This window comes from Mytilus californianus, unplaced genomic scaffold, assembly GCF_021869535.1.
Source record: "Mytilus californianus isolate M0D057914Y unplaced genomic scaffold, xbMytCali1.0.p SCAF_11, whole genome shotgun sequence".
NCBI classification, from domain to species: Eukaryota; Metazoa; Mollusca; class Bivalvia; order Mytilida; family Mytilidae; genus Mytilus; species Mytilus californianus.
This window is the reverse complement of record NW_026262593.1, coordinates 29,135,147-29,255,096: the sequence shown is the minus strand read 5'-3', so window position 1 is coordinate 29,255,096 and position 119,950 is coordinate 29,135,147. Positions and strand designations below refer to the sequence as shown.

Below are 119,950 nucleotides of genomic sequence, written 5' to 3'. Positions count from 1 at the left end.
TTAAAATAGCAATACTTTAACATGTAAGTTATGCAAATATTCAAAGTCAATGAACCATGACTGAAGGTACAGGGCTAAACAATCTCCATGGAAATGAGATGTGCCATTGCTAATACAACTGCAAACCAAATACCATTGACTTTTCATAAGTCGTTCCCTTTAAACAAACCTAAACACAAACATTATTTTGTAAACTATGTAAAAGTTTCATAGTCATTGAACCATAATAAGGGGGTGGGGTTATATAATCTCCATGGAAATGAAACTTGCAAATGCCAATACATTTGTATACCGAATATCATTGACTTAACATTAGTGGTTCATCTTAAACTGAACTAATCGCAAACTAATACATGTAAACTAAGCAAAAGTTTCAAAGTCAATAGACCATGACTAGGGGGTAGGGACCAAATATTCTCCATGGAAATGAGATGTGCTAATGCTTATACAACTGCATACCAATTATCATTGACCTACCATTAAAGGTTCCCTTTAAACTGACCTAATCACAAACTAATACATGAAAACTAAGCAAAAGTTTCAAAGTCAACAGACCATGAATGAGGGGGCGAGGCCAAATAATCTCCATGGAAATGAGATATGCCAATGCTTATACAACTGCATCCAAAATATCATTGACCTACCATTAGTGGTTCCCCATAAACTGACCTAATCACAAACTAATACATGTAAACTAAGCAAAGTTTCAAAGTCAATAGACCTTGACTGAGGGGACGGGGCCAAATAATCTACATGGTAATGAGATGTGCCAATGCTAATACAGCTGCATACCAAATATCATTGACCTACCACTAGTGGTTCACCATGAACTAGACCTAATCACAAACTAATACATTGTTGACGCTGTCCCGCAGACGCCGGAAACATCATACATATGTCTCGCTTTTTGACTTCGTCAAGGCGAGACAAATCAAAGAGCTGAAAGCTCTGAGGAAAAATGACGCCACTGTCTCTAATATTGTGATATTTTTTTATGCAAGTCTTGATTTTCACATACCTTAATTAGTTTAACATTCCAACATGTCTCGTAAGCATATAATTGATATTCGTATATGTGTGTGTGTTATGTGAAGATGACAACTGGCTGTTTTTTTAGTACAAATGTATAGGTCAAGACTACCTGAATGATCTACAGTATCCAATGACTACTGGCTGTTTTTTTCTATAAATAAATAGGTCAAGACTACCCGAATGATCTACAATATCCAATGACTACTGGCTGTTCTTTTGTACTAATAAATAGGTCAAGACTATTTGAATGATCTACAATATCCAATGACTACTGGCTGTTCTTTTGTACATATAAATAAAGACTACCTGAATGATCTAAAGTATTCTAAGTAATGTGATTTTTGTCTTGCAATTACATTTTTCTAAATCAAGAATATAGACTACTAGTATCCTTTTCAAACCAAATGATTATGAAGAGCCTGTTGTTATCAAGCTCTTATACCCCACATACTCATTAAATAAATTACTAGTGACCTAGTTATTTCTGTTACTTGAAGCAAATTATTTCTGTAGATTTAGACAATAGTATAATATTGTTTTACTAGTTTTATTTCACCTTGAAGATTAGACAAATAGGGATACTCCTTTGATTTTTTATTTCATGTCAGTCAGGTCGCTTTATATGAAACTTGAAACCACTTCTCTGCCATATTGTTATTTCATAACAACTCTGCCCTTGACCATGTTGACCCATGTAATTGATATTCATTCTTTAACATTATATCATAGTCAGTTAGTTTTTGATTTTGCACTCCCACACCACCTTTCAGGTCAAATGTCTGTCTCCATTTAAGTTAATGACATTGAACAATCATGGTATTAAACACAATTTCAATAGTGATAATGCTGTTCTAGTAGGTCACCATACATTCAACTTGGGTAGCATTCCAGTTATTGAAATTTGTGTCAGATTAGAACAATGATCTAGACCTTTAGGAATGGATCTTACAATTTAATATGGAGCCATAGTATGGGACCCCTACACGGTAACAAAAAAAAAACAAGCTTGAAAGGATACAACGTCAAGCGGCAAAATCTATCACCAGAAATTACAAGTCAAGAGAGGATGGACGGGATACGTCTCTAAAATGCTTGCCTAACTGGAACTACAACAAGATCTCCAGACAAGACGAACAAGGATATGAAGCCAGAAGTTAATATTTATGTAAAAAGTAGTTGAGGGGCTGATTCCCGCTATTGAACCATACTGTCATTCTATAATATTATTGCGTAAGTATTTCTGTATTGTCCTTGTTATTGGTCCATGTCTTGGTGTATTGGTCTGAGGCGAAGCCGAAGGCCAATACTGCTGGCCGAGGACCAACAATAAGGCCAATACAGAAATACATGTAATAGTATCTTTATTAATTAACTACAGTGTTACAATATTTTTTTATTTCATTTCATAAGAGATAAACATTTTTACCTTGAAGTGGAAGTATCCAAATCTCAGTTTCTTTTTATAAGATGCAATATCTAATGATTTGGTGCCGTTTCCATGTATCTTCAGCCTTTTCTCATCTGATGAATTTTTCTACCCTTTCCAGTCACTATAAAGTGTTACAACTTTAATTTAGACACAACACATAAATAGTTATTGGAAAGGTACTGCCATTGCATGTGTAATGCAAACATATTTAAAAAAAAAATAATGTAAGAGTTGAAATTGATACAACTATCCATAAGCCAATTGACCAAAGAACGAAGATTTGCGCAATTACAGAATGCATATGCCTGGTTCGGGTTAAAAAATAAAAGACCGTTTACAAAACATGAGAAGCGAAAGTAAACAGTAAAAATCGATTTGTACCATCGACATGATGAAATTATGAGGTCGTCAAGAAATGAACTTTGAGATAATTTACTCGTTCCCCAAACCTGAAATAATTCCATCGTCTACTTTCAAAATGCTTTTCAAATGAATGGGACCGTCTTTAACCTAAAATATGTGCCATACTGAACGTTTCAGCTTGTTTATGGTGAGTAAATAAAAACTGCGTCGTACAAACAACTTTTTTCTTTCAGTTTGAGTTTATTGTGACTTACGATCTAAAAACTAGAGACGTTCCGAAATCCTGTTTTGGCCGGATCAGAACTCGGCCAATACGGAAAAAAAATCTGTATTGGCCGAGTTGACATCTTATATTGCATATGCAGTTTTCATCATATTAAGTACAATAACAGTGTAGTTAATTAATAATGATACAGTTACAGACTCTGCTGCTATAACTTTGTAAACAAAGATTCATACGCACCGCGTGGGTATAACCGGCGTATTACTAATGTCCGATTATTAAAATCTTCGTAAATCTGGATAAAGACCAGTTTCTATCCAATGGATATCAAAATGATTCCGATTATTACTTTTTTAATGATTGTAAAGTTGAATTGGCATGAAAGACTGACATTATTTCGGAGAACTATTTTGTCTAGCGATTGCTGATCATTGGAGGGTAAAAAGTCCAACACCATAACAAAACGGATCTATTTATCATGTATACATACCAATTGTTTACGATTGTAAGACATGTGCATAAAAGTGAAAGCTCGAATAAATATGAAAAATATAACAAAGGGATAGCTCCAAATACCATTTAATAACAAAAAACATATGGACAGGTCAAGATATCTTTTTGGTAAATAAAATAACGTATGTAAGCTCGATCCCGTCCGACTACAACACTTTGTTCGAGTGAAGCGTAATACAAGCAGATTCCAGTTAGTATGTAAAATAGTAAATATGAAACCGAGTGCGGTAGGCGGAGGCATAATCAACTTCCGTTAGTTCTGGTCAATGGTATCGGAAACATGCCGCTGATAGCGTCATTTTCCAATCAAAGCACCAAAGGCGCTATAGGCAGTTAATTAAAAAAATCAAAGGTAAACTTGGCAGAAGTTAAGATAAATATAGTGGAAGAATGGATGAAAATATTTTTCTCTAATTCTTCGTCAATTTATCCCTTTCTGCACCCATTGTATAAAAAAATTTAATCAACGTGTGGTTCGTTTGATCTCAGTTCTTCATTGGTTAAAATCCGATTATGACGTCGAATTTACTTGCTTTCCTCTGAATTTCCTATTGTGACGGCATGAAAAAAGGCGACCATGCCTGATGACGTCACATAGAAAGAACACATCTTTTTACAGATCATTCGAAAAGACGGAATAAGTTTGCCTGCATATTGTTTGAAAATCATTAGAGAAACAGATTCCACCACCAAATCTCGTGTAATACGATATTTATCCACTCTCGACAGTTAAATTTTAAATATTTAAAACGCTCGGCGAGCCTCGCATTTTAAATTTGAAAATTTAACTGTCTCGAGTGGATAAATATCGTATCACACTCGATGCAGTGGTAGAATCTATATATCTCAGCTATTTCTCAAGTATCAAATAATGTTTGTACCGTAATGTTTCTGCTATCCAATCCTACCACTTTCAAAAGTTATTTCCAATTTATTTTTTAAAGATTTAATGTCTGAGATTATGCACATACACTGTCCCATGTTAGGGGAGAGTTTTGTGCCAGCTAACATGTTTAACCCGCCACATTCTGTATGTACCTGTCCATAGCGAGGACCCAGTAATTTGGTGATTGTTGATTGTTGCTGTATATCATATTTATTTTTCATAATTGTTTTGTACATAAATCAGGCTGCTTTAGTTTTATTATTTTACATTTGTCATTTCGTGGTCGTTTATATCTTACTATGCAGTATAGGTTTTGCTAATTGTTGCAGGCTGCATGGAGGAATATTCTTTTCAGAATAATAATTTCAATTATGGTATCCAACAGTGGTGTATGGTTTAATTCCACTATGTACTAGAGTTTGAATATGCCATATTAGCGCTTTTAGTTGGATCAGCTGGTGCCACTATGCACAATTATCAAATCATACCTGAAACTATCTGAAATGGTGTAATTTTCTTGTATACTAGTATTACAAGAAATGCTGATGTTGTTATAATGGCCTAGCAATGATGCAGCATATATTTTTGAAGGCTGTACGGTTGCCTGTAATTGCTTACATCCACTTCATTTGAATTTTGGTGGATAGTTGTCTCATTGGCAATCATACCACATCTCCTTATTTTTATAATAATTACACGTCTAATCTATAATAAGCTATTAACACAACGTAATGTTTTGCCTATTTGTTATTTTGATAATGCAAATGTTACACTTAAAATAGTAATACTTTAACATGTAAGTGATATTCAAAGTCAATGAACCATGACTGAAGGTACAAGGCTAAACAATCTCTATGGAAATGAAAGGTGCCAATGCTTGTTCAACTGCAAACCAAATACCTTTGACTTTTCATAAGTCGTTCCCTTTAAACTAACCTTAACACAAATTCAATTTCTAAGTCAATGAACCATAATGAGGGGGTGAGGTTATATAATATCCATGGAAATGAAACTTTTGAATACCAATATGTTCGCATACCAAATAGCTTTGACTTAAGATTACTGGTAATTTTAAACTGACATAATCATAATAATCACAAACTCATTCATGTAAACTAAGTAAAAGTTTCAAAGTCAATAGATCATGCATATGACTGAGGGGTGAGGACCAAATATCCTCTATGGAAATGAGACGTACTAATGCTTCTACACCTACATGCCAATTATCATTGACCTACCACTATTGGTTTCCCTAATACTAACCTAATCGAAAACTAATAAATGAAATTTCAAAGTAACAAAATTTTCAAGTAAAAAGAGCATTATTGAGGGGGCGGGGCCAAATAATCTCAATGGAAATTAGAAATGAAAAAGTTTATACAACTGCACACCAAATATCATTGACCTACCACTAGTGGTTCCCCCTAAACTGACCTAACCACAAACATATACATGTAAACTATGCAAAGTTTCAAAGTCAATAGACCATGACTAAGGGGGTGGGGTCAAATATTCTCTATGTTAATGAGATGTGCCTATGCTAACACAACTACTTACAAAATGTCATTGACCTACCAGAAACCAGACCTTATCACAAAATCACAAACTAATACATTATTGATTCCGCCAAAACAGCATGCCTATATATATATATATATATGTCTCACTTTTTGACTCTGTCAAGGCAAGACAAAAATTGCAACAAATTAAATACAAATATTTTGTCCATCTTTTTTTAATATTCTTCATTTCTTAGATATATCAATGCTGCGTTCACACATAATTCGAATTCGATTCACATTATTAACTGATTTGAATTAGTTTAATACGCATTCGAAACGTTTAATGTCCAAAAGTAAATTCTACTTGGAATTGCAATACACGTCAAAATCGCTTTACTGTGAATGCAGGGGTTAAAATAAACATTTGGTACTGGACAGTCCAGGACCTTTGACACTCCAAACTGAAAGGTCCACAACCTAAATTCCAGGTCCTGCTTTTACTTGAAATAGTTCATAACTCAGTAAGATACTTTAATGTGCTTTTGGTGTTAAGTTAGCTTGTTTCATTGTCAGTGTCACTGTCGTTTAACATGTTTAATAATAAATGTAATTGTCTTGTATATTAATTTATGAATTCAAATAATCTTTTTTTTTGTATTAGGAAGGCTGAGGGAGGCTGAGGGTATCACTGTGGGTGGGTGTGTTGTCTCAACAATTGATTATTTATTACTAATTATACCATTATATTAAACAGTTCAAATTCAAAACTGTTTAAGTGTATCATATCTAGTTGCACTATATATTATATTAGCTAGTTCCTCTGTGAAAATAAAGTAAGAAACTTCCAGATTTTTATAGGCCCTTCAAAATTGAGAAGAAATTACCTCATGGAATTGTAGTAATTTGTTTAAACAATAAAAACATCTACATGTAATATCAATATTTATTAATGATAAGGAAAATACTGTCACATTTTATTGGTTTTTGACATGAAAATTCGTGAACTGAAAGTAATTTTGAGTTTCTGTATAAAATTTTTCTTTTCAATATATCTTTGGTTTTCAATTCTAGAGTTTATATTTCATCATGATAGATGTATTTTGTCTCATGTCTGGAATTATTATATTTTTATTGTATTTGATCGGCAAACCCGGAATTACCCTTATCCGCCCCCGGAATTAGATCCGGTATTATAATTGTCTTCATTTCCGGTTTATGGCATCCATTGTTTTTCAATGTTTTTTTTGTCAGTCAGATACGATTTACTCGGATTTACACATAACATGTTGGCGATTTTCGGTATAAAGCTAGCGGTTGAACAAAATGATTATTATCAGAAATCACCAAATTTAAAACGTCCTTGATTTACGTTTTGTCGACGAAGTTAAAATTACCGCCAACTGAGACTTCAACTCCGTGTCATATTAGTCACAGCCGTTATACAATATTCCTGCGCTTTGTGCCATTTGGCAACTGTAAACGACTTGTAATTATAGATTTTCGGCGATGAAATAATTTATGCAATTGTTCTTTGACATCTTGGCCAAAAGCACAGGGGATAATAAACTACATAAGGATTTCTATTGAGCACTACTTCCTATGTGCAACTTCAAAACTTTTGGGTGGTTCGACGATCATTTAAGGTTTTTCTGGTCATATTTTTTGTATTCCAGAATTAAAAGTATGAAAAAAGTGTTCAATTAGTTATAAATAACACAATAGCCAGCCAGATAATATCAATGGCACATATTTCAGCATTTATTGGGTAGAACACAAATCTAGGGTGCTCGCATAAAGCAGCTTAACTGCTTAAAAACCAACAAGAAACTCTAGTTGGACAGGACATCATATACTTACCTATTACAGCCAGCCACCAAAGATTGAAGGAAATGGTCCTTCGTAAACACCGTCAAGGATTGGAACAAACTGCCTCCAGATATAGCCACAGCAAAGTCTAATGAGATATTCAAGTCTCAAATTACCAAAACCTCTTTAATCAACTCAACAATTTGTTTTTAACCAGTTTTTAATCATGCGCAACTTGCCAGAATATTCATCATGTTGAATGTGGGCAGTACTTGGAAGAAGAAAAGACTTTTGTATACACCCAAGTCTATGAAGCAATTGCATACTAAGTTTCAACCTAAGTTCTATGGTACAAAAGATAAGCACATGACACAAATTGGACAAGGGTTTATTCTTATAGGGGTCAAATGTCGAAGTCAAGGTCAAAGTGACGTCCTTGGTAAACGACACACACGCAACCCATGATGCATATGCATACAAAGTTTATCAACCGAAGTTCAACACTTCAAAAGTGATGTGCCGGATAAGAAGTGGAACAGAAGATGGAAGAACAGACAGAGGGACAGGATAGATGGACCAGGTGAATCCTATATATCCCCAAACTATGAATGCGGGGGGTATAAAAACTGTAGAATACACTTGCGTTGTCAGTTTATTTTCAACTTTGAGTTGAAGATCCTCACCTCTCTTAAGGATGATTAAGGTCAAGTTTTGTTCCAATTGGCAAACTAATTTTAGAAGAGGATATTTTTGCAAATGTAAATGAGAGATGCCAAGTGACGAGAAAAACTCAAATGACCCAACGATTTAATTTCTTTTTATCAATACTGAATAGTCAAAAAACTTAAATGGTGGTAACCATAAAATGAGGAGCTAAAACTTTTCAACCAGTAAATCCTGATTTCTCTCTATTTTTATGCCAAACTATCTCCTATTCTGTATGGATATTGACAATACATCTGCAGAGTTTTATTTCTACTTTCAGTCCAGTCATTAACGAAATGTTTTTTTGAAAAAGACTTTAAAACTGACAAGGTTCCATATGTAAATATAAACAACAAATCTCACAAAATAATAAAACAGGATTTTATTTTCAAATTGCACAAATGATTTGTACACACGTAAGCTGACATAACATCAACAATACAATATATATAGAAATAACAATAACAAGTGGAGTATCTACCTGACAGATGATATTTCTAACCTCTTATCAACTAACTAGTAAAACAATGGGAATATTTAACATTTCAAATGTATACTGTGAATTCGAAAATTATTGCGTGGTTTTCATTAATGTGAATAATGCGACTGAATGAGTATCGCAATAAAAAGAACTCATATTTTAATATCTGAAACATATATCTGTATGCAGCTTTTTCCGAAATTGCAATAATTAATCTCATTTTTTTCTAATCTTAAATTATCACAATAATAAATGCACACAATAATTTAGGAATTTACAGTATTCTAAATATATGATATGTACAACTGCATGGAGCTCTATACTGATCAGAATAAAACATGTTCTGGTATATTTTGTATTTCAATATTTAATTGATTGATTGGTTGCTGCTTGCTAAACATCCAGTGGCAAATATTTCATTTAAATATTAAAAAATTGCATCAAGCTTTTAGGTTTTTACATGTTTTTGTATTTTTTATTCAATAGGGGTCTTTGATAGACAGAAACTTTTCAAATTCAGACTTGATTAACATCAAGTCAACCAAAACTTCTAGTATCATCAAACAGAGACGTGTAGTGTAAATGAAAGATGTAAATAAGTTTGATTAAATAAAAAAATTCTGTATTATAAACATTTTGTCCCTATAAAATAACAAAACTGAGTTAAAAACTGAATACTAGTATGCAAAACTAATTTTATTTTAAATATTCAACCATTTTAAAATATCCACAAGGAGGTCAAAGAGTTATCACTCACATGGTTCCTTACCATACTAATTTTAAAATCAGAATTTTACCCCAGTCAACAATCTGCTGATATCATGGATATATACATATATATATATACTTATAATGTATGGATTTCATGACCCAAGTTTTCATATAACAAAATATCATAAATGAATTTCACTGTAAGAAATGCAAAAAATACAGAAAACATGGTCCCTTATAGAGTAAAAGAAAAAGTAAAAATATATCAATTTCAAGTCTGTCTGCATCCGAGACAATGAGAAAAACAAAAGTTTTCCATTTGTCTTTTTAGCAACACAATATAAAGCATTTAACATTCACAGACTAAAAGGGATTATTTTCAAGCATCATTATTTAAATACCCACCAGATTGAGGTAACTTGAATTCTAGGAACATGAAAGGTTTTTATATTTAAAGCTTAGACATTAGATTATCTAATCTTTTAGCTTCATGTGCTAAGCATTACACAAAGTACCTCATCATAATAACGATTAATAAATTGCTTCGCCGAGCACAGCTGGATACAACGGCAGAGGTCCAACCCTGATTATTTGGGGCAAAAATGGACACAATATTGGCACTTGATACAGGTCTGTATTTGGATTGTAATTAAATATTTGACACATAATAGGTTTCTGACACAGAATAACTGTAGTCAAAGAACTTAGAATTGGTTATATGATTTGAATTTATATTCAATTTTTTGCTTTTGAGCAATACACCATGCAGTTGCGAATTGAACCCCCCCCCCCCCCCCCCCCCCCCCAAAAATAAAAAAATTTTACCCCCCCATTTTTTTTTTCACCTCCCCTTTTTCCAAAATGTCTTCAGACGACGTTGACGCTGACAAAAACGACGATGTGATACCAAAATTTTTTGAGGTCGTATAAAAATGAACTGAAATGAAACCATCCTGAAAATAACCTCCCTTTTTATGTTTGTCTTTACATTTGTGTACAAATGTTTTAAATAATCCACCATACAATAATATTGAAGTGAATACCGAAGTTTTTATAATAACATTGAATTACAAAATGTTTAGCTCTGTTTTTAGTCTTTTTTTTTTTTTTTAGGGGAATTGAATAATGTGTTGATAAGAATTTATTATTATTTAAATGCATCAAATTTACATTTTGACAACCAATACCTCGAAAGTAATGATATAAATATTTTTGAATAAAAACCCATCTTAAAAATGGTGAAGAGCTGATAAAAGAACAGGAGCTTAACGTAGCTATGACAACAGAACTTTGCTAAACAGAGGTGATCCTACAAAACTTAAATCCTATTATTCCCAGGAAGTATATTTGGGTTATTAAGAGAATCAATAATTAAATTACAAATCTCATCTTTTATATAAAGCACTACCTGACATGTAAACAACATTTTATACATATCTCTGAATGGTTATATGCAAGTGGTCACTAATCTTAAGATGTATGAATCCCTAATAATGAGTATATATAGATGGTGACACTGAAACATATTATATACTAAAAATAACTTTCCACAAAACATAAGAGTTTTATATCGTTTAACTAAGAGCACCTACATAATCTGTAATGGACTAAATAATAAATTTCTCTTATAAATAACAATAGCAAGAGGTAATTAAAAGTTCATATACTGTACCAGTACTATACAATAGCAATACATTTCTTCAAATTATTACTAGACTAGTTTGAAATAAAATATAATAGATCGCTTTTGACACTCATTAGTTTATAATAAATTCCCCCCCCCCCCCAAAAAAAAAAATATATGTATGGATTTCGGTGAGAGGCTTTGGCATTATGTGAACTGATTTTATTTGAATGTGATCTTGATAAAAAAAAATGCTTTGAGGATGTTGGCTGCTTATTCTAAATTAACAAGATTTTTGGAAGACGTTATAAATTGATAGAATATAAATAACGGAGCTCAAAAAGCAGGGCAAAAAGGTTGGTGCCATAGCTTGTTTTTGAGATACAAGCTATTGAAAATTTGATGGGAAATGATTCTCTCTAGATTCTTCCAACATTTAACATTGGAACCATTTTTCTCTCAAAAAGTATGCAAAATAACAAGTTTTTTATAAGATTTTCAAAAATGTCTTTTAAACTATATGTAATAAAATTATGAAAAGAAAAGTAAAGTAGGAGTTACTGGGCAAATTTTGAATGGCACTACATGGATATAACCAGAGGATTCTGAATATCTGACAAAAAGTCAAGAAACAAGATCAGTGAATTCTTCTTTACATCTTAAATAACATTTGTGAAATGGCTACACAAATCAATACCTTGAATTTAATAATCACTCAGGTAAGTATTTGTTTTCTTTTACTCCTTATCAAGGCAATGTTTTACAGGACAATACAGTGTTATTCAAATAGGTCATAAAAGGCTAGTCATTAAGCTGCCATACTTATAACAATTATCAAATTCTTCTTTGGGGGAGATCACATCAATTTGAGTTGTTCCAGAACAGCATTCAAGGAAATTTTTTAAACCAATAAAAACGTATTTCTCCAGTTGTCTTGAGTGTAAAAGTTGTGTCTGATAAGTAAGTTTTATTTTTATCAATAATCTATTGAAGACTTGTTCTGTACAAAAATCTGTACCATTACATACCAGTAATAATTTACATGATTTGCTTAGAATTATGCCCAGTAGTAAAATGCAGTTTATTGATAAAAATCAAACTTGATAAAGATATAAAAAAAAAATCAAAAAAAATATACTCAACAGAAAAGAAAAGACAAATTTGTTTGTAAGGCATACTTCAAATGGAAAACTACCACAGTTTTAATGGTTCACATAAGAAAGATATTTCACAAATTTTGAAATTTAGAAAAAAAATACTGTAAAATCTTTATTTCAATCCTTAATCTCTGGCATTCAATTCATAAAGCTGGATTTCAGAATATTTCAATAATACCAAAGCAAAGTAGAAGAGTCACTGGTCTTAAAATGTTAGAAGCAAAATAAATATAACTCCTAGTAACTTAAAAAAACATTGATTATCATACTTACAAAAAAGAAGGTATAATATGCATGTTTATAAATATGACTTTTATCATGTAAATGTAAAGCAAGTATCAGGTAACAAAAAATTACAAAATTACAGGTAGTTACTAGTAACATAATAAAATACTTGGAAAATAAAGTGTGGTCTCAGAAAAAGACAACAAAAAAACATAAATATAAGTGACTAAGGTGTAGAAATAAAAATAAAAATAGTATAGTAATACATGTAAAAAGGATTGAAAAATAGTTTTAATACTGATAAGACAAGAGTAAAGCAAATGGAAAACTATATCCTATGATGTACATCACAAACAAACATAGTAATTCTGAAAAAATCATCATAAGATTTAGAAACAAACAATAAAATTTCTTTGATTTCTAATGCATAAATAGTTTTTCACAAAGTTAAAATCATTGATATATATACTAATTTTGGGACGCAGGTACAGATATATGAGCTGTGTCGGATAGAAATCAACTTTTAGCAAGTGCACGTATACATGTACATGTATAAGGCTTGATTGATTTTGGAACATTCAAATACGAAATAAGAGATGGTTTTTGGTCTGTTTTGTAGGGTTCTTAAAATCAACTCAATTTTCAAACAGTTACAGTCACATCAGACTCTGCATAGAAATTTAATCAACCCCAAAAAATAGGGATGTATTGATATTGATTTGCATAAGGTCCATTTCTATCTTACACAGCTCACATGTAAATAAAGACTTTAAAATGTACACATTTCTTTATGATAATACCTGAAAATGTACTTTAAAAGGAAATATATTTAATTATAAATGTTGACATAGATTTGTCTCGCCTATGTAACTTAATCATAAACTTTAACAATTGTTGATTTTGATGACAACAGCATGTCTTAGTCTTTATTTCACATATAATATTGCAGGCAAGATAAAATGTATAACATAAAAAAAAAATATAAAGAAAAAAGGCAAGAAACAAAAATATGACTGATAGTAGGCCATATAAAATTAGTTCTCATTTCTAAACACTACGCAGTCTGCACCGTTAGCCACTAATCCGATGCCCCAGACTAGTAAAATTTAATTCGGACTAGTATGTATTTGCAAAACTTTGTTTAAACATATTAGAAAAATGTTGGTATATAGGTCTTCGGACTAGTTGTGGGAATACATTTTGGTGCAGTCTGCTACATCTTTGACAGAAAAATAATGTCAAATAATGGTGTATCTTGTATCATAAAACAATGATAATCAATTTCACATGGCCAAATACTCGTATATTAGTAAATGTTCAATAATACTTACAAAATAAACATATGGTAAAATAAAAATCAGGATCTGTTATAGACAACGGATTTCTGGTTCACTGTGGATTAATTATTATTCATCGGACACCTACTTTCGTGGATTTTTGTGTATATAAATAAACCACAAATTTAAATGTTCAATGAAGTACAAATTTTCTGTTGACTTGTATGCAGACTTTTGCAAAACCAAGAAAAAAACTATCCACGAAAATATAATTTTCATTCAATCCATGAAAATTGGTACCCACATAATAAATAAATCCACAATATTTCTATCTGTCTCAGTTGTTGTTAATTATCATATATACATAAATAATGAATGCATCTTGTAATTACACTTGCATCTTTATAATATTATGCTCTCTTTATTGAAACATATTTTAATCTACATGTCGATAAACATAAACGTTACATAACAAAATACAGGACTACCATTGTACTAAAAAAATAAACAGTATAAATATAGGAAAAGTACTAAAATAAAAAAACTTATATTTACACTTGTTGTCAATGAACCAGTTAATATATAAGAATAATACATAGAACTATTCATTTTCAACATTATCAACATTGATAATGTCTTGTCTGGTCAAATAAATTTTGAAGCAACATAATCTCAATATACATGATATATGAACTGGTCCATTTCAGTACTTATTGCTTCAAAGAAATTCATGCCATTATGCCTTTTAATGACAATTTATCAACCTTTACCAGCTTTTGTTACAAACTGGCAACTCTCTAAATTTCTTATTGTCATGTTAGAATTTTACAAACAAATTTCTGATCACAATACACCAAATATTGCTCAAAATGTTTTTTCAAAAAACCTACTGCATGTGACCTAAGATTCTTATTTCTTAATTTAAAAACATTCTTCCATTTGTTTCAAAAATATCTCCAAACAAAAGTTTGAATATAATTGTTTACATTTTATAATCCTAATTGTACCATTAACTTAACAGTCTTAACAATTTCAACATTATTCATCACATAAAAATGTCTCAATTAAACAAACAGAAGACTTTTCATATCATTAACCACCATCACGTAGACCAGTTTCACCAGACCTCACATTTATGGACCGGGTTCATCAGAGAATTCTTTGCACAACCATAATTTTCAGCAAACTCCTTGGAGTTAGATAATGTCCCTATTACTCTGTAAAGAAAAAGAAAAATGAATAACTTTTTTTTTTATAAAATGAAACAAAACAAAAAAAGGGGGTAGGTAAAACATTCATTACTGTGAAATAGATTTATAAATAACATGTTCCTGCATAACAAGAAAAATTATTACAGAAAGAGTTATTATCCCTTTCAATTAAAAAAGAAAATAAATTTAATTCTCCAGAAGCTGCTGTTTGTGATTTCCTGTAAAATATACCCCCACTCTTTACTAGACATTGATGAAAAATTCCATGCACAGTCGGTACAATAAAAATTCAAAGTATTTTCAAACAGAAAGCAGATTTCATTCTCATTATTAAGTTCCAGACCATATATCATCTCATTCCATAATCTGAGAAACTTAAACAAGTAATTCCATTCTCATTGCATACAAGAAAATTTTAAAGTATTGTTAATATGAAGTAACTGCCTAATTTCTATTGAGTTTTCAAATATTTACAATCTTCAATGATTTATACCTATATTTTGCTGGACTATGAGGATCAGTTAATATCTGTAGATGATCAGCCTCAGCGGTACTAGACGAACACCATACCTGAAATAAAATCAGGGATCTGTAAAACTCAAAGTTTAGCAAGACGATTCTTCCTTATGACTATTCATTAGGAAGGTTGAAAGGTAATAATCATGTAAAGCTGCATAAAAAGTAGAAGGAATAAAAATCTAAGATATTTTGCTACACATGCATTTGTGATCTATTAAAAAAAACAAGAATCTGTGTCCATAGAACACTATGTCCTTCTTGCACTATATTTCTAGGTTCAGTGAACTGCGAAATTGGGGTTAAATCTAAAATTTGGCATAAAGTTTTAAAAGTTCACACCATGATGAACTTTCAAGTTGATATGACTACTACTTGATGGTGAACTACTTAAAATACTTTATTGATTTTTTGGTAATAGACTATACTTACGAGATTAAAAAAACACCTTAATGTATCCTTTTTAAAAAGGTTAGTAGCAATTGGTCCATCGCGTAAAACAATGTTAATGTTCAATATCTACTTTATTTGAAATCTTCAACTTAAATTCTTTAAGACGATCATAAATGTATATTTTAATCAAAGTTTGGTAGCAATTGGAGCTTGACTTGATTTTTCTGAATTTTTTTTAATCCAAGTACCTATTTTAAGTAATGGTTGCAACCTTGTCTGAATGATGATTGGATCATTAAATCACATGGTTAACCATAAACTGACCTAATTGTAAACTTCTAACAAATTGTTGATGACGCCACCAATAGAAACAGCAGGTCTAAGTCTCGCCTTCACTTCTTCGCAAATACAAGACAAAAACTGTACTTTAAATATTTAAATTGACATACCTGAGCAAATCCTAAGAAGAAAAGTTGTTGATGTGTAAGGTTTAATGTTGGCAGAGGTCTCTCTGGTGCATGATGGTCTACCCAATCAAGATATGCCTGTGATTAAATATAAGTCAGATATGTAAAAAAATCAATAATTACATCTAATGTACTTATTTGAAAAGATATAAGACATTCTTTATAATAAGCCCTTTATATATAAAAAATAAAATGATATAACACAACAACAAATTGATGTAAAGTCAGACATCGAACATATCTTTTCATTAAGAAAACAGTAAGAAAATGTTATACTACTTCAATATTCCTAGTAGAAAAGTCTGTTAGATCTATCTACTATTAAGTCAGTAGCAGATTCTCTGATAGCAGATGGGGACTTATTTCCAAGATGGCTGTAAACATGATAAAAGAATCTGTAAAAACTGAGGCTATACCTTAGAGTAATCAAAGTTTTGCCTTCAGTGAATACCAGCAGCAACAGGTCTAAAAGATACCTATGTGCAAGATCATTTACAATAAACAGCTACGCCATGAGCAAATGATACGCCTGTCGCTTTTTTAAAGAATAATGTTCCATAACTCCTCAATGTCATATCAGAAATTTATAAAAAACTAAAGGGAGGTTATTCTAATAGATATAAACCAGTCATGAAAACTGCTGAAAGCACTTTTAAGTTATTGTCAGAAAACTGGAAAATACCCCTTTTTTAATGAATAAAACCCCATAACTCGGAAACATAAAATCTAAAATTTATATAAATCGAAAGGGAGCTCACATCAATAGATATAATTCATCAAAGTTTCATGAAAACTGCTCAAAGCATTTTTGAGTTATTGTCTGAAAACTGGAAAATCCCCCTTTTTTAATAAATAACACCCCATAACTCAGAAACATAAAATCTAAAATTCATAAAAATCGAAAGGGAGCTCACATCAATAGATATAAACAAATCACCAAAGTTTCATGCAAATTGGTTAAAGCGTTTTTGAGTTATTGTACAACATGTTGACGATGGACGGACGGACAGACAGACAGATAACGGTATACCATAATACGTCCCATAAACAGGCGTATATAAATTGCAAAAAGTTTTAATTTTGTCATGACTTATCTTTCACTACAAATCAATTCTAAATAAATAAAGGTTAAATATGGTTTAAATGATCTACAAAAATCTTGCAAAATCCATTGCATTATACCAACTGCACCCTCCATAATTTTTTTAAGCAGATTGACCAGATGTCACCCAAGTACATATTATTATTATTTGAACTTACATGATATGCAGATTTTAGCCCTCCATTATCTGCAATATTTTCCCCTAACGTCTGTTTTCCATCAACCTATAAAACAAGGGAGATAATTACAAATTATGAAAAAGTCAAAGAATAACCAATAAGCATTTTCAAGTTCTCTCCCTTTAATTTTGTTTATGGTCAGAATGCATATGTCAAGTTACTGGTTTTCAAAATTAGATCAAGTAGTTTTTTATCAGTTCCTTCAAAACTGCCATGTTAGACACTGTTTACTGTTTAAACAAAGATGGGGGAACATCATACAGACCAGAAAACAGTTAAAGAGAGAAAAAAAAGTAATGTTCTAGTCACTGAACTTTCTTTTCATTACATAAGAAATGGTAATGCAACTCTAAATATCATGATTCATATCTAATCTGTGTCCTGTATGACTTTTTTTTTTAAATGTGATATAAATTGTTTGTTGAGTCAACAAATGATAATGGTTTTAAAAATTGCTGTGGGAATAACCAGCAAATGATAATTTTGCTTATAGGAATTCTGCTAATACTATATAGGTAAGACTTAAGATTTTTAAATAATTTTCTTAGCTCCATAATAAATGTCGACTTACATGGTCATCTTGAAGTTTATAAGTGGAATACTGATTGATAAAGCATTTTGTCTGTACGTTGAAATTCTCTATTGATCTATTATTCCACCAAGGACGTAAATTACCAAACTTGTCATATTCTCGACCTTGATGATGCAAAATAAGAATGACATATCTTCTTATTATTAAACTCAGTGAAAAAGTAAGTTTAAGTAATAGTGGTCTTTATTTTGTGAAAGACTATTAGAATATCATTTCAGCCTTATAACCTCTATGGAATTGATTAAAGCATTCTACTACTCATTTCTTTAAATAGTATTAAGTACTAAGAAATAGTTTCTTTTTTACTACATAAAAATTATGTTGGTTAATTGATCAATCAGCTGTCCTCAAAATGAAACGAACTGCCATAAACCTATTGGAATGTATACAAACTGGCATTGAAAACATGGAACAACTATCAATAACTGTTTTTTGTTTTTTTAAATTCTCAATATTCTATAATAAATCAGACCCTATGATTGCTTTTATCTACTTCATTTGAACTCTGGTGGATAGTTGTCTCCTTGGCAATCATACCACAACTCCTTCTTTTACGATATCTTTGACACCTGACCCGAGATTGCACGACACTTGAACTATTGATGTCACACAAGTCACAGCAATCACTTTTGCATTGTTGCATCAGACATTTTCTGACATCAAAATTTTTTGGAAATTTGTGATGGTCAGTTATGGCAGACAAATAGAGATCAGGTGCATTGTTTTAAAATCTTTTGCTTACAGAATACTGTTTATATGATTGTTGCAAATTTGGCTTATTTTGCAAATAAAGTAGAATACTATGTAAAAATCTATATGATGTGAAAGGCACACTTTTATACTACATGCATGAAGGTTTATGCATTGAAATTGTAAAACTATACACCTTTACACTATTCAGCCTTTATTAATTTTATAGCAAGCTGGTGGTAACTAGGTTTTTTCAGAAAAGTGTTGCTTTTTCATAAACTGGAAAATTAACCAATTAGATTTTCAGTTTGATTAGCCAGCCATATTTTGTCTTCTAACTTCATGAAATGAGGTAGTGCTATGAAGGATCTTTTGATCATTATTGCAGTCAAAATTATACCAAACTGGCAGACCAGTTTCAAAGAAGATCAAATTATACTTTCCCGACCAACAGGAATTAGTAAGGACCAACTTATAAATATGTTTAAGAAAAATTAGGCAACAATAATAAATCCAACACTATGCAGATGTCAATAGCTTGTAACATAGGCCAATAGAGTAAAAAAGTTGCAATAAAGGGTAATCAATTTAATACTGTTAACCAAGTTATTTTTGCAAGCACTTTTTTCACAAGACTTTCATTGGTAGTCTTCACAAAAAATAAATTTGTTTTCAATATTTGGTTTCAAATATACTATTACTGTGGCGATTCATTTATTTCGGTTGGTATCAATATTGTGGATTGAGGAAAAATTAAATATTTGGATATTTGATTTTGTGATTTTGGTAATGTCTGCATACAAGCCTGTAGTAAATTTACACTTCGTTGAACATTTAAATTTGTGGTTCAATAACACCCACAAAAAATGGTATTCCATGAATAATAATGAATCTACAATATAAAAGTCATTTGTATCTAATTTATTAGTAAGTACCTTGATCATCAAAGCCATGTGTTAGTTCATGACCCATCACCACACCCATAGCTCCAAAGTTCAATGATCTACAAGCATACCAAGCAAACAGATGAATGAAGAAGAAACAATGACAGATGTGGGTATTGATATGTGGTATATCCCAGAAAAATTGTCTTAATTTCATCAAACAACATTTAAATGATAACTCAAAATAAAACTTATTCAGAGTAGCATAAATCACTTTTTAGTTGGAAATGTCATGTATTTTTTGTTGCATCTCAAAATTTCAGGGAAATTTTATTCCTGTAATGGTAGAAAAACTAGAAATTCATGTACCTATGTGCAGAATCAAGGACCAAAAAAAAATGATTTGACACCACATGAAATTTTTTTGGGGGTGGAAGCAAATTTTTTAAAATCAATACTTTCAAATATTTGAAAAGCAGACAGCTCTTTTTTTTTCTCTTTTCGATCTACATTCAATAAAAAGTTTTTGTAAATCTGAGCGGTTCCCAAATATATTGTTTTGGGGTCTTTGAAGCCTACTTATATTAAAAAATTCTGTTGGTCGGGAACAACTAAGAAAGTTTCCAGCTGCATCCTTTGATGAAAATAAATATGTTGGCGGTGGTCGTCAAAAGAATAAATGCTTTCAAATATCCCTATAGAAATATTTCTGGAACAGCCCTTAAACAAGTTAATTTCTTTATATTTGGGCGAATAGCATTCTCAATGAATGAGAAACTCTTCTTCCACCCCTTTACTTTTTACCTAATTAGTCTCTTGAATAGAGACATCTTTTACATACATGACAAAGAAAATTATAAACCTCTAATATAATTTTCTTCTTTATAAAACTATAAAGTAGGACAAAACAACAATTCAGTATACAAATTGAATTGCCATTTAACCTTACTTGGGATATTCTTGATCATAGAATGGAGCTTGAAGTATTCCTGCTGGAAATACAATCTGGTTTTTAGAAGGAGTGTAGTATGCATTCACTGTTGGTGGAGACATCCCCCATCTGAAATGTAGAATAATAATAGTTAATTATGTTCTTGTGAAATGTTTTGAAAACTGAAATAAGTTGAATTATGAGCAATAAACTGATCTAATGCTTACAAATGATCCCCCCAACTATATGTATTTAGTAAACACAGTAAGCTGATGAGCAATGATTCTGAAAATGCACAACACCGTAAAGCAAGCTCAACAATGTTTGTGTATTAGAATTTTCAGTCGAATCCTTTCTGTTTTGTTACACTTTCTTGATAGTATCCTCAATTAAAGCTTAAAAGTGTTCATAAAATCGAGAAGAGACTATTTGTTGGATGCACAAACACCTGAATGTATAGACTGAGGGACTAATTACTGTAGGGATACAACCAAGGATGGGTAGAACCTAGTAAAAGTACTTACGCATTTGACTCCGGTGCTTTTCTTAGCTTTCCCAGATCTTTCCTTTGAATAAAGTACAAATTTCTTACATTGTTCCAAAAATATTCATCCCCATTAATAATAAGCTGAAAAGATAAAATAAATTACCTTTCAATTGTCAACAACATTACTTATTTTTTCATCATCTCTTGTTTCTTGTTTACTTGTTGAAGAAAGATACTTTCTATCTATTGCAAATTTAGATTTTTTTAGATGTATTTATTATTATATAATTTAATTATCTGCCCTTGATTTTAAAAGATTTGTCTGAAATTTTAAAATACACGTAATACTTTAATTTCTCGATAGATTAATCCTAAAATTTCAAGTGATGGCTGTTTCTGTTTAATATTGAATGATTCTTGGTAGAATATTTTTAAACCAAAAAATATTTTTGCAACATGCCCAGAAGGGATGCTCAGAAAAAGACACCCTATCTACCTTAAAAAGTTTTTTCATTATTCTGAAAAAAATAACATCTTTTTATAATAAATCACACAACACATAGAAATGAATCAAAAATTATTCACTGCTTTCTAAAAAGCAGCTATACAAGTTCATTTATTCAAACCTTATTTTATATCTAGTATACAAAAATATAGAATTAGTCGATACCTTCTCATATCTTGGGCTCATATTCAAATGTAATGGTACTTTTACAGAAGCGAAGAAAAAATTGGTTAATCAAGCACAAAAAGCATTATACAGCTTGTACAAAAGTATTAGAAATCAAGTCATCCAATTAGATTTACAGCTTAAACTTTTTGATGCCATGGTAGAGCCTATTCTTTTATATGGCTGTGAGATTTGGGGATATGAAAACTTGAAAATTGTAGGACAAATTCACTTAAATTTTTGTAAACATATTTTAAGAGTAAGATCTTCAACGCCTAACTATATGGTATAAGGAGAATTAGGCAGATTTCCATTAGAAAATAAAAGTCAAAATAAGAATGACATCATTTTGGAGAAGTATAATGCATGGTGAAAAATTAAGTAGTAATATGTATAGATTATTATTAAGTTTAAAGCAAAATAGCGGTCAGTCATTCAAATGACTGAATTTTATAGAATCAATATTTAATGATACAGGACTAGGATATGTGTTTGTCAATCAAGATAGTACTGACTACAAACAACTGATAAAACAGGTTTTACAAGACCAATATATACAAAAATGGGATCAAGATGTTCAATTATCTTCCTGAGGTGTATTTTACTCAGTTATAAAAATTATTTTGGTTTTGATAATTATCTAATAAAAATCCCGGAAAATGCAAGAATCTGGATGACAAAATTAAGAACGTCTAATTTAAAAATTCCCATTGAAACTGGGCGTTGGTATAATATTCCGGCGGAGGACCGAAAATGTCACATATGTAAAGAAAATGTAGGAGACGAATTTCACTATCTTTTTATATGCAAGTCTACCCAACTGGTTATTTTTAGAGAAAGACATATCCATAGTTATTATACAAAGCATCCAAGCAAGCAAAAATTATCTGTTATGTTATCTTATTGCAATGTTAATTTATATAGACAGCTGTCATCTTTTATTAGAAATCTAAATAACTTATTGTGATATGTATATTGATTTGTATGAATTTTTATTTGTTTTTGTTTTTAAATGTTACCATTGTATTATAAATCATGTTTATTATTGTATATTTACCTCATGTTACACATATATGTGTCTGAGCGTTGCTTTACAATAAATATTGAAAAAATATTGAAATTCATTCAACCAAACCTTATTATATATCTAATATACAAATTCATTTATCCAAACCTTATTTTATATCTAGTATACAAATTCATTTAACCAAACCTTATTTTATATCTAATATACAAATCTATTAAACCAAACCTTATTTTATATCAAGTATACAATTTCATGTAACCAAACCTTATTTTATATCTGGAATGAAGACTTGCTATCTAGACAATGTCCTCTGAAACCAGAGATACTTGGTTCTATTTGCTGTAGTTTCTACTGATTTATATTTTACTTCATTTAACCTTTCAGTGTATTAAGGATGTTCCCTCCTCTTGTTTTTGATTTTTTGCTAGATATTCGGAATTCTCTGGTTTTATCCATGTAGTGCCATTAAAATTTGTTGCCCTCTAACCCCTTTTTTTCTTTTCATAATTTTATTACATATAGTTTAAAAAGCCATATTTGAAAATCTTATAAAATCCTTGTTATTTTTTCATTGTTTTTGAAAGAAAAAAGGTGCCAATGTTAAAAGTATGAAAAATCAAGAGAGAATCACTTCCCGCACAATTTTCAATGACTTATATCTCGAAAACAAGCTCACAGACCCTTCATTTTTTTCTGCTTTTTTAGTTCCTTCGTTTATATACTATCAATTTATAACAGTCTTTTAAAAAACTTATTTTGAAATAGAGTAGCAAACATCCTTAAAAAACATTGTAGAGTCATAATAAGCCATTATAGCTTATATCACAGTAAAATGTATTAGTTCGTATTTATATCTCGTAAATATATTTACCCCTTTATATTCTTTATCTAGACGAGTTTTGTTGTTGATGAATGCTGGGAAACCAATCATATCTATCACAGCATTTGCCTAAAAAATATGATAAAAAAATTCTTTAAAATTTATAGAGAGAAGGTATGAATAGGTAACTCTTTTTATCCATGAATTTCAAAATTACAAAGCATTATCAATCTATCACAGAACATCTATCTATAAAATGTATGTAAGAAATAATTCTATCAGAAATCAGTAAATATACAGTTAAATTTTGTGTCATGTATTTGCTTTAGACATTAAAACTTCTTGCATTTAAAGAACGACAGCATGGCAGTATATATATAAAACAAATTGTAAATGTACCTTATCAATAGCTGCCTTCCTTGTAAATTCATCCATCCATTTAAGATTAGGTAAATTGTTGATAAATGCTGTTTTTACTTCAGCAATCATAGCTTCAGCCTGCAAAAACATTCACCAATAAGGTATAGTAAACAAAAACTGAATCCTAAGAATAATAATAATGGAAATACGAGTATACTGTAAATTCAGAAATTATTGCAAGGTTTTTATTAATGCGAATCATGCGAATGGGTGAAAACTGCAATAATAACTTGCATTCTTGTATATGATACCTATAGCTATATGAAGATTTTCCTGAAATTACAATAATAAATCTCACATTTTGTTTATTCTTCAAAAATTGATAATAATAAATGCACACAATAATTTCTGAATTTACAGTAATTATTGCAAATGTATAACGTATGAGAGAAAACTCATGGTAATACCTTATACAGGTAGACTGAATTTCCCATAATTTTAAACTAAAGGTCCACTAATGTCTTGATCTACATAATGAACTTGTGTCTGGATTATTACACATCCTGATCTTAAAATGTGAACTAGAATCAAGCATGTTATACCATTAGTTTTGCCTATATAACCAACATCCTTGTGATCTCTTAATATATATAACCTACATCCTATAAGGCCATTGTCTTAGAGACTAAACAATTTATATTTTTAGGATTTGACATAATGCATATCTTTCAACATTGCTAAATATATTTAAATATACAAAAAACATTCACAATATATATCAACAGATGAAGTATTCACTACAAAATGTAAAATTTACTGAAATGTCGCCATGCGACATCCACAAAAAGTCAACTTTTAAAAATGAGCAATTAAAATATGTTACAAGCATCCATTTCTTAAAAAATAAATGGTAAGCATAGGCTATTGTCAAATTGTTCTAAATATTTGAAGAGAATTAACAAAACATCAGTTATTGGATTTTTACGGATATGAATTTAAGCCTGGATGCAATTTGGGAACTCCTCATTAAAGAATCATGGATCATTTGGAGGTCGGTTCAAACCCATTTTTTCTATGATTCAATATGGATTCAAAACTAAATTGGTGGAACTATATAGTAAATAAGGATACATCTACAAAATAAACACAGACTGAAAACTTTTTTTCTTGATCATAAACGTAGGTGCAAGAAATTGTCAAAATAGGTGAAATTTGGGTACCTTACATTATATATATATTATCAAAAGTGCTATATCAGACTAGAAAATTAATCAAGTCCAGTTATTTCATGAGATATTTGAATCAATTCTATTTACATAAAATACATGTTGTCTTAAAATTATGGACTTTACTCACAAAAACTCATTGGCTATACCCATACCTGCCAACTTTTCAAAACCTCCATGGGGGATCTTAAGCACAAACGGACCTAGTGTATCTAATGTTATGTCACTAATCAAAAGTAACTTGTGGTTTCAAGCATTGCTCAGAGCAAGTTTATTCCAGAAAAAATAAAACTCATAGTACTACACAATACTTTATTCATGATCAATTCTTACCTTGTCCTTGCTGCGACCATTAAATGCCTCCTTGACAAACATGGCACCTAAAGCAAATCCTAGAACACTATCTGTATCAGATATACAGTATCTCCATAGCTCATCCCCACCTGACACACCTGTAGACAAGTACAAATAGTGCTCATTTAAAATGTTTACCCCAACCACATTCTTTATGTGTCTGTCCAAAGTTAAGAGCCTGTAATTCAATGCTTGTCATTGGTTAATGTCAGTGATAATAGTTTTTTGGTAAATTGTTTTGGTATAAATCAGTCTGTTGCTTTTTTTCATTTGAGTTGCTTTACATTGCGTGGTCCTCAGGCCTTTTATAGCTTGCAATATACTGTGGATTCATTTTTATTCATGGATACCAATTTACATGGATTTCGTGTGTAAATGTGAACCACGATTTCAAATGTCCAAGGGGCCTCGGTGGCCGAGTGGTCGAACTACTGTATCACTAGCCAGTCAACACTTAGGTTGTGAGTTTGAATAAAGCACGGGGCAGGTGCACTCATCTCCAATCTGTCAGATTTCCTATCCAAGGTCTTGGTTCTCTCCGACTTCCTCCATCAATAAAAACTGACCACCACAAAATAGCACAAGTGTTGAAATTGGCTTTAAAAAATCAATCAATCAATCAATCAATCAAATGTTCAACGAAGAAACATTTCCATATAAGCTTGAATAAAGACTTTGGCAAAATCACGAAACAACAATTTTTATTCAATCCACAATCCACAAAAATTGGTACCCACGAAAATAAATGAATCCACAGTAGTATGAGTTTTGCTCATTGTTGAAGACTTTACATTGACTTACAGACTTAGTTTTTATCATCCTTGTCCTATGGTCTTTAATAATATAATAATAATAATAATTCTTTATTTAAAGAGGGTTACACAGTTAGCTATAACACTAATCTTCCCTGAGGCCCTCATGAAATTCAATGAAATATTACAAACAAACAATTACAAAATAATCAAACAAACACACACATATAAGAAAATTCAAATAAGAAACTGTTATGAAATATACAATTTTCAAAACAGGTAAAAATTATGAATTCATATAGTATTGGCATCATTCAAATTACCTCAACAATATTTAAAGTTTAAGTGTGTGAAAATTATTATGCATATAAAATTACTTTTGGTGGATAGTTGTCTCCTTATCTAATAAAAACATGAATATTTGTATCTAAATACTATATTTAGATTGTATGAATAGACTGTACTAAAAGAGTAACTGGAATCTTGTTGCATTTTCCTACTTTCTTATCTGTGCTGAAATATGTCAAAGGTCGTCCCATAAAACTGAAAAGGCATTAGTATTTGTAAGGCATCAATTTTCAAGAGTTCGCTTCTACATTTTATAATTTATCTTCCTCTTTTTTTAATCCATTGAGGTAAAGCATGAAACATATAATTTACAAAACTATAGACCTGTAAATGTAAATTTTATTATATTTTTTTTATCATTTGTCTGCTCTCTCTGACCAGCATTACCCCTTGTTTCTCTTCATATCCATGCATACAAATAGTTTGGCAGTCTCAAGCTCTGAATGCATATTTTCAAAAAGTAAACACCCATAAGATTTTGATCCTAAAAATGATATCTGACCTGGCTTATCATATGACAACAGAATGTTACTAATCATAACACTTCCTGATATGACTGTTTACCTGAAAGAGCCTCAGTCAGAATCTTCCTGATATGACAGTTTACCTGAAAGAACCTCTGTCAGAATCTTCCTGATATGACTGTTTACCTGAAAGAGCCTCCGTCAGAATCTTCCTGGCATCTCTGAATGGTCTAGATAGATAGTTTGCCATTGTCTTTATGACATGAACAACCAGGTAGTTCTGTACTGTTCTGAAAAGATGAATGATTTCAAAAATGAATTTCAACTACAATCTTACAAGTTTATATGTTAAATGATATTTTGCAATACTTTTATTTAAAAAAAATGCATGAAACAAAAAGTGTACTATTAGCAACATCATTTCAATAGTCAAATTTAATATCAGTAAAGATGCTAATGCAACAGCATACTCATGCTGTTCTTTTTGCATTACAAGTTCCTCTTCATATACACATCTTATCAGAAAAATTAATTTTGAACAAATGATCTATAATAAGTGGACTCGTTTTTTTTAACCAGAAATCTAGATGAGGCAATATTACTTGTCACATACTATACTTGCGGCTGAAGTGGCTGCCTATGCATTTGCAAACAAATTATTAACTAACTTATCTAAAAATGGACTTTTTAACAAAACTCAACATTTAGCTGTAGACACTACTGCCAGGGAAGTAAAATCTCTACTACAGGAAAAAAACAAATAATTCAAATAAACTAGGCCTAAAATGACAAGTTTTTACAAACCTCTTTCCTTTATCTGTTTTCATGGTGTCTTCCACCAAGTCAGAAATTTCCTTTAAGAACTTTGGGGAGTAAGCTACTATTGGCTCTGCAGATGTCAGTTTTATATTAACTGTGGAAAATAGCTTGTTGAAGAACCTCTTCCAATTCACCTATAGTTGAAAAAAATTCAAATTCACTTAAGTTTCTAAATTTGTGATACAACATTTGTTCTTGAACTAATGCGCAAGACATAAATCAAATCAATTAAAAGGACAACAGTGCAATTAAGTTCTTGTTTCAAATTGAAAAAAAGGTTAAATGTTTTTTATACTTTATTGGCTAAGTTTTACTTTAAATCATGTGTACATGAAGTTTCTTTTAAAAGAAAATCCTTTCTATTATAAAATCTTCAGAAATGTGATGCTATTTAATTTTTGTCTTCCATTAATCTAATTCACTGATAGCTGTGTGCATTGACCTTAACCACAATATCTCTTGTTAAAACTTTGGCAACTGCACAGCGCAAAAACGAGGGGTAAACCATGATTAAGAGAATGTAAACAAATGTGCAGTGGAATGTAAATAGTGCTTATTGATTCTGAAAGAACAATTGAATAAATCAAATCATGGAACAACTTTTATGACAATGTTCAATTAACAAATAGAAACTCATGGAAAATTAAGAAAATATAAACATTGCATGTCTATCATCTCACTTATTGTTCACATGCTCCACGATTCTGTGTTGATTGTTTATTAAGGTCACATTCGGTACACTTTGGCAATAAAACATGAAGCAGGGAAGGTTTTTGCTACATGAAATAATTTTGGTGATTATATGTTATGGATTCATAATGATTGTGAAAAATCTTGCATCAAGGACTTAATATCAAAAATATATACATGCATTGGTTAAATAATTTCCTTAACATAATAATATCAAGAAACTCTTTTCATATGACTTTAAACCACTTTTCAAATCTAAACAAAAAAAAAAAAAACAAAAAAATAAGTGATTTTCCCACTGGTCAAATGTGATTGCTATGATATATACTGTGCAAAATAATTTGAGAATCATTTCCATTTAAAAACAAATCCTTAGTAGTCTCATGTTTGCCTTTAGTGTGGGAGGTCACAGGTTCAATCCCTAGCCTGGAAAAGACAGACTTAAAAATTGGGATATGCTGTATTCTTGCAAAGAACACAGCAAAGACTAGTTGGCCTCAGAGAGTAATGTGTCAGGGTAGGGTGACAGGTCTTCCTGCTAACTGTGTGAACTAGCAAGTTAGAGAAATACATTTTGAATTCATTCAAAATTTTTCAAGGTATTCTTATGACCACATTTGTACAGATTTTTGTTATTAAAATAAATTTTGCTTCACAAGTTTCAATTTTAAGGTTCTCAAAAATCTGATTTTTGTCCAATCAAACAATTTTGATTGGGGGAAAATTTACAGCTCTTTTCTTAAGTTTTCCAAGACAAACACCTGCTGTTTTCAAATTTTATAAGTAGAAATTGCAAAGTCCATTTTTTGGTATCACACATGAGGCAAGCATACTTCCACAAAACCAAGTAGGCAATTCAAGTATTTCTTAATTTACAGTATCTTATAGAATTACTAACAAAAGTAGAATTTTCCTGTAGTTTTCCTATTGTAATTTTGTGGTATATCTTTTCTTCATCTCTTCTCTCTTCTCGTGGAATTGTGATCTGAAAATACAAACATATCTCTCTCAAACTATTCAATTTAGATAATAAGTGTACTATATTTATGCCAACTTTAAACCTTAAGTTTTTTAATAATTCTATCATTAAGTTTATACATATCTGATTTTGTAATGCTTCATTTTCTAGGCTATATACAACATTTAAGCAAATTCACCTTTCACATGGAATAGCTACATGACTTCTGTGTATAAAATAATTGCTCTTACTTCATTGTACATTGAGCTCAGTAGTTACAAGCATTCAGTCAAAGGGAATTCCTCATTGCAAAACAGTAATGATGTAACCGAGATGATGATATAGAAATGAACAATGACATCAATCTTTTAATAAACTCAGCAGGAAAAACACATTTTAGCAAAATTATCATGATATCATAATTTTACATAAAAAGGCATCATCTATTGAACTTTCAATAATTTTACTTCCAACTTTGCTATGTGATCAGATAGTCCATTAAACATTCAACTCAATTATACTAGTAAAATCATCAAAGTGATATGAAAATAATTTGTATCTTTACGTGTTGGTGTTTAAAACCACTTTCAGCGACCTTGGCTACATTATAGCTACCAATTTTCATGAATGGAGGTCAGATAGTTTGTACAAAGAACTACAAATGAAATATCTAATTATTTCAAATACATGTTCATCTATAACTTACATTAGCTATTTGTGTTTCAAACTCAATGACATCTATCATCTGTTGTCTTGTGCTGTTCTCTTCTTCTCCTAACAGAACACCAACCTTTGTCAAATACTTAAGATAAGCCTTCAACACCTGTAAAAATATAAAATAAACTTTTAACTTAATGTTTCATTGTATAGAACATATATTGTGTGCATTTTCGAAAATACTATTTTGTTTGCTTTGGTTAATGGTCAAGGTTGGTTCAATACATTCAAATGATTTCAAGGCAGTTAGTTTCATACTTTCATAAGAATAAAAGGAGATGACAGATAAGGATGAAAGTCACCAAAAATAAGACCAACTTTCAAATAATAAAGGGACTGAACTCTTTGAACAGCAAAAGTGAAATGTATCACAGTCAAATTTAAAGTGCATTTTATGGTCCCTTTCAATTTTAAATTTTAATAATTTGGTAGAAGCTAATTAATTAACTTGATGAAAAATGATTGAAAGCTTTCATTTAATCTATTTACTATTTAGAAAATATAATGTACATTAATCTCTGTCAGGCAATTTTTATCTTGTTCTAGTGATCATTCACAGTTAAAGGCCTGTGTAGTAAAATAAACCAGTGGCTGATTTGACATTCAGATTCTATCATATCAAAAATCCAATAACACTATATTTGTTTGACCCTACATATACTGTAATAAAACAAATCTGATTTATAAATCATCAAGTTTGCTGACAAAACACAAATTGTGTTCTTCAAAATCCAAGCTAAGGAGTGAGATGTGGTCAACACAAATTTTTTTTTTTTATCAAAATGGTGTTTGTGTGAAAATAACTGTTTGAATCATTCAGCCACTGATGGCCAAAAAATACCTTATATATAAAGTACATGTATCATTACAATAATTGTGAAAATAAATCCTGCTACATCACCTTATCTTCTGTGATAGACTTGTTCAAGTAGTAGTTTCTCTCTGGTAAACCCAGCCCTGATTGGTCAATCTGAAATAAATAAACTTATCAATATGTCAATCTAAAAAAATATACTCTTTAAATGGGTTCAGGGTCAATATTTGAAATTCATCTTATGTATGATGTTTCTATTTGCATTGATTTTCAATCAACGATTTTAAAAATTAAGCTAACTTTTTTTTTGGTGTTCTGTTTATGAAAATGATATAAGCAGATTTTTAAAAATTGTTTTTGACTTGACACATGCCTGTGAAGATTCCATTTCAGGTTTATACACCTTAGTCTTGTCCAAACAAAATTGACAACAAGTGTAACTACACATTTATTATGTAACATCACAGAGCTATAAATGCTGCTGTCCATTTTAATGTTAATTTATTCCAGCACCAGGACCTTAGGCCAAAATTGGTCACAAATTGGTTCAAATTTATTTTTGAAAGATGCTTTCCTGCTCTAACATCGTTTTTTGTCGTAAACCTGTCACTTGTGTTGTTGGCCAAAAACAATAATAAAATCTCATCCAGCCTACCCAACCCTACAAGGCATGGGTAAGCAACATCAAACAAAGAATTTTTAAGGGTGGCCTTACCTGTAATATATTAGCAGATGAGTTTCTATCATCTTCACCAACCCAGACAGAAAAGAAAGCATTAATTCCTAACATCTTTAGGTTTTCTATATATGTTTGCAGATCAAATTTACTAGTACTTTGATTTGAAATGGACCAATCAGAGAAGTTTAACTTCAGTAGGTCCAGTAAAGGCTTTGCACCAAGTTCTTCTATTGTTTTATTCTTATCCATACAAGAAGCGAAATATAGCTGAGCTTTTCTCTCTGAAAGACTTGAATCTTTGGGTAAATCCTTATCTGTAAATATGCAAAAATGGAAATTAAAAAATATGAACAAAACAATAATGTACACGAGAGCTCGAGAGATGTTTCTATTTGTCAAATTGTGTATGCTTTCAATGCAGAATGTTTGATGCAGTGTAGATCTACAAGCAGTAAAATGTATGTAGTGTGTTATAACATTAATGGTGCCAATTTTACTGCACAAGATCAGTATTTCACCAATCTCTTTATTGATGCTCGAAGCCAAAATTTATTCAAAAATTGAAGAGCCGATAAAACCTGAAAGGATTAAAAGTAGAGCCAAGCAGGGTAAGGAATCTGAGCTTTTGTAAAACTCTTTATTGAACTTTATACATATTCTTAGTACTTATTGATCATTTTGCTATTACTATACATTGTAAAATTGAGAATGGAAATGGGGAATGTGTCAAAGAGACAACAACCCGACCATAGAACAGACAACAGCAGAAGGTCACCAACAGGTCTTCAATGTAGCGAGAAATTCCCGCCTCCGGAGGCGTCCTTCAGCTGGCCCCTAAACAAATATATATACTAGTTCAGTGATAATGAACGACATACTAAACTCCAAATTGTACACAAGAAACTAAAATTAAAAATAATACAAAACTAACAAGGCTAGAGGCTTCTGACTTGGGACAGGCGCAAAAATGCGGCGGGGTTAAACATGTTTATGAGATCTCAACCCTCCCCCTATACCTCTAGCCAATGTAGAAAAGTAAACGCATAACAATACGCACATTAAAATTCAGTTCAAGAGAAGTCCGAGTCTGATGTCAGAAGATGTAACCAAAGAAAATAAACAAAATGACAATAATACATAAATAACAACAGACTACTAGCAGTTAACTGACATGCCAGCTCCAGACTTCAATTAAACTGATTGAAAGATTATGTCTTCATCATATGAATATCAGGCACAATCCTTCCTGTTAGGGGTTAAGTATCATACCATCATAACATATATGAGAAGAACATAACCCGTGTCATGCCAACAACTGGTTTTTAAATAAATGTGTTTAGTGCCGATGCAAAGACCCTATAAGTGAATCAATATTAACGCCAAAATATGCAATCTTTAATAACCTGACAACAGTATCGTAACTATATCCCTTCTTAATAAGTCTATTTAAAGGTTTTGTTAGCTTCAGAGGTGAATACTGACATTTTTGTGCTTTATAAAGAATATTTCCATAAAAAATTGGATGTGAAATACCTGAACGTATAAGAAGTCTGCATGTTGAGCTATATTTACGAATGATGTCCTTATACCGATGATAAAATTTAGTAAATGTTTTGACTAGTTTGTGATATTGAAAACCCTGGTGTAATAATTTTTCAGTAATACATAAATTTCTCTCGTTAAAATCTAAAACATTGTTACATACACGAGCGAATCGTACATGTTGAGATATATAAACACCGTAAGATGGTGACAAGGGAACGTCACCATCTAAAAATGGATAATTAACGATAGGAAATGAAAAATCATCTCTTTTATCATATATTTTAGTATTAAGCTTTCCATTAATGATATAGATATCAAGATCGAGGAAAGGGTAGTGGTCATTGTTAGTATTAGCTTTATTTAAAGTAAGTTCAACAGGATAAATTTCTTTAGTATACATACTGAAGTCGTCATTATTGAGAGCCAAAATATCATCCAAATATCTAAAAGTATTATTAAATTTGTGTATCAGATGTTGTTTCGATGGGTCTTTGCTGATTTTTGTCATAAATTGTAACTCATAGCAATACAAAAAAAGGTCCGCAATAAGTGGTGCACAGTTAGTCCCCATTGGAATTCCGATAACCTAACGATATACGGAATCTCCAAAGCGAACAAAAATATTATCTAGTAAAAATTCAAGGGCATATATAGTATCAAAGCATGTCCAATTGACATAGTTTTTTTGTTTATTGCTACTAAAAAATGACCTAAAAGAGTTTGAACATATATATTCACATTCTGACTTTTTAAATGCCCATTTAGTTAGGTGTGTGAATTTTTTCTTAATGAGAATGTGAGGCAATGTGGTATACAGGGTAGAAAAATCAAAACTTTGAACAGATTCAAAATCACCAATATATGCATGTAATTTATCAAGTACTTCCAACGAGTTCTTGACACTCCAAAAGTAATTAATTCCACTATTTTCGAAGGCCTTATTTGAACAATTTATTATCAGGTTTTTGATTGTACCAAGTGTACTGGTAAGAAGAATAGACAATTTAGTAGTGGAACAATGGCTTGAAGACGAAATAAATCTATATTTGTAAGGTGTTTTGTGTAGCTTCGGAAGCCAATACATAGTTGGGACTTTCATTGTATTTGGTTCTGCTTGTAAAGCGGTAGCTAAAAGTTTATGTTTGTTACAGATGTCGTTTTCTGAAAATGGAGTCAGTTGGAAAGTTGGTGAATTGGTGATTTCTTTTTTCAGAACCTCAATGTAAAATTTACGTCAAACAATAATAATATTATTAGCAGCTTTATCGGCCGGGACAAAAACAAATTCCTTGGCTAGTTCTTTTAGTTTATGTTTTATACGAGAAATAGGTTTATTGTGGTTATTGTTAAGAGTAAAATGTTCTTTAAAATGTTGAATACGTATATCAACTATGTTCATTACTGAATTAAAAAAAGAGTCCAAAGATTTTTTGTCAGCTTTTTCCCCGTTTTATCCATTTCAAACAGTAAGTATGGAGTGAGTCGTGGATGATATTACGACACTCATTCCAATTAATAATTGACGGGGGACGATATTTAGGTCCTTTACTGAGGAATGATTTTAACTCTTGGTCTTGAACGATGTTAAGATCTCCTGTTATAACATGGGAAATGGGTCCATAAATGTATTCGGAATTACTGCAATTACATGAAGTAGGTGTATTTTCACTGATATTAACATCTTTACACAATTGGCTATAATTAAACACAAATTTCCGGGTAGATTTCTTGTAAATATAACAAATAAGAGGGAGCTCAGTATTATCAAAATATCCCGGAATTTGTTCTTTAACAGAATGGTCATTAAAAATACCGGCAATATTTACAAAATCAAAACCTTTATTAACATACTTTATTGTAGGTCATAAGTGTAGATAATTTTTCAATGTTTATTGACTATTTTTGCTTTCTTAGTGTAAGATGCATAGATCACATAAAATGTTAATTTCAGGAACATTTATGAGGGTCAAGGCTACATCTTCAGATTTTCATGCTGATAAGGCTTTCCAATTTATACAAATTGCTGTTATTGCTTTGTTGAGAGACTACATTAGGACCTTGGATTTTATCTAGACTTAATGTAACATACAAGGATATGACTATTTTTACAGTAAGCGTAAAATGTGATGGGATTCATAGTGATATATTGATTACTTTGATGAAACAATTAACAACATTCACATACCTTATTGGTGAATTAAAACAAAATATTCATTAGTTTATTATAGCAAGTATAGCAAAAACACCCTCTGTAGCAGGGTTTGTATTGTAAATTTTGAATATAAATTCTATTCCATCTCTGCCATGTTATATCTGCTATTTGTCAGATTTTTAGGCTTTTTAAAAAAGTATCTAATTAAAGTTATTAAAACATGTGTTGTACACTTATATGATTGATTGATTATTGGTTGCTTAACGTCCAATTGTGTACATTTATATACATTGTTCACTACTGTATGTTTTTTTTTAATAATAAGCCAAATGTCATTAAACAAGGTCAATATTTAACAATATTCTTCATACCTATTGCTTTTTTCATCACAACTTGATTCTCTTGCCAGAGAACACTAAATGTTCCCCACCTAGAATGTCCTGATGGTATAGGGTGAGCGTCAATCCATCCACCACATGCATACTGATAAAAATCATTACAGGGGTCTGCTTTTAGATCCATTGCATTGATCATGGAGCTGGCTACTGTAACACAAGCTGGGGTCAAACACACAGCTGAAAATAAATCTTAATGAAATATACAACTAAAAAATATAATCACCATTCAATACATCTTTGACAGTCAAGAGTAAGGTTAACCTACTCTCTGTTACTATTTATTAAAATCAGTTGAAATAGGCGGGACTCAGCAGATGGACACATGAAGCACACACAAATAAACACAATCAATTAAGAAACAAAATCCATTAAAGTGGGCCCGCCAGTTTCATATATATAATTATTTCTTAAATATCTTGAAAACTGTTCAGATCCCCACCTCAACCATTTATATTCTTAATTGTCATTATAAGACATATAAAGTGCATTATGGGTTTTGCACTTCAGAATTCAGTGTCTATATGGTAAAATGTTAAATACATTTTTGTTTATTTTTTCAAATACCTTTTCAGTATTAGAATGTGTTTGTTGGGCCTAATATATAGTAACATTGAATAAAATAATAAAAAGGTGCATGTAGACTCAGCTTGACCGTACAGTGTGTTCCAGACATGAGGGCCAGGCCATATATGATTTGTCAGATGGACATATCATCCTTACTACATAATATTGTTGACCCATCATGCACAACATTACTGAAGAACAGATATATCCCTGAAAACATAACACAACCACAGCATTAAAATGAAACTAAGGTTTTGTATTTCCACATATGAGTTCTGAAGCTTCTTCCAATACAAATTTCTATAAATATTTTGAGAAGGCAGTGTAAAACAGATATAGATATTAATTGAAAAATTCAAAACTTTCAATTTAGTAAATCCTGCCAGCCAAAAAAATGAACTCCCACAACTTTTTACCCAGGAGATAAAAGGGTTTAACAGGTGCCAGACTAAGGACTATTAAGATTTTATTGTTTTCGTATTATAACTCCGGAATATATTTTACCATATAAATAAACGGACGTTTTTTCCTCAGATGAGTAAATCTAAGGAACAAATTTAATGATTACATCTAGAATTTTTTCTTGCTTGATTACCCGTCTTCAAGCATTTGTTATTAAAATGTCAACACAAACAATAATCAATCTGGTATCATGTAAAGTCTGTTTATTACATTCGGTGATATAATTCCAATCTCCGTGATTGATTTTACCATCATTATGGTGACTGATCCAATACAGAATCCAAATGTCATATCCATGTGCGACACACAAATTAGCTTTCCATCAACAGCTTAGAAATGTTACTATTAAATGATTCAAATCGGAATATGGTATTAACTTGTTTTGGCATTAGGAGTTGAGGAAACTTATAATAGCACATTATTGAAATTGTAACCGTTAATGTTTTTGAAACAAAATCAAAAATGGCATAAATTATATAAAACAGACATACATATAATTTCTTTAAATCAAAACTCAATGTAATATTCGACACTTATATTGGATTATAAGACTTAGTTAAAAGCATAAACAGTAACTCAGAAAAATGTTCCTTCAAGTTGAATTATGCTTTCACAATAAATCTGTTTTTGTGATAAAATTTATATACAGGTCATGTTTTGTCAAATTTATGACATTCTACGTTCCTGCTTTAAAAGTTGCTTAGTAATAAAAAAATTACGTTCATTGACATGAGACTTCACTCCAAACATATCTTTTTCAAAACCAATTAAGAAATGTATACTCCATAAGAAGCCACGGAACATTATCATCAGGGATTAGAAGTTGTCATTAATTCCCAGTAATGTAAATTTTTAATAGCATACTAGAATGCCCAGAACACCCCAGAAGTTATAAAGAAGAATTTGTCAAAGCAGCAATGATCAAGGTCAAAGTCCCATTAGGTTTGAAAAAATATAATTGCAGTGCGTTTGTAATTACAAGAAACATAAATAATAATCCCTTAAGGCTGATATTTCAGCAGAAGTAGCAATAGTTGTTATATAGACTAATAGATATACACAATATATTACATGTATTACTCAATACTAAAAATAAAACTCCATTAAATCTTACTTTGTTTGAGAGCAAATAGTTTTATCTGTAAGTATTTATGGAAGTAGTTCAGCATTTGTCTGAGAAAATCATGTAAATTGTTTGAAATTATGAGGTAAAGAAAGGAATCTTTATACATAAATCAAACTTTATAATTCCAGCTAAACGTTTTATGGAAATTTGAATTTATTTGCACATGTACTGTATGAACACACTGATCATAAAAGGTAAAACTAAATAAAACAATGTAAAAAATGCACAAGTGCAACATGAGCTAATAGAACAAAGTTTGCATTGTATCAGTCATCAACGCATCCACAGTAGATTTTTACTATTTTTGGACAAACACAGCAAATTTAAGGCATTTATTACATGACTTTATATAACATATAGACGGGTTTATCTATAATTGACCTAGAAAATATGGGCGCATCCATTAACCTCTCATGTGACCGATCCGCCATTACAACCGTGAAAAATAACGCACGTGTAATTATCAAAACATTATCGATTTACTGTTTACATTTGTATTTCCTTCATTTTCTTATTTATTTCACTATGGATACTGCCAGAAGTTATTTACAAGAGGCTCTCAAGAGCCTGAATCGCTCACCTGTATTTCAGAGGAGAAGATTTTTAAATGTTAGCAAACTTGATAAACAAATTGTGTAAAATTGACTTTAAAGGGCATTATAACTCCTTAAGGGGTGAATTGGAAATTATGGTCATATTAACTTTTTTGTAGATCTTACTTTGCTGAACATTATTGCTGCTTACAGTTTATATATATCTATAATAATATTCAGGCCCCGGTGAGCTAAAAAGGTGGAGGCATTTCTTGTGCAGTTAATAGTTGTACAAATAATCGTAGAAAATTTCAGATGTTGAAAAAATCAATTAATAAAATATGTGAATTATATGCAAGTTAAGCCGACTGCACACAATCCATTTTTTTTTTTTTTTTAATAAAACTTATGAAAGTAAAATTACACTGGCAGACGAATGTTGACACGCCATCAATGATCAAACGACTGTAAAAACCTAAAATTATCTATGAAAATTAATCCTATGACTACAGTTCATCTGCCTCTGTCTGTATAGAATATCTACACATCAGATGCGGATCCAGGATTTTGAAAAGGGGGTTCCCCAAACAAGACACAATTTGTAGTGGAAGCGGAAAAAAGTCTGGATTAACCATGAATGAAGCTTCATAAGGGGGCCCGGGCACCTCCCTAAATCTGTTCCTATACATTTCTTTAGATAATAACAATGAAACCTACCCCGAGGCTACATGCATGTAGTAAGAATTGGATGCAAATCAACCAAGTATGAAGAGACAAACTTTTTTTATACATGACGACTATCTTTATGCTGCAAAATGGACAGACATTCTGACAACATTAACTCAGACAAACATATTGTTAACAGAGGAGTAAGGAGTTCAAAATTGAATAAAAGGGGGAAACGACGTCAGCGTATAGACATATTATGAATGACAGCTATGCCTTATTGTATACTTATATGTAACTAAGTTTTCTTTAATTTAGTGGAATAACAACATCATTAAATTTTTAACTGTGATATTGCAGATCAGCTGTTGCTCGATCGTACTGATGAGGTTAACACTTTTAGTTCAATATTTGGTTATTTGGAATGGCGCTTTCATATTTCGAAAAGTAAGGCTTGTAAACTATTTTATTCCTGGGTGCCAGTTCTTGCTGAAAAACAAAGGTTTTACAAACAGCTGCATCCACAGACAAATTCCAGCAAAACTTTCTATTAAGGGCACTTCTCTATAAACCTCGTCTTAATGGTCCATATATGAAGGCAAGTGTGCTTAAATTTAAGTATATACATGTATTCACATTGCTGTCTTTATACAACGTATACAGTATTTTATGTTGAACCTTGATTTGATCTTTCCTCAGTCGATTATTCTGTGCATGAATTATAAAATTTTACACATTAGAAAGGATTTTTCAGAGGTCTTGGTAATCAAATAGTTTACCAGAACCTAGGGAAGCGTAGCCATAATCCGACAATCCGAAATTCCAACAGTTCAGTAGTCCGATGGTCCAATATACATCCCTAATTTAATACTGTAATACTGTATTATATACACCGAGGACTGATTCAGGATGAAAATATACGAGACCTCTGTTTGAGGATGGTGGGGAGGGGGAGTTGGCAAAACACTAAATGACGCTTTTAAAACATATAACTAATAATTGCTTTTAATTTACAAGCTTGCGTCTTTAGTGGTTTAATGACATTCATTTATTTTTAGCACGGGCCGGAGCATGATTTTATATACTATGCATACTAGTAGTTTTATGTCAAGTAATTTTTCTGCAAAAGAAATTGGAATCGAACACCTAATAACTAAATTCATGCGGAGACAAAAGTGATACGAAAATGTCACTCAATTTTGAGCAGTATAAATGAGTCGAACCACAAGCAAAAAAATCGTTTCTGTGAAAAAGTTTATCATCAAACGGTACATGTCTATAGGTATATTTTTTTCATAAGATGTAAGTAACCGTGCGCTGGAGAAAACAGGCTGTCGAATTATAGGACCGTCTGATTAGAGGATTGTTGAATTTATATCATCAGGGTTTGACACTAGCTAAATTCCTTTACTAGCTCAGAGGGCTATTTAAATTTTTTTTTTTTAAAGTCTTCCAACTCTGCTAGCCTGTCGCGTTCCAAAGGCACGACCAATGCTACAGGTGTCTGATGGCATTCCCCCCAAAATTTTAAAATAAATGAAGCTATTACTTTCAATATTATGCATTTTGAAATATTTTATAAGAACTAAACAGGATTTTTCTCAAAATCGTAAAAATTAAAATCGCATTTAAGTCTAAAATGACAAAATCGCAATAATAAATGCACACAATAATTTCTGAATTTACAGTAGTTGCTGGCATCAATCTGTTGAAAATAACTATCTACTGCCTTATCTAATATGTTGCCAAGTACAACTTAATTTGCGACTATCAAATATAGCGAATTGATTGATCATTGTTTGAAATTGTGTCAGCGCAAATTACCATATGCTGCAAGAACATGCAACTTCATTTCAACTCTGGTGGTTAGTTGTCTCATTGGTGATTCATACCACATCTTCTCATTTTCATATTTATAACATAAGATTGATGTATTAGGATATATAGTTGTTACATTCTAAACAAGTAACAACTTTGTTGCTTCCCTGTAACTCCAATGGCATCCAGTGTAGTAGGTAAGTAAGTAAGTAAGTAAGTAAGTTAGTAAGTAAGTCAGTAAGTAAATTACCTTGTTCTTTCATCTTGATAATCTGTTTATGTTTAGAGGCCACTAGTATTGCTAGAATGACTACTGTGATACAAAGGAGAACATTGAAAACAAACAGGAACCTCTCTAGTACAGTTTTCCTCTGCCATAACGTTAGACCACCTTTAAACACTACACTGGCATTGAAGTCAATAGCTGGTGGACTGCCTCCATTTGATATATCATCTTCCTCAAAGTTGGTTCGTTTGTAGCCCTGGCTGGACATCTGAAATGTAAGTATACATATAGGGGTAAATTCAGTAAATAAATGTACGTCATCAGGGACCGCCCATTTGGGGGAGAGCTTTCTGTACAAAACTGAAGTACTGTGCTCTTCTGATTGGTAGATAATGTGTAATAAATATTTTTTGATAGATGGATCAAAACTAGAGTTAAAAAAAATTAAAAAATGAATGCTGAATGTACTAAATTTTTTTACTACAGGGTTGAAAAGCAATGGGGGTCAGTAAAGGAATTAAGTGCGAATCTACAGTGTTTGTAAACAAGGCCATGTGAATGCCCAAAAATGCCGCATGACCCTATGTTTTTATTGTTGCAAAAGATAGGGCTACATTTGTACTTTCAAGAATGATATATGAAAGCTTCCAATTTCTAAAGGTAAATCAGGTATAAATTTAATTCAAGACATAGATTAGCATTACAGTCAAAGGGAGATTTTTTACTGAATTTACCCCTATAGGAAAATATGCACTCTGTCACTGTACTTGTTCAAGGCCACACAATAATCACAAACTCATTTCCTGTAAATATTAATGCAATGGAAGCCTCTTGGAACCAGTTAAAGTTGTTTTTATACAAATTTCTATGTTTAACCGCGGCTATCCAGGATGCTCTGAGTGTACTGTGGGAGGAAGCATGGGGTATATGGTAAAAAATCAGTTTTGTGTCCAGATTGAAAGAAACAATAGAAATTACACTTGAGAGTTATGATATTATTAAAAGGCATAAATATTCTCCCCATTTTAAATCACATTTGAACATATTTCTCCTAATAATGTGTAAAATCATATGGAAAATCAGAATTACCTCCCTTTGACATAGTGTATTTTTTTAGCTGTGTTCCCCATGTTAAGTTGTAGATCATGTTGTAAATAAGCACTTTTCAAGTATTTTAACACTCGAATAATCTGACCGTATGAAGATATTCATTTATTTTTACATTATTCATTGCGTTTCTTTAAGTAAAAAAAATACTAGACAACTTTTCATTATTATATACCCTTCATCTATAAAACTAGTGTTGAAATGTTTGTAATTGGATTGCTATGTTAAATAATTGCTTTTTAATATTCTAAATTGTTACTTTTATGTTCCAAATGCAAAGTTTGGTCATACCCAGTCTTATTTTTTTCATATTTGGCACTTTTTTCGACTTCAGTTTTGTCCGTCTAGTTTTGGCGAAGAAACCATCCTGATGTTGGGGTAACAGGAATTTCTGCAGAGTGGTTGTCAATGACATTTTGTGAAATTTACAAGTAATTAAAACACAGATTTAGTAAAATGAAACATAATTGTTGTTTTTTATGGCATGAAACTGCTTAAAAAACCTTTGAAAAGTCTTTTTGTGGTCTTTTCAGGGTATTTAATTAAAATCTTCCATATAAGGCAAAATTTAACTAAGAGTACATCAAGACTTTAGTTCCTAGATGTACTTGCAATACTGATCAAAGGAAACACAGAAAACAATTCATATTTATTAAGCATAGTATTTTACATCATTCTTTTAAAAACAGTCAATGTGCAACTTTATATACCAAATATACATTGGCCGCAGACTATGGGCTTTAGTATAAATTTTCCTCCCTCTTTACAAGTTCAGCCTTTATGAATGTTGTATTGAAACTGGAACTTGAAAATTGGATACATTACATGATTAATACAACAAAAATAGGAAAAGAAGTTAAAAAGTCCCTTATAGGGGTAAATTCAGTAAATAAATATACGTCATCAGGGACCGCCCATTTGGGGGAGAGCTTTCTGTACAAAACTGAAGTACTGTGCTCTTCTGATTGGTAGATAATGTTTGTAATAAATATTTTTTGATAGATGGATCAAAACTAGAGTTAAAAAAAATTAAAAAATGAATGCTGAATGTACGAATTTTTTTTACTACAGGGTTGAAAAGCAATGGGGGTCAGTAAAAGAATTAAGTGCGAATCTACAGTGTTTGTAAACAAGGCCATGTGAATGCCCAAAAATGCCGCATGACCCTATGTTTTTATTGTTGCAAAAGATAGGGCTACATTTGTACTTTCAAGAATGATATATGAAAGCTTCCAATTTCTAAAGGTAAATCAGGTATAAATTTAATTCAAGACATAGATTAGCATTAAAGTCAATGGGAGATTTTTTACTGAATTTACCCCTATACAATATTAGATCAATTTCAGAAATAGATCAACTTTTTTGTATGAGACTTTGGCATGATTTACCAAGCCCTTCTACAGTTTTATGTTGAATACAAAACAGTTGATATTTTTCTGACATTGATCTAATAGACTGTATTATACTGCAGCTAAAAATGGCTACAATTATTGTAACTAAAATGTAAACACAATAAATTGCTTCGCCGAGCACAGCTGGTTACAACCGCAGAGGACCAACCCTGAACAGTTGGGGCAAAAATGGACACAATATTGGCGCTTGATACAGGTCTGAATTTGGATTGTAATTAAATATTTGATACATAATAGGTTTCTGACACAGAATAACTGTAGTCAAAGAACTTAGAATTGTTTATATGATTTGAATTTATATTCAATTTTTTGCTTTTGTGCAATACACTATATGCTGTTGTGAATTGACCCCCCTAAAAAACAAAAACACAAAAAAAAAATTAACCCCCCCCCCCCCCCCCCTCCCCTTAAAAAAAAATATATATTTGAAGAAATTCTTTTTAATTTCTGAAATCTGAAAAAATTGCATTCCCCCCTCACAATTTCTTTTTTACCCCTCCCCCCCCCCCCCCCCTTTTCCAAAAAAAAAAAAATTCTTTCCCTCAAGATATGGTCATAATCTCAATTCAAATTTCCAATGTAGTTTGCAACCATAATTACCCATTTAAATACATCATAAAAGTCTTAAAATAGAAAATGACATACATAATCATGGCTAAAATTAATATATTAAATATTCCTTAATCAGCATTATCAAATAGTAACTTCTAAAAATAAATTGACAGCTAATCACCTCAAGACAATACATTTCTTTATACATAATTTAAAAGCAGTGTAAGGGAGGTAATCCAAACTTAACATTGTACTTTTTTTTAATTGTCCATTAACCAGGAAACCCTTATTTTTCCCCCTTTTTTGCCCCTAATTCCTAAATGGTTTGAGTCATAACCCCCCAAAGCCAATCCTTACCATCCCTTTGTGGTATGGAAACTTGTGGTATAATTTCAGAGAGATCCATACACCGTTCCACAAGTTATTGTCTGGAAACTAGAAAAATGCTTATTTGGGCCCCTTTTTGGCCCCTAATTCCTAAACTGTTAGGCCTATAATCCCCAAAATCAATCCCAACCTTATTTTGTGGTTATAAACCCTGTGTTTAAATTTCAGAGATTTCTATTTACATTTACTAAAGTTATTGTCCGGAAACTAAATGTCTTCGGACGACGCTGATGACGACGTGATATCAATATATGACTGCAAAATTTTTTGCGGTCCTATAAAAATAAAACTTATTCTCCATCCTTAATCCAGATTGTGCATACATCATGTAACATGAAAATGACATTGCACGAAATATTTATATTAGGTTATAAAAAAACAAGAATGTTTTACACGGATGCCCCACACGCACTATCATTTTCTATGTTCAGTGGACCATAAAATTGGGGTCAAAACTCTAATTTGGCATTAAAATTAGAAGATCATATCATAGGGAACATGTGTACTAAGTTACAAGTTGATTTGACTTCAACCATCAAAAACTACCTTGACCAAAAACTTTAACCTGAAGCAGGACAGACGGATGAACGAACGAATGGAGGAACGAACGGAAGAACAAACGGATGCATAGACTGAAAAACATAATTCCCCTAAGTGGGGCATAAAAAAGACATAAAAAAGAATGCTAGCTGCAGTATAAAAACATATGAATAAAAAAGGATATTAGGAATATCTGAAAATGACACCAACCGAACAAAAACAACAAGTTGAAAAAGATATTTAGAAGTCAACAAATTATACAAAAGTTTGCACTATATGTCAAACTCTAAATTATACTGTGACTGAATGACAAGTTGTGATCAAACACAACAGAGTCTGCCATCAATTATACATTTCTGAATTGATAAAAACATTAATTAATACAAAGACATTTGAACAATAGACACCAAGCGCATTATATGAGGCATGATTATAATAAAATGCTCCGCTGGGCGCAGCTTGATACGACCGCAGAGGTCGAACCCTGAACAGTTGGGGCAAGTATGGACACAACATTCAAGCTTGATACAGCACTGAATTTGGATTGTGATTAAATATTTGAGACAGCATAGGTTTCTGACACAGAATGAATGTGGTCTTAGAACTTAAAAAATTTCAATTTACCGGAGTAATTCAAACCATATCATTATTATTTGCTTTTATATATAAATCAGAAATAACCAATTTAAAATGGAAAATTTTAAAGAATAAAAAAGGAAAAAAAGGACAAAAAAATCCCTCCTCAAAATTTTTTGAACCCCCTTATGATTCATCACTCCCAAACTCAATCCCAGCCTTCCCTTTGTGGTATGGTACCTTGCAGTACAATTTCAGAGAGATCCATACACTTGAACACAAGTTATTGTCTGGAAATTAGAAAAATGCTTGTTTTTAGGCCCTTTTTGGTCCCAAATTCCTAAACATTTAGGGCAATTACCTCCAAACTCAAACCCAGCTTTCCCTTTGTGATATGGAACCTTGTAGTACAATTTCAGAGAGATCCATACACTTAAACACAAGTTATTGTCCTGAAACTAGAAAAATGCTTGTTTTTTGCCCCTTTTTAGCCCCAAATTCCTATTATTTTGAGGCAATTACCCCCAAAATCAATCCCAGCCTTCCCTTTGTGGTATGGTACATTGCAGTACAATTTCAAAGAGATCCATACACTTGAACACAAGTTATTGTCAGGAAACTAGAAAAATGCTTATTTTTGGCCCCTTATTCCTAAACGTTTTGGGCAATTACCCCCTCACTCAATTCCAGCTTTCCCTTTGTGATATGGAACCTTGTGGTACAACTTCAGAAAGATCCATACACTTACAAGTTATTGTCATGAAACTAGAAAAATGCTTGTTTTTTGCCCCTTTTTTGGCCCCTAATTCCTAAATTTTTGAGGCAATTACCCCCAAAATCAATCCCAGCATTCCCTTTGTGATATGGAACCTTGTGGAACAATGTCAGAGAGATCCATACACTAACACACAAGTTATATATTGTCTGGAAGTTACAAAAATACTTATTTTTGGCCCTTTTTGGCCCCTTATTCCTTAACTGTTGGTACCATAACCCCCAAAATCAATCCCAACCTTCCTTTTGTGGTATTGAACCTTATGGTAAAATTTCATAGAGATCCATTCACTTAAACTAAAGTTAGAGTGCGAAAACCAATGTGTCTTCGGACGAAGACGACGACGCCAACGTCATGCGGTCGTATAAAAACTACCAAGTACTTTTGTAAGAGAAGCATGTTTGGTGTGGAATAATTTTATTTCGAAAATCCCACCATACTGGATTTTGGGGTTTCACTACTTGGTCTTTTCTTTAAGAACATTAGTTTGAAAACAAAATAAAGCTGCTCTGTTTTTATGACCATGAAAATTATATTTAGCCACTAGCCACAAAATTTATGGAAATTGTTTTTTCACAAATTATCTTATACCTGCAGGGAGCTATTCAAAGTGATATGCATACAATTATTCATATGAATTAAAACAAAAGTTAAATTAAAACAAAATGCACAAAAACACCATTTTAAACTAGTATCTCAATTGTTTGTTGTCCTTGAACTCATTTTCATGGTTCAGCAACTGTTTAAAAAAAATATATTGGTTTATTATTATTACAACATGTTTGAGTAATAAGATAACTTTATTTGGTATATGGCTTCCTGGCAAGGTCTACATGTCAATCCGACTGGGTTCACCTGACCTTGACCTCATTATATTTGGTGTATAGAATGATGGCAACTATAAATGTCTGTCTGGCAAGATGCATCTGACCTTGTCCTCATTTTCATGGCTCATTGGTCAATGTTAAGTTTTCATAGTTTTGTGTGTTTATCAAAAACTATATAACAATATGTAAAATATATTTAGTGTATGGAATGATTGTTAGGTGTGCATGTTTGTTTGGAAAACAAGTAGTACCCCTGACTGTAATATTGCTAATTTTATTTGAAAATTATAGTAAAACTTCCATATTACACACTTTCAACATAAATTCAATCAAATTTATATTAAGGACAGCAGGCGAGACATTTCAGTGTGTGCGCTCTTTTATTATACATAGGTGATGATTCTGAGAATTTCACAATCTTTGAATTTTTGTATTCTTTTGTGTTATTAAATTAATATGAAATTGATTTTACTTAAGTGTTCTCAATTTTTAGCTCACCTGGTCCATTATAAGGACCAAGTGAGCTTTTCTCGTCACTTCTGTGAAGGAACCAGTTGCTGCTGAAAAGAATGAAAATTCAAAAGGTAATGTAAGGGAGTTTAAATCACCCTCATAGTTTACCCAAATCCACTTTAAGCTGGACTTTAGTTTAAAATACAATTACAGCTAAGGTTGCTTACTATTTTTTATTTTTTAAGTAATAGATAATGTAGGTACAATTAGACCCCTTAAACTGTGGCAGTGATTACTGTACAACAAAGATGAATCCATTAGTTGCTTCCTGCAGGTCTTGATTATCCACGATATATTGCCACTGAACATTTTGGAAACAATCAGTCAAATATAAAATTCGTAAGGGTTCCGCGGAACCCAGTGTCTTGCCTACTTTTGTTGTTAATCGCAGGCTAACAACAATGAGGAAAAAAACAATAAAAATATTCCTCTCTATACTATCTTTTGATTGTAAGTAGCTTCTGTCCAAGTTTGGTAAAAATCCAGGATAATTTATGAATCTAATAAATGTTTTAAAAACTTAAACTGCAGACTGTATGTAATGTTGACTGGAAGAAAAACTAAGTCCATTTATAAGAAAAATACGGAAAAAATGGAACAAAATTTTTAAAAAATTTCCTTCTAGATACTAGCTTTTGATCATAAACAAGCTTCTGTCCAAGTGTGGTACAAATCCAGGATAGTTTGAGAAAGTTGTAAAAATTTTAAAAACTTTAACTACAGAGTGACTGTAATGTTAACTGGCAGAAAAACTAAGTCCATTTATAAGTAAAATACGGAAAAAATGGAATTTTTTTTTTACAAAATTTGCTTTTGAATATAATCGTATGATCATAAACAAGCTTCTGTCCAAGTTTGGTAGAAATCCAGGATAGTTTAAGAAAGTTATTAAAATTTCAAAAACTTTAACCACAGAGTGAATATTTGTGGACGCTGCCGACGACGACGGTGACGGAATGTAGGATCGCTATGTCTCGCTTTTTCGACAAAAGTCGAAGGCTCGACAAAAAGGGCCAGAAACCATTTTCAATATGATGATATGTGGACAGTGGTCTATATAATGTTATATGTTTTAAACTGAACATTGATCTTTTACAGATGATGTCAGGATAAACTATTCGGTTGTAAACATGGTAAACCTGAACCTAAAGCGAAAGAAGAGGTTGCCAAACCGTTTGCTGGAATGTATCCTTTGTGTACTCAGAAGAAGCAGGAAGAAGCCATCGATTTATCTATTACTGATGATAAGGATGAAGTAGAAGAAGCTGAACCTCAACACACTGATCATGAGCCTCTTATTATTCATTCTCAGATTCAACTGAACAGGAAAAATGATCAGCATTACAAGATCAACAAAAAACGAGACTTTTGTCATGAATTTATAAATGATAACTAATTAAGCTTCAGCTTTCTTAAATTCAACTTTATTTATTTTTAGGGCCAACAACATGAACCAAAACACTATATAACTGATTGGTTTGTAAGATGGAAGTACCACATGAAGAGGAGTTTTTTGGATATGGTAAATAATACATTTGATTAGATATTTAAATTCTCAAAATATAATTTGGTTGTTATTTGCAGTCTGGTTTGAACATGCCGAGCAGAAGCTGAACCTCAACATGAAGCAGAAGGAGCTGAACCTCAAAGTGGAGCAGAAGAAGCTGAAACTCAACATGAAGCTGCAAAACATGAAATTGCTGAACATGAACCAGAAGCTGCTAAACTAATTGCTGAACATGAACCAGAAGCTGCCAAATCAAAGGAGGAAAAAGCTACACAACAGAAAGGTTAAAACAATATTTTAAAATGATACATCTTATTTTTTTAGTTTATATGGACGACTATACAAATATTAGAATTGTTTTAACCAATATGATTTTTATCAATTTTTTTCCCCCATTTTTTCAAGAAATCATTAAAGACAGAGAAAAATTGTAATTAGCAAAGACTTTCAGCACAATAAAATCTACAAAAATTCAATTTTCAACTGAAGTCTTTTAGAAAGTATTGCCAATATATGACAGTATTTACCCATTTTATGATTTTTTTTCAAACCCATTAAGAAAGAGAGCAAAATAAGATCTACAAAGAAGTCTGCATGGTTGATTTAATTGCCACTTGATCCCGCAGAGACAAGTTATTGCCCTTGAATGATGATTTTTGTTTAATGCAAACTATAAAAGATAGAGACAGACAGTTTAAAGCAAAATGTTCAGGGCAATTAAATCTAAAGTTCAGTCATTACCGCTGAAATTTGCAGACGCTTAAAAAGCAATAAAGACCAAAAAAAGATGATCTACAAGCATTTAATTATTGAGTCAGCATGGCAAAATTGTCACACTAGCTATAGGATGTATTGCCATAAAAAGAGTTTTTTTTTTTAATCTCAAAACTTAAATAGGTATAAATGGTCAAAAAGTTTTAAACAGTAAAAATTATCATTATGTGGTATGAATATTAATTAGGTATTGATTTTAAAGGTTGAAAAAACTGACATGGTCATAATTTTTATGTTATAAAAAATTATTTCTTTTCATTTATTACAGAAGAGAGAGTATGGAACAGTATCAGTAGAAGTCAGGAAAAGCATCATAGGACCAGGATACAGTGAGATACTTGAAGAAACAGGAGTCGCTGTCCTGAGGATATTCACTGATGCCAACGACTGCAGTGGATATCAGTTTTACAAAAGTCAATTAAACCACATGGTTTCCGAAACAAAAGCCAGTAATTGTTTTATTCCATATTCCGAGATATTACCGAAACAAGTGTATGCAATGACATAATTATTTACCAAAACCAATTGTACATTAAACAATTTTAACATAATTATACACGTAAACGCACACAACAATTTGCGCGTTGAATATACTCTTGTCCACGGGTGAATATGCTTATTTATTCAAATTTTTATCCAATTCATATAGAAAAACCTACTAAAGTTCTATCAATATGGAATAAAACATTATTTTTGTACAATTTACCTGTTTTTACTATAGTATAATTAATATGTTTATATTAAAGTTTTAGCAACTGTTTATTTATTTGTTAATTATGATATTTTGAAATTATTTTAGGAAGAAGTTCCCTATTATATGAAATGCAATATTCTGCTATAGGGATTCCCCTGTACCATGGAATCAGCATTCATGGGATTGTAGAAGATGTAAAGGATACAATGGATTCAACAAGGTAAATATTTAACACCAAGATCTTGCACTATTTACCTATTGCTTATTTGTTTGGAAATTGAGTTTGGTGGATTGAAATCACAATTATTAAATCTCGCATTAATAAATGCAACCAATAATTGCTGAATTTATAGAATCCTAAGAGTTGTTGCAAATAAAGAGAAATGTACTTAAACAAAGATGTGATTGACTGTATGACCAATAACATTGTCATCTTAACATTAAATTCATACTATAGTTTATATGGATCTATATATAAATAGCATGATTGTTTTAACAAAAATGGCTTTTATCTTTTTTTTCATTTTTTCGAGAAATCATTATTTACAGAGAGAAATTGTAATTAGCAAATAAAGACTTTCAGCACAATAAAATCTACAAAAATTCAGTTGTCAACTGATGTCTTTTAGAAAGTATTGCCAATATATGACAGTATTTACCCATTTTATGATTTTTTTCAAACCAAAAGAAAGAGAGCAAAAGAAGATCTACAAATGAGTCAACATTTGTTGAAATTGCCAATTGACCCCTGAGCTGAGTTATTGTCCTTGAAAGATATGTCATTTCTTTAATGACGATTTTTATCTATTTTTACACTTATTGCATTTTTGCAGGTTTTAAATAGCATTCAAGACCAACAAAAGAAGTTCTACAAGTTTTATTGAGTCAGCATGGCAAAATTGACATACTTAGCTGTATGATGTATTGCCATAGAAAGATTTTTTTTTAAATAGGTATAAATGGTCAAAATGTTTTAAATAGTAAAAATGATCATTATGAGGAATACTATAGGTAATGATTTTAAATGTTGAAAAAACTGACATGGACATGTTTTTATTTAAAAAAAAAGTTTTCTATTCATATATATACAGAAGAGAAAGTATGGAACAGTATCAGTAGAAGTCAGGAAAAGCATCATAGGACCAGGATACAGTGAGATACTTGTAGAAACAGGAGTCGCTGTCCTGAGGATCCCTCCCTTTATATTCATGATGTAAAGTAAAAGAACTTACAATTTGTTCAACTTTATTCTTCAAACATATTGACACATATAACATATACTTAAAATTAAAAAACATTACAAAAAGGAAATATGAGAATAATGCACCAGAAAATCGGATCCAAATCAAAATTCTATCAGGGATTGATTGGCATGCATTATGTTAACACCAAAGGGTCAGTCGTCTTCAGATTGCTCACTATACGATATTTTGTTGACTTCATTGTTCAAGACCTCACAAAAGTTTCAAGACGAGGGAACAGCAGAAACAGTAATAAGTGTTAAATTCTTATGATTTAATATATCAAAATGTTAGAATCAAAAGCACTAATCTTAAAGGCATGGAAGTTGACGTGTGTAAGAAACATAAGAATCGTTTATACTAAATACCGTTTTTGTTTATTACAGAAAATTACATGCATGACATCCCGACGAAAGTGACATTTTGTGAACACTTTAATGTCGCGCCATTAGTTAGCTTTCTTGAAACTGTAACATATGCCCTTAAGACAAAAGAGCTGTGTCTGCTTGAAATTGAGGAACATAGAAAGCAAAAGGGCCATGAATAAGGGTGTACTTCCTGTATACTGTTTTAAGGTGTTCCTAATCATAGCTTTGATTTTTTTCACAGAACCAGGAGAAAACCAACACTTACATCTGTTTGAAAGTTATATCGGTGCTGGCAATCATATTCTCATACAGTCAGATATTGTACAGTGTTTTACAGAGGAGGGGGATAGCTGGATTATGAAATTTTACATTATAGTGGGATGCACAGCTAATTTGATTTCGAAAAGAGTTCTAATGAAACATAAATTAACTATATGTGAGTTGATTCTATGTTATACAGACTTTTCAATACTAATATGGTTAGAGTACTCATTAAAAAATTCAAACTGAGAAATGTTAGGGTAAAGGGTATAATACCAGAACTGGACTCTGCAAAAAGTAGGTTGATTTGATTTCAGCAAAGAGGTACTTGACATGGAACTAAAATATCAAACCACCACATTCAGTGCCTTGCTAAATATCAGAGTAAAATTGTGTACCGAAAAAAATTATGTTAAGATGAAATAAGGATCTTAATAAAATCATAACCTTCTTTGGTATGCTAAAACTTTGAAACCTAAAAACTGCCTAGACAGAACAGACAAAGCTGTCAATAAGTATGATTAAAAAGAGACATTGGTTAAACATCAATGAGACCCAGACCTAACATTATAAATTGATGTCAAAAAAAATAATGTATCCATAGAGCTGCATAGATAATGTCACACATACATTAAATCAAGCTTGAATTGCCTAGTCCAGAAAAAAATGTGATAATTTAAACAGCAACTACCCAAGATCTGCAATCAACTCCTATTAATGTCATAGATAACCCAAAACATTAGAATGGTCTATTCATTTATACAGACAACCAAGTCTATTAACATTGCCTGAGAAACTTTAAAGCATTCTTAGCTTTTACACAAATTATGTAAGCTTAATAATTTTGTCTGTCATTAAGGATGTATTCTTCTGATGTTTCAGTCTCATTGAAATCTTGTTCAGGAATTCTTTCCAAAACATGTGATACAAGTGGAAAATATCAATGAATTTAAAAAATATAATCAAACTAAACTCTGTGAAAAAATTGTGTACTTACAATAAGTAGTTTATGAGGAATAAAATTTTCAAATTTTATAACCATTCTCAGGTCAGTCATATCATCCAAAATGTTGAGAAATGGGTGCAGAGTACAAAGAAATGATTTTACCAAAATATGTACATAGGATGATCAGTAAATGCACCCCTTGTATCTTAGAAAAATCTCCCCATTATCAAATCATCTATACATTTTTTGCATACAATTTGTATCTGGTTATGTTCTACAGACATTTTTTCTTTCACCTGCAAATACAATTTTCATATTCCTATGATATATTCTAATGTACATATCATATGTTTACATATATTCTTCACTATAAACCATTGTGGATTTTGGATTAGCAAAACTTCATTGTGTCAGTTTAATTGAGTGAATGGAACACCCCCACCCCTAACTTCCTACTCCAGGGTTATAAAGTGAACTTTATCCTTTTAAACCCCCAAATTCAATTGTCTTTATTCACCACTTTTTTTCTTATAGTATGTTCAATGAATTTCTGTTATGCATTTTTATCTATTTTCTTGAGCTTTCATAGACAACAGTTACACTTTTGTGAGTCTTATTTTTCATTAGTTTTAATTCCAACTCTTCTTTTATTCTCTATCTAGATATATAACACTATGGCTTTCATAAGACCAATTTCTCTGTAAGTGGTCAAAAACAATTTAATTTGATGGTATCTAATCAACAAAGCAATGTATTGATTGTGTAGGTTTGGAGTGTTAGCTCAGCTTTCATCAGCGACATTGTGTCCTTGCTTTCACATTTCTTGGCCATTACAGGAAATAGTTATTGAGATGTCTGTCACAATAAAAACAAGGAAATCACCAGTCATAAATACAATATTTATATGACTTTGGCTTGGAGGTGGCAGCTGTTTCAGAAATTTTTAGTCAATACATTTTTTCACAAGTAACAATTAAATTTCATACAAAAACATAATGGTAATATAAAGTTTGGAATTATAAAAGCAAAGATGAAATGCAAGGTTTTACAATCTCTTTCTCCATTTCCCATATATGTGCTCAGAGTACAAAAATATTCCTTATGATACAGATCAGTGGTTTTGTATATTGTTTGACAGAACAGGTCTTATCTAAAGAAATTTCTTAGACTATCAGAACTATATATTCAATACTATTTAGGCAGGATATTCAAAATTAAACCATAGTAAAAAATGTCAAGCAGCTCAAAGAAAAAAAAACAATCATATCTAAAATAACTGCTCATAACAAAAAACTTTGAGAATAATCACACAACTTTGACATACATAAATAATCAAATATTGTCAATGCTGTGAGCTCCACAGCATCGTAAATTGGAAGATCACAAAAAAAAGCAATATACATATATATAAATATAAATCCATACATATCAATATAATCATATATTGATATGTATTGTACCTTTGACTTGGATAAAAAGTGCATTACCTTTGTAAATCTTATTCTAGCAGAATTGGCTTTATTTTATATCATGTTTAAATATTTGTATCAATATCAACAAAAGAAGATTTGTATTTACCATAATGATCGACTATTAATACTATATAATTGACTACAAATGAATTTCTGAAGTAACTATTAACTCATTATGTTGTAAGAAACTTACTTTGAACATTTGCACTCTTCATGAAAAGTCTTATTATACATCTTTTCAACATATAAAAGCCAATTATATTAAAAGTATTTAAATATTAACAGATGTTTGCTTCTATCTTATATCATATTTTAACTCCAAAACAATAAAATTTTATTGTGTTAATATAATCAATATGGAATGTGTAATCAACATTTTTTTCATTCGAATTTTGATATTCTAAAAAAAAGATTTTGTCAGCATTGATTGCTTTAATTGTGAGGTTTTGGATGCAGTCTTTCTGAGGACTAATTATATACATAATATATTGGATCATCTCCTTGTATGCACTGTCATGGAGAAAAAGTATATATATATATATATATATAGCTTATTACCAATAACATTGAAGATTGAACTTTACTGATTGACTTGGCCCATTTTACTAGCAATTGGTACAAAGCCAAAAAACGTGAATGCATAATTATAATTTCAAAGGAAATTATCTAAATTAATAGTAACTCAATATTTGGACAAACCTCATATTTTTTATTTATTAGAACATTCAATATTGGTTTAAAACTACATGTACATTGTATTTGTAATAGTACAATTATATTGATGTTGTATTTGTAATAGTACAATTATATTGATGTTGTATTTGTAATAATTGATGTTAACTATCCTACTGTCCTTACAGACTGGGTTTTTTAGATGGCGGCTTTCCAGTTGGAAATTGCAACATATATTTACCCTAATTTTCAAAAGAAAAAAGTACTTCATGTTGTTTTTTTTGTTTTTTTTAAACTTTGGTTGTGAGTTTTATGATAAATAACACATTGTGTTACTTATTTGTGTTAGATGCAGCCACTGCATTTCTTAAATATGAATGTTACTTAAGTTTGATCAGTTGCCCCAGCCAGTGGTCCCATGGGAATCGTGTATATGCACTATCCCACAGAAGATACAAACCATGATAGTGTAGGTTAACTGCACCCTGGACCCAGGCATTGACATGTGCTCTGACTAGTGATCAGTCAGGCAGAAAACATGCCCCTGTCCAACTCCCGAAATGCAAAAACTGTTTCATGATATACCCCCCAAAAAATCCAAATTGTATAAAGACAATAAATAAATAAATATGAATAAATAATTAAACTATTAACTTATTGATATTATAGAATACGGGACATTGTACTTCTAAATTAATTTACAAGGATTCCAGTTTTAATTGTACATGCTAGTCCTTTCAGTACAATTGATGTACTTTGAGAGGACATCACTCATTACCAAGCTATGTACACAACAGACTGGTTAAAACTTTAACATAATTTCATACCCTGTGTATCATGACTACCATGTCAGGGGGTGACCACTGGTTGGCACTGCTAATCTTCATGTCTATATGTAATGCTACCAACTTATTATGAATTAGATTAATAATTAAATATATGCAAAAAAGTGGTATAGCTTTAGTAACTATAATTCGAAAAAAATTAGTGGAATTACAAAATGTTCTATAGTTGTATGTAAAAGGTGAATGCTTAACCTTAGGCAAATGGAAATTTGAAGATAATTTTATAGTATGTTGAATTTGTTTGATGTTGTTTGTGCAACGTCCAGAGGTCAGTATTTCGTCCATATCATAGGCAAAGAGTTTGTGTGCGGTAACTTGAAATTGTGTAAAGGCAGGTAATACGAAATGTTGATGCAGAAGAACATTAAATGATAAAAAGTCTTTAACAAAAAGTATTCATTAACAAAATGATTTTTTCCACAGGGCAGAAAATGAATTCTTCCTAATATATGTAAACCCGTATTTTTTTATTTTTTATATATAAATATAAAAGGTAAAACAAAATACAATGGTTATGTATTTTTCAAAATGTATATGTTGGGTCTAATTTATTGAATTTACAACAAATATATACCATTTTATCATGACAAGTTGAGTAAACAAATTCACTCTAATAGTACAAAAGTCATAATTACGAATTCCATCAACAAATAATACTCATGCTATTGAGAATGTCCAAATAATTAAATTACACATAACTAACTCATCTTGAACTTAAATTGTCACGTACATTTATGACACCAAAATAATTAAATTCTATACAAAAATGTTGAAAGTCAAAAGAACTCAAAATTGACCTTAACTTCATACTATTTTGTTATTTTGATTGGCCAAGTGTAAGGCATTCAAAAAGTAATATTCCATTTTTATATACATGTAATATGCAATATATTGATAATGACTACAAATGTTCTCTACATGTATTACAAGTGGTCCCTACAACAATGCATAGAAAAAACAAAACAAAAGGTGTGATCTTATATGGTTGTAGTTTAAAAATGTAATAAAGACTAAATGCTTCTCTTTGTAATTTTGTAGGGTTCCATATCATGATTGTTTTATATAAAATGAGCTTTTTCGAATGGAGGATAAATTTGAGTAGGCAGATGGAAATCCATCAGAGCTGTAGTTAACATGCTAAAAACCTTTCCTTCTTGACATTCATTTACAGATATTGCTTTTGAACAGTATGGTACTAATACAAGCTTTACAACACAATTTAAAATGAAGCAATAGTCAAATAATGTGATTTTTATTGTGCAGTCAATAACTGTAAGACTTTATGGGTTCAATTACTGTGGATTCGTTATAATTCATGGGGTACATGTACATGTACCTGTTCCAGTATTCCATGATTTTGTGAGTAAAACACAAATAAAAATGTTAAACTTAGAACTTCTGAAGGCAATTTTTTGTTAGCAAACTTTACCAAAACCACAAAATCAAATATCCATGAAAATTCAATTAATTTTTCAGGAATGTTTCACACTGAAAAGACATTGACATCTGATTTCTTTATCTAAACTAAGCTTCCTTCTCAGGTGTAGTGTTATTGCCCCGTATAGAGGGTTTTCTCAGCCTGCTGACAATTAGTACTCATACTTTAAAATGTTACACAGAGTGAGGGACTTTGCACATGTTGGGCACGGATTTAACTGTCTCAAAGTAAAAGATGTTTTAAGGACTTAATAGAATTTGGAATAGCACATAGCTATGATTGACATGGAATTCGGCTGTTGTCCTTGTGAACCTACTTAGGTTAAGCAGCCTTCAATGACAACAAGGTTTGTGTTATTTGTTTGAGTTTTGATACTCAATCAGTCTTCACACTTAATCAAAGGCCTACCAGATCAGGCTTGTAAAATTGCAACCGGGCCTGTAAAAATCAGGTCTACAGGCTAAATAGAATCCAACTAAAATTATAGTAAAATTTAGCTTCGGGCCTGTGGATTCAAAAGTTTGTTGTGAAGACAGTGCTCAATAGCTAGATAGATACTCAGGTGAGAAAAAGACATTTGCATATGCATGTTTATGTTTATATCTGTACCTAATTATTTTTTTTAGGGGGAATGATTATTACTGTTAATTTTTCCTAATATTCAGGATTTAACAGTGGTACATGGAAATGCATTTTTATCTACCTAGTGGCATGGATAAGTTATTTGTAATAGACTTTTTTAAATGATACTAATTAACTAATTAAGCTTCAGCTTTTCTTTAAACTTGATTTATTTTTTAGGGAAAACTATGTGTACCGAAGAAATATGACACAGATTTGTTGATCAGATGGAAGTACCATATGAAGAGAAATATTTTGGATATATGGCAAATAATATTTCACTTTCATTAATGATTGAACAATTTAAATCATTTTTTTTTTTATATATATATATATCTCGTAGCTAATGCCCCTTTAAGATGCATACATAATATACCTAGAACTGATTGACAGAAGCATGACCAGAAGAATAGATAATAAAAATCACATTATGGTGGAACATAACACTTCAGGGAGATAACTCTGTAAAAACCAGCTGAACGTTTTAGTCACGTTCTATTGCTAAGGAAATATTAAGCTTCTCAATGATCAAAATTAGTGTTTGTCAAACTGCTATGTATCCAATGAAATTTTTCCGATAAAGTGTGTGGTTCAAGTTTTTTTAAACTATTATATTTTTGTCAAAGGGTCAAAGTGAATATTTTGTCATAATTTTACGAAAATTAAACGAGCCAAATTAATTTTAGTCAAGGTGTTTGGTACCACTTAAAACACTAATATTGATCATAAGCCTGATTTTTGGGGGTAAACCTAGAGTCCAGCAAGACAGGCTTTTGGGGCTTTTAAAAACTTTTTGAAAGAAAGACTGAGGAGGTGTAAGGTTTTGCCTCATGGTATGGACACCAACTTAAGTATTCATTGGGTAATGAATATAAACAAACATGTAGGTTGTATTGTGAATAATAAATCATTGATAAAAACATATTGCACTGCAAAATAATTAAAAAAAAATATTTGATATTTGTCATAATAACTTTACTCTCTTGATAATAAAACTTTATTTACATATCTTTTTCTTTCAGATTAGGATTTGTAGATAGATTATCGTTGGTATTATGGTTTAATATGGCATTTGGTGAATGGTCAGAGAAAAAGGCTGAATTTATTTTAAATATATTGACCTTAGTCTGCATATATTCTACAATATTTGGAAAAATGCAGTCAACCTGTTCAACAAAAAATAGCCAGGTAGGCAGGTTTAAGCCTAATGTGGCAGTGTCTTAGAAAACCTTTTTTTACAAGACCTTAGAACTGGATTTCTATATCTTTTTCTTTCAGATTGGGATTTGTAGATGAGTTTTACTTTTATGGTTTGTGGCATTTGGTGATTAAGTCAGAGAAAAAAAGACTGAAATCATGTTAAATGTTGTTAACCTGGTCTTCTTATATTGGTCCATATTTGAGCAATACCAGAGACAACCCTTGGAACAGAAAATAGCCAGGTAACTGATGCAGTATAAATTACCTAGAAAAAAACAAAAGATTAACCCCTAAGCTCACCAATATGCCTTGTTTTATCATTTTATATTACTCTCTTGATATTAGAACTGTATTTACATCAGATTAGCATCATTTGTTCAGAAAAAAAATGCAGAATTGGTGATGAGTGAAGTAAATCTAGTCATCACATTCTCTCAATGGTAATAGCAAATAGCCTGCTAGAAAATGGCAACGGCTCCTTTTTCTGTATTTTCAAGGGATAAGCAAATCTGGTGTGCAAGCATAAGCAGCTAAATTGCCCAATAATTGGACAATGTGGAGACATTGTCAACAAATAATGTGATCAATACAATGTTATAATTCAGTTTCCAGGTAGGGAAGATTCCTACACCAATTGAATTACAATTACTGGATATGAATAGAAGTCTAGAGATATGCATGGTGTTTCAATTTTTAAGATGATCTGGAATCATCAGTACAGGAGTGTTCCTTCATTTGTCTCTTCACGAGTGTAAGTGAAAAATCAAGTGTTTGTACAAATTGTGCAAGATTGTGATCATTTAATATTTAGTAAGTAGTTTAAGGAAGTTCTTAACAGATATTTTTTTAATTGCTGAATAATATTCTTTTTTAATTTTTTTTTTGCAATTTTCAGTGCATAAATGTTACTGACAGCAACCAGACCATATATCTACTTAGCCTAATTAAATATTTATATATATGATGTTAATTGTCATTCAGTTAATTGGACAGACCAGAATTACATTTTCCAGTAGAATTTTACTTGAGGTTGTAAGTACAGAATATTATATCTCCAGAATCGACATAATGTGACACAAAATCCATTCACTTTTGTGGAACAGCTGTAATATGAACAGTGCAATGATTTGGTATGTCTGAGTAATACACCAAACTGGAGAAGGGGTGGCAACATCGCCAAGAGGAATGTAAAAGATGCCCCTATCTGGCTGTACAGATTTTTTCAAGGTAGAAAGGGGCAGAATTTTGAGAACAAATATAATAAGGTAAATATTTTTAAACCTACATATACTTGATTTCATTTTTGCCAATTATCTTGAAAATTATAGTAGACAGAAACTTGATATCAAAACTTATCAGCAAGACCAGATCTGCAAATAAGTCAACATGACCGAAGTCCAGTCATTGTATTTAGATTATTTGACTGTCTGGAGGAAGATAACATGGTAAACTCAAACATTCCAGTGGTTTCAAAGAGTTATATTCCTCAACATAATTCTTACCTCTTAAATGTGTACATGTTTTATTGAAAAGAAAAACAAAAGTGCATATCTTTTTTCAGTCAGTATAAATTGCAAAGAGAACACGAAAGGCGAATAGAACCACAGAACCTGGAAATGAGAAAAATGAAGAACTCACAGACCGCAGATGTCTTGTAATGAAATGTCCAATAGTAAATGATCATCAATTTCTAAAGAAACATTGTTTTGAGGGACACCTTTCTGTTTCTGATTTTCTATCAATCCACAAGACTTATGAAGGAAAGTGGATTTCACCAACATCTCTTATGACAATAATTAACTAGGCAGGAAGAGGTGACAGCAAAGGAATTGGTGAACATCCTTCATGAGAATTGTCTCATGTACCAAGGGGTACAACACCTGTGTTTTATGTGAAAGATGTGGGAATACATATAGATTATATTAACTGTATAACTCCTTTCATAAAAATTGTGTCAACTTAACAGTGTACAATACGTAGCCCAAGTATTAACAGCAGCATATATGCTTTCACTTGAGATACAAATATGTTTATACAAAATTTGAAAATAATACATGTGGTATAATTGCTGCTGAGTAAACTATTCATAGATCAAAAAGACAAAGATATCATGGATATAAACCATTACTTGTCAGTTAAGGCTTAAAAATTAGCAAAATATGGGTTGTATTATATATCTATAGTAAGATATGAAAAGCTCTTGTATGACAAAATGATAATCAGTTGTTTAATATTAAAGTTATTTATGTTCATTTCAGGCCTAGAGTTATGTCATAGATAGATGCCCCTATCTGGCTTTACAGATTTTTTCAAGGAAGAAAGGGGCATATGTTTGAAAAGAGATATAATAAGGTAATAAAACCTATTTTATTTCATTTTTGCCAATTATCTTTAGAAAAGTATAATAGACAGAAACTTGATATCAAAACTGATTGGCAAGACCAGATCTGCATATAAGTCAACATGACCGAAGTCTAGTCATTGTATTTAGACCAATTGACCATCTGGAGGCACATAACATGGTCAACTCAAACATTCCTGTGGTTTTAAAGAGTTATATTCCTTGACATAATTCTAACCTCTTAAATATGTGTTATTGAAAAGAAAAAACAAAAGTGCATATCTTTTTTCAGTCAGTATAAATTGCAAAGAACACAAAAGGTGAATAGAACCACACAACCTGGAAATGAGAAAAATGAAGAACAAGACTGATGCTACTCTAATTCATGATTTGAATCTGTATTGTGTTTGCTATAGGCAGTTTCATCAATGATATTCAAGTATTTAAATGAAACAGAATTAAATTAATCTGTATTACTTTGAAGTTTACATATATTTTATGGAAATAGTTGGTGATTGATTGTTGGTGTTTTAATGCCATTTTCAGCAAGCTTGGCATTTCCATGATGAGCATTTTTTTCTGGTGAAGGAAGTGTCTTAGCAAGAAAGAACCTGTCAATTGTTAAGAGGACTTTGGCAACTCTGTTGTGTAATTTGTTTCAGTTTTGATATGTACATAAAGCTAGATACATTTTGAAGCCGCAGAGATCAGAAAAGTCATTTATGTATGTGTTTATGTTTATATCTGTACATAATTTCATTTTTATAGGGAGAGATTATTTTTGTTCATTTTCCCAAATATTAAGGATTTAAGGGGGTGGATATGCATTTTTATTTACCTTGTGGCATGACTAAGTCATTGCTGCCAGTCTTCACTTGGGGAGTTTTAAAGTTTTTTACAGTTGTCCTTAAAATGTCAGAACTTTAGTTTTTTCTTTTTAAGTTGGAAGAGGTGTAGTGTTATTTATTCCCTCAGCCTGCAGAGATGGTACTGATAAGTAAAGAGAAATCTGCAGGGTCATGACTGACCACAATAAATTCAGCCTCTGATTATTCAAAATCAGCTCAAAAGTGGAAATTAAGACACACATATATAATATAGCAGGGATAAACACCTAATAGGAAGGAAGAGGTTTCCAGTGAATGTGAAATCTGAAACGTGGATTCAAAAGTACCAAAAATTACTGTATGCCTGAGTAGCTGATTTATTGGAAATGTGTATCAAGAAAGTTGTGAAAATTTAAGGCTTTCAAGTACATATGTTTACAGGGTATTCAGTTTTATACCCATTTTGGTCAGACACATGTCTGCTTGGGTGTATCTTATTTCCACCATAAAATTATGGTTAATGCAAATGTTAATCTTATAGATGAAATGGACCTGTCCAAGGGTGAAAGATGCCAAGGCCCAAGTTAAGAGTACGAGATATTCACAAACAAATTGGAATTTTCTTGTTTCATAGATTGAAATTTTTTTTTGTCCATTTGGATATCAAAAATGAGAATGCATGACAAATGATGAAACCAATATTCTCGTCTTTTCAGTGGACGAGTCTATTTCATTTTTGATACAGATCGTCAAGTCTTATTTTCTTTCGACATGTCTGCAATTTTATTTCACATTTTAGTTCTCGAAGCTCATTATTTACCATGTTTCCTGACAATTGCAGCAATTTTACCTTATTTCATGCCAAAGTAATGAAAAATGCAGGATATCCAATTACATTCAATGGCATGATATGGTGTACCTTTATAACATACATCATAGAAAGCTGACCAGTTACAATTAAGAGATAAATTTGTTGTCCAATTATGATTCATCTTGATAAAGCAGGTCTTGTTCTATTTGTAAATATAGAATTGTAAACATGGCCAGATCATGACTACACAGACAATTGATGCTATAATTAAGCCATTAAGTAATAGCTTCATAGCTCCTACCAATCAATACATAGCTCTTCAATAAGTTATAACAGAGTCAATAACCTTTAACCAGCATTGAACTCCTTAGAGATTAAATAAGATAGTGTGCCAAAATGGTTATATAAAAAAAAACTTTGCCAAGGTCACAAGTTTAATGGTTAATACCAGTAATATTCCATTAAGTCCAGTAAAATTATATAAGGTCTGTTTCTTTTAAATATACATGGTGTTCAAGGAAGACCAGTGGTGTAGCTTGCATGTATGCTCAGATGCTCAAGCATCCACATCATTTTGACCAAAATTTTTTTTTCTTAAATTGCATAATTGCATGTGTTTGCAGCAGATAAACTCAGAAATCTCTAAATGTAACAAGGGTGAGGATACGAGGATAACCCCCAATCATTTCCAAAGCAATATGCATGGTCGGTCCATGTTTGTTCCTCATTTAGTTTATGTAAACTTGATAAATCGCACAAAAGTGTTCTTTTTCGCAAAAAGTCTATGTCGTCAGCTATAACCAGCGCAGAGAATGATGATATGAAGACCCATGGACATGTTTCATCTGAAATTGACCCCAGCGGAGCGATGGCTTCTACATCTGATGTAGCAACGCCAACAAATAAAACCACCATATCCTGATATTGCTTCCTATGGCATGAAAGACGTGAGAAAAAGTCAATTTATAAATCTCTATCCGAACATTTCTGTTATAATATCTGTCCTTCTTACAATGCCAGCTTCAACAACCACAGCAGAGAGATCTTTTAATGCAATGAACAGAATTAAAACCTACTTGAAAACCACGATGAGAACAGACCGTCTCTTGGTGCTTGCTATGCTACACATCTATAGAGATGTGGCGATTGATTACAAAACTTGCATCTCTTGAGGGAAGAAAGCTGAACTTTTTGTTGAAAATAATCTGATATTCATTGATTTGTTAATTTTGTAAATAGATTATGAATATCATTCGAACCCTATTCAATATTTTCAAGGCACTTATTTATTGAAATGAAACAAAAATCTAACCAGTGTTGGATTCTGAGGAAGTATAAATGCATACAGGGAAAATCTACGAAAAAAAACCCATTTCTGCATAAAAAGGTAAAAAAACTTGTTTAGCCACGCTTATTAATACACTCGCCAATAGTTAAGCATCCATATATCATTTTAACCCTAGCTACTCGGGCACTGAAGACTCCTTCAAACTAGAGGCTCTCAAGAGCCTGTGTCGCTCACCTGATTCTACTTTGGTTTTGGAAATCATGTCAAAATAGATTAAAATCATAACAGATACCCTAATAATGAGGCCCGAGAACACAGTTATTTCGTAGTGCATTTCTTTTAGACAATAAATTCAAATTAAAAAAATCGCACCTGCTCTATCTCAAAAAGATTTTTACAGTGTAGTGTACTACTATTGATACAAATAATATCAAAATTATAGAAACTTCTACCAGCTCTAACTCAAAATATTGACAATTCTGTGTTAAGGGGGGCTAAAAATCAGTTTGACAGCTTCCGACATTCTAATTTTTGACCTTTTTTAACTGGACCAAATCACTACTTAACATAAAGATTCAGCACCCAAATTTTTTTAACATGTAATTTCATCCCCTTACTTAATATTTCATGCATAAAATATCAAGAAATAAATTGGGAAAGTGTATCAAAAAAAAATGCAAGTTATACACTGTTCACACTAGGGACTATATTTGTAGACAACGAAAACCAAAGGACGATAACTGTGTCCTTGGACCTAATAGGATAGAAAGACTTGACCAATTTTAATAAAACTTTGCATGACCTAAGCTTAGGCAATTTTAAGATAGTTGGCCAAGTTTCATGGACATAGGATATATATTATAGAAACTAGGGCCATTTTAATATTGAAATTTGGATGTTTATTTTTGACGTTTAAATCAAATATTTTCAGCTGTCAAGATTTTGGCCTAAAAAATTTAAATATTGCAAAAATTTGCTTTTTAAATACTCTTGAATATAATATAATAAGTATTAAAAGCAACGGAACACTCATTTGATTCATCAGATTTATCACAGTTATTCAAAAGTCAAATTATATGAGCCTGTGCCTGAAAATAGAGATTTTCGAATTAAGGGAAGCCTTACATAAACATGCATTTTTTTCAACCAATTTGAAGTTTTTGAAGGTTTTTAACCATACATTATTCTTCCATATATATTAAATGTACTTTAAATGTAAAGAAAAGTTACAAAAAGCATACTACACGAGTATGAAATGGTCTTAGGCCATGTAAGACTGAGAATTATTTAGAGTCGATTTAGGCCGTAGCCCATATTTACATATAAAAATGCACACAGAGGCTATAAGGAAGTGAAATTTGTTACTTTTTGCTCATTTCTATGCTAAGATGTCATGATACAAGAAGTCTAATTGCAAAAGGACTCTTGAATTCAACTTTTTTTTTGCAGACAGTATGGTCTGATGACCAGTTTTTCACTTTTCAATGGAAAACTTGCATGTAGTTTTAGTCTCATTTGGCATATATTTGAACCACTTACTATCCTAAAGAAGAAAATTATGGTAGCATATGAAATGAATAGGGTGTACTGATCATTGTAAAGTGTTTTTTTTACAGATTTAGTGAAATATTTGTGACGGACTACAGATTTTATGTACAAAGCTCTTCACATTTCACATACATCAAACAGGCCGTTTAACCAGGGACATAAATACAAATATTCTGCACATTTTTTTTGAGATAATCTACTTTTCTCTAGATTCCGAGTTCACAAATGGTTAATTAAATTTGATTTAAGCATAGAAACACAAATATCAGGAACATAAAAAGCTGTCAGATAGAAAGTCAGCATGGCTCTTAGGCATAAAATGGAAACTGCTTTAAAATGCTTATTTTAGCCGTATAATGCCAAAATGGGACATTTTAACAGAATTTCTGTCAAACAAAGCTGTAAATCCTTTACTTTTATTGAGTTTGACAAATTGAAACCAGAAAACCATTCAGGAAAGTTGCCAAAGTACAGAATCTACATTTACGGAATTCATCTCTTAGGCCCGAGAACACAGTTATTTCGTAGTGCATTTCTTTTAGACAATAAATTCAAATTAAAAAAATCGCACCTGCTCTATCTCAAAAAGATTTTTACAGTGTAGTGTACTACTATTGATACAAATAATATCAAAATTATAGAAACTTCTTCCAGCTCTAACTCAAAATATTGACAATTCTGTGTTAAGGGGGGCTAAAAATCAGTTTGACAGCTTCCGACATTCTAATTTTTGACCTTTTTTAACTGGACCAAATCACTACTTAACATAAAGATTCAGCACCCAAATTTTTTTAACATGTAATTTCATCCCTTTTAACTTAATATTTCATGCATAAAATATCAAGAAATAAATTGGGAAAGTGTATCAAAAAAAAATGCAAGTTATACACTGTTCACACTAGGGACTATATTTGTAGACAACGAAAACCAAAGGACGATAACTGTGTCCTTGGACCATGAGTGAGGCCAAATTTGGTTTAATATTGGTCCTGTAATTTAATAAAAAAATCCTGGTGGCCATCTTGAACAGTAAATCGGCAACAAAGTAGCAACACTTAATCAGCACCTCATAAGAAACATTTATGCCATGTTTTGGTTTCATTCCATTCAGTGCACCTCTAGAAGAAGCATTTGTATGTATTTCCCATAGGGTCTTATGTTAAAGGAAGTCCCCCTATTGGCGGCCATCATGGATGAAGGATCAGCTTCAAAGTAACAAAACTTAGTCAGCACCTCATAAGGAACATTCATGCCATGTTTGGTTTCAATCCATTCAGTATGTGGTTCTCTAAAAGAAGACATTTGTATGTATCATCCATAGGGTCCTTTTTTAAACATTGCATGTCCCCATCTGGCAGCCATCATGGATGAAGGATCAGCTTCAAAGTAACAACATTTGGTCAGCACCTCAAAAGGAACATGCATGCCATGTTTGGTTTCATTCCATTCAATGGTTCTCTAAAAGAAAACATTTGTACGTATTTCTCATAGGGTCCTATGTTAAACTAAGTCCTCCGCTGGCGGCCATCTTAGATTATGGATCGGCTTCATAGTAACAACACTTGGTCAGCACCTCATAAGGAACATTCATGCCATGTTTGGTTTCATTGCATTCAGTGGTTCTCTAAAAGAAGACATTTGTATGTATTTCCCATAGGGTCCTATGTTAAACTAAGTCCCCCGCTGGCTGCCATCTTGGATGATGGATCAGCTTCAAAGTAACAACACTTGGTCAGCACCTCATAAGGAACATTCATGCCATGTTTGGTTTCATTGCATTCAGTGGTTCTCTAAAAGAAGACATTTGTATGTATTTCCTATAGGGTCCTATGTTAAACTAAGTCCCCCGCTGGCTGCCATCTTGGATGATGGATCAGCTTCAAAGTAACAACACTTGGTCAGCACCTCATAAGGAACATTCATGCCATGTTTGGTTTCATTGCATTCAGTGGTTCTCTAAAAGAAGACATTTGTATGTATTTCCCATAGGGTCCTATGTTAAACTAAGTCCCTCTCTGGCGGCCATCTTGGATGATGGATCGGCTTCAAAGTAACAACACTTAGTCAAGACCTCATAAGGAACATTCATGCCATGTTTTGTTTCATTGCATTCAGTGGTTCTCTAAAAGAAGACATTTGTATGTATTTCCCATAGGGTCCCATGTTAAACTAAGTCCCCCGCTGGCATCCATCTTGGATTATGGATCGGCTTCAAAGTAACAACACTCGGTCAGCACCTCATAAAGAACATTCATACCATGTTTGGTTTCATTCCATTCAGTGGTTCTCTAAAAGAAGACATTTGTATGTATTTCCCATAGGGTCCTATGTTAAACTAAGTCCCCCGCTGGCGGCCATCTTGGATTATGGATCGGCTTCAAAGTAACAACACTCAGTCAGCATCTCATAAGGAACATTCATACCATGTTTGGTTTTATTCCATTCAGTGGTTCTCTAAAAGAAGACATTTGTATGTATTTCCCATAGGGTCCTATGTTAAACTAAGTCCCCCGCTGGCGGCCATCTTGGATTATGGATCGGCTTCAAAGTAACAACACTCGGTCAGCACCTCATAAGGAACATTCATACCATGTTTGGCTTCATTCTGTTCAGTGGTTCTATAAAAGAAGACATTTGTATGTATTTCCCATAGGGTCCTATGTTAAACTAAGTCCCTCACTGGCGGCCATTTTGGATGATGGAACAGCTACAAAGTAACAACACTTGGTCAGCACCTTGTAAGGAACATTCATGCTATGTTTTGTTACATTCCATTCAGTGGTTCTCTAAAAGAAGTCATTTGTATGCATTTCCCATAGGGTCCTATGTTAAACTAAGTCCCCTGCTGGCGGCCATCTTGGATGATGGATCGGCTACAAAGTAACAACACTTGGTCAGCACCTCCTAATGAACATTCATGCTATGTTTTGTTTCATTCCATTCAGTGGTTCTCTAAAAGAAGTCATTTGTATGCATTTCCCATAGGGTCCTATGTTAAACTAAGTCCCTCACTGGCGGCCATTTTGGATGATGGAACAGCTACAAAGTAACAACACTTGGTCAGCACCTTGTAAGGAACATTCATGCTATGTTTTGTTTCATTCCATTCAGTGGTTCTCTAAAAGAAGTCATTTGTATGCATTTCCCATAGGGTCCTATGTTAAACTAAGTCCTCCGCTGGCGGCCATCTTGGATGATGGATCAGCTACAAAGTAACAACACTTGGTCAGCACCTCCTAATGAACATTCATGCTATGTTTTGTTTCATTCCATTCAGTGGTTCTCTAAAAGAAGTCATTTGTATGCATTTCCCATAGGGTCCTATGTTAAACTAAGTCCCTCACTGGTGGCCATTTTGGATGATGGAACAGCTACAAAGTAACAACACTTGGTCAGCATCTCATAAGGAACATTCATGCTATGTTTTGTTACATTCCATTCAGTGGTTCTCTAAAAGAAGTCATTTGTATGCATTTCCCATAGGGTCCTATGTTAAACTAAGTCCCCCGCTGGCGGCCATCTTGGATGATGGATCGGCTACAAAGTAACAACACTTGGTCAGCACTTCATAAGGAACATTCATGCCATGTTTGGTTTCATTCCATTCAGTGGTTCTCTAGAAGAAGTTCGGGCCAGGTGAGCTAAAAAGGGGTTATTACATAAAGAGACAAATTTAGAATTATGTCAGATTTCTATTTGTATCTCGACTGTAATGATCATTACTCACATAACAGTAGAATATTACATGGTGAAATTTATATGTTGGATACTATATACTTTAAGATCTTGCTGCAATTATATTTAATCATGTCTTACTCGGACTTTGGGTGCTTTACCGGAGACATGAGAGAAGCAGTGTTCAGTGTTGAAAAATAAAACATATATTGGTGATATGAATGATTGGAAAGTTTTTTGCCTCTTGATGTTACTAGTAATAGGCCCCCTACCCCTCACCCCTCGGGGTATAAGACTACTTTTGAAAAATGCCTGACACTCGGAAATGAGGTTTCCCAAATTCTGAGCAACAGGTGCTTGTTTTTGTATATTGTGTCAGCTGAGAAATATGAGACTTTTCATTGATTATATTCTTTTAAAATCTCTGACATAAAACATTTACGGTAGTAAATTTTCATTATAAATATTTGGATCCTTGTCAAGCTCATAATTTTTACTAAATAAATACATGATGATTTAAAACTACGCAAAAAGATAAATATTGTAGGGTCCGAGCTATCTGTGGGATGAATTTATCCATTCAAATTTACCTGCATAAAGCAGTTAGGTTAAGGGCGCTACTAAATGTGCTAATATTTGAACTTCGAAAAAAACGGGAAAGTAAGCAAAGACTTGCTTTGGAAATCACTTATGGCCCGTACATTAATGCTATGGTAACCTTTATTATTTATAAAAGCTGGTTCTTCATAATTTGTTGAATGATTCCGCACAATAATGTGGCCCGTCTCAGTAAGCGGTAACATACAAACGAAAAACTGTCGATATGTGCAATTTCTTTCTGTTATCGGATGACCATTGTATGTATCCGTCCGATCCTTCACCCTGTTTGTCCAATCCCTTTCCAATTTATGTTTCAAATCAACTCCTAACAAATCTATTGTTTTTTTTTTCAAATCTTTAAAAGCGCTTTCATAGCTGGTCATTGCTAAGATACCTTTCCAGGGGATAAATATCTCTTAAACGTCTCATTTTTCGAGCATAAACCAGTTTATGCATTGCTACAGAAGCCATGTTTGTGATTAAAATTTAATACATCTTCATGAGGTGGATTTAATTGAACGACAGTTTTAACATTTTTAACACTGCATTAAAATTAACAACAAGTTGAACAACACACTAATCACATGATTATTTTTAATCAAATGATTAAGAAATTTTAAGGACTTGTTAGTACTAACGACAAGTTGAACACAGACCCAAAATCTATGCAAAAATTTAAAAATAAATGGGACACAGATGATGCCCCCGCTAGCATATCATATAAAATTATAAAGGGAAATAACTGAAGAACGGTTAAAGTGACCCTAGCCAAATGTGTACTTGATCTGAGTTTTGTGGTAATAAGCATTGTGTATAAGTTTCATAACATTTGGTTGAGGCAAACTTAAGTTAGAGAACAGAAACAAAAAATTTAGCAATTTTTCCATTTGTAAAGGGGCAAAACTCTAGAACAATAAAAGTGACATCCCCAAAATTCAAACTTGATCTGTATTTTGTGGTAATAAGCCATGTGTATAAGTTTCATAACATTTGGTTGAGGCAAACTTACGTTAAGAGAACAGAAACAAAAAATTCAGCAATTTTTCCATTTGTAAAGGGGCATGACTCTAGAACGGTTAGTGTGACACAACCAAAATTCAAACTTGATCTGTAATATGCCATGTGTATAAGTTTCATAACATTTGGTTGAGGCAAACTAAAGTTAGAGAACAGAAACAAAAAATTCAGTATTAAATTTTTCCATTTGTAAAGGGGCATAACTCTAGAATGGTTAAAGTGACACCACCAAAATTCAAACTTTATCTGTATTTGGTGGTAATAATCCATGTGTATAAGTTTCATAACATTTGGTTGAGGCAAACTTGTGTTAGAGAACAGAAACCAACTTTGGGACGTACGGACTTACAGACGGACAAGGGTAAAATTTAATGCCCCCTCCACTATGGCGGGGGCATAAAAATTAGAATCAGGCCTGTGGAAGAAAAAGTGTATGAAAAACACTGGTAGCACAAATGCATAATCAGCATGAGGGATGGTGGAATGGCATACAAACCCTGATTTGTACTAAAATTAACCAATATGTAATCAGGCTAGTACACAAAGTAAAAGACTGCAGAAAGACATCTTAACTGTAAACATAATAGTTAGAGTGACTTAACACGAATGCCCCCACATTATATAGTCCTATGTTGCTCTAACATCAAATGTTCCTTTTTTAAAACTTTCTGAGGCCAATCAGAGCAATATGGGTCTACTGATAAACCCCACAGTACTTCTCATGCAGGAAAGGTGTAACCTTGGTAATCATTCTTTTATTTTAAATCATTACTGAAACGAGCTGCTTATACTTTCAAAAGTTCGTTGTACTCCAATATATATACAATTATAAGTTGACCTAATACAATATATAGCATTAAAACATCCTGACCTCATATCAACAAATATTTGAACCCTTACAGGTCTCTACCACATGCTATTATGGTTGGTTCCTTTAGCATGATATAATTATAAACAAATTTGACATTACAATTTAATCAATGCAGCTGTGAAATAATCAGCTTAAACTAGTTATAATAAAACTGATTTAAAAAAATAACAAAATCAATTTACCTTCAATAGAATTTTTGTTTTGACATGGAACAAAGTGATATAATACTTATAACCCAATTACAGAGGCTGCCTTATTGTACAGTTCTGTGATCGATCATTCTCCTTTACAGATTACAAAAAGTATGCCATATATCAACAGAAACTGGAGGCATATGCCATTTCCAGAAATTTTCAGAAAGATGTATAAGGAACATTATCCATTATTGGATGCAAACTTGGGAAAACAGAGTAACCTTTTGAACTCCCCTTAGTGTACATTATCTATGCTAATTTGTCAACGTGGGGGTTCAAAAGGAAGTCTTTCCAATTAGTTTGTCATTATAACAAAGTAATCACTGGAACATTGGAATAAAAATTTATACCCATACTGTACAAATCAATGGAAACATCCAAGTTTGTCTTTTATTGAATATTTCATTATTCTATTTCACGGTTTTATAAATTTGAAAAACTTCTAGGTAATTTGACCGTTATCCCATGAATTACTTATGTATACATTATCCATTTCCACATGTAGCAGCAATACATCACTGGTAGTTGGAGAAACACAAATTAAGTTAAAAAATATAGTAACTTAATTAATTTGGGCATAACCCTTAGATTTCCAGTTTAAATAAGGCACATCATTTAGTCATAATGTTTGGTAAACCAAAATGATGCACAACACTGGTCATGGTGACTTTTCCATGTTCAAACCAGTTATATATCAATTAATCTAAACAAATGAAGAACTTACAAAACTGATTAAGATTGATTGATTGTTGGATCCTTAATGTCCAGTGGCAAATATTTTGTGCACATACTGGACAAGATAAAGATTGCCAAAAGTGCCTTACTAAATAGCTATATGTAGTAGATCTATGAACATTATAGAAAAAAATATTCTTACAATTTCACAATTAAAGTCCCAAAAAATAAACTGGTCAAACAGTTATATTTCAAATCTAATAAAAACTGCTTCGCTGAGCGCAGCTGGATACGCCCGCAGAGGTCCAACCCTGAACAGTTGGGGCAAAAATGGACACAATATTCAAGCTTGATACAGGTCTGAATTTGGATTGTAATTAAATATTTGACATATTATAGGTTTCTGAATAAATGAAGTCAAAGAACTTGAAATTGGTTAATTGAATTGAATTGATATTCAATTAAAGATTTCTTGCTGTTGTGCAATACACTATGCTGTTGTGCAATACTTAGTAAATCTGTTGTCAGACTATAAACAAATAAAATTTATAAAATTCTAAAGGGAGCTTACATCAATAGATATAAACAATTCACCAAAGTTTCATAAGAACTGCTGAAAGCATTTTTGAGTTATTGTCTGAAAACTGGAAAATCCCCCCTTTTTTAATGAATAAAACCCCATTACTCGGAAAAGTAAAATGTAAAATTTATAAAATTCTAAAGGGAGCTTACATCAATAGATATCAACAATTCATCAAAGTTTCATGTGAACTGCTGAAAGTATTTTTGAGTTATAGTCCGAAAACTGGAAAAGCCCCCTTTTTTTTATGAATAAAACCCTGTAACTTGGAAACGTAAAATCTAAAATTTATAAAAATCAAAAGGGAGCTCATGTCAATAAATATAAACAATTAACCAAAATTTCTTGCAAGTTGGTGAAAGCATTCTTGAGTTATTGTCCAAAAACTGGAAAATCCCCCTTTTTTTAATGAATAAAACCCCATAACTCGAAAACGTAAAATCTAAAATTTATAAAAAACGAAAGGAGGTCACGTCAATAGATATAAACAATTCACCAAAGTTTTATGCAAATTGGTTCAAGCGTTTTTGAGTTAATGTCCGACATGTTGACGACGGACAGACAGACTGACGGACGGACGGACAGACGGACAATGGTATACCATAATACGTCCCATAAACGGGCTTATAAAAATGGGAACTCTTTTTCCTAAGGGTCCTTCATTTCCTAACTGCCTACAATAAATTGAAACTCAATTAGACAAACCACTGAAATCACATTCAGTACGAAGCATAAAACGTAGATGAAAATGACCCAATTTTTTGGAGGCTGAAATACTTTACATGTTTTCTTACACCAAGTTATAACATTGTATGTCACTTAAAGTCTTTGATCTGAACTTACATGTAAAAGATCAGTCAAAGAAGCATTACAAAATGTAAAAGTACTAAATCTAAAAATCAAATCCCTACAAAATGTGTTTAACATTATCTTTGACAGCAACAAATGCAAAATATTCTAATTAATTCACAAATCATATTGTACAAGCATACAATGTTTGTTCATTTGTAATTGTGATTGTTAAATGATGGACATCAATTAATGAGAGAAAATCGTTGTCATTTAAAGAAACTCAGCATGAAATAATGCAATCAAAATTCAAAAATGAAAATGCATGTCTTTTTTGTTTTAGTGAAATCAATCCTGGCACAATTTTCTCAATCATGAAAGTATCGCAAAAATTTTAGAAATTACAATATATTTCTGTGATTTTGTAATATCATTATTACCGATGGTTTGTTTTGGGTACCTACGACACAATGTTCTTGCCAGGTCTTACAGCATCATTTGTATGGTTCCATGGTGCTATCTGAATACATTTTACAAACTTGAGAGAAAAAAAGAATATTCTTATAAACATCATCATAATTGTGAGAAATGAAACAACTCCATCATATATTTGAATGGATACTACATAATTATCTAACATAAATCTTGTCAAAACAAAATCAATGATATAATTCCTGTCATATTCAGTTCTACTAATGAATGCCAGAGCAAAAATGTTCATGCCATGAAAACATAAAAAAATAAAGGAAAAGTGACACTTACTTACTAGTCAATGATGTTAACCTACCTTGTCAAAGAGTCAAGTATCACATTATGTCCTGTTAAAGTATTGATTTCCTGGACAACCCCTTATAACAATATTGATAAATACTTCATAATGAAATTTGATCCCAATGAAGTGTACTCACTGTTCTAACAATTATGTAACATTGTAAATAAATTGCTTTTGAACAGCAAATTTGAATTTCAAATTATCTAAATTTATGTTTCATAAGTGCACTTTTGGATAATTGAAACCTTGATAGAACTGGTAAGATTTATTCAATCAAGACTAACATTCTGTTATCCTTGTATTTTAGTTTGTTCATGTCTACATAAAACTCATTAAAATATTAAGAGATAGGGTAATGAAAGGCAAAATTACACCGTTGTTCACAGGAATACTTCATCAGATAAGCACAATTAAGTAACACCAGTGAGTTATGGAATCATTTTTCTTCCCACTGGATAGCTGAACTAAAGAACCAATCTGTACACACTAATCTATTACAAAGTAAACCAATAAATATAATGTAAAGACCAAAGAACCAATCTGTACACACTAATCTATTACAAAGTAAAACAATAAATGTAATGTAAAGACCAAAGATTAACTAATCTGTACACACTAATATATTACAAAGTAAAACAATAAATATAATGTGAAGACCAAAGAACCAGTCTGTACACACCAAAATAAGAAAGCAAACTTTGACTGATTGATTGTTGGTTACTTAATGTTTAGTGGCACATATTGCATGCTTATCAATGATGAGCAAACTTTGAATATAGAATCATACAGAAGACTGGGCAAACAGAACCACAAATTAGGCTAAACATAGAGAAATAAAACATTGAAATATAGACACAAAGCAGGCTGGACATACAAAACTAAGAGAAATTAAGCAAATAGAATCATGGAAGTGAGTGTACTTGTGTAGACAGGACATATAATATACAATGTAGCAACCTGACAAGTATATTTGTAATAAAATGACACTGGACCTAATGAAAGATTTTATAAAAGCAGCAGATAAACAAAATTGTAACTAAGTACAGCAGAGAAAAGTATTTTCTATCCTAATTTAACTCTGAAAACATAGGAACACTGATAGTGTTGCTGTCTCAAAAAAAAACTGATAAATGAATTTGATGGGAATTAAGTTTAAATGTATTTCCAACATTTGCCGTGTACATGTACATGTACTTTGGACATACAGTAATTATACATGTCGATTGAAGTTACTGACTTGTTTTGTCATGGACCAAATCTTGTCAGTCTTAGACTGAAATATATTTTGTTGGAAATTTGGTCCAATGACCTACATGTAGCATACCATATAATGTGATGTTATTTTGTGACTAAAGAGGAACTGTGGTCCATTTAAACCAGACACTAAGTTTAATTGTATATGAAAACTTGTAATTTCTTACCAGGTGAGAATCATTTGCCTCCAAAGCACACCTTTCTATTTCACATTGCATGGTTATTCAAATGTTTAAAAAACTAGGCCATGCTTTGAACTTCCATATTTTCTTAGCAGTGAGTGAAATGTTTATTTACATTTTGAAAATAAAAATATCAACAGCCACAGGAAACTAACTGTTTTCATATGCTTAATTGCATTTTTTAGCATTTATTTATAAATAGAAACATTAAGTTGTTCAAAGTTCAGTGTGCAGTGCTCCTGTAAATAAACAAACGATGAATAGAGTAGTTTACTTCTAGAAACGTTACTGACATACAAAGATAAGAGTACACGGCTTACTCAGGGCATTAGCCCATAATATTCATAAATATATGTGTTTGTGCCAATGGGTTGCAGGCTCAATTATATACTCTTTTTTAATACAAAATACAGCAATTCAATTAAACAATAAATGGAAAATGTGTCCATGGGATACAGATTATGCATCCACTTGCATATAATGTTATAAAGAGGCACAAGTCAAGAACAGTAAAAGTGATGCTATCCAAATATGAACTTGATCTGTGTTTTGTGGTAATAAGCATTGTGTATATTTTTCATAACAATTGGTTAAGGCAAACTAAAGTTAGAGAACGGAAACCAATTTTGGGATGTATGTACAGACAGACAATTGCAAGGGAAACATGTAATGCCCCCTCTGGTGACAGCGGGCATACAATGTATATTGTACATTGACTGTAATCACATTTCACATTTAAGACTCCCTTAGTTTCCTTGAAGACTTCTTGTACATTTGTGTACATACAGATACATGTAAAAGTGTAACTCAGTGTAAATCAAGGAAACTTGTAAATAAATGTAGATCTTTGTTATTTTTCCGAGAAAATGCTGTTATTTTCTAATATTGTCTAACAGAACAGGTATAAAAGAGGGACGAAAGATACCAGAGGGACAGTCAAACTCATAGATTGAAAACAAACTGACAACGCCATGGCCAAAAATAAAAAGACAGAAATAATAGTACAGATGACACAACATAGAAAACTAAAGACTAAGCAACACAAACCCCACCAAAAACTGGGGGTGATCTCAGGTGCTCCGGAAGGGTAAGCAGATCCTGCTCCACATGTGGCACCAGTCGTGTTGCTTATGTTATTACAAATCTGGTAAATAGTCTAATTCCTAATTGGTATAAATTGCATGACAGTGTGTTGTTATTCTGTTTCACAAAGTAATTCATACTTCACATTGTCATATATATTACTTCACATATATATTACTTCACATTGTCATATATAAATTACTTTTAATCATTAATCTGATACTATGTCATGTATGTTGGAGGTATATGTAAAAGTTAAACAAAGTTAAACAATATCATGAAAACCAACATTGAGCATAAAAAAGCTTGTAAGCAAATGAAGACAATGAGTGTCAACATAAAATATCTATTACATGTAGGTGGTATTTGAGGGTATACATGTAGAAGCAACACAGAATTCAGTGATACAACAGACTTTTACCTTGTAATTATCCATTCTAATTCCTATCATTCTTCACCTAAAATAATAATAACATGTACTGACGTCCAAAACATGTAGGAAACAGTTTACATGTAGTACATGTATATCAGTATACCATATGTTATAAGAAAGTTTGCATTAAATACATATATATCTAAAGCCAGCTACAAACACTTTTTTGAAGAGTTACATTTTGTTAACAGTGAATCATGAAAAACAAGAATGTGTCCATAGTACACGGATTGTCCATAGTACCTGATTGTCCATAGTACACGGATGCCCCACTCCCATCAACATTTTCTATGTTCAGTGGACTGTGAAATTGGGGTCAAAACTCTAATTTGGCATAAAAATTAGAAAGGTCATATCATAGGGAACATGTCTACTAAGTTTCAAGTTGATTGGACTTCAACTTCATCAAAAACTACCTTGACCAAAACTTTAACCTGAAGCGGGACAGACGGACAGACCAACAGACGCACAGACCGACAAAACATAATGCCCATAAATCGGGCAGTAAAAATAACTGACAAGACTTGAACGCAAGTTTCAAAACTGTTTAATGTATAAATGGCACAATACCATTCAAATACAAAAGAATAGAAACTGATCTTAAAAGGCATTAGCTTCCAAATTCCATGTCCAACGAATTGACTCAAAACTCACAAATTAAAATAACATTCTAAGACACATATTAGAAACTTTCTTGTATAAAAGTTCCATAGGATACAATAAACAAGCCTGAAATTGTAAAAAAAAAAACATTTTGGGACTGGACACCATCTAAATTATTATTGCCCCAGAGGATAACTGATAGCAGATGAGTCATGACCCTGATCATATAAATAATGTCCATCACTGATTCACCTGTTACCTACATATACATGTATTTATAAAGAAGCCACAATCTTATTGTTAAAAGTTTTATGTAATGTTGGATCTGCATTTCGATTAATATCCAGTGACTGATTTAACAGAATTGAAGTGTACATTAGAATAGCAGTGTTAATTTTTCTATATTTTTATATGATGATGAGAAAACTTTTCAGTGTTTTATACTTCAAACATGAAGAATGTACTCTTTATAACGATTGATATAGTTTGGTTGTGGTCTGTGGTGGTTTGGTACTACATATACTAGATATCTCAAAATGAGTAGAACATATACTAGATATCTCAACATGAGTAGAACATATACTAGATATCTCAACACGAGTAGAACATATACTAGATATCTCTACACGAGTAGAACATATACTAGATATCTCAACATGAGTAGAACATATACTAGATATCTCAACACGAGTAGAACATATACTAGATATCTCAACACGAGTAGAACATATACTAGATATCTCAACACGAGTAGAACATATACTAGATATCTCAACACGAGTAGAACATATACTAGATATCTCAACACGAGTAGAACATGTACTAGATATCTCAACACGAGTAGAACATGTACTAGATATCTCAACACGAGTAGAACATATACTAGATATCTCAACACGAGTAGAACATATACTAGATATCTCAACATGAGTAGAACATATACTAGATATCTCAACATGAGTAGAACATTTAAGTCCTGGTCAGAATTTGTGTTTATGTTAGTTGATTTAGGAATATTTGAACAATTATGCGACAGGCTAAAAACATAATGATCTGTTTACACGTACATCAGGGATGGGCACGATTACTGACAAATGTAATCGATTAATAATCGATTACTTGAAGGATTTTTGTGTAATCGATTAATAATTGATTACTGATTTTTGTATGTAATCGATTGCAATCGATTACTTTAGCAAAAGTAATTACATTACTTTTTGATTACTGTCAATTACATGCTACAAAATTACAAATTAAATAAAGTAAGTTAAACACAAAGTCAATTATGTTGTTCAATGTATGTATAGTGGAAAATTTAAACTTTACAAAAATAGCATTTAAAGCATTGTTTCCAAATTTTATGTTGACAGTTGTTTTCTAGATGGAAGCTCTTACTGTCTAAGGATCCGAAATATTCAAAAATTCTAGAAATTTTGGTTTTCAATATGAATGATTGGTGATAAAGTTCTTGCAATGGCATCACATTGCATCAATCACTTCTTTATATTTTAGGTTATAACTCCATATTTTTGCAATTTTTTGCTGTCATACTGACTAAAGTTAAGTTTTTAGTTTTTACTCATTATTAACAGCTATATCTGAATATAGTTCATTACAATGTTGAAAGTTTACTCTGAAAAAAAACTATAAAAAAGTAGAATAATTAATTAGTTCAGCTAATTTTAAAGATGAAAATTTATGATTTGTAATTACATGCATGAATTAATCCTTTTGTTTTGACAACCTCCCTAATTACAGGCTATAATACTGCCAATGGAGTACAATTATAACCTGGGGCAATATAATGTAAATCTCCTCTTAATTAGACATAATTGAAATCAAAACAAAGTCTTCATCTTATTGATTAGAAGTCTTTGTTCATCTGAATAGTAAAGACAAGAAGTTTGTTGAGAATTTTGTATCCTCATTTCAAAATTATAAACAATTTATATTTTTTGTGCAAAAATTGGATACATGTATCTCTATTTCTGAACAAGAATTTTAATGCATAGCCATTGGTTCATTGTCAAAAGGATTTCGTGTGCTTTGTAATTTTTATGTCATAACATTATAATGAATCAAATGTTTATCTATTCTAAGCTAAAATTCCAACTATTATTGAAAATTATGCTTTAAGGAATTTTAATACAAATAAGCTTACTACTAAAAGAGGAGGAGGCGCATGCGTCAAGTCTAGATCAGCTGTTCTGAGCTCAGAGAAAAATTCTCGAATTTCATTGTTTAATTGATCATTTTTCACAATTTGAACCGAATAGAACACTTAGAAGTATTTCTATTTTTGATTTCATAGCTCAGTCTTACAAAAAAAATACATTTTGACTATTTGTAGAATATCAAAGTGTCCTCAAAATTTACCGCCGAAATTGTCACATGATTTGTTGTTTATAATTGTGTTTTCATTGACTTCCGGTGTAAACAAAAACAGTCCACAGACTGACCCATCATCATTTTTTTGACACCTTGCACTGAAATATCATAGTTGCACACTAACATTGCTCATTATTCTATCATCCGAGCCCTAGGTCAGCAATAGGGACAGAAGATAACTTTTCATCGGCCCATAACACTACAAAGCCCGAGTCCAGAGCACCGGTCCAGGTCCATCACATACCGGTAAGTCACTTGTATTACACCATGAACATGTTGACAATCTTGTACTACTTTGTTATTATAGTTACTATATTTATAGAAAAAAAACATCCAAATGTAGTTGAAAATGAGAAAATACTAAATGTAAACGTGTGTTCAATTTCGACCAACGGCATTAACAGAAACACTGCTATGACGCATATGAATACAGTCACCTGTGTAGTTATTGAGAACCTACATAATCAGTTTCATTGTAGTTTATCATTCATGTTTGAAATAACATCCAATCTTAAATACCTTCATAACATGCATGTTTATCTTAGTATTCAGAACACCATATACAAGATGGCAAAGCAAGATCCTAGATGGACAAAATTAAAACCATCTAAAACGCTCTTATTTTTCCTCTTACTCATGATCGTAAAGTCAAATGATATTCAGACAAATCCTGGCCCTAGTAACGACAGCACAAAATATTTATGTGGTACTTGTGATCAGTCAGTAAACTGGGACCACAAAGGCATTGTATGTGAGACATGTGATCAGTGGTTTCATATCAATTGCCAAGGTATCCACTCAAAAAGTTGCGAAGATCTTAATGACAGCATGATAAGCTGGCACTGCATTATCTGTGACAAACCAAACTACAGCACGGTACTTTTTGATCTACATAGTCTTGACTCACCGAATCCATTTTCAAGCCTTTATATTGGTGACATCAATCACTCAAATTCTCCATCAAGTCCAGATTATCAGAATCAAAACATCAAGCCACTTCATGCATCTACACCCATACGTAAAAAAACTCGGGTGTCATCCTTTAAAAAGCCTTTGAGAGTACTTAATATCAACTTTCAGTCAATTAAAAACAAGCAACACCTAGTAAATAACATCATTGACAGCACAAAGCCTGACATAATATTTGGCACAGAAACTTGGCTAAACCCAAAAATAAAAGATGTCGAAATATTTCCTGACAATTTCAAATTGTACAGAAATGACAGAAAGAAGACAGAAACAGACAAAGAAGGGGATGGTGTTCTTATAGCTATAAAGAAAGAACTTATTAGCTCTGAGGTATATGAGCTTGCACCCCCGGACAAAACAGAAATGGTCTGGGCAAAAGTAGACATTGTTGGTTCGAAAACATTGTACTTAAGCTCTTTCTACAATCCAAAAACATCTGACGAAACTAGTCTCAAAAACTTTGACTTAATGATAAGAAAAGCAACACAAATAAAAAATTCCACGCTTATTATAGGGGGAGACTTTTTATAAAATCTTCCTGGTTGGGATTGGAACAACAGATCACTAAAACCAAACACTAATTACCCACACCTTCATTACTTCTTTGGCAACTCACTTGACGACACATGTCTCACCCAAATTGTTGATGTCCCTACACGTAAAGACAATATTCTTGATCTGATAATTACAAACTTACCAAACCAAGTACAGCGTGTTGAAGTTATTCCCGGCCTATCTGATCATGATATTGTGTTTGCTGAATTTGCAATAGCTTCATCAAAACTTAAACAAAAGCCTAGAATAATTCCATTATATAAAAAAGCAAATTGGAGCACAATTAAACAAGAAATAAACACTTCATATAAACATCTCTTTGAAAACCAGCAACATCTTTGTGTAAATGAAATGTGGAACTGTTTTAAAGCAACAATAATAAAAGCAGTGAAAGATCATATCCCACATAAAACAGCAAAAACAAAGGACGGTCACCCATAGATCACAATGGAAACAAAACGGCTCATTAGAAAAAGAGATAGACTTTATAAAAAATCAAAAAAATCCGGGAATGCATCTCTTACTAAAAAATACAAAGAGGTTAAACACCAGGTACAGAAATGTATACAAAAATCATTACTGGGAATACATTGAAAGCATCATATTACCACCACAAGATGGAACAAATTTTGGCACTATGAAAAAATTTTATAGTGGTATTACTGAAATTAAACAAGATGGCAAACTCTTAACTGATCCACTACAAAAAGCTGGGGCACTTAACGCACAATTCCAGTCTGTATTCACACCAGCATCAAATATCTCCCATAAAGAATTTGTCAAACAGTGTAACATGCCACAGAATACTCTTTTTCCACCAATAACAAAATTAATCATAAAAACAGAAGGTATACAAAAACTTTTACATAACTTAAATCCTAACAAAGCAGCAGGACCAGACGAAATTAAACCAAGATTTTTAAAAGAACTTTCACATGAAATTGCACCAATACTTACCATTATCTTTGAGAAGTCAGTTAAAACAGGTGTTGTTCCAGATGACTGGAAAACTGCCCATGTCTCTCCTGTATACAAAAAAGGCCAAAAATATAACCCTGAAAACTACCGCCCTATATCTCTCACATGTATTTGTTGCAAACTTTTAGAACACATAGTAGTTAAACACATCATGACACATGCAGATAATCACAACATTTTATATCCCCTACAGCATGGATTTCGCAGAGGTCGATCCTGCGAAACACAACTACTTGAATTTAAAGATGATGTCTCACCGTCTTAACATGGAAAACGGTAAACAAACAGATATTTTGGTCATGGATTTTTCTAAAGCATTCGATAAAGTTTCACATTCTCTTCTAACTAATAAGCTTCACCATTACGGGATACAGGGGGAATTAAATTACTGGATACAAAATTTTCTAAGCAATCGTAAACAGGCAGTAGTTCTAGAGGGGGAAAAATCTGAGTATGTTGCAGTTGAGTCAGGGGTTCCACAGGGGTCAGTTCTTGGACCAAGTCTCTTCCTGTATTATATTAACGACATTCCAACTGTTCTTACATCTACAGTACGTTTATTTGCAGATGACACAATAGTGTATTTGGCTATAAAATCAAATTCCGAAGCATCCACATTACAAAAAGATCTTGACAAACTGGCATCGTGGGAAACTATGTGGAAAATGGCATTCCACCCAGATAAGTGAAATGTAATTTCAGTCACCAGAAATAAAAAACCAATCAAATTTAACTACACATTACACAATCACTCATTAGAACATGTAACAACAGCAAAATATCTGGGAGTTACCATCAGTTCCAACCTTAAATGGGATGTGCACATAAACAACATATGCAAGAAAGCTAATAGCACCCTAGGCTTTCTAAGGAGGAACCTGAACATAAGCTCAACATCAATTAAAGAGCAAGCATATAAGTCCCTAGTAAGACCATCACTAGAGTATGCTTGCTCTGTTTGGGATCCATACTTACAACAAGACATAGATAGCATTGAAAAAGTTCAAAGGAGGGCCAACAAATACAGAAACACCTCAAGCGTTGGTTACATGTTACAACATCTTGAATGGCGCAGCCTCTCTGACAGAAGGAAAGACTCAAGATTGGTAATGCTTTATAAAATTGAACACGAAAAGGTTGCAATACCTAAAAATAATAAATTAATCCCACAAAAAAGACAAACAAGACATTCAAATTCGAACAGCTTCCAAATTCCATCCTGCAAAACACAGTACAGAAAAGAATCCTATTTTCCAAGAACTATTACCGACTGGAACAAACTACCGGACAACATTGTAAATTGCACTTCAGTAGACTCTTTCAAATCTTCAATTTCAAAGCATCAATATTAACTCAACTATTACATCATACTTAATTATACAAAGCATTTTTTAATTTTTTCGTATTTTTTAAAGATTGTATATATATCAATCTATGTCTTGTTGTAAGTTTCCTCCTGTGACATAATCTAGATCTTCAATTTGTTGAAGGCGGTCACTATATGGTAGAGGTAGAAGTACTGCAATATAGTTCAGATTTTAACTTAAGACTTATTTCTTATTTAAATCTATTTTCTTATTTTTATATAAAAGGTCTTAAATTATTGACCAGCAAGAAAAGTCATTTGTTTCAAAAGCTAGATATACAGTATAATTTGATAGATCTGGTTGAAGCAGCTGGAGCCAATAGATAGAAACAAGGCATTTGATAAACTCTTAAAGGGAAAATTCGTGATTTTTTACTTTTCATCTTATTATGTTCATAATACAATAAAAAACATATTCATCAAGTTTTATCTGGATATGAACACTAATAAAGAAGAAAATTGGGAATTAATAATTTAATTTATTCGAACTTCCTGACTTATGTGACGTAGTTTAAGTCTTTTTGCATGCCGGGAGTGAATAAATCTCATTGTAAGTCTTGTTCGTTAATCATCTAATAACGCGATTTAAAGCGCATCGACAACTTTTGGTGTAGCTATTAACCAACTAATAATTGAGAAAGTAAAGTGATCTGCCGTGCATCTTTTAAAATTAAAATGTACGATTTATATTTAAAGGATTTCTGATATGATTATAGTAATAAAAGTAAATCATACAATAGAATATATTTTTTTATGAATTTTTTTCCGACGGATATTTTGAACAAACATATATAACTGATATTGTTTTACAAATGCATGTTTGTATTCTCACCTGAAGGCTTTTACTTCAGTCTATCAAACATTTCACACTAGTACTGTGTAAATACAATGTGTATTGTACTGTGACACTTAGTGACTATCTGTTGAATGCGTGGTTAAATTCAAGGTAATTAAAAGATTAGCATTCTGTAATTCTATTCTTTTTATCTTCACTCAGTGAATTTTAGCCAACACGGTTCACCGTTACAGGTGTGAACAACATTTCGTATGAATGATAAAAACATTAATTATTTGGGGAGGAATATGGTGGCAAAATACCTGAATCGCCGTTATATATATCTTTTATATTTTGCGTAAGCTTAATTTTATAATAGATAGGTGAGTATTTTGTTGTAACATCGAAATTCTGTATTACTTTCAATTAAATAATTTTATAAATAAAAATGGCCCACGAAAACGAGCGTATAAACCAAACACTGTACTTACTTTTTTCAAATTATCATGGGTATTAAGCTTGAATATTTCAATGTTTAGCGAAAATTATCGTGGTTACATGATTGATATAGCTTGGTCCGTCCACAGCGATCTACATTTACCTAATCGGGAATGCCCTTATTAAAATATTTAAAATCTCACAACGTATACATACTTTAGCTATTTGACCAACGAGGTTTAAAAAAAATATCAGAATCAATATAACGTCAACTTTCCTTTTTTGAATGGAGACGGACCGGCGGAATCAATTTTCAATGTGCTTTATATCTTGTACCTTTGAAAGACTTATCATTCATTCATAAACCCACTCTATACCAGATACATATATGTCAGTCTTAACTGACAAGAATACACCTCAAGCGGACAAGCAGTATATTCTTTAAATTTCTGTGATTTGATACGAAGAAAGAAAAAAATCCCGAAATTAATTTGATACTTTGATACTCCATATTTTTCCTGGAAAATAGTCACATCCTCGTTTGGTCTGAAAATAAGATAAGAACTTGGCATACAGAACATGCAGATGTGTGAATGTCATAAAACCTTGTTATCAGAAACCAATGTGAACCTGTATACGTAAGACCTCATGGGACGTCACCTAACCACATACAGGTGATATACAAGTAGCTTTGTTATACCCGGAAATGTCAAGGTAAATCACTACCGATACAGAATGTACCAATGCAAAGAAAATTCTGATGATTGTGAAGCGTGACCATTCATGATTTTAGAGGAGTCTTAGGTGGAAATTGCCGGTACGATTTAAATTCTGACTAGATTTTTTCTCTCAATTTAAATCACTGAACTAAAAAAAAAAGAAACCTACGTCCAAGATCAGAATTATTCATGTAAATTCATAAATACAACGTTCTTATTTTGTAACTTTCAATATACTTTACCTCCAACCACCGCCCCCCTCCCAACCTGGGAACAGTATATCTAACATTACAATGTTTGTGTACCTGCCCAAATAAAAAAAAAAAAAAAAAAAAAGAAGTAAAAAGAAAGAGATGAACGGTAAGTCACATCAGATTCAAATATTTATATGGTTGATTGTCGTTAACTAGAGATGTATAGTTACATGTCTCTGCGTTAACTTATAAGAATGACAGGAAAGTATATACTTGAAATAGATTTATGATGAATAATATGCAACTGCGGCACCTCTTTTTGTCAAAGTGTACATGCATGTATTTTAATGACTGTCCGTTATTTCGATTAAGAATGACAATTGTACGTGAAATTCTATAGTTGCCAGTGAGACTTTCTTTTACCAGATATGCGACTTTTCGTATTTATATTTTCTCTCATATTACTCTCATTTAATGTTTTATGCATAAGTGCAATATTTGGGAATAGTTTATTCCCCCCGCAAGCCAACTAAATAAATTAATCAACCATCTAGCTAATCAGACGTTAATACAAATACTATCAGTCTATCCGGAGTGAAGTTTCTTTATTTCTTCAAATAGATTTTTTGGGGGATCATTATAGTGTACGTCAAGTGGCATATATATTACATGCATGTCGGAACAGGAAAGTTAGCATAATGTACTTTTAGAACCATGTTCACATCATTATACATTATACTCATCAATTGTGGTGATGACGAATTTCTTTAACTGTTCGAGAACAATCTAAATGAAATATAAATCTGTGATTTTACTATGTCCATAACTTCGATGAACCAAAACAAGTAAGATATCAACCTGTATTTAAATCAAATTGGTTCTGGATGTTTCTCTGTTATATTCAAAAACATGTATATATTTTTAATTGCGACTATCTATAGTTCCGTAACTTTCTATCTAGGCGTATTAACCAATGATCGACAAGTGCGTACATTTTTGTTAAATCAATATTTGTATGTTTCAAAATGTCCATCATTATTGACAACGAGTATATACTTACATTTCCACAATTTACCCTTGGAAAAATTTTATCAAATCTTTTTTTGGAATTATTTAGATTTTCATAAATATCATTCTTTACACCAGAAATGTTATTTATAAACAAGCGTATGTGTTTAGTAATGACTAGTATATCACTATCGGACACGCAAGACAAAGATGTATATTACACCTGATAGTTTCAAAATGGAAAGTTACAAGTTATCGGCCGTGTACACTGATCAATACCCTAGCTTAGAAATGAAGGGATGCATGAACTTGCTTTATGTAATTGTGTAATAAGAGTTTTTAAGGCTGACAGGAAATCGCATGAATACCTGGACGTGTCACCTCACAATACCTCTGGGAATAATTCCTTTAGCCATGCTGGTGATCAGATAAGGGAAGGTCTGAATTTATTTAAATAATTAGATATAAGAAAATGTGGTATGAGTGCTAATGAGACAACTCTCCATCCAAGTCACAAATTGTCAATTTATAAAAGTAAACCATTATAGGTCAAAGTACGGTCTTCAACACTTGGTTTATTACATAAAAGTTTATTACATAAAAGAATTATGAACAAATTAGATTTTCGAAAACAATTATACACGGGACACTTATTTATGACTTTGAACTTTGACTTTTTAACTAATTCCCATATAAATTTCTTGCTTCAAAACTTAGTAAAAACAAGGATTTGTATAGTAACAAATACAAATCCTTGGTAAAAAAAACAAGTTTAAATACGACAGACCATAGTTATTTAAAAAAAATAATTACATTTTCCGTATCATGTTAGTTAGGAAAGGTTGCACAACCATGTCTATTATAATCATTTTTGTTACCCGGGAAACTGTTTATGCTTTTCTTGTCGGATAAAACAACTGTACGCTTGACAAGATATCGACACGCAATTACGACTACGTTAGGTTACTGCTGGTTTTGGTCCTTTGTGGTTTATAGATATATCGTGGTTTCTAAACCGAGAAGATGTCAAAATGGCCGCATGCAGAGAATTGATACTCTAAATTTAAAATCGATGGTGATCTCTTATATAGCAGAATAAAACTTTAATATTTATGAATTTGTGCTTTTTTATACAGAATGAACATAATATCAATTTTTCATTTTTTTGCGAAGTTTCCCTTTAAGTCATATCAATACATTCTATTTTTATCTGTACTATAAAGTGATGAATACATACATACTTTCATATAAAATAGATTATATTTCATCAAGCTATTTTACCAAAGTAATCGAAATGTAATCGAAAAGTAATCGATGATTACATCATAATTTTTGCTGTAATCGATTAAATTACGATTACATGTAATCGAAAATATCTTTGATTACAGATTACTGTCGATCACTGGAAAAAATGTAATCAATTACAATCGATTACGATTACAGATTACGATTACCCCATCCCTGAAGTACATAGTCCAGTTTTCGAGCTCAACCACAGGCCCAACAGCCCAGTCTTGTAAAAATGCTGTCGGGCCTGTAAATATTATCTCTACAAGCCAATAGAATCTAACTAAAATTTTCGTAAAATTCAGCTTCGGGCCTGTAGATTTAAAAGTTTATCGTGACGACTGTCATACAATTTTTATTATCATTCTTCCTGATTCAGGGTGGTACGTGCTCGAGATTGGAAGGTGCTAACAAGACACACATATAATGATAGATACTGATGAATTGTTATAATCTTCGTCCTTTGTGCTCACCCAACGGCTCTAAATGATATACACACAAATGGAGCAAGTTAGTTTAATGATAAAAGAATAGTACAGTTTGAAAAAATGATGTTTGTACCACACTGACTTCAATGGAAGTTTGAGTAAACAACGATGTGGAATTAGTATCACAATTATCTGAGGCAAAAATAAGGTCAATCAAATGTTCTCATTTTGGCCTCAAATTATGAATTTAAATTTCTGTTTTGTTTTTTTTTTGTTTTTTTTTTTTAAAAAAACAAGTCTTAAGGATGCTGACATTTCAAGCAAGTCTAGAAAGTCGCTCTAATGATTATTTTTGAGAAAAAAATTTTAGCTGTCAAAAATATGGCGGTGTAGTGTTGTTTCCCTGAGGCCAAAAAAAATATGTCTGTTTACGGCTACCCGACCGACCCTACTTTTGAGCATTGACCCTAAGTCATTTTATGCCCATGGCCATTGTAAGGTGAAAAATAAAAAGAACTCCGGTCAAAAGCGGTTAGAGTTGCCAATAAAATAAATTAATTGCCTGATACATCTAAATGTTCACAATCGTGAATATGACAGCTGTTTTTAGAAACTTGTGACTCGTGTGATGAAATAAACACCTTGCAGCCATTTATTTTCCAACCAATAACCAAGGGAAATAATCCAATCATTAAAATATGGGTGAACTCGGCCCATGGACAACTCGGACTGCACGTTTCAAAATCATGTCGCAAAAATTAAAAAAATTAAATAAAATAGAAATACCGACCTACATGTACCTTCCCTATTGTTTTTTCAATGTATCCTTAAACAGACATTTTTTTTTTAGCCTGAGCATACATGTAAGCATAAACAGAATAACCTTCAGCTCCAGAGTTTTTATTTATACATGACGTCAATACAACATGTACAACAAGATCATTCATGAAATTCAGTACATTGTAGAAGTTTTTTTTATATAAATATTATACTTTTTTTAAAACTTGAATGCATTGGATTTACATGGGGCAGCTGATGGAGGGAGGGCAATAATTTGTAACATTTGTGAGTCTGCTGCTACACTGTACATTGTTGTTTAGGCCTACACCATTTAATTTAAAACATTTTTTTTCTAAAGTACATGTATCTTCAGCTGCAACACCTTAATCAAAGTGCTGGATAGCACATGTGGAAAGTTTGCAACAGTAGATGTGTATTATTTCAAATAGGTTGTAGATGTGTAGATTGTGTGATTAACGTTTTTTTCTGACTTTTAAAGAAATTACTTAATACAAGAAATAATTGTAACAGGATGCTCAGCCAGCTGTTACTAAGTCTCCCAAACAAAGTTCCCATAATCAGTCATTCCCATGGTCGCCTGACATTGGGCTTTGGTGTCCCATACAATATAAAATTGAGAATGGAAATGGGGAATATGTCAAAGAGACAACAACCCAAGAATATATATATGGTTTAGGGGTGGGGATCTCGACCGTTTACAAGTTCTCAAACAGGAAGGGGGTAGAGGTGACCCCAGGGGACTCACCTTTTATTTCTTTTGACTTGTATTTTTGTCCCATACATGAATATATATGGTTAATGGGTGGGGATCTCTACCGTTTACAAGTTCTCAAACAGAAGGGGTGGGGTCCAGGGACTCAATCTATATTTGATTTGTTTTATTGTCATATGATCATTATTGAAGACTGCACGTGTCTATCACTGTTTTCAAGTTATAGTCATTTGAAAATTACAAAAAATTAAATCCTTAAGGGTTCTATACTAGTAAATCCCTCCCTTTTGTAGGCCCTTCAAAATACCCCTAAATAGACCCCAAGAAGAAAATAATAAGAACTGAGCAAAAACAATAAGTCTCAATACTTTGTTTGGGAGACTTAATAACAAATAGTATACATGTATATATGAATTTTGTTATAGTCCGATTTTGTGAGGCCGAACACCTAATAGGCAGAGTTTGTTACGTTATAGTCCGAGTCTGTTGTGGGCCGAGATGAGATACCAGGATACTTTCGATACACTCTGGCTTTTGCGTCTTTAACAAACATTTGTAAAAATCGTAGTAAAATAGCGTCGAAAAATGTTCATTCATGAAATATTTTAACCACAGTATTTATTTTCTCTTCAACAGGAGGGCGGGAGGAAACCCCTGAAACCAGGATTAGAGGCACACATATATGGATCTCACACATGTCTGAGGAATACCGATAAAAGCATAACTTAGAAACTGCTGTCTAGTGTAGATGTGCAGTGTTCTCCCCAGGCCCTTAAAGGACCGCGGGCCCGCGATGTATAATTTTTTACCGTGGTGGTATCGTTCTTACCGCGATGTATAATTTTTTTCTGTGGTGCTAAAATTTTCAGTTAAAAAATAGTTAATCGGTAAAGTTTTAAACGACTTGTTAAATCTTTTCCGTGCGGTATAAAATTCCAGGTGAAATTTGACCAGTTCAAACCAGTTCAACACAGATTGTTTACATCACGTGATTGATTTACCTTATGAGGTTAACCTTGTTGATTGGATTTAATCGATGTAATTAACACTTGTAACATGATTCTTTAATGTTTTAATTTATAAGAGTTCATAACTTTATGCAATGTTCTCCCTAGATATTTCATATAGCATCCTGGTCAACAGGAAAATTTGAAATACCATCTTGTTTCTAAAAATTATAGCATCACATCCATAACACACTCTATAAGACAATCAAGTCAGATAGCATCACATTCAAGAAATATAGCATCACATGACCATGATGCTAAAAGGCCCAGGGGAGAACACTGACTTTATGATCACAGATAACTATTTTATGGCTTCACTCACCACCCAAGCACTGACCTGTGACAAGTCGGCAAATACTTTGTAAACAAACAGTGTCTTGACCCGATAGGTACATTTTTTGTACATCATAAAGGTGGCTCATTACATATAATTGACAATTATACATTTCTCAATTCTTATATTATAGTATTATATGTCTCTGATTAAACCATGGCCAATATTATCTTTAATTATGACATAGCTATTGCATGATAGTTAGGTTTCAAACTGTAGTATCTGTCTGTACATATCACATGACCCAGTTAGTTCACGTAGAATATTCAAGTTTATTTACAATTAATTGCAATCTATTCTACATGTATTTTGGCAGATTCCAAATAAGAAAGTTGAAAAATTCCCAAAATTATGTTTAACAAAATCAACACCAATAAGGTTCTGTTTTGGAATACATTTTATACTTATATAAGTAAACACTTTTTGACAAAAAATTGATCTATTCACATTATATTTTTTAAATAAAGGACACCTTAAAAAAATGTTGCTATCATAACAAAATTGACAGACATTTTGACGGAAAATTCTTATGTTAGCAACACAAACAATCCTGATATCTTCAGTATTTTCAAGGTTTGGATGTTTATCTTGCTTAAATATGAAAGGCAAATTGGAATAAAATATTTCTTAACATCTGCCATGTCTGCACCGATAAAAAAGGAATTGTAATAACTTTAAAAAAGAATTATTTTGGAGTTGCTAACATAAGATTTGACAGACATGAACAATGCTGCTAACATAAGATTTGACAGAAATGAAGTTGTTGCTAACATAAGATTTGACGGACTTTTTTGTTGCTAACATAATATTTGACAGACTTTTTTGTTGCTAACATAATATTTGACGGACTTTTCTGTTGCTAACATAAGATTTGACGGACATTATTGTTGCTAACATAAGATTTGACAGACTAAATAGTGTTGCTAACATAAGATATTGACGGACTTGTTGCTAACATAAGATTGTGCTAACATAAACAAATTTGACAGACAATATATATTTGAGATTTTTAACTAACATTGGAGATCTTATCCTAGTTGAAAGTCATATTTAGAACTCCTGCAAAATAACGCCGCCTGACATTTAACAAGATTTCAACCCAGGACAGATAACTCTTAATTTGTTGCACATCCAAATGTTGCTAACATAAGATGACAAGTTTGACAGAACTTATGTTAGCAACAGATTTGATAAAACTATTGATTGAATAAAGTAAATTGAAAGATCCAAAATGTGTTTGTTTAATGTACATTATGAAATACAATTTTAACAGGCTTATATAAGTACCTACAATGATGTGGCAAGATTTTATGAACATGTTGCTAACATAACATTTATTGACAGACGAGCATCTAATAAGCAAGGTATTTGAAATTGAAAAAAATATATATAACAGATGTTTTTAACAAAAGAAAAGCAAAAGATTTGGAAACAGGGATGTTTGAATAATCAGACTACACTAATAAAAACCATCATACCATTGTCAATTTAAACCATTGTAACACATAAACCTTGTGTCAAAAAATGGGAAGTAATTTCTGTCAAACATTTCACATTTTTCAACTTGTTTTGATCATTTCTACTTTTAATGGAAACAATCATATCCAATAATTGGTTTTCTTGCTTTATTTAACATTACTATTCAATAAAACATTCACATATTATCATTCAAATAACAGTTAGTATTATTTTTATTATATTGTTCTTTTGGACGGAAATTTTCTTTTCTTTATGGAATCTGCCTTTTATAAATAAAATGCATGACTGTACCTTCAAACTGGATATTTATATCATTAATTAATGAATAACAGAAGTAATCTTGCAAATTTTATCCATAAGCACATGTTAAATCTATTTATATCTACGTCCTGTCATTTAGGCGGGAAAATAGGGAGACTAAGTTGTTGACATTGAATATGGTTACTTATAGATCTATAGACCAAAGATAAATTTATAGATTTAGGAAATTTTTTTTAAATGGTTCATGACAAATAAAGATTTAGATTCCAGTGCAGTATTAAGTCTGTATCTATGTTTGATTATTAATTATCACCAAAGACAAGAAAGGTTAATATTTACATGAAATCTACATGATCTATGACAAAATGTTCTAAAATTTATGAAAAATTTCTTTTTATTAAAATCTAAGATAGAAACTGGTTCAAATAATGAAACAATATTGCAATTGTTCGTGTTAATTTCATATCTTCTTGTGACAGGAATCCTTTCACATACATGTACAACAACTTTCTTTCTAGAAACTAGAAAGTTTTTTAAATTGAACATTTTTGTTCTCTTTGGAATGATATTTTATTTTTATTGATTTTGGATTTTATAAAAGATTTAAATACTTTAAATTCAGATGAATATTTTATTATGAATCATAATTTATTTATTTAAAAAATATTAAAGTATACAAACTGTTTTTTGATTTACTTCTTTTTTACCAATAATTTTCTGACTCAATGTCTACATAACACAGTACCACAGTATTAAAACAAAACAAGAGATGTAAAAACTACAGTAACTAGAAATAGAGCTAAGCAACGCGATCCGACACAACTGATTGTATGAAATATTTCACCAAGCTGTCCACACACTTTACCCTGGTGCTATCCAAAAATCCTGGGGAGAACACTGGATGTGTATTGATTTTATTTTCCGCGGAGCGCAGTTCCGCAAAGTAGTGTTTGTGATAGCCACTTTCAAAATGAAGTTGAATTCATTTGAATTATCGATGAACATTCAGTTCATTTTTATTCAAGCTGTAAGCTAATCAAAATAGAAGTAACTCAAAATTTCAAAAGCATCTTCCTAGAATTAGTATTCAAACACTAGTACTACATTATCTAGGAGTAGACATAGTAAGCTAGTCGGTTCAACTTCCGGTTTGAGGACGATGCCTTAGGAAAGTTTATTGCTATAGCAAGCTATAGCAAACTTTCCAAAAACCCTCAGAGTTGAAGCAAGGGTTCTACATGATGCATTGGACTTAAGTCTCCCCATTCTGATCGTACTTGGTTGCAGACTTATACATCTAGCATGACAAACGGACATTCCACTTTGGCAAAGGTTTCTGAAGAGGACAAACGTAACTATAATTCTATCACCCAGTCACCCTTGGAGAATGGAATTAGGAAAAGAGCTAAATTAACACAAACCATAAAAAGGTGTACATGCGTCATGCGCCTCTGAATTTAATTTCTAGAAATAATACTCTTAAGATACATATGTAGTGTAAATTAGTCTCATGAGTAAGGACCCTACTGGAAATAAGTTTTAATAACCTTTGTGGGTCATCCTAAGGTGTTAGGCTACAGTGAAAATCTATTTAATTTAAATTTCACTTATTTAAACTAGTCTGTTCCTATTATCAAAATATCATGACAATTTTCATAATTTTATTTTTTAAATTAAAATTTTTTAGTAAACATGTAAATCATTTTAGTGTCTATAAACTATGTCTAGTGCTATATCTGTGTCATTGTAATATATTGTATCTGTCAAATTCATGCCATTCATGCCTTTTATCTTGAATAAATATATAGAGTATGCAGCATCCGAAACCATTATAATTTTGACTTCAGTCATTTATCGATCTGTTTTACCAGCGTTTGTATTGTCCTAATGAGGATTGATGAGCAATGCACGAATAAGTAAACAGTGAACTTAACTTAAAAGAGCTTGAACACTTACCTTTACCCTCAAACTATGTTATGGGTGGGAGACAAACATTCGATTTTCTTTCACTTCATCTATTTAGCGCCATTGTTTTGATAATGTCAGTGTTTAAATACGAAACAAAGCCGGTAAAGCTGTAAATTCCGGAAAATATCAATGATACATATATGTACATGTATTTATGTTTCATGTTTTAAATGTTGAACAATTAATTCAAAACTTGTCATGTTATTCTTTGTTTAAAACTATTTTTATTTGATTATTTGCATTATTTTAGAAAATTTTGATAGTTATCATTCTGCTTATTCTGTTTAATATTGTTCAAACTCATTTAGCGCCCAACCCGGGTAGTCAATGTCGTTAAACAGTAACAGTTCATCCAGGAACATATATATTGACGTTAGATATACTGTTCCCAGGTTCATCGCGCACTTTATGAACTTGACAACAGTAAAGACGTAACAGCGGCTGTTAGAAGTCAAGTTCTTCAAAGCACACCTTCTTGGGTGTGCTCGACTTTAGTGAATCTGCACGAGGTGTTTTGGGGGGATTCTAAATGCTGTTTAGGACTTTTTGTAAACAGTGAATGCTATCACATGGACAATTAAGTCCGTGGATTTACTGTAAAAATCTTGACCCGATTCGCTACAAAATCCCAATGTTCTATAAAAGCAATGATACAATAAATATTATTGCTGTGAACAAGTTTCCCTTGGTATTATGTTCAAATTGACACGTCTCATTTTTTCTTTGTTCACTTGTTTTGGCATGGTTGCACCTTGAAAACATCGGCCTACAGATGGGGTGGGGTTATAAAATGGCGGTGTTTTCACCTCAAGATTTACTTTGAGTACAGAAAAACCTTTGCGTTTGGAAAAGTTTGAAGGCCTAGATAAAAATCATTGCATTTATGTTTTAGAAACTGATTAAAAACTTATCTGTATTTTGCTGTGCACTTTTTTCGTCTCTCCAGAAGATGATAAATTGATTTTCAATTGATATGGTCCATTCAGACAGTCTTCACATATCCACCAAACGTCGCGTTCTGTAAACCAGTTTCATGTAGAACCCTCTTTTTATATAAAATTTGTTATCATCTGCAAACCGGTTTTAAATACCTATACACATGAGAATTGTTCACACGAGCAAACTAAGAGTACACGTAATTTACATGTACATTACTAAATTGATGAAGTTAAATCCAGAAAAGCACTTCGGACGCATGAAATTAATAACGTGATCTTTTTTTTTGGGGGGGGGGGGGGGGGGAGGGTATTTAAATTTTTATAAATGTTTGACACGGGAACCCCCCAATAAAATAGTAATTGGGATTGCTTACTTTCTGATGAAAATCGGTTTTCTTATTTTTATCACGTAATTTGAGAATTCTAAAAGATGTCAGTGTTTACTTCGTTTACACATGGTACATGAAACGTAACAAAAGGATTGAAATGTTCAGGTTGTTCGGCAACGCAAGATTATTACATGTTTTAGATATAAGAAGATGTGGTATAAGTGCCAATGAGACAACTCTCCATCCAAGTCAAATTTATAAAAGTAAACCATTATAGGTCACAGTACGGTCTTCAACACGGAGCCTTGGCTCACACCGAACAGTAAGCTATAAAGGGCCCCAAAAAATTACTAGTGTAAAACCATTCAAACGGGAAAACCAACGGTCTAATCTTTACCTTTATGTGCTCCCATAATGACGTTTTCCTGCATATACATTTTTTTCTGCACTGCATGGTTCTACGGCTAGCCTATGAATTATTTAATGCCTAGCCCCCCAGTTTCGCTGTGAGTTCATTAAAATTGGTAAAGCATTTTCAGTTTAAATCGGCGTTAGTAAGGGAATGGCCTTTTAATATTCAGGTGGTGAGAGTGAGGGTAGAATTTTCGAAATGAATATTCCGGCCAGGTAATAACTTGAAATATAACTTTGCACGAGGCAGGATGAACATTAACATGTTGTGCTACAATATTCAGGACTATGCAGGAAGTAGATGTGTACGCAAGTGAAAATATATTTTAGCCCGAACTAAATAAGCCGTATTATCAAAACATTTTAAAGGAATATTCCATCTGCAAAAAAAAACCAGAGCAATGTTTAAATGTTTGACACATTTATTGATGTATAACTTAATTAATTATATTATCATAATAATTTGTATTCAAAAGACGATCCTTCCATGAAAATTCATAACAAAATTCACGTTCTGAATATCAAATTGCACTAAACCCGTACAAATCGACTGCATGTCATCAAAACCTGAATTAAACTACATGTACATGTGTAAACATTGAGTTATATCAATGGGGGCGTGGTAGTGTAAGTGTTCAGAACACCAACACCACACCGAGGTTAGCTCAATATGAACACGGCCACATGCACACAGTTAAGAACATACTCACCACTTCTCGTCCAATGGAAAGTCAATATTTTTCCTTCTATTTTTCGTAGAACATGGCTTTCCATGTATTATAAAATGATATACATGAATGTCCTTTCTTTGTAGATTAATTATGAAAGCGAACTAATAACTGAAAAAAGTTGAGTTTTGAAAATTTAAAAGTTAATATAATGATACATATATGGAACAAAGTAGTGTAGTAGAACAAACAAAAAAAGAATAGGGAAGGGAAAAGGGAACAAAGTAGTAGTTTTAAAAAATAAATATGTAATTTAATTTTCATACGAGACTAGATCAAAGGAAAGTTTTTGAAATATTTCAATACATTCATCAATAATAAAGTAAGCATCAGAACGAATTTTGGAACTATCGTAATTTTGATATTTATTGACTAAGTTTGATCATTATTAAAAAAAATGTTCAATTTTCGAAAAGCTGATTTATATAACATTGTGTGCGTTTTAAAATGAAGGAATTTTAAATATACAAGTATTAAATTTTACCAATTAAATCACCTGTCGTCAGATATCTATTGTCCATGTCAATCAATACAGTTCGCTTCAATTATTTTTTTAGTATCTCCCCCCCCCCCCCCCCCCCTTTCCAAAAAAAAAAGAAAAGGTCACAGCAAAATCAAATTAAGTTTTTAATTTTCTGAAAAATAAAATGCATTTGAATTCTATTTATCTAGGTCATGCCATGCTTTCTACAGATGTAAAGGTTTGTCTGCACTCAGAGTAAAATGTGTGGTGTAAACACGGTCATTTTAACAAAGGATCCAGATGAACTTTAAAACTATGCACATTGATTTTTTATTCAGTTAATTTACGTTGAGGAGAACAGTTGGTGTGAATTGTTTTTTAAAGGAAGCAATTATTGGACATACCTGTGGTAACATTTTCCATTGTTTTGTGGAAAGAGTGACCATTTGTCACTCTTTTGAGGTAGAGATCAGATTCGGAGTAGGAGGGGACAGGGTGCCCCCCCTTTTTGTGGCAAAAAAATGGTTGATTATATAGGGAATCACTGAGGCATGAATGGAGCGGGCCCCCTCATAGGCAGTCAGTGCAGGATGTAACTGTGCTCACATGGCTTTTGTTTTCCGTTTGAATGTAAGAACAGTGCATTTGACAGGACGAAAGGCCATAGACAATCAGCCTTCCATTTAGAAGCCGCAACAAGATATTCTTGTAGTTTCGTCTTTCTTGTTGAAATGTTATTTCACGGAATGTTATGCTGTCATCAGCAAAGAAAATTTGCTGTGATTGAGGTATTCCGGAAAACCATTTATGTATATTCAAAATACTATAGGCCCGAGGACAGTTCCTTGAGTCACACCTTATATGAGTAGTACTATGTGGGGCGGTGCTTTGCTTTTGCGCCAAGTGGCATTTCATTTGCGCCAAAATAAAACATTTCATTTGCGCCAATAATACAGGTAAATACAGGTAAATAGTATAAAAAAATAGATTTATTTAAAAGAGACTTTTAATAATAACTTTAATACACAGTTTTTGATTGCATAATAAAACATATTCCTCCGAGATCAGTAATCGTAATCATAATGAAAGCAGTATACACTGATACGTTCTTTAGAAGAGACTTTTCATAATAATATTAATACACAGTTCTGTTATAAATTAACGAGATCATAAAACCTAGAAGAAAGCACTATACACTTGAGTAAAACCAAAAGTTTGTTCTGACACAAGACTTGTAAGCAACGGCTCGGATGTACTCATGTACACTGGATAACCTATATATGTGTGGTTATAAAAAAAAATACAAACTCATTTCCTCTATAATTAGAAATAAGGAAATGTTTATGATTGCCAATGAGACAACTATCCACCAATTTGAAAGTTCAAATCAAATGAATGAAAGCAATTATAGGCAACCGTACGGCCTTCAAAAATGAGAAAAATCCATACCGTATAGTCGGTTATAAACAGCCTAGACATGAAAAATATGAAACAATCCAATTGAGAAAACTAACTTTGTCTCAGAGTTGACAATGTCCATCTTGACACCTCAAACATGTGAACACTATATAGTTTTAAACCTAAGTGACTATCGGTTTCATATTAGAAATGAGTATGAACTTACTTAGTTACCCAGGGGGAATACTAAAAAAATGTTATTCACGATGTAGCAATGATCTTTTTGATTTCAGTTAAAATGGCGCAAAAGAAGTTTTTATTTTTTTTGGTGCAAATGTTATATAACCTTGTGGCGCAAATGAAAGATTGGGTTTTGTAAAAATTGGCGCAAATGCAATGCGCCCATGTTGGGTGTTGTTCATTCTATCTACATATATAACCAATAACTTGTTCTGATAAAAAAAGCTTGAATCCATTTTAGAGTGTTTTCTTATATGCAATAGTATTAACGCTTATGGACGATTATGGGGTGCTTTATCAAAGGCCTTTGGAAAATCCATAAAAATGAGGTCTGTTTGAATATTTTTATTATGCAGTTCTTGTATGAATTGAATGAGTTGTGACCAGCATGATCTTTTTTAAATTTAAACATGCTGAGGACGTTAATTGTCTATAAATAGTCCATCATGGTACTTGTCACAATGTGCTCCACCAATATGCAGTAAATACAAGTATGTAAGATTGGTCTATAGTTTTAAGATTTATAGCGTTCGTCCATTATAAATGCTGGTGTTAAGTTTCGTGTTTCCAGCCTTTTGGTGTATTGCCTGTTCTAGGGATTTAGTAAAAATAATGGTTACGATTGGTACGATCTGTTTTTTTTTCTTCTTCTATATATTTCTTTTATTACTCGTCTGTTGATGTTATCAAGACCACTAGCCTTGTTGGGATTTAGATTGTGTAGTAACTTTTCGACACCTATATATATAGGGCCTGTTTTTTCGGTTGTGAGCCAGAAGAGGTCCACTTATAGTTTTTTTTTAATTATTTTATGCATTTGGAAGATCTTCTGTTTCTCTTCTATATATCTCTTCCTTTTAAACACGGCGTCGTTAAGTCTAAATTATATTAATACACAACATATGAATACAGATATATCAGAATGTGAGCTGGCTGTGTGATAAACGTTTTTATGGTATGGCAGCCTTTCTGGGACATCCCTGTCTTGACGATAAGCTGGACGAAGAAAAATATTGGCTTGCAATACTGTTATATTTCTAAGACATGTATAAAACGTATGCTTAACAGTAGTTCTATAAAATATAATCATAAATTTCTTGTCTTTTTTTTTTTTTTTTTTACATTTTCTGTCGGATATTCCAACTGAAAACAAATAATGAAAATATCATATGAAAAAAGGAAAAAAAAAAAGAAAAGAAATTGATGGTTTTATGTTATAGAACTAGCAGGACAAGAACAGTAAGGGGACGACTATTTGATATCCTGGGGAGGGGAGGGGATGGGAGGATTTTTTTTTCGGATTTATTATTCATTTTAATCTGTTGCTATACATGCTTATTTTGTCCAGTTCTTACCTGGTCAGCATATTCATATTAAAAATCCTCCTGTCCCCCAAAAAATGATTGTCCCCTTATTTTACACGAGTTTAAATTGATTGATTGTTGGTTACTTATTTTTAAACGCCCAGTGCCAAACATTCCATGCATGTTCAAGACTACACGAGTTTAAAAGTCTGATAAATAATATAAAAATAAGGAGATGTGGTATGATTGCCAATGAGATAATCATCTACCAGAGTTCAAATGAAGTGGATGTAAGCAATTATAGGCAACCGTACGGCCTTCAAAAATGAGTAAAATCCATACCGTTTAGTCGACTATAAAAGACCTGACATGAAAAATATTAATCATTTCAAACGTGAAAACTAACGGCCTAATTTATATCAAAATAATTTACGAAAAACAAATATGATTGACCTGAATCAACGACAACCACTGAACTACAAGCTCCTGACTAAGAACAGGCAAATACAGAATGTGTCAGGGTTAAACATGTTTGTGAGCGCTCAACCCTCCCCTAGCCTGAATACATCATGGCATTAAGTCCAGCGGATATCAGAACAATTGATCAATTTATCGTAAAGGCATGAAACTTTGCACAGTGTTAGTTATGATGCTAATGAATATTTTGGGATATAGAGACACACACAAACATCCAATGTTGCCGCCACATTAAAGATAGCCGACATAAATTACTGGGAATACAACACCATGTACTTGATGATGTCTACCATTGTGCAAGAGTTCAGTTCACATTCATGCATGGTATCAAAGAAGAGTCCAGGGAATTAGCTCTCTAAATTATCAGGTTTTCAGAATTGTTGTTCACGATTCTTCTTACAATTGAAATATATACACCCTGCCCCAATTTTCAGATTTGAAGAATTTCAAATGATTGACCTTTTTGCATTTTTAACAACAAATTATTTTAATCATTGATTTGATTGTTACTATTTTATAGAACACTGTTAGTATGGTTAGGGTAAAACCTTAAAGTATTGAAAAAAATACTCAATATATTTCAACTGAAAACTATGAATTTTGAATAATGAACACCTTGAATCATTCACCTAAACAATAAACTCGTAGAAGTAACATTCAACATATATGTATTCATCCTCAGAATGCCATTTCTGTTGCATCAGTTTTGAAAAAGAAGAAAATTTCGGATTTATAGATTTTCCAGAACGTTTCAAGTTTATCATTTTTATCTTTTTGAAAAAAAAAATGCGTTGTATTTTGACTCCAAAATATTTAGCCATCTTGCATGCAAAAATGTATTTGACATCTTACGAACCCCAGGCATCTGTCATTTTCTTAAATCAAATCAAATTTTGTGGTAATGTAAAAAAAAAACTATCCTTAAAATACAGATCATATATTTCCTATACAACAAGTTCTGTGTAGCTAAATACAAAAGCAATTTATCATCTGAACTTTATATTATTTATACAAGATTAAACTTGATTGTTGTCTTTTCTTTGATTTTGATATATAAGATTTTCTCACTGTTATGCTAATATCTATGACAATGAGGCTTTTCTTTTCTCGTTGTTGTTATTGTCTTTTCTGCATGGCCTTGTTTCGATCATTGGGTCCTTATGGAATATGAATAATTTCGCAATTTAGCGACTTGCGGCCATTTTGATCCTTCGTTGTCAATTGTTATCTTTAATTATTTTCAAAATACTACACCAAACCTTTTCAAGTTTTATAGATGTGATGATTTAGAAAAAAAAACTCTTTAAAAAGCTGAAGGTCAGTTTGTACTTATAGGACGTCACATATCATCCATTTACCATATGGATAATAAATTTTTCTCTCTCTCTGAAAATACATAAACATTTGAACTAACCTAACATGGCGATGGATGGAATGTTATTCATTCAACTTCCATTTCAATGTGAAAAATACTGGCCACCAGAGGCAACCTTTTATTCTAATTGATATAAAATTGATAAATTAACGATAAAAATGCTCATCTGAAATAACAAGAGGCTCTCAAGAGCCTGAATCGCTCACCTGCATTTCAGAGGAGAAGATTTTTAAATGTTAGCAAACTTGATGAACAAATTGTGTAAAATTGTCTTTAAAGGGCAATAACTCCTTAAGGGGTCAATTGACAATTTTGGTCATATTAACTTTTTTGTAGATCTTACTTTGCTGAACATTATTGCTGCTTACAGTTTATATATATCTATAATAATATTCAAAATAATAACAAAAAACTGCAAAGTTTTGTTAAAACTACCAATTCGGTGGCAGCAACCCAACAATGGGTTGTTTGATTCGTCTGAAAATTTCAGAGATGATAGATCTTGACCAACTGAACAATTAAACCCCGTGTCAGATTTGCTCTAAAAGCTTTAGTTTTTGAGATATAAGCCAAAAACTGCATTTGACCCCTATGTTCTATTTTTAGCCATGGCGGCCATGTTTGTCGATGGATCAAAACTTCGGATACAATTTATAAACTAGATACCCCAAGGAACATTTTGTTAAAGTTTGAAGGTATTTGGCCCAGTAGTTTCAGAGGAGAAGATTTTTTAAATAGTTTACGACGACAGACGACAGACGACGACGACGACAGACGACGGACGACGACGGACGACGACGGACGCCAAGTGATGGCATAAGCTCACATGGGGCCCTTCGGGCCCCGGTGAAATAAAAAGGGAATACGATTCAAATATTTAAAAAAAATGATAAAAAGTATACTCTTTAGAATAGACTTATTATTAATGATAAAATGACAAATACAGTAAGGCTAATATTTTCCCTCTGAAACCAATCAGAAATCACATTTTTATCTTTTTCTCTTAAACTACATGAATGACTTATTCAAATACCATTTATCATTTATTGAATCTTTTTGTAGAACGACTACAGTTTTATCAAATAAGGCGACCAATATGGCAGTGGCGGATACGGGGGGTTCCGGGGGGGGGGACCCCTTTTTTTGACGATCAATGCTTTTGAATGGGGACATGTGGTTGGAACACCCCCCCCCCCTCCTTATATCCTGGGTTGAAACCCCCCTTTTACAAATGGCCGGGTCCGCCCCTGTATGCCCAAAATAAGTAATTCAGATGTTCGATTTTCAAATGTCATCCCTCTATGCAAAGATTTGTATTAAAGCATGGTAATTGCATAACATACATGGCTGCCATGATGCAACATAAGATTCTATTAAGGTATGGAAAAGATAAAAAAAAAAACTTAACCAAACAAGGCTTCACTTAACTCGCAGCACAAGAGAACGATTTGGATGGTATTTTTTTGAAATTCAATAGTCAGCTAATAATAAAACAGGTCTGTCACTCCCACCACAGGAAATTCTTTATTCTGGTCTATTAAGTGTATATCGAAAAATTCTGAAAAAAAATCGTAATCGTGCTAAATGATGAAAATATAAAGGGATTTGAAAAAGGTTTTTTGAAGAAAAAAAAAATAGACATCAAAATAACTTAATCAAAATTGGTCTGAGAATGCACCATGGAATTAAATGGGCATTAGATACGAGATATAATAAAAAAATAAAATATGACTTTTTTTCTGTTCAATCATTAATGAAAGTGAAAAAGTGAAATATGATTCGCTTTTAGCAGCCAATTTGGTTCAATTTTGTCAAAATAAGCTAAGAAATATTGCTGATGAATTATTCACTTGCAAGTGAAATAAGGACAAACCATTTGGTTGATTGATTCGATCCACAAAAAAATATTCTTATACAGGTGAAACAAGGATGAACCATTTGGTTGATTGATTCAATCCACAAAAAAAATTCTTATACGGGTAAAAACGACGATAAACATACTTTTAAACCTACAATATGAAATCAAACAAACCTAGAAAAATCGAAGTGCACGTGGTCGCTATCTATTTATATTTATGTTTATGTTTTTATCGGGTAATATGACCGTCGGCAGTCTTCGGAGGTCATCTCGGTGGTTAATTAGATGACGTCTTGACAAAAATACACACGAAATGTTGATACATATTATCGAGTCCATGCATTGTTAATTGTTTATTTTAGACTTTTGGTAATTTGGACATACGTTTTAGTATGTTATAAATCAAATATGAGAATTTGAGTCAAATCGGTGAACACGAATTTAACAGCTAATGCCCCTTTAAAAAGGACCTTTACTAATTTTGAGATCACTAATTAAAAGATCAAGGTTACAGCAACTATTGATAGACCAACATTTGAATAAAAATTTGTTTTCCTGATGAATCTTTTTAACCATATTCCAACCTTCGCTTTATTTAGCTTGGAAATGAGTTTCGGTAAGAAAAAGACGCCAATTGATTTTTTTTAACGTAGATCAGATCAAATTCAGTGCCTATCAGAAAACTGAAAAGTAATAAATTACGTTCCCGGACAATATTTTTCTTTTAACAGTAAATAAATCTTATAGGATATATGCAATATTTAAATTGCTGCATAGTGAAAGACCCATGATTAATTTGCTTAATATGAAGTCACTTGGTCAATTTGGACGATATATTTTTGGTATCCGTGTAAAACAATATGTACTAACTTTCCCAACGTTTTTGTCAAAATGGCCTTTGGAACGTTCAAGACTTTAAAAAAAATAGAGTCAAAAGGTCATAGTTCTTACACATAAATTTCATTTCCTGACTCTATCTTTTTTATAATCAGATCATTACCAATCTTTAGTAGACATTTCGCCATTCAGTGATAAAACCTAATAATGTTAAGGTCACTTGGTAAAAAGCCATTGTAACAGCAACAATTGATAGATTGCAATTTGGGAAACTATTTGGTTTTCCGTTATTTTACACACATTGGGAGAAACGAAAAAGGAAAAAAAAACATAAAGTAGTTGACACAGACACTGTTTCTAGCATTATAAATCCACAAATCTTCAACTTGGCCAAAGTTCTTTGATAATTTATTTCAAATTGTTTAAACAAACCATTTGATACAGACACCTATCGCATGTTGAGATATAAGTATTTGTTTTTGTTTTTCGTTTTTGTTTAACATGAACACAATGTGCTTTAGATTTTTACATCATATCGTTTTTTATTCATATGTACTATTGATTACACATACCTAATTGATACAGTTTCAAACTGAAAGAATGTCTACAGTTACTACCTGGAAGTATTTAACCTTTTAATCAAGAATTTACGTATTTTTCACTCCATAAACTTTGACTCTTCTTCATCGTTGGTTTCAGTCTTTTCATAAGATTTCGATAATAAAAATTATGTTGACTTGCTTGTTATATTAATGGATAATACGTGTCCGTACGTAAAACCCTTTTAATGTTAGTTAATCTCGGAAGAAACAATCTTTTCAAAATTTATTACGACACAACTATCATTCTGTTTCAAATTAGATTGATTTCACTCATTTGCATAACAAATATGAAAAAAAAAATGCATAATGATTATGTTTAGCTGAATGTTTGGTGTGAAGTCCGATCAGAATACTAGTGAAAATGATTTTTACTTTACTGTCTTTGAATGTGTTTATCACTTTTAGCGTCATAATGGTTGGCGTATCAGTGGGGGAATTTTTGAAATTTAAATTTCGAGCTTCTTTTAAAAGAGAGCACGTCGAACGATTCGAGTTAACCGGAGCAATTGACACATTCATCGTGTCCACTAAAATAGGATGTTTCGAAACTTGTTTTCTAGACAATAGCTGTTTATCATTGTTCTATAACGATAATACTAAACAGTGTGTATTGCATTCGAAGGATTTTATGTTCAAATCTCCACAACTTTCTGGTACTGGATGGACTCATTATGTCATCGATGGTAAATAATTATTTTCGATAAAAAAAAATATTCATGCTGCATACTTTCACTTTAAATTCAGAAATTTTTGCGAAATACTTTAACATTGCGAATGAAGAAAATGTGACAAGTTTATTATCTTTATAGGTTGAATTAGTCGCGTAGTAAATGCTGTTTGTCAGTAAATCTGAATTACAATATACTACAAGGGCTGCTTTATGTTTCGATTTTTTAAATTATAATATGACCGCTAACCATTAATGCACATAATCCATTTCGGTGAATATAATATTGAAAGTGTCCGAATAGCAGATGCAAACCATGAAAGTTGCTGCTGTGAATCCTGTCATTTTATAAAGTAGTTTCCCTCCTTTTGACTTTTGTCAAACACCATTAACAACAGACTTTTATTTTGGGTATTGGAAAAATGTGATATTTTTGTCCTCGGGTAACGAACATTTATAGTCTGTTGTAGTAGTTATAGTTTTAGGTTAAATAATTAATCCTACAAGTCGGTGTCCTTTCAAGAAAATTTTTATATAAAATTACTTGAGGAGACAACCATTTACCCTTTAGTGACAATTGCAGTATATTGCAAGAATCCGTACAGAAAACAAGTTGTAATTCTGCAATACGCCATACACCGTTTTGGTCAGTATTTTTTTTAAAACATCTTATTGATAGAGATTTTCAGAGAATATGATGTCACGCTGTCATAACCTTTAAATGTGTCTGGAAAAACAGTGAAAAACTAGTTGAATATCTGGCCACTGGAGCGACTGACAACGATCGACCTCGAAATTTTCAGGTTCCAAGTGCACAATTTTGGAGTATAATATAAAATCTTTTACTTGTTTGGTACTTGTAAGCATAAAAAAATCACAGCATTGTATATAAGAAATTCATTTCATAAACGTTAACCACATCTAATCGATAGAAATAGTTTAAATAAAAGAAATTCTTTCCTTGTTTATTTTTTTTGTCCTTTCTCTCCGCTTCGCTGGTACCCATTTTTGGGTGGCAATGATACACAATGATAATGTAAAATGATAAAGTAAGTTTTGTTTAACTCTTTATCGAGTTTCCGTCACTTCAGAATCATCATTGTAAATGTTTTAGTAAGATAGTCAACAAGAGTTGATTGACGTGTTACTGATGAGACCTCTAGTATTAATGTCTTAGGACTTTCCCTACAATATGTAAATGACAAAGGATTTTTTTAAACTTGATATTTTTATATATACCTTTCTGTCAATCATCTCTCTAACTTTTTACCCTCACACCAGAATCAATTACAGTAATCCTTTTGGAAAGATAGTGATCAAGATTTGATTGACGTGTTACCGATGAGAATGAGATTCAAGGATGAGACCTCTTTTTTACCTCCGGAGATCATCATTTTAACATTCAGAAGACAATATTTGGTGAAATAACAGTATTTTGAATTCTTTTATAATAACTAAGATCAATAACCGCGTTTTACGTTTGGGAAAATCTGCAAATAAAAGCTAATTTTCAGACCCTCAACTGTATATGAATGATGAGAAATTACAGTACATGTCAATGAGACAGCAGCACAAAACACAAATAACAAAAAGACATCTAGAGGTCAACATAGTCTTCAATGATAGACATATATCAATTTAACTTGTCAAACTATATCATTTTAAGATATGAGAAACGGCCACTCTAAAAAATATTTTATCATAGGATGTCTATTGCAAAAATGTCCGTGCAAGCCAAATATTTTCGGAGCGATGATTCAAATCTGCATTTAATCCCTTCAACATTCTTTATGAAGTACACGATTTAATTACTAGACTGCTATTGATATTTTCTAATTTTTTTTATTGATATACAACACTAACAGTTGAAAAATTTAAATTGGTCTTCTCCGTGATTAATTAAAAAAGAAATTCACCAAAAAACGTTCTAAATGACATGACACCAAACTACCAAAATTTCTTAATTTGTGTTATCAAGCATTTGGTGAATATATAAGCGGCAGTTAGCCTTGACAATATAATTTTCGGGCAAAAATTAAGATATGGTGTTTGTCTCGAAAAATGAAATTTCTATAGTTATAGGGTCTTTAACATCTAGATTACAAGGATAGCAAGGAAGTTGAATTGCTTTCCGATTTATAATCGCTTGTCCTTTTTTATGCGCATAACTTAATGCACAATATTATAATTAAAAGGAACCGACCATCTAAATTTTTGTTTAGGTCGATGTCCTATATGGTAAAATAAGTCCTGTTTGGTGACATCGAAAACTTCCGCTTCATAATATTTGATTACATCTAACTCATTTGGTATTCTATAAAAAAATTTACAACTATCATGTTCATAATGGATCATTTCCATATTACAACCGCCATTACTTAAATTATCTGTTTGAAGTCTTAAAATCCATTAACATCAAATATAGTCAAATTGACTAACAGATCTATACAGAAGGTATTTTCGCTTGATATGTTTTTTTTAACTATCATGGTATTGCCAAGAACTGTAGACAACCTCCATCCGTAACTATTGTAATGCAAAACATATCTTACAAAATTGTCTTCCTACTTGCAAAATATTTTGCTTAGCTCTTTCAGTAAATGTTAATTTTGACAAACTGTATGCGAAATTATCCGTTGTTTGTACCTAAACCTGAGACATTTTTCAATGTAAAATACATCATAAATTGAAAGCCAATATGTATGTTTCTAAAAATTTCATCAAAGCCTTTAAAAATCGTGACAAAAACGTCTATGTATACACTGCTAGCATGTCTAGTGGTAAAAAAAATGGCGGATTTATATACATTTCCCCCATTTTTTGTGAGTTTACAGGACCAAATAACCAGTAAAATTTTCTATTCTCATGTTGGAAATTTATAAAGTTTTTATCAGGGTTCCATAAAAAATGCTTTACTGTATATTCATTCATTGCATTTGAGAAACTACAACCATTGATCTGATCAAAAGATACTGCTGTTTTAAATATTATTACTCTAATAGATAAGTGATTTCCTACTGTAGTCTATTCACTATAGAGATAAGTGATTTCCTACTGTAGTCTATTCACTATAGAGATAAGTGATTTCCTACTGTAGTCTATTCACTATAGAGATAAGTGATTTCCTACTGTAGTCTATTCACTATAGAGATAAGTGATTTCCTACTGTAGTCTATTCACTATAGAGATAAGTGATTTCCTACTGTAGTCTATTCACTATAGAGATAAGTGATTTCCTACTGTAGTCTTTTCACTATAGAGATAAGTGATTTCCTACTGTAGTCTATTCACTATAGAGATAAGAAGATGGGGGTATAATTACAAACGAGACAACTATCCACCATACAGCATAGAATAAATAGATTAGAAGTTTAGTTTGAGATGCTTAATGACAAACCATGACTAAAGAGGATGCTTACTTAACATAACGACTTATTTCCAAACAAGCCTCTATCTGAGCATATTCAAATTTTATTTCATCATCCATTTTTTTTAAAACAACGACGTTAACGTATGAGTATGTAATCCAAATCTAGGCACATTTTTGCGCCTGTCCCAAGTCAGGAGCCTCTTGCCTTTGTTCGTCTTGTATCATTTTTAATTTTAGTTTCCTGTGTATAATTTGGAGTTTAGTATGACGTCCATTATCACTGAACTAGTATACATAATTTGTTTAGGGGCCAGCTGAAGGACGCCTTCGGGTGCGGGAGTTTCTCGCTACATTGAAGACCCATTGGTGGCCTTCGGCTGTTGTCTGCTCTATGGTCGGGTTGTTGTCCCTTTGACACATTTCCATTCTCAATTTTACTGAAACCCTGTACAAAAAATGTGCATATTGCTGCTTTTATTTTATTTCAATTTGTTTAATATATGACAACATTTATCTAAGAAATACAAAATAAAAGAAAAAATATGGTATGATTGCCAATAAGACAACTATCCATCAGAGACCATGGGACGATTGTTGTTTAACTGTTTCGATTTACATTGTCTATTTTATTTACAGTATGCATACAAATTAAATTAAAACTTTATATAACATTTTAATTGAAAGCTACATATTTTGTAACTATTCGTCAAAAACAAGGTTTGCAAAAGGTTCAGATAAAATATTATCAGCAAAACAATATGTCCATTTTGTTAACAATTAAACCGAACAGAGGAACAATAAAGAACAAACAAAACAAATTGCAATGTTGCTTAGAAAAGAAACGAATATAATCTTGCTTGTGGCGAAAACTGTAATACGAGCTAAAATATTTATCAAAATGTGTCTTAGGAAGAGAACAGACCACCAGCAATGTTATCAACCAAATGATTTTATTAAAACTCCCAGATTCTGTCACACCTGTAGCGATTTTTACTGCTTCTATCAAATCAGCACTGTAAATGTCGGTGCACATGGGGCAATACGTGGTCAAATGGCTGCGCTTCTTCTGTTACTTAAGAATATGAAGATTATATACCAATGTCTGTTCAAACATATAAGGTTCAAATGGAAAAAGGCCAACACTTCAGTGAAACCAAATGGAATGGCATGGTTTATGCGTCAAACTACAAATACATGTACCCTTTCTTATTTCCATTTACGAATGTAGGTTAACTTTATAAAATTGACCAATTAAATATCATTTAGACTTTTGTTGCATTATACATATCTTTTGAAAAGTATATTCCTTTTCGATTTCAGGGCTAGAACAGTGTCCCTTGGGTGCATTGTTATACAGACCATTAGATTTTTGCTACACTGTAAAAACTGTTCACGTCATGATATACGAAGACATAAAACAAGGGTGTACAAACCAAGGAGCGTCATTGGCTGTAGTGAATTCTCCACAGAAGCAATTCTACTTTGAACGCATATTTGGTATTCTGGATTAAATTAAATGATTGGATTAATTTTCAGTTGATTTATTTAAATTTTCTTTCTTTCTTTCTTTCTTTATTAACAAGTATTATAGTTTACATAAATATAAAATTCTAATATCTAAAACAAAATCAATTTTAATTTACTCTATTCATTCTTTCTTTCTTTCTTTCATTCTTTCTCTATAAACAAATATTATCGTTTAAATAAATATACAAGTTTAATATCTAAAACAAAATAAATTCTAATTACTCTATTTTTCTTTCTATCTTTATTTATTAACAAGTATTATAGATTACATAAATATAAATTCTAATATCTAAAAAAAAATCAATTTTAATTTATTCTATTCGTTCTTTCTTTCTTTCTTTCTTTCTTTCTTTCTTTCTTTCTTTCTTTCTCTATTAACAAATATTATCAATTACATAAATATACAAGTTTAATATCTAAAACAAAATAAATTTTAATTTACTCTTTTCTTTCTATCTTTCTTTCTTTATTTATAAACAAGTACTATAGTTTACATAAATATAAAATTCTAATATCTAAAACAAAATCAATTTTAATTTACTTTATTCGTTCTTTCTTTTTTTCTTTCTTTCTCTATCAACAAATATTATCGTTTACATAAATATACAAGTTTAATATCTAAAATGAAATAAATTTTAAATTACTCTATTTTTTCTTTCTTTCTTAACAAGTAAAATCGTTTACATAAATATACAATTTGAATATCTAAAACAAAATAAATTTAATTTACTTCCTACATACGATGAAGGTCCATGGCATGAATCAGGAATCTGCTCGATAATGTTTAGTACGTTAGTGTACTGTCGTTTTGATCTAAGATTGATTTATTTTTGTTTGTTTCACGTGCAGTGACAAGTATTTCATGCATGTTCTAGACGATTTTTAACTGAGAAAGCTCCAGTCAAGAGTTAGCTAAGATTCTGAACAGAAAATATCCAGAAGTTTTTAATTCAAGGAATAATAAATATCATTTATTTGCAATTCCAAATCTTCAACATAGAGCAAAATTTTCAAAGTTTTCTATAGAAAGACGGGCCTTGTACACTGAATTAAGTATAAAAAATTACTTCAAGTCGACAAGATCGTCACTCACAAAATTCTTAAAAGGAAGAAGAGAAGATGAACTTGAGCAGTCTGTAAACGTTATTCAAATAGATATGGTGTAAACATTCTTTCTCAAATTCTTTGGCAATTTAACCCTTTCTGCACCATATATATAAAAAAAATTTAATCATTGTGTGGTTGCCGATGATTTCAGAAGATGATTGTCTGAGTTTCAGGATCATAAACTTTATCAGCATACTGGATGAATCGAAATGTGCTAACAGGAGTCAGAAAAATTGACAACTTTGTGGATTGTGGAAGGCACTCGAATGGGATTTTCGTTTATCAAAAATGAAAATTTATTTGATAATTATTAGAAAACAGATTCTTACATAGTTACTCGTAGATTATCGGATTTATCCAATCTCGATAGTTAAATTATCAATTTTGAAGTCGCCAAGGCTCGGACTTTAAAATTCGATAATTTAACTATTTCGATTGGATAAATCCGATAATCCACTGCATGGTACCAATGTAAGAATCTATATAGTATACCATTTAATGATATACAAAATTTTTATTCTCAGTTGGACGACCTCATGAACGAGTTTGCATTGCCGGTGAGAAGCAAGATGATTTAATAACCTGGGAATTAGATGATGGTACTCCGTTACAATATTTCAACTGGGCCTCTACCGATCCAGATGGTGGTGTTTTACAACGTTGCCTAGTGCTTACTGCAGATGACACGTGGTTCGACACCGAGTGCAACAGAAATGACCCCTGTGTGTATGTGTGCGAGATTAAATAATATAGAAGTTTCAAACCTTTTCTTTGTAATGTCATTCGATGACAATTTCATATAGTTTCAACATATTTTCGGTTGTTGGATTTATGTTCGGTTGTCCAAGTCAATACTGAAGTTTCATATACATTCACTATCATAAGTTTTTGTCATCGAATGTTTTTGTAATAAAAACATTTTCAGATCCTCGTGTTTCAGCCAAGACATCTAATTAAAGACATTTTTATCAAGAAATCAGGAAGATCGACTGGGATTATATTATGGGTTTGTCTTTTTATGGACAAAGCCCTGTCTATTACTGTATCTAGACGTTAGGTAACAATTACATTTTTATTTTTCTAAAATGCACCTGACATGTTTGTTTCGACTGTATCCATTGCTAATTCTGCATCCCCCCAACAAAAAAAAAGACAAAACAAAACAAAACAAAACAAGATAAAAAAACCAACCCAAACCTTGTTACAATATCAAAAAGTCTTATATCAAACCCTAAAACAAATCTTTTCAAATGTTTCAGAACTGCTTAGACCAGGTTAGTGCAATTAAAATGATTGTGTTTCATTTATGGTCTTGAAACTTGGTTTTTAATTCCTGAGTGCTGATTGTTTGTAAGTACACAAATGTAACTTCAATCCAGTAAGCAATATTTAGTTTGTATAAGCTATGTAATTATACTTAATTCAAGGCGACAGTAGTTTACCATGTTCAAACCTCATCAATCGATTAAAAAGAGTCAAATAAAGGTAAAAAAAAACAAAAAACGAAAAAACAGGATAAGCATCTCCTGCTATGCATGCACTACCCGCCGTTCGAATTCATACTCAGTAAAAACGTCAAATCGATTAAAAACAGACGACTATAACCAAAGACCACAAAACATGTCGCTAGTGATATAAAATAAGGAGGAGTGGTAGATTGTCAATGAGACTACTATCCACCAGAGGCCAGAATGATATAGATGTTAACGACTATGGTTCGCCGTGTGGCCTTCGACAATAAGCAAACCTACAAGCGAGCTATAAATCGGTCAAAATTTTAGCGATAATGACCGTTAAACTTAATTATAGGTGATTTCAGTCTTTCTGCGTCATAACTATGTTGGAGCAGTTTTTGTGTAAGGAGTACACCCCTATTATAAGATGGGGAATAGCAGTATAAAGCTAGAGTCGAAAAATCAAAGGTTTTGATAACACTGCAAAATTTTTAACAATTATTGTAAAATTTGAAGTACATCTTAAAATTTTTTTAAGAATCCACATTTGATTGACCACTGGTTCAATTAACCTCCTCACAATATTTCTGAAGGCCATCTTTTACTGTAGAAAGGAGGGTGGTAAGAACAGTAAAAAGATGCTAATTCGAAAATCTTGACGTCCAGACTACATATCGTTCTTTACAATAAACAATAATTTGTGTGAAGGTTAGGTTTCCAGTATAAAGATGGATGATTTTCATTATCTTTTTTATGTTAATACCCGAGAAGAGAAGGACAGATTTGGGTTTTTCTATAATCTTCTCTTTCGTGAATGATGTAGGTGTATACATGGGATTCCCAGTTCTTTAGTGAAACCTACGAAATAAAGATTTTTGCGCGTCTGCATGCATGACCAAACATCTGTAATCCATTCAGATAGTTTCCAGTTTTGGTTCATCTGGCTCGCGCATTACCTGGCATAGTCCTCAAATGAAATCATCAATAACCTTAAGTTCTTCTGTCAAGTGATATATTCGATATGTCGGACCTTTGACCAACAACTCTCTCAGTTGTTCATTGTTTACAATGCCAAAATATGAAAACACCATTTTATAGATTCCAAAGCGCTTTTCTGGATTTATCTTCACAGGAACGAACTATCTAAGCCAAAAGCATAAAAACTAATGATGTGTAAGAACCGAAACAGTTGAAGAGCTACATGACCAAAAAGTAGATAAAAAAAGCTAAATCCATCTAAGGTCAACTTTGATGTGTAATCAAGAAAGCCGACATATGTGTAATCACCAATGTCTCTAGCTAAACCTCTTACATGTATGACAGTCGCAGAGAATTCCATTATATTGACCACAGTGTGTGAGCAAAACAAACATAATAGGCATAATTGGGGTACAGCAGTCAACATTGTGTTATAATCTTAATCACTATAAAAACAAACAAATATGCCAACAAAGAAAAACAAAATGGCATATAGTCACTATAGACAAAGCACATAGGCAAAAATGAAAGAATACAGAAAATGACCATTATAGCACAATAACACAATGGCAGGATGTATAAATATCGAGCCACGCCAAAAGGATATTAAAATGGACAAAACGTTAAAGGTTAAGAATATACAAAGACAAATAAAAAGAACACTATAACATGTAATTAAGATGATAAACAACGTCAGTACCTAGAATCTATACTTCAAGACCGTCATGTATTATTTGTGAAGTTGATACGGAGTATTTGTCAACAAGGTCTTGGTATCTTTCGATGAACTTTTTTTTAGAAAAAGGACGAGACGCTCTTTGACATAACCCTGGTTCATCAGATACTGGTGACGTTTTATAAAGTCTGAGTAGCAGCTGCAAGATCTTGAATACCGAATGAGTTGGAAAATGTATATCCCATATGCAGGTGAAGTTGGTATATTGATGGTATGGTGGGGGAAGAATTAAAATCGTCTCGTTTGTCATAGATTATAGATTTTAGTACTAAGATGATCGCTTATGTCAAATTCAAGGTATAAGTCTTAAAATGAGGCGGAGGAAGCCGTGTCTGTTGTTTCTTTAATTTTAAGTTCTGGAGAATATATCAATGGAACCCAATCAGAAAAGTTTGGATTGTTAATGGAAAGAACATCATCAATATCATATATCTGAATGTAAAATTAAATGATCCGGCTTCTTTGATCTTCTTGTTTTTGACAATTGTCTGAAGGAACTCCGACTCATATGAAAATAAGAAGAGGTCGACAATGAGAGGCGCACAGCTCGTTCCGATGGGAATGCCGACAATTTGTTGAAAAATTCTACCTCCAAATTCAACAAATATGTTGTCAATAAGAAATTCCCGCATACTTATCACTTGTTCATCGGTGCAGCATGTTTTACCTTTTTGTTCACTATTAACAAAATGTGCCGTATGGTATTCCAAACAATAAATTCATAGCGTATACTACCATTTTTATATCAAAAAGCATTGTTGATTATTTCTTTTCGACGATTTCACCTGGGGAATGGTGGTATAAAGGGTTGAAAAATCAAAGGTTTTGATAGAATTGATTTCAGAGAAAGATCGAGATTTAAAATTATCCAGAAGTTCTTTAGAGTTTTTTAGAATCCACATATGGTTAATACCACTACGCAAGTAAAAGTTTGACAGTATTTCTGAAGACCTTCTTTCACTGCGGACAGATTTTTTTTGTCAATCTAATGGACAATTTCTTTGTAGAACATGCATATGAGCCGGCAATGTACCGTTGTTTGTATAGAATTTTGTGAAGCTTAGGTATTTAATAAAAACAAGGTAATTCAATTTGCTGTTCAATGTAAATTAAATGTTCATTGAAGCCATAACGGACTTATGATTCGCCAAAATCTCATCCTTGTCAAATGATATGTTTTTGTATGTGGGATTACCTGAGTGCTAATTTTTTTCCTTAATCTTTTACAAGACACTCGTAGTAATACGATTTACATACAAAGACAATATTATTTGAAGCTTTGACACATTTATCGTGAAGAGATGATTCACATTTCAAAACTTCTTTATGTCTGAATACGGAATTTGGTCGATCGTTCACACAGTTTTTCAACTTTTGGATTCGACGTTTTATCAGAGAACTGATTGCTTTAACCCATTCTGACAACGTGTCCAGTTCAACTTCTTCTCGTTTAGCCCATGCTCTGGCTTAGACCTGAATGGAATTCATAATTATTTTGAAGTTATGGTTCCAATTGATGTGTTGTGGTTCTCTGAACTTAGGACCATGAGATATAACTTTTGGAAGATGTTTATGTTGAATTATGTTCAGATCCCCAGTAATAACATGGTCAGAGGGGCTGTAAATATAAGGCGAGCTG

At 31.9% G+C, this 119,950-nt stretch overlaps 1 protein-coding gene across 3 annotated transcripts; it reads right to left on the bottom strand.

The window, feature by feature from the left end:
• Window positions 1-10,453: 10,453 nt before the first annotated feature.
• On the bottom strand, window positions 10,454-97,580 carry LOC127719849 (endothelin-converting enzyme homolog). Of its 3 annotated transcripts, none has more exons than XM_052226174.1 (20): window positions 97,501-97,580; window positions 41,599-41,842; window positions 36,153-36,356; window positions 32,121-32,398; window positions 31,493-31,561; window positions 30,581-30,697; window positions 29,815-29,901; window positions 28,212-28,360; window positions 27,594-27,697; window positions 25,823-25,941; window positions 24,303-24,401; window positions 23,955-24,032; window positions 21,424-21,527; window positions 20,918-21,028; window positions 20,020-20,087; window positions 18,374-18,498; window positions 17,782-17,847; window positions 16,504-16,599; window positions 15,639-15,715; window positions 10,454-15,151 (listed from the first exon to the last, which is right to left on the bottom strand). In XM_052226174.1, the coding sequence occupies exons 2-20, from the start codon at window positions 41,840-41,842 to the stop codon at window positions 15,052-15,054; spliced, it is 2,295 nt and encodes a 764-aa protein (XP_052082134.1). In that variant the 5' UTR covers window positions 97,501-97,580; the 3' UTR covers window positions 10,454-15,051. The 3 variants fall into 3 exon arrangements, with proteins under 3 accessions (XP_052082134.1, XP_052082132.1, XP_052082135.1); XM_052226172.1 differs by lacking the exon at window positions 97,501-97,580 and adding an exon at window positions 77,712-77,822; XM_052226175.1 differs by lacking the exon at window positions 97,501-97,580 and adding an exon at window positions 76,306-76,419.
• Between the last annotated feature and the right edge of the window lie 22,370 nt (window positions 97,581-119,950).

Bases quoted from the DNA above. Each gene is read 5' to 3' on its own strand.
- LOC127719849 (XM_052226172.1), bottom strand. From the start codon at position 77,762: ATGCAATGTGAAATAGAAAGGTGTGCTTTGGAGGCAAATGATTCTCAC. The intron at 30,698-31,492 runs GTGATGTAGCAG...ATATTTTTACAG, and splicing joins AGTCTATCACAGAAGATAAG to GTGTTGAAGGCTTATCTTAA. The intron at 25,942-27,593 runs GTAAACAGTCAT...ACTTGTCTACAG, and splicing joins TCTGACGGAGGCTCTTTCAG to GTGTGTCAGGTGGGGATGAG.